Below are 136,452 nucleotides of genomic sequence, written 5' to 3'. Positions count from 1 at the left end.
TGGAGTTGTAGAGTAACTAGTCTCTCTCTCTCTCTGTCTCTTCATCTCTGTCTCCAGCTCTGTCTATGCGCTCTGTCTTTCGTGCTCTCTCGGTCTCTCTTCATCTCTCTCTGTCCAACCATCATCTATCTATCCACCCATCAATCTATCTCTCTTTTTCTGTGTTCTCGGTTGATGATGAACACCACACCGCACCACAACACACTCCAAATAAATCAAGATGTAGATTTTTTTTTTTTCCGGTTGAAATTTGTTTAATTACAAACCTCCTCCTCCCACCCAAACAGACATATAGAAACAGAGACACGCACACGTGTCACTCCCAAGCTGTCCTGTAGCCAGATACCACAACTGTGATATTTTAAGTTCCCCCGGCCACACACACACACACACACACATATATACACACATTTACACAAACTCCTCTCTCCTGCCTCAATACAGTATTCTACTTATTCTGTAACATATTCCACTGTCACTAGTGCTGCCCCTGTCACTACTAGTCCTATACTTTGCTACCGCTAGTGCTGCTACTGTTGCTGCTACTGCTGTTGTTACATCTACCACAGTCTCTGCTACTGTTGTGAAGGCTACTTATTGCTCCTATTACTGCTGCATATTACTACTAGTACAACAGCCCAGACTAGTGTTGTTAACGCTTTTGCTGTCAGTACCACCATAAATGACATGGGAGACTTACCCTGTGACTTATTGGTTGTTGTTTTAACCAGCTGCTGACTTAATGGGCAAAAACACATAGTTACATCTAATCAACTGACCGGGGGGCGGTGTGCATCTCAGAAATACACAGAAATAGATTCTTCTTCCTCTGGCAGAAAACAGAGAGAAAATGAGAGAGGGAGAGAGAGAAAGACAGAAAAAATAAGAAGAAATAAAAAAGAAGCCTTCAGCACATCTGGGTTGCAGGCCGCTCCCCGCCACATCTGGCCAGCGGTGCGGCAGCAGAAGCCAGAGACCGCCGCGCTCTCTCTCCCCCTCCCTTTCTCTCGCCCACTAACGCCCCCTCCCCCTCACTCTCTTTCTCTGTCTCCCCCTCTCTCCCCCTATCTCACTAACTACCCCTCTCCCTCCCTCTCTCTCTCCGTTGATTGAAACACTTTGGCGGGTTTTATAATTAATAATATGAATCACTAATTTGTTTTCAGAATGTGTTTAATATAATTATATCCAGACGTAGACGTGGGTTGGTACCTGCATACACTTTAGGGGTGGGGTTACGTGAAGTGTCAAAACTGTCCTCTAGGTGGAGCTAGATTTCTTACCAGCCCAGCGCAGGTGTTTCCAAACTTCAATCCCACTGGAAATCCAGAGCGAGTCGAGTAATAATATCTATTGAAAGTATCTGAAGGTAGTTTTTTCACTACACTACTTTTCGCACTATGTATTATTGAACATGTCATATTTCTATGGTGTGCAAGTAGGTTAGGGGTACTATGCATCAGTGGTAGTATCGGGGTAGTATACTAGCAGGTATTAGCATTGTGTGTCTCTGTGGTGTGTGAGGATGGGCGAGCTCTGTGCAGCGTGATGGGGAAGATTGGAGCGGGTCTTAGTGGCCACTGGTACTTGGTGTGAGAGTCTTCTACAAAAGTTGAAAACCTACGTATTTTCACTTTAATCATGGAACTGGCCCAGGGATGAACATCTGGCTACGATTCAGCCATGTGGTCAACAAGAACAGAAGTTCAACGTGTGCTTAATATGCGCTACAATGTTTGCAAGAAATGTATTGAAGATGGAAGTTTTCAGAATTGGTTTGCGCAGTGCATTGCGCTGTTGTGCAGAGTGCGTGAGTGCTCGGTGTCCCTTCATCTGTATCACACTGACTCTGTAATAAGCAACGCCATCATCATAACAACGGCAAACTAACACAAACAACAAGTGTAGCTATATAATGACGACAGCCAAAGGGAATGATACGTGTGACGAATTGTCTGAAATCCGAACTAATGATGCGCTTACTCTTTATTAAAAACGACTTTCTCGGCCTCTCTCTGTTTCTCTCTCACACACCAAACACAATATTCTCAAGAAGATTATCGGGCGCAGACCCACGGAGTTTAGGAAGTCTGGCTATTGTCTTGGCGTTAAACGGCCCGGCCCAGCTCCTCTCTGGACCCAGAGTGTAATAGTGGCTAAACGGTATTGCAGGCGCATTCATGCAGCAATGAGAAGATTAGCGGCCAATCCTGTTAAGATCGCCTTTTATATACAAATCAACTCCAAATCACTTTTTAAGCCACTTAGTTTTACACGCCTCGGCAGAATGCTAATGCACTTTTTCGTGGAGCTGCGGTGAATGAGACGGGGGATTAGAGGCAGGGAATGGTCGGCAGTGATTGTGAAAGAATCTGGGGGCATCAGTGTGTTTCAACTTAATTTCACCGCTTGCAACAAAACAGAACAGATCAGAGCATTTTTCAATATCCTCGCCTGTCTGTCTGTATCTATTTACTTATGCTATTATAATTATGGTTATTATTAGTGTATTTATGTTGTTTGTGTTTCTTTGTCTATTGCATTTCGCATAATAATAATAATAATAATAATAATAATAATAATAATAATAATAATAATAATAATAATAATAATACAAATCTGTCTTTATGACCTGACATGAAATTGTGTTCATGGATTCTGTCAAACAATTTGAATCTGACAGACAGCAATAAGTAACAGGTCTGCAGCAAAGAAACTTCTCCCTTCTTCCTGAGCATCTGTGTCAGGCTCCGCACAGTGGGATAAGCTTTTCCCAGAAGTGGGTGTGTTTGTGAGGGCTCCTGTTGGTGCTTGGTCTTGTGTCAGATGTGGTCGTCAGTTTCTCTGGGCTGTGCAGCTCTGTGTGTGAGTGTATGAGTGTGTGAGAGTGTGTACATGTGAGTGTATATGAATGTGTGTGAGTATGTGTGAGTGTGAGTGCCATGTGTCTTTGTGCATGTGTGCATGTATGTGTGCGTGTATGTGTGCGTGTGTGTGTGTGTGTGTGTGTGCACTTGCAGGAGCCGCAGGGGGAGAGGGTGACAGCCCAACCAGCATGTCCCAACACAGCAAGAATCCAACCAGCCTAGGGGGGAACACAGCAGGGAGGGTCAGTGAGAGGGAGAGGGAGAGTGGGAGGGGGAGAGACAGAATGAGACAGAAGTAGTTAATACGTTAAACAGAAACATCTACGTGATTCAGAGGGAGAGATAAAAGGGAGCTGAGGGAGAGCCAGGGTGAAAAAGCCTGAGACAGAGAATGGGAAAAGGCAGAGTGCAGGCGAGAGGGACAGAAAGAGACATTCAGGGACTTTCTAACCCACTGCACAGAGAGGTATGCACTGATGTCTCTATCAATGTCATGAAAACACACTAAACATCATGTCATATTTATGCACAATTCACGCTCGAGAAGACATCAAAGAATAGGACTTCAATAGCGCACGACTTCAGGCGAAAATGTTCATTCAGCTCCCTCTAGTGGCACAACATTGAAATTACAGCCTGTATCATGTTACAGTACCATGTGTGAAAACCATGGTCTGGCGTGTCAATCTGCCCATCAGGCAGTCAGTCAATGTGTCTATGTCTCCTTCAGTCAGTTGACCACACAGTTACAAGAGGGTTTTTTTTTTTTTTCCAACCTTTCTTAAACTTTGCTTGCTTGTGTCTCCCATAAGGACTGGTGCAGTAATTCCATGAGAGGGAAAACGTTTGTCTGTGACACAAGAGTCATTCAGCACAGAGCACATATGCCACACACAGCACCAAGCACATACAGCACAGAGCTCATACACAGCACTTCTCTCTCTTCCCTTCCTGTGATCTGACAGACACTACAAAAAATAAAACTACACTGACTGCAGGCAAGAATCGTCTGAAGTCTAGACCTGAAAGAAAGAGAGAAAATGTAACTGCATTTGACAGAAGGAGAATTTTCATAATTCAAAAACGTGTCAGGTTGTAAAGTTAAGAAAGAAAAAAATGAAAAGAAAAAAATCGGGTCCCGAGGGCTCGAGCCTAAATCTGGGTCGCAGCGAAGTGTGGAATGTTTATGGAAAGCCCGGACACGTGACCACGCCCCGGTGACGTCACAGATGCCTCCGCTCCATCTCGCGCGTCTTCTGCACCCAGCTCGCGCAGGTGTGGACAGATCGCACGCGCCTATCCTATAAGTTAAAAGGACGTGTGAAGGGGGGGGTCTCTTATATTATGAAAGATGCCGTCTCCTGCAAGAGAGAGAACTCTTCACATGACCTATTCGTTTATTATAAGGATTAGAAATGGACACACAACTATCTTTACAGTGCGAAATAAACAAACGAAAAAAAGAACCCCCTTTTTCTCCGTGTGATTTTGTTTCATCCACGATCCGCTGTAACTGGCCTACAGTGGCCTATCTGTGTTATGCGTTTAAATGATGGTTAAACGTAATGAAACTATTAAAATAATAATAAAAAAAAAACATTAAAAAACACTGGCCCCACTGACATTGAGTGTCTTGAACCGTCGCTGCCGGTACCTACATAATTAAATCCTGCCAATGATATGAACGGGATGACATTTATAGACAAAACAAGAGGTGTAGGAATGTTTGGGAATACTGCTCTGTGATTGGCTGGTTTCTCATACGTGTTAAGGTTGTTCTCTTACATATTTCCATAAGACCTGCAGACTGCCTATACTCTTTCATAGCAAGATACCTATGTGATACACGCTATTCTGGCACCTTATTAACCACAACTCCAGTGCTATGCATTTTCACCAATGTGTGCCTTCTTTCGTTAGACATTGTTGTGTTATGCATTATTGTTATGTATTGACTTTCTCTAGAAAACGTACATTGAAAAGGTAAATTGATAAAGAATGAACGTCGAGAGATTACTGTTAGTTAGGATCTAAATTGGAAATACATAATAATGAGAACAACAACAGCCATAATAATAATAATAATAATAATAATAATAATAATAATAATAATAATAATAATAACAACTGATCGAAATATATAAATGTGATTACAACCTACAGGAATTCTACATGAAACATTAGTGTTTACTTTCACTAGTGGGGAGTAGATATTGTTCAAGTGTTTGGGAGACATCAACCATTAAATCGAAGGGGTGACAAAAGTTCATAAAGAGGGAAAAGAAAGAAAGAAAGAAAGAAACAAATGCGCGTGGGATGGGGGGAACAGATGACCACGCGCCCAGGCTGCGTTATTGTTCCAGCGCCGCGAGGACCGCCGCGCGCCTGCCTGCTGCCGCCCCTGCCGTCAACAGGAGCTCATTCCAACTTTTTCATAATTATTTAATTCTTTTCCTTTCGTATTGCCTTGTTATTTCTCGCTGTTTTCCTTTATTCGCCAAATATATCTCTTTATGCATGGTATGTATGTATGTATGTATGTATGTATGTATTACCTCAGAAACCACAAGCAGAGAACGACAATCATTTCGAAATACAACCACATTCTCTTCTCTCTGACACGGAGAGACAGACACGTCCTACACTTGGTCTGTTAGAATTAAAACCTGCAGCATATTACACACCAAAATAAACGTGTGATGTTTGTTCATGCTGGGTGGTATCTATTGATTTATTTTTAAAAGGCAAATATATATTCGTCTATGAAAGCAATCAATTAATTGGCAAGTCGTTTCGTGACATCTCTCTTTTTCAACAAACAACCGCCCGTGGAGCCGGTGTCTCTCCTCCCTTGTTCTTTCCCTCCCTCCTTTTCTCCCTCCCTCCGTCTTGCTCGCTCTCTCTCTCTCTCTCTCTCTCTCTCTCTATCTGTGTGGAAGATTCTTCCCATCCTACGCAGTTTCTTTTTTGTTGTCGGCTTCTTCCCTGAGTCCCCGATTACCACAACTATTATATCAAGACTGGCTGCTCTACGTTACTGCTCCGTTACGAGACCCAAACCAACCGTCTTTGATGTCACGGCGGGTCTCACGCTTACAAGAATGGAAATACCCCACGGGCGCTACTGGGAACGTGCCCTCATCCTAGCCACTGCCCTGCTGTCACCTATATACACGTAAGTTTGTCACATAAGGCAACAGTGAGGGGGAGGGGTGCATATTCACATGCACACAGAAGTTGAGAGAGAGGGTAGTGCACAGTACATGTCCCTCTCTGTGGGGTTTTGTGTCTGTACTGGAGGTGTTGTCGCAAAGTGCTGGAGGTCGATTTCGGTATGACTGTTAGAGAAGCGTACATACACATATATGGATGGACACGCGTGTTTAACTTTGAAACACTGTTAACAATGAAAACAAATATCGTATTGAAAGCTACACGAATAACTAGTCTATAAATGAAATTATGACAACACAGTAACTGTGTTACAACGAATAACCCAACATGATTTGTTCTCATCAGGTCGTGTTTTCCGTACAGACTCCAAATACAAAACATGTGTTGTCCGCGATAGAACACACATGGCGATGTTTACAACATGTAAACACTTGTGATTGTTTTAAAAAGCAGAAAAGAAGAGAAGAAAGGCGATTAAAACTTAAAGAAATACTTAACCGCGTTTGAAGAGCCACATATATTGGCTAAGTAATAGTGGGCACGGGCACGAAATAGAAAGGTTCGGCAGCCACTCATTCTGTTCAAAAAGGAGCAACACAGTACAGATAATAGTGCTCGTTCTTGTATTTTTAAACGTCCCATTTCAGTTTTTTTTTCGTTGATTAAAATACAAATGTTGCACCTGGTGTACCTGAAAATCCACTAAATCACGTTGTGTGTGTGAGTGTCTTTATATTGCAATAACGTGTTTAAATATATTAATTATAATAATACAGCAATAATAATAATCATTTATAGATTTAAATCTGGCGATTATTATTATTATTATTATTATTATTATTATTATTATTATTATTATTATTATTATATTAATCGCCAGATTTCACTATATATTATTATTATTATTATTATAGGAAAATAGCAAAATCAGACTACATAAATTCAAACAATAATATTACGTTTATCGATAACCAATACGAAAAATCTATTCCTTAATATATATATATATATATATATATATATATATATATATATATATATCAGTTAATATGTCATAGTTTCAGTGGCAGCCCGTCACCCCGTCTCCCTGCGGCTCCGGCGCGTGCGGACTGCTGGAGTTCCTGCACGAGACGTGTGTGCACGCATTCCTCCCGGACTGTGCGCGCGGTTTGCGGGTTGCCATTCCAGGATGATATAACGCAGACTGTGTGTGTGTTTGTCTATGTATTGATGTATCCACCTACCCAATGCATATATTCTATTAGACTATTAATATGACTGTATTAATAAAACTCACATAAAGAGAAATACAGTAATGAATTTGCATTGTAATGCACTCAGAGCAAGTACTGCACTGCACTACTAAAATGTAGAGATTTCAGTTTGTAATGCAAAGTGTAATGTTGTAATGTACAAGTGTAATGCACTTGTTTTGCAGTGTTCAGTGTTGTGGGTGTTTAGTGTTTGCAGTGTGCAGTGTGTACAGAGTGCAGTGTGTACCAGTGTGCAGTGTTTGCAGTATTGGAGCTACAGTTGCTATTGGAAGTAGGAAGGGTATGCTGGCCTGGAGCCAGGGTGCAGGGTGGTGCGGGGACCTGCCTGAGCACAGACCTGTCCCACACTGCGTGGCTAGGACACCATAAATCACAGCACAGTCACATGCAACTCAAGCGAAACCCACGATTATCAAAGCATCTCCAATCGCACATCACTGCATTACCTCACACTGACTGTGCATTAGAGTAGCTCGAACCAGCCACCTCCCCGCTAGAGAGTCTTCCCCTTGAGCCCTGACTGAATAACAGTGCACCCCTGCAACAGATGAGAGCACTGCACCACACCACAAACACTGACCTGCTGCACTGCTCATCCTAATCAATTGAATCATTGTTTGATATACAGAGTGACTGATTGACACAATGACTGTTTGACTGACTGACTGATTGACTGGCTGCATGTTCCTGCCTCTCCACAGGGGGGTGCTGTGCAATGACATCCTGGGTCTGAAGCTGCCGGGGGAACCTGTGCTGACAGCCAGCACTGTGTGCCTGAGGCTGGCAGGGCTGAGCAGGCGGCAGATGCGCCTGTGTATGCGCAGCCCTGACGTCACTGCCTCTGCGCTGCAGGGCCTGCAGGTGGCGCTGCATGAGTGTCGGCACCAGCTGAGAGACCAGCGCTGGAACTGCTCCTCACTGGAGGGGCATGGCCGGCTGCCCCAGCACAGTCCCATCCTGCACCGCGGTGAGTGTACTCTGTGTGTGTCTGTTCAACTCTGTGTGTGTGTCTGTGTGTCTATTCAGCTCTGTGTGTGTGTGTGTGTGTGTTTTCACCACTTTCACGCTTTCTTTCTCTGTGATGATTCATCTCTATCTCTTTGTCTGTGATTATTCAATTATTCACTTCTCTCTCTCTGTCTCTCTCTATCTTTCTGGTGTGTCGTGTGGCAGGGTTCCGGGAAAGCGCATTCTCCACATCGCTGCTAGCGGCGGGCGTGGCCCACTCGGTGGCAGCAGCTTGCAGCCTGGGGAAGCTGCGTGGCTGTGGGTGTGAGGCTAAGCGCCGGCTGGACGAGGAAAAGCTCCGCCTCAAACTCAACCAGCTGCAGCAGAGACACGCCCACCCTGCCGGGCTCGCCCCCCTCCACGAGGAGCCCCCCTCCCTACAGGACACCTGGGAGTGGGGGGGCTGCAGCCATGATGTGCGCTTCGGGGAGCGCTTCTCTCGCGACTGGCTGGACGATACCCGCCAGGCACACCGCGATATTCACGCCCGCATGCGGAACCACAACAGCAGGGTGGGCCGACAGGTGGGGCAGGCAACAACCAGCCATCTCTCACTGTGTATGTTTGTTTCTCTGTCTGTCTGTCTTCTGTCATTCTCTGTCTGTGTGTCTGTGAACTGGGTTGTGAATGTGTTTGTTGATAGTAATACTATTATGTTTATTGTAACGATTATCGTTGTTGTTTTCCTTGTTTTGTCGCCATCGTTATGACTGCGGTACCCGGGCAGGTGGTAACGGACAACATGAAGAGGAAGTGCAAGTGCCACGGGGCGTCGGGCAGCTGCCAGTTCAAGACCTGCTGGCATGTGACACCCGAGTTCCGCCAGGTGGGGGCGCTGCTGCGTGAGAAGTTCCAGTCAGCCGTGTTCATCAACTCGCAGAACAAGAACTCTGGCGCCTTCAACCCCCGGGGGTCACAGTCTGGGCAGGGGGGCGGAGCAGCAGGAGGAGAAGGAGCTGGGGGTGTGGCCCGGGGGCGGCTGCGGTTGCGTCTGTCCCAGGAGCTGGTGTACTTCGAGAAGTCTCCGGATTTCTGCGAGCGGGAGCCTGCGCTGGACTCCCCAGGCACCAGGGGGCGTGTGTGCAACAAGAGCAGCCAGAGCACAGATGGCTGCGGCTCGTTGTGCTGCGGCCGTGGCCACAATGTCCTGATGCAGACGCGGCGCGAGCACTGCCATTGCCGCTTCCACTGGTGCTGCTACGTGCTCTGTGAGGAGTGCCGGGTCACCGACTGGGTCAATGTCTGCAAGTGACCTTTTGACCCTCAACTGACCCAAAAAGACCCGACCTGACTAGGCCCACCCTCCTTCTCGCCTGTCCTGCTCCCAAAGCCATCCTAATAAGCAAGCTTCTCTAAATCCAGACCCCCCCCTTTTCTCCAGCCTCATCATGCCATTTGCCCAACTTCTGCACTGCCCCCCCACTTCCTTCTCCTCCTCCATTCCTAGTCCTAACCTGAGCAATGCCCTCTCACCATTATAACCCTGATATGCTCTGACGCTGTTTTTTAATGTTTTTAAATTCCTGGTGTCATTTTTGTTTTAGTGAAAAATACCTTTTTACAAGATAACAACAACAAGAAAACAGGAGCCCCCGACCCAACAACTCAACAACAAATGCCTCTCCCCCTTTGGAGAAGAATATATATATCTGCCACAGCACTTTTCTTCTTCTTCCTCAATGTGTGGTTGCTCCTCCCTTCTCGTTTTGCGGACTCGTTATGGGTAGACAGCATGCAGGGACTGAGTGAAGAGGAGAGGACAGTCTGACACGCAGGCAAACTCGTCTTCTCTTTCGACATGGAATCTGGGCCTAGAGCCTGTGACACAGAAAATGCAATCCAAGCACCACTCTGTTCCACTGCACTGCCTACTATGGCACTGCCTGACTGGAAAGGTGAGCCGCATTCTGTCAGAGGATCAGGACAGCTAAACTTGGCTTGGAGTAAAACCTGTTTCTTTTCCATTTCAAAGACCTCCAGGAACCACCAATGACAGAAAACAGAGGGGACTAGGGGCTCCAGTGTCTCAGGAGAAGGGTCTGTTACAGTCAGTGACTCTGTAGCACAGCAGTGCAGTTCAGTTCATTATTGTACAGTCAGTGAATTCAGCAACAGTACAGTTGTTGATGCCATAGCAAACCTGTAATATAACTCTGACAATAGTATGCAGGATTAGGGAGCTTTAACTGGGAATAAAGGAAATGCTTTGCAGACACACAGAGAAAGAGAGAGAGAGACAGAGACAGATTATGGGACGTATGGAACAAATTGTCTTGCCTTGTCGTAGATGCTGATTGTGTTGGGATGGGGCCAAGGTCTTCCGTGAAGAGGGCCGGGGAGCAAGGATGATACGAGCAGCTGCAGGAGCGAGCCGGGCTGAATCAGCCTCCACTCTAACTGGCTGCAGGCCCAGCATTGTGTGTGAGCCAGGAGGGTGGAAAGGGAGCGGACAGGGCAGTGTTTCGTCACAGTGTTGCGGCCCGGAAGATCGAACTGCCATTGTGTGTTGTCTGTGTGGTTTGTTTTGTATACAAAAGTATGAATGTCTTTTTTTTATTACGTTTTTGTGAATGAAGGCAGAGCTAACATGACCAGGATATATATTCGTCCATCTTTGTTTGAGCCTTGTAAGACTCTTTGAGATGTATCCCACCGCTGACACCAGTAGCTAGCTCGGCCAGATGGCTGGTCAATTGGCCTGCGTTCCTTCTGTGTTCAGAGTGGTCTTGTACATTCCGAAAAAACAACAGGGCACAATAAAAGTACGCCCACTAGTTTGTTTCCCTGTGTAGGTTTACTGAACGAGGAAATTGGCCTGTATGAGGACTAGGGGCATTTTGCATGACTGGAATACAGGTTTAAAAAACCAAATACAACACATTTGTCTCAAGGTGTCTTTCTTTTCTCTCAAATTATTGCAATAGCACACTAACTGACTGACAGACAGACAAGTTAAAGGCTGTCACAAGGGGTCTTGCTCTGTATCTGCTGATTGGAGTTTGAAAAGCGCTTGCTTAAAAGGGAAAGTAATTATTAATACATTGTCATCCGATCTCCTTGACTTAATCAAGAAACCGACAACAATAGGGTTAGTTCTAAAACTCCCAAGTCTGAGTATAAGCCTGAACCAGGGGCTGGTTACTGCAAGCACATTAGCTACCTTATTTGGAAGTTCCAACTTTAGGAAACAGATTCGCTCTGTTGCTCGCCCCGTGTGCCAGAACGCCGATGACAGCGGCGCATCCCTCTGTTCATGGAATCCTGTTTTGTTTTCCCTGAATTGAGGGGATGTGATTTTAATCAAGTGCAGCCGCCCCTGTACGGAGCAGGGGGATGCGTTTTGTCGTAGCGTTCATGTGTTTCCTATTAATTCATGATGTGATGAATGCACAGGGGGAGACGACTGGGAGTGAATGCACTGGACTGATAGCCCAGACTTGTGTTCAGACTGTTCTTGTCCGGTCTGTAGGTCTGTTATAAACAGGCGACGGGACCGTTACAGCCCAGCCCAGGTTGTTTGGAAACCACTGATCCAGCTCCTTAAGCTCTATTATTATTTTTACAATGTCATTAATCAAGCTGATTGTTGCACAGAAACCAGGCCATGTTGTGGATTGGAAAGAGTCGCCAGATCTGTGGCAGCTGGATTCAATTTGTGTGTCAACATAAAATAATTTTTAAAACAACAATCGGCTTCACAGTGTGGGGCTGTGGGGTGAGCCAGATGGGGGGGCAGCGGCTGGGACAGTCACACCGAGCAGAGGGTTGGAGAGAGCCCTGGGGAGATATGTAGGAAGAAAAAAGCTTCCTAAATTATTGAATCCACTAACTGACCCACTCGGGAGTCCTAATCGTCTGTCGGTAAGCCAGTGTCATTGCTTCCCAAACCTTTTCACACTGACGGCCCGTCAATATTTGAGATATTTAAGTATTGTGGACCAGCAAAATGTGAAGTGTATAGCCAACATACATTTTATAGCTTATAAAACACACAAACACACACACACACACACACACATATGCACTTGTACAAAAGAAATATTGAATATCAATACAGAACTCTTAAAGCATAAATTATTTTTTCTTATAATTTACTTAATATTTTTCTTATAATTTACTTAATTTTCTTAATATTTTGATGGGTTTTTTGCATGTTGATTTTAGACCAGTGTGACCACATGTGCAGGACACGCTGCAGACCGCTGTTTGGGAGCCACTGAGTCAGGCGATTGGAGTGGGATGGGGGCGATGAAGACACACTGTAGAGCTGAGTGGGTTGAGGCGCTGCAGGCCCAGGTCTAGACTGAACACGTCTACAGGGTCCACTCCACCTCTGACAATGGTGGGTTGATTCATCATTGAAATCCAAACCCCACCCCTTCCTGTCCCGACACACACAAAATGCCCACCCCCTCAGCTGTTTTCCAGGTTCTGTAAGGGACAGGGGGCAGGAGCGCATCCTCTGGTTTGCAATTTTGTCTTCATTCCTGTCTTTTCTTTTTTTTCTTTTCTTTTTCTGTTGTTCTGTTCTTCCCCCGGAGCTGCATTTCCTGCGCTGTGACACAATGAGTGTGTGATGCCCCGCCCCCCAATCTCTCATACACTCTTTCTGTTTCCTTGTCTCTCTCCCTCTCTCTCTCCCTCTCTCCCTGACTGCCTGTCTCACTGGGTCACACAACCACACACACATGAGCACACACACTTACACACACACACAAATGCAAACTTAAACGCAAACACACACACACACTGCCACACTGCCACACTGCTACACGGCCACTGCTCATCAATGTGTAATGAGAAACAGACACTGCACTGAGTGAGGGAAGAGGGAGACAGAGAAAGGGAGGGGGTGAGAGAGATAGAGAGAAGTGAAGAGAGAGAGGGAGAATGCAGAATGTCTCTGTTTGTGTAGCCGCCTCTGTAGAGACAGACAAATAGACAGACAGACAGACTGACAGACATATAGATAGACAGACAGATAGACAGACAGGTAGATAGATGGACAGACAGACAGACAGACATAGATAGATAGATAGATAGATAGATAGATAGATAGATAGATAGATAGATAGATAGAGAAACAGATAGACACACGGAGAGACAGACAGACAGACAGACAGACACTTGCTCCTATACTCCGTAACACACACACCTCCTAATTTTTAATGTTATTTCTCCCTTTCTCCCTGTCTGTCTCTCTCCCACTCTCCCTTTGCCTCTTCATCCCATCACACCCCTGCTACGACCAGTGTCTGAGAAATCAACAACAAAACACAATATGCACACAATTGCACAAGCCCTGCCTTGAGTGCACAATAGCAAAAGAAGAAGAAGAAGGAGGACAAACCAGCATAAACAACCATATACAAACAAAAAATAAATAAACAGTTTATGCAGCAACATCTGTATAAATAAAACAGCTGGTAACATCTGCTCATAGCCGCCTCTGTCCCCACTCTCCACGCCTGCCCCCCTCTCTTCTCCATGTCCCTTTCTCCGAGTGGTGTGGGAGAGAGACAAAAGGGAGAGAGAGGGGTTGAGAGAGAGAGGGAGAGAGACAGGCAGAGAGAGAGGGAGAGAGAGAGAGGGAGAGGTTACAGGCAGCTATAAGCAGAACATCAAAGCTGTGTTCCCACTCTGCAGGTTGTGATTAGCTCCACAGCCCTTGGCCGAGAAGCAGCTGTATCGGCAACTCTGGGGTTGAGCTTGGCAGTCACTTCAGAGGAGACCTTCTTTCAATTATACCAACCCCTCCACCGCCTCCACCCCCTCCCTCCCCCTCTAGAGCCACCAAACCAGGCCTGCAACACCAACTCCCCCCCACCCCCACATACACAAACACAGGGGTCTCCCACTCACGCTCCACACCCCTCTTCTGCATCACCCATTCCAGAGGCCAACATCTGTTCTGCACTCCCCCCTCCATCTCCCAAACCTCTGGATTGAGATGCAGTTGAGATGCACACACACATAGACACACACACACTTTAATGAAAGTATGTATATATGCAGACACACATACTTCTGTATACATGCACAGATACACAGGTCCACATACATACCTAGAGAGGGGAATGGAGGCAGTGAGACAGAAAAAATGATAGAGAAAGAGAGAGACTGAGTGAGAGAGGAAGGGGGACATAGAGAGAGAGGGAGAGAAGGAGAGAGGGGAGGGAAGACAGAAAGAGAGAGCCAGAGGAAGATGGGGATAGAAAGACAGTGATAGGAAGAAGGAAGGAGATAGGCAGAGACAGATGCAGGGAGGCACAGGGGGACTGGTGCAGTGGCTGGTGGGTCAGTAAGCACTTCCAGACGTGTCTTAGTGGCTTTTCCGCAGGAAGACGGCAGTTTGAGACCTGTCACTGAGCAGCGTACTGCGGTGAGGGGAGTGGGGGAGAAAGGGAGAGATGTGGGGTGGGGGAGTGGACTTGCACATGGGTAATCATATGCAGTCTTATATACAAGGGAGGGAAAATGGGACGGTGGGGCAATGTTGGGCCTATCTTGGTTCCTCCTGCCCCTGCAGTTTAATTAATACCAGCAATAAGGGCCCACTGTTACACAGCCCCCCATTCTTCTTTATCTTTCTATCCTTCTTTCTTACCCTACTTTGTCCCTCTCCCATCCCTCACATTTACCTGCCTGCCCTCCTGCTCCATTCGGGTGGGGGTTACTATGAGGATATGGGGTATGGTTAGGGTTAGGGTCAGTATTAGTGGATATGATGAGGTTTAAGGTTGCAGCTGGCTAAAGTGATATGATTATGGTTACAGTGAGGGTTAGTAGAACAAGCTGAGAGCGATATTGAGTGACTCGCACTGGCATGCTAGGGGTTAATGGCGACTCTCTCTCCCATTAATTAGCGCAGAGGTACCGAAGGCCGTTAGAGGGGGTGAAGTGATTCCGCTTGCGGTCATCACGTGACAACAGGACCGCTGCATGCCAATCCCGCTACAGGGAGATATCACCGTTATTTATTAATTTCCTGATTTATTAATTGAATAATTCATGCCCGTTTCGCCGGCAGTCAATTTTTCATGCGTCCTGTTGTGCCAATTCTGAAAATACGCCTGTCCTTTTGTTTTATTATTATTTCTAGGTCAAACACAAAACATATATAAATAAAAATAAATAATCAAAAAGTGTTTAAACAGAACAAGAAAAATAGTAGCCTACAGTACACACACAGTACAGTACAGTGCACACACACAGTACAGTAATAATAATTCATTTTATTTATGAGCCTTTCAAGATACCCAAGTACACTGAAAAACATTTCAGAACAATAGACTACATCATGAGCAAACAAACAACATCAAAAATAGGTAGGAGGCGCAGAAGAGGTGTGAGTCTGAGTCTGTTTAGTGAGTGGGAATGTGTGTCAGTGTATGAGTGTGTACATATTAAGTGAGACAAAATTATAGTGATTTCATGTGTGATTGAAAAATGTGTGTCTCCTAGAGACACAGTAAGAGATAGAGTAGCAGGTGACTAGAGGAAGGAAGAGTAAGTGTCAGGAGAAGGCAATCGAAAAAATATATGTTTTAAGTTTAGTTTTGAAAGTGGTGAGCGAGTGTCAGACACATAGGTCAGAGGGAAGAGAATTCCAGAGCATAGGGCCAGCAATACTGAATGACAGTGAGTGAGTTACATCCAGAAGAGCATAAAGAATGGGACAGAGTGTCACCCAAGTCATCTGCTGGTGAAGTCAACACTGACCGGAGCAAACAGATGAAAAGATGGGTCGAGCACTACCAGGAGTTGTACTCACGGGAGAACGTCATTACTGATGCTGCGATACAGAACATTGAGGGCCTGCCTGTCATGGAGGAGCTTGACGACTTACCTACCACAGAGGAACTCCATTGCCATCGACTCCCTGGGCCCCGGCTGGCAAGTGAACCGCCCTCCTCCACCACCTCCATGACCTACTCTGCCAGTGCTGGTTAGAAGGGACAGTACCCCAGGACATGCATGATGCCAACATCATCACCCTTTACAAAAAGAAGGGCGACTGTAGTGACTGCAACAACTACCAAGATATTTCCCTCCTCAGCATTGTTTGGAAGTCTTTAGCTTGTGTTTTTCTCAACAGGCTGCAGCTGCTTCACACTGATTCAGAAGATTAGATGTCTGCCCAGGATCCTCAGTATAACTGAGTCCTTCCACAAGGAAATGCAAAGGCACTGTCCAATATGATGGCTCATCATCAGACACCTTCCCTTCTCAATCAACTGCTGTATGAAGCAGGGCTGTATACTCGCTACCACACTTATCAGCATCTTCTTTTCCTTGCTGCTATTGCATGCCTTCCACAGTACTCCATTGCCTCCCAAGACAGCACTGTTCAACATTGCAGACCTGCGAGCGATGACCAAAGTGCGTAAAGTCCTGCTAAGAGAGTTGCTGTTCGCCGATGGTGCTGCCCTCACATCCCACTCCGAGGAAGGTCTCCAAAGGTTCATTAACTGCTTCGCACTTGCATGTAGAGACTTCGGCCTGACTATGAGTCTCAATAAAGACAATATCATGGGTCAGGATGTCAGCAACCCCCCCAACATCTGCATCAGTGATTACATTCTCAAAGTGGTGGAGAAGTTCACCTACCCCGGTGCCATGATCTCCAGCAGCCTTTCCCTTGACGCTGAACTCAACAAACGAATCGGCAAGGCAGCAACGGGGAAGCCCTTTGCTTCAAGGATGTCTGCAAGCGCGATATTATCTCATGAGACATCAACCCAACAACATGGGAAGCCGTGGCTGAAGAACCAGAGCGACCAGAGGAGGACCGAGCAGTGGGGGGAGAGAAAAAAGCGCAGACAACTGAGGACTGAGGCGGTGATGCCACAGCCAGACCCAGCTTTCACTTGCAGCAACTGCAATAAGGCCTGCCGCTCCAGGATCGGACAGCACAGCCACAGCAGAGGCTGCAGCTCTAATACAAACTGACTCATGGCACAGCACTCCATTGTCTCCCGAGACAAACGGATGCCAACAACAAGTTAGAGCCAGAAGAGCGTAAAGAATGGTATGGACTGTAGGAGATGATGAGATTATCAAGGTATAAGGGGGCCAGGCCATGGAGAGCTTTAAAGAGCCAGTGATGCTGTTTCAAGGTGGGGATAATGTGTTCCCAGGGTCTGGACCGGGTGAGGATAAGAGCTGCAGAGTTCTTGACATACTGAAGTCTGTTGAGTATTTGAGCAGAGATACCAAGAGGAAGAGCATTTCAGTAATCCAACAACAAATGCGTGGATGAGAGTTTCAGCAGCAGAATTTGTTAGCGAAGCGTGGGTGGAACATAAGAACATAAGAAAGTTTATAAATGAGAGGAGGCCATTTGACTGATCATGCTCATTTGGAAGAAAGCAGCTTTGGCAGTATGGCGGACACGAGAATCAAATGAGAGTGTGGAGTCGAATATAACACCAAGGTTCCTGACTTCAGTTGACAGTGACTCAATGAACCTGGGGATAAGCAGAGATTGGTTATGATCTTTCTTCAACTAGTTACTGTATTTAGTTTTATTGGCTACATTTAGTGTAGTTTAATGTTTTATTTCGTATCTTTAATTAACAGATCAACGGTGCTCTTATTATCACTCAAGATGGCCGGCCACGCGATTGCTCAGTTGCCTCTCCGCTCTGCCTCTTCCTTGACTGCGCCGCAGCCAGCCCCCCCGAGATCTCGCGAGATCTCCCTCTCCTCCGCCTCCTCTCACTCCCATCTCCCGTGCCTGAATTCGGCTGGTGTCACCGTCGGAGGTAAGTGGAGCTCGGCGAGGGGGGGAATCAAATAAATGCATTTTGTAAATATAATTACCACAAAAAAAAAAAACAACAAGATCAACGCATAATGCACAAGATAAGACACGCATGCAGAGCGAGACAGGCGGCTGAAATATCATCTTCAACCGGCGCCGAAACCCGAGGTAGTGCCTTTCGATGCTACATTATTACAAAGCGGCGAGTAACGAGTCTTTAATGACTGTGTATGTCGTGACAGCAGAGGAGAGAGGGAGATGATAGTGGGGGGGGGGCAGCAGAGGAATAACAGCAGGAAGAAAAAGCTGGTGGTGAAGGATCTTCATCTGAACGGGTACCTGCCATTGCACGATTCTGTATGCTGGACAACATTGATGGGAAAGGGCCAGGGTTTGTGTGTTAGAAAAACAAGCGTTTGAAAAGAGTCTCCATTTTCGCCGTCTGAACCAGCACACACACACACACACACTAGCTGTCACAGATCCATTGATTCTGCTTAGCTAAACCGCTTTGTAAAGACAGCTTGAACGCACAGCCGCACAGAGACACACGGACAGCTACACAGAGGGACAACCGACCAGCAGCGCACATACATGCATAGCTGCAGACATACGAACACACACACACACACACACACAGCTCGCCTAGCTACATGACAAAGACAGGTACCCACAGACACTGCTGAGTATAGCCTACTGTAGCTAGACAGAGCGTTACATACAGACACACACGCAGATCAAAAACGCTTAGTCCAAAAATTCGTCTTTAGCTACTGCTATGGCTGCTTGTTTACCGAAAACACCGTGTTATAATGTCAGCCGGGACGAATTAGCGTCACATGATGCGAAAATGCAATCCTTGTAAAATATTTTCATATTGAAACGAATGATTTTGAATGTAGTTCATTTTCTATACATATGTGTGTGTTTGTATATGTGTATGTATGCTTCTCTGGTCAGCTGGTGATGATTAAATATACACAGTAGCTCATTTCAGATATTCATGGTTGTCCTCCATTGACATGCAGAACAGCCAGATTCTCAAGCAGATTAAACTGTATTCCTCACTTCTTCACACGCCTGCCTGCTCCTCTGTCTGTGTTGGTACCATGCAGTACATGCCAGGTTGCCAGCAGAGAGAGGTGTGAAAATATGGTAATGAGCCCTTCTCCACAAGCTCTCACGGCTGTTGTAGTAACGTGTTAGCAGAATGAATGCCTCCAGTTTCACACTAACACACCGGAGCCCTCCCCGCAAATTAGCATCCTCGGACATGTCTAATAGCCAGACACAAAAAGCCAGGCACAGGACAGAGCAGGCACTAACACTGAGTGGAGCCATAACTCTATAGCTGGTGGCTGGTGTATCCAGCTGTGCCCTATTTAAGAGGAACATGCAGATAAAGGAAAAACAATGTGTATTGCAAAGAAATGGTGATCATTTTACAGTTTTTCCTGTTTTGCACATTTCAGGATTCTGTGTACTTCTGTTGGTTGCACACCTGATAGTTCAAGACTGTGTTTTGACACTCGAGAGAGACGGAGACTTTGTGTGTCTGTAGAACAAGCAGCTCTCACAGCCCACTCCAGGGGGCGTTCTTTAATTTCAAAGGGTTTGCATTTTTTTGTTGTTCGTGATTGTCGTTGTTGTTCTTTGCTTCTGGCGTGCACTGTAATGACATTACAGACAGAGGACTGGCTTCACGGTCTAGCTGGGCAGGGTACGTGCAGAGACGGGCACACAACCAGATGTGACTCGGGGAAGGAGAGAAGAGGGAGGGTGTCTCGGTGCTTGATCTTTTGTCGTTTTACCTTGATGAGTTATAGATTTCGCTTCAGTCTGATTTTGCAAGCTGCCACACAAAACAAAGTGGGCTTAGTGTGTTTTCAGCAGTGCCACTCTGTGGACGGTCTGCCAGGCTCTGCAGCCTGAGAGACCTGCTGGGGTTGGCAGGCAGGGGGAGTCCTGCTCACACATGTGAAAGAGATCAGCTTTGTGGGGGCGTGTTCATGTTGCACAGAGATTGTGCTCACAGACGTGTGGGTGTGTTTGATGGTGTCACTGCTTTAGAGTGTGTGTGTGTGTGTGTAATATAATTGTATGGGAGTGTGTGTATGTGTGCAATGGGCTCTTGGGGGCTGAGTGGGGAAATTTGCAGAACCCAACAGATTGTGATTCGCCCAGAAGCTCTGGCAGCATCACAGCTCTGAGTGAGTGTGTGTGTGTGTGTGTGCGCCTGTGTTTGTTTCAAAGCACTTCATGTGACCGTTTTCAGTGCGTTACAGTTCAAAGGAAATTTGCACTGATTAATGTCAGCAGTTCTGTAATTGTAGTTATTAAAGCACTATATAATGTCAGCCGATTTTTTGTTTATTTTTTAACAAGGAAATCCCACCTATGTAGGTACAGTGGGGAATTGGGGGCATTTATTCTCAAGAGCTCTTCCTGATCAGCTGATTTGATGTCTTTATGTATTATGCACAACAATAACACTCAGTCTGTCTGTCCATCTGTCTGTGTTCCCTCCTCCATCGGAAGACCACAAGCTGATTGGACGAGCCAGGCCTTGCTGACAGCCAATCGCATTGTCAGGAGCTGCTGCAGTCACTGCCCCACACCCGCAACACCAGAGCGTTCCAGAGCCCCTGTAGGATCCGCACGGGAAGGGGACACGAGCTGCCATGGGGAACATTTTTGGGAACCTGCTGAAGAGCCTGATTGGGAAGAAGGAGATGCGCATCCTGATGGTGGGGCTGGATGCCGCCGGGAAAACAACCATCCTGTACAAACTGAAGCTGGGGGAGATCGTCACCACCATCCCCACGATTGGTGCGGCAGGGCAGGGGCATGGGCTGGGCAGGGGGAGGTCAAGGGAAGGGGTAGGGCAGGGTGAGGGCAGGGCTGCAGGAGGGGTGAAGGGAGGGGTGAAGGGATGATGGGGAGGGCAAGGGCAGAAGGTGATGAAGGAGAGGCTTGTGGTGAGTGTGCAGTACAGAGACGCTGTAATATCTCTCTCTGTCTCTCACCCCCTGCTGTCTCTCTCTTTCTCTCTCACACTTACAATCTCTATCCATCTCTGTCTGCAGGGTTCAATGTGGAGACCGTGGAGTACAAGAACATCAGCTTCACTGTGTGGGATGTGGGCGGCCAGGACAAGATCAGGCCTCTGTGGAGACACTACTTCCAGAACACACAGGGTGAGTGTGTCACAGCCTGGGCATCACACACATATATACACATACATACACACCTTTTCAGTCATTCACACTCTTTCTGTTGTGCGTGCTCTCTCTCTCTCTCACACTTACACACACATACACATACACAAAGAGATCCCGGTTCAGTCAGGGTAGTGTACTGAAGGGAAGGGTTCTGTACTGGAGCTCTGAGGGGACACACACTCACACACACAGCAGCCCCACAAACAGTTATTGCGGTGCCGTGTAAACTACAGGGGTTCAAGGGGCCCCCTGACCCTGAGGAATGATCAGCTGACTGTCCCCCCTCCTCCTCTCCCTGCTTCACAGGCCTGATCTTCGTGGTGGACAGTAACGACCGCGAACGCGTGAATGAGGCAAGGGAGGAGCTGATGCGCATGCTGGCAGAGGACGAGCTGCGAGACGCCGTGCTGCTCGTCTTCGCAAACAAGCAGGTAACCCCCCCCCCCCACCGACACACACACACACACACACACACACACACACACACACACACACACACCACCCCTCAACTGCCCCCCTCCCCGCAAAACCTCTCCACATGCCCCAGTTGCACACATACCTTTCCACTCCCACATTGCACTCCCTCACTCCACTCTCTCACTGCGGACTGCAGACTTGGGCATCTTCCTTAAAATGGAAAGTGGGCTTTTTGAGATGTTGACCTCTCTGTCTCTCCGTCTCTCTCTCCCTCTCCAGGACCTGCCGAATGCGATGAACGCAGCTGAGATCACAGACAAGCTGGGGCTGCACTCCCTGCGCCACCGGAACTGGTACATCCAGGCCACCTGCGCCACCAGTGGGGACGGGCTGTACGAGGGGCTGGACTGGCTGGCCAATCAGCTCAAGAACAAGAAATGAAGCAGCAGGGGGGTGGGGCTGGGCAAGGGGCGGTGTTGGGATGGGAGGGGTTTGGGGTGGGTTCTTCAGGGAACTGTGTTTTTTCGGGAAGAGGGGCGTCGGGTTGTTGCAGCAAACCCCTCGCCTCTTGCACCCTCTTTCTTAAACCTCTTTTTTAGTTTTTGGTTAGTTTGTTTTGGTTTGCTTTGTTTCTCCTCCTCCTTCTCCATCTCCTCCTCGTCCTCCTCTGTAACTGGCTGGACTTGTACCCTCCCCCCCCAGGTCCCCAGCATAAGGATAGTCAGCTAGGCTCCTCCTGCACTTTCACCTGAAGTTCACAGAAAAACTTGAAAAATCTCCAGTTGGGGTTGCGATTAGAAAAGGATTTTTAAAAATACAGATCATCAAAAAGAAAAATCACAGATGCATTTAATTTTACTGGTTAGAAATTGGAAGTTCAGGGTTGATCAGAGGTCTGCATGTGTCGCTCGGCTTTGTAACTCGCGTTTTAAAGACCCGCAACGTTTGAGGCCAACCGACATCAGGTGTGATTCTGGCACTGCAGAGAAATCCTTGTCACGCCCAAACCTCTGTGAACTCGAGGTGAAGTATGAGAAACGTAGGGGAGGTGGATTCATGTCCATTCATCAAACAAGTGTTCCCCAAACATCTTTAAAGGCTAGTCCCTAAATAATTAATCAAACCAACAAACACACAAACCATAAAAACTAAATTCAATGGGTATCTTTACTTGAGTCGCAGTTTCCTTGTTTATTATCATGAGACCCATCATATCCAGTCTCAAGTCCTGAACTGACCGAAAAATCGTGCGTTTTTAAGTATTTTCTCCCTCTGCACTGAAATCCCTGTGAGCTCCAGAACTTCTCTCTTGTGATGGAATATACAAGGACACGTTTAGTTAGTTTTTTTACTATCGAATATCACAGTCCGAGCGAACCAATAATAAAGCTATACCTAGACCTGTGGAGTTATCACACATGCAGGTTTGCTGTGCTCATATCACTGGTTCCCACGTGGTGAAATCTTTTCAGTTCTTGTGTCTGATTGGCTCCTTGCAGTTTTCAGATTTCTACCTTTTGTACTGGTGGCGGAGGGGTGGGTGGGTGTGAGGGTCTCGCAACGTTCATTTCGTAGCCATTCCTGTCTTGGCCTGACTGTGGGCGTCTCCGCACTGTTGCCTGATGGGGAGACTCTGCAGCGCTGGGTTAGCACCGCTGGGCTGTGCAGCTGGGTTACAGATGCTCTCATGTTTTCTTCAGCAATGTAATTGATCATTATCAGATTTTGTTTGTTTTATTTATTTTGTGTGTGTGTGAGTGCTTGGTACTGTGTGAGAACAGTAGGTGCTTTGTGCATGTCAGTAGATGGACAGTTGTGAGAAACCTCTGAGCAGGAGACCCTCTGAATCTCACTAGATAAGGTATTAACAGATAATAGTCCGGCCTCTTCTGTCTGTCTGTCTGTCTTTTTAGAGACAAGAGGCCCTCTCACCCCCTGTCAATGTAGGGCATACATTCAGGGCAGTAATCAAGGAGGGGGTTGTATGAGGTTTGTATGCAAGAGCAACAGTGAGTGTGCAGACAGGCAGAGCTGTCCCCTGCACTGTACTGTGCTATATGTGTATGTCCTTTGGATAGGTGGAGCTTACACTGTTTGTGTGTGTGTGTGTGTGTGTGTCTGATCTGTGCACAGATCTTCTCAGCGCATGAAAAGGCTGTCTGTATTAAGTGTAGCTGCCATTGCAAACTGTAAACCGACTCTGTGTTGTCTTGAGCTTTGCATGAGCTGCACCTGCAGATAGGTGGGTGAGTAGGTAGGTAGGTTGGTAGTTCAGTAGGTAGGTAGGATGGTAGATGGTAGCTTTTGCTATGTCGATTGTAGCTGTGCTGTAAACCGAGTTCCCATTGCATGCTCTGCACCTGCTGTGTGGACGGTTAGGTAGACGACATTGCCTGTGCTGTAGTGCTAGAATTCTTCTCTGGGTAGATAGATAGGCCGGGAGCTAGGTTAGGTAGGTAGGTAGGTAGGTAGCTAGCTAGATGACGTAGGTAGATGAGCTGTTATGTCTGCTCTGTGCTGCTGGCTCTGCAGTGCCGCCTTGCTGTACCTGCATGGGAGTGCAGGTCAGGGGTGACCGCTGTGATGGCATGAGCCATGTCTGCACTATGGGTAAAGGCAGGGGTGGACCGGCTGTAGCTGCCATGTGAATAGACTGATAGATAGGTAGGTAAGTACATATATAGATAGATAGATAGATAGATAGATGGAGCATCCATTGCCTGCTGTACTTGCTCTCTGAAAAAATTGATTGAGCGATAGATAGACAGATAGATAGTTTTGCCTGTATTGCCTATAGTGCTGTACTGTGTCTAGATAGATGGACAGGTAGAGAGAGCTCTGGATATTATCTGCATTGTACTTGTTCTTGCCTTGTAGGCCAACTGATTGAAAGCCAGCCAGCCAGAGACAGAGTTCCCATGGGCTGTGCTGTACCTGCTCTGTGACTGGATAGAAGTGCCACTGAGGGCAGTCCAGTGCCTCACAGCCACTGCAGAAACGCACCTTGTGACAGTGCTGGACAGTGCTGGACCTGCCTGCTCAGAGATGGACACATTAACCCACTGAGCTGCACACTGACACACTGCACTGCCTTTCATTATTGTTTTTTATCTATTTTATTTATTTATTTTGTTTTTGGACAGGCAATGGGCAGGATTTGGTAGTGTATGTATGCTTTTAATTATTTATTAATTTGTTTGTTCCTTCATGCATTCCCTGAAGCTGCATATGAGAGGTAGCTAACGAGAGGGATGGGATCAGTCATGTGTTTGAGTCTTTCTGCCGTCCCCTCTGCTCTGACTGGGCCACAGCTGTCAGTGTAGGGGCCCACAAAAGCACACGTGCCCACGCTGCAGGGAGCCAATCGGATTGTAGGAGGAGGAAGGGAGGGAGGAGTGGGTGTAAAAGGTTGTGGGTCTTAGGCTACATGATAAAAACTGATCAAAGTCCCTTGTTTTGGATTATCTACATATTGATTATATGGGTTCTAATGCCCTGGTATTTGATTCCTTTTCAAGACCAAATTGGAGAAAGATGAGACGTCCTTCACCCCAGTGGTGAGCGTTGAAGTGTTATTTCTTTCTTTAGTTGGTCAGTTTGGTTTTAAAATTGAAAACTAAGACCAGAATGCGTCTCGGCCCAGTTTGTGTCTCTCGATCCTGAGTGGCACAACCAGAAGCCACACCCTGCTTCATGTTACTAGGGAATCACCTCGGTAACCACCACTCGGGGGGTGGGGGGGGGTTCCAAATTACTTGTAAATACAAAATCGTCAGCTAAAAGAAAACACGGTCTTTCCGCCTGGACTCGCGTGAGTAAAATCCCGCACACAACTTTTACAGTAAAACTAGTATGTGGAAGCGATGTTTATTTTGTGTGGCCTTATAGCAGTTCTGTTGATTTAGCGTTACTGTATTCATCAATTCAGCTTCTTTCTCTTTTCAAGATGGTTTGCAGGTGGAAGCGATCAGGGTGGGGGGGGAGGGATTGGTTTCTTCATTCCTTGGCTCGTTGTGGACAACTGTACTGTATCATGGTTTATGATTTTGTTTACATTTGTTTGTCTTTGTCTGATTTCAATCCATGGCGTTTTATTTATTTATTTATTTATTTATTTATTTATTTATTGGCTCTTGTGTTCCCAAAGCTGTGCTTGATTATTTAGTAGTAGGTTTAGTGTTTCAGGTCAATTTTTGATGGCTAGACAGTGTCTGTTAAAAAATGATGATACAATAAAGAATATATATAAAAACTGGAGTCGCAGTTTCTGCTGTGACTGTAAAACCCGGCTTGTTCAAAATAAACTTGTTTTACGTATGAACTGTCCTGCTGGCTCCAGCTGACCTTGTCTTCATTTATGTCGGTTTCTTCCCAGCCCTGTGCAGGTCGGGTTCCTCGGCCCCGGCTCCCTGTAGCTCAGGTGTGTGGAAACCTCTGCTGCTTTTAAAGAGTTTCCTCACAGCTGAGCCCTGAAATGCAGCGAAAGAGAGGGAGGTGGGGAGGGAATCGAGAGCCTGTCTGCCCCCCACACACGTGGCTCCCAGGCCGCTGGGGCAGTGACAGGGGTATGCGGGTGGCGGCGGCAGGGCGGAGGGGACAGGGTGCCGGACAATAGGCCAGGTCTTCACGGGGGGAATAGCTGGAATTCTTGCCGTATCTCAGGAATTTCCCCCTAACCCCACAGACTCACTACACTATATATACAAATACTTTTTTCCCCCCACTGTGTGTGTGTGTGTGTGTGTGTGTATATATATATATATACACTCACCTAAAGGATTATTAGGAACACCTGTTCAATTTCTCATTAATGCAATTATCTAACCAACCAATCACATGGCAGTTGCTTCAATGCATTTAGGGGTGTGGTCCTGGTCAAGACAATCTCCTGAACTCCAAACTGAATGTCTGAATGGGAAAGAAAGGTGATTTAAGCAATTTTGAGCGTGGCATGGTTGTTGGTGCCAGACGGGCCGGTCTGAGTATTTCACAATCTGCTCAGTTACTGGGATTTTCACGCACAACCATTTCTAGGGTTTACAAAGAATGGTGTGAAAAGGGAAAAACATCCAGTATGCGGCAGTCCTGTGGGCGAAAATGCCTTGTTGATGCTAGAGGTCAGAGGAGAATGGGCCGACTGATTCAAGCTGATAGAAGAGCAACTTTGACTGAAATAACCACTCGTTACAACCCAGGTATGCAGCAAAGCATCTGTGAAGCCACAACACGTACAACCTTGAGGCGGATGGGCTACAACAGCAGAAGACCCCACCGGGTACCACTCATCTCCACTACACATAGGAAAAAGAGGCTACAATTTGCACAAGCTCACCAAAATTGGACAGTTGAAGACTGGAAAAATGTTGCCTGGTCTGATGAGTCTCGATTTCTGTTGAGACATTCAGATGGTAGAGTCAGAATTTGGCGTAAACAGAATAAGAACATGGATCCATCATGGCTTGTTACCACTGTGCAGGCTGGTGGTGGTGGTGTAATGGTGTGTGGGATGTTTTCTTGGCACACTTTAGGCCCCTTAGTGCCAATTGGGCATCGTTTAAATGCCACGGCCTACCTGAGCATTGTTTCTGACCATGTCCATCCCTTTATGACCACCATGTACCCATCCTCTGATGGCTACTTCCAGCAGGATAATGCACCATGTCACAAAGGTCAAATCATTTCAAATTGGTTTCTTGAACATGACAATGATTTCACTGTACTAAACTGGCCCCCACAGTCACCAGATCTCAACCCAATAGAGCATCTTTGGGATGTGGTGGAACGGGAGCTTCGTGCCCTGGATGTGCATCCCACAAATCTCCATCAACTGCAAGATGCTATCCTATCAATATGGACCAACATTTCTAAAGAATGCTTTCAGCACCTTGTTGAATCAATGCCACGTAGAATTAAGGCAGTTCTGAAGGCGAAAGGGGGTCAAACACAGTATTAGTATGGTGTTCCTAATAATCCTTTAGGTGAGTGTATATATATATATATATACACATATATACATACACACACACACACACACACACACAGTGGGGGGAAAAAAAGTATTTGATCCCCTGCTGATTTTGTATGTTTGCCCACTGACAAAGAAATGATCAGTCTATAATTTTAATGGTAGGTGTATTTTAACAGTGAGAGACAGAATAACAACAAAAAAATCCAGAAAAAGCATTTCAAAAAAGTTATAAATTGATTTGCATGTTAATGAGGGAAATAAGTATTTGACCCCTTCGACTTAGTACTTGGTGGCAAAACCCTTGTTGGCAATCACAGAGGTCAGACGTTTCTTGTAGTTGGCCACCAGGTTTGCACACATCTCAGGAGGGATTTTGTCCCACTCCTCTTTGCAGATCCTCTCCAAGTCATTAAGGTTTCGAGGCTGACGTTTGGCAACTCGAACCTTCAGCTCCCTCCACAGATTTTCTATGGGATTAAGGTCTGGAGACTGGCTAGGCCACTCCAGGACCTTAATGTGCTTCTTCTTGAGCCACTCCTTTGTTGCCTTGGCTGTGTGTTTTGGGTCATTGTCATGCTGGAATACCCATCCACGACCCATTTTCAATGCCCTGGCTGAGGGAAGGAGGTTCTCACCCAAGATTTGACGGTACATGGCCCCGTCCATCCTCCCTTTGATGCGGTGCAGTTGTCCTGTCCCCTAAGCAGAAAAAGAACTGCAAAGCATAATGTTTCCACCTCCATGTTTGACGGTGGGGATGGTGTTCTTGGGGTCATTCCTCCTCCTCCAAACACGGCGAGTTGAGTTGATGCCAAAGAGCTTGATTTTGGTCTCATCTGACCACAACACTTTCACCCAGTTCTCCTCTGAATCATTCAGATGTTCATTGGCAAACTTCAGACGGGCCTGTACATGTGCTTTCTTGAGCAGGGGGACCTTGCGGGTGCTGCAGGATTTCAGTCCTTCACGGCGTAGTGTGTTACCAATTGTTTTCTTGATGACTATGGTCCCAGCTGCCTTGAGATCATTAACAAGATCCTCCCGTGTAGTTCTGGGCTGATTCCTCACCGTTCTCCTGATCATTGAAACTCCACGAGGTGAGATCTTGCATGGAGCCCCAGACCGAGGGAGACTGACAGTTATTTTGTGTTTCTTCCATTTGCGAATAATCGCACCAGCTGTTGTCACCTTCTCACCAAGCTGCTTGGCGATGGTCTTGTAGCCCATTCCAGCCTTGTGTAGATCTACAATCTTGTCCCTGACATCCTTGGACAGCTCTTTGTTCTTGGCAATGGTGGAGAGTGTGGAATCTGCTTGATTGATTGCTTCTGTGGACAGGTGTCTTTTATACAGGTAACGATCTGAGATTAGGATCACTCCCTTTAAGAGAGTGCTCCTAATCTCAGCTCGTTACCTGTATAAAAGACACCTGGGAGCCAGAAATCTTGCTGATTGATAGGGGATCAAATACTTTTTTCCCTCACTGTACATATATATATATATATATATATATATATATATATATATATATATATACACACAAACACACACACACACACACACACACACACACACCGGCACACTCGAAGAAGGTAATTGAATAGCTCAGAACTCAGAATGAAAATAAAATGAGTTCTGCTGGCTTCTGCCTCCCCCTGCTGGGCAGATCCCTTATAGCGGGGATGTTATAGTCTTACACTTGTGGTTGATGTTTGTTTGTCTTATCTGTCTGATAAATCAAGGTATCTGTCCGTCTGTCCTTTCTTTCCATCTGGCTGTCCATCGGTCAATAGTCCAATGGTCCATCTATCAGTACATCTGTGTCTGTCTTATCTGTCTTGTCTGCCCATCTGTCGATCACAGTCTGCCTATGCGTGGCTGTGGTGTTGGGGGAATGTAGAATTCAGTGACCCCTCTGTTGACGTCGAGTGTATAATAATGAGCTCTTTGTGCGCAGCGTGTCAGTGACCTCTGTCCTGTGTCTGTGGTGTTGTCAGGCTGCAGCCTTCCATGTGAGCCACCAGGGGGCACCCCTTGCCAGCACACCTGCCATCTGCAGCTTTGAAGGATTGTTCAGCAGGTGCGGGTGCTGCCTGTCAATCATTTCCTTTCTTCACAACAGGTGAGGTCACTGACAGCACACTCTCCCTTACAATGGAGCCAATAGTGGCTGCCACATACCCAGACGCACGCATACTTAGACACGTATACACACACACACTCGTACACATACAGACAACACCTACACCCCAACACACACACACACACACACACACACACACGTGCAAAGACACTTACACTCACTGACACAGTTACACACCGCCTGTCACAGTCAAGTGGGGTTCATAATATGTCTCTTAAAATCACCTTCAGTGCTGGGGAACACAGCAGTGCTGCACTGGGAAATGGGGCTGAGAAAACCTCAGAGCTCAGGGACAGAAGTAGAAAACCTGCAGACCCTGTCCCCTCCAAGACCTGTTGTTGTTGTTGTATTGTGCTGTGTTGTGCAGCCCTGTCATGGCTGTGTCTGTGCTCTCTGTGCCTGCCACCTTCTGAAAACTCCAGGTGTTAGGATCAGCTGCTACAAATACCCACCGTGGGTAAGTAGACGCGTGTGCGCCCAGGCCTCGGCCCCAGCGCCAGCCAGAGCAAGCCAGTGACGCTCCAATCACAGCGTGTGAGTGTGAATCACTGCACAACCAGTTCTCCAACTTTAACAAAAACAAAACATTCCCAGCAATAACAACTGAAACTAAAAAAAACAAGAAAACAATTGAGAGAAACACACTGGGTTATTTGTACACTGCCTGAACCCTGAGTCAACTGACTGGCTCTTTCGGTTCTTTGTTTCCTGGAAACCCCCCCCCAGGTAGGTTTGTGTGTGTGTCTCTGTGTGTGAGTGCCTGCCTGCATGAGCACATGGGCATGTTAGTGTCTGTATGTATTAATGTGTGTCTGTATATGCATCTGTATGCATTTATATGTTTCTGAGTGCAATTGTGTGTGCGTGTGTGTGCTTGCGTGCACCTTTGTGTACATGTTTGTGTGTGTGAATTTCTGTGTATTTGGGTGGGTGTGTTTGTGCCTCCCTGCTCGACCTTAGTGACTGAAATGTGAGTTTGTTTACAGGGTGCGTCTCTCTGGTTGAGGCACACAAAGTCTTATAACCCCCCTTAAGAACTCTGTGCTTTTTCTGTGTCTGTGAACGTGGTCACTGCATTACTGTGCTACTGCAGTGACATAACTCAGAGAAACAGGGTCTGCTAAGAACAAGTTTTTACCAGCAGTTCTGGGTTGATACATCACACAAGCCCCCCTAATACAAAACATTAAACATACCACTGGTTTGCTCATGCTTGAGCATATATGTTTTTTCCTCAGGACCCGTCAGGCAGAAAAGCAAACATTTCCTCATCACGGGGCAGACATGTGAGTCCCGTTTTCTCTCTCTCCTGTACAGGCTGCATCAAATTGCCTGGACTTCAACTTTTCTAAGCATGAATTGTGGGATTGCACCATGAACCTCTTCTGTTCAGCTGCTCGTAACAAAATATTTTTTAATGGACCCAATGTCTCTTTCTCTGGATTATTTTGGACTCTTCCTTAGACACTAGCGATTATGCCCCTGTGATTGGCTGATTACCTGAAGACTGGCAGTCACTGGTGTCTTTTCCTCTCTCAATTGCTTCTAATGGTCCCTGCATTCACAGGAGCCCCCCCCCGCCCTGCGGTGAACACACAGGCATGAAAACAGGCATGCAGGCGCCATTCTCACAGAATAAGGCTTGGTGTCTTGTGCAACATTTTGGAGGAAGAGGTTTGGCCTTGTGCTAAACGTAAATAAACAAATGTTTCTTTAATATTGTGTATATTTGACAAGATCATCAAAGTTGATTTTTCCTTCTTGGTGTCACTGAAAGGATAACAAACTGCGTGGCTCAGTGCTTTACAGTCATACCGAGGATACTGCTATAAATGAGGATATATTTTGTCACACGTCCAAGTTCTCAAAACCCAATGGTGAGAATAGGCACACGCACTGACAAAAGTACAGCCTCATCCTTAGCAGTAGTATACCCAAGACTTATTTTACCACTAGACCGTGCGGTTGCATTTGCGTTAAGGTCACCAAAGAGCAACACAAACATGTTGACTGCCTAGTTCACTGCACAGGCCTGGGACACTGAGCTTGTAACTCTCTGATTCCAACTCTAACACTTGCACCCCAGAGACAGAACACGCAACAGAAGTCTGAATCCCCTCTTTATGTCCTGTCTCCCCCTCTGGTCACTGTAGCGGCTCTGTTTGAAAGTCCTGCTCTGTGCGACATCAGGAGTCAGGGTCCCGGGTTAACAATGTGGCTGTTGTTGCCAGACAAGTGTTCCGCCATCAAAGACTCAATGATTAACCAGCGGACTCGGACGCGTACACAAAGCCCCTCTCAAAGGAACACCCGCCCCCCCGCCCATTAGCACAGATAAAAATATCTCTGCAGATAACTCAGAGCAAGAGGGAGCGACATTATACCTCTTTTGTCTCCAGTTTGTCGTTTGAATTCTGTGTTAGTCGCAGCCCAGTTTGGTTCTGTTGTTCTGTTGCACTGATATTTTTTCAATATCAATGAAACAGCCATGCATTGCAGCTAATTAATTCAATAAAACTGAGGGTGGGGGGGTGGGGTTATGTCATGTGTAGAAATTCAGCAAAGAACCACCAAGGCCAGGGGACTTCAGCTGCTTTATTCCATACAGAGCGCTGTGGAGCCACAGCAAAATCAGACTCCAGAGGGGAAAGCTTAATCTTATTTACTTTACAGGCTGTATGTAACATATCGTATGTTCATGGTCTTTCCCATTGCCATTTTGATGAACCCAGAAGTATATGTGTTTATACAGTGAGGGAAAAAAGTATTTGATCCCCTCCTGATTTTGTACGTTTGCCCACTGACAAAGAAATGATCCGTCTATAATTTTAATGGTAGGTGTAGTTTAACAGTGAGAGACAGAATAACAACAAAAAAATCCAGAAAAACGCATTTCAAAAAAGTTATACATTGATTTGCATGTTAATGAGGGAAATAAGTATTTGATCCCCTATCAATCAGCAAGATTTCTGGCTCCCAGGTGTCTTTTATACAGGTAACGAGCTGAGAATAGGAGCACTCTCTTAAAGGGAGTGCTCCTAATCTCAGTTCATTACCTGTATAAAAGACACCTGTCCACAGAAGCAATCAATCAATCGGATTCCAAACTCTCCACCATGGCCAAGACCAAAGAGCTGTCCAAGGATGTCAGGGACAAGATTGTAGACCTACACAAGGCTGGAATGGGTTACAAGACCATCGCCAAGCAGCTTGGTGAGAAGGTGACAACAGTTGGTGCGATTATTCGCAAATGGAAGAAACACAAAATAACTGTCAGTCTCCTTCGGTCTGGGGCTCCATGCAAGATCTCACCTCGTGGAGTTTCAAAGATCATGAGAACGGTGAGGAATCAGCCCAGAACTACACGGGAGGATCTTGTTAATGATCTCAAGGCAGCTGGGACCATAGTCACCAAGAAAACAATTGGTAACACACTACGCCGTGAAGGACTGAAATCCTGCAGCGCCCGCAAGGTCCCCCTGCTCAAGAAAGCACATGTACAGGCCCGTCTGAAGTTTGCCAATGAACATCTGAATGATTCAGAGGAGAACTGGGTGAAAGTGTTGTGGTCAGATGAGACCAAAATCAAGCTCTTTGGCATCAACTCAACTTGCCGTGTTTGGAGGAGGAGGAATGACCCCAAGAACACCATCCCCACCGTCAAACATGGAGGTGGAAACATTATGCTTTGGGGGTGTTTTTCTGCTAAGGGGACAGGACAACTGCACCGCATCAAAGAGACGATGGATGGGGCCATGTACCGTCAAATCTTGGGTGAGAACCTCCTTCCCTCAGCCAGGGCATTGAAAATGGGTCGTGGATGGGTATTCCAGCATGACAATGACCCAAAACACACAGCCAAGGCAACAAAGGAGTGGCTCAAGAAGAAGCACATTAAGGTCCTGGGGTGGCCTAGCCAGTCTCCAGACCTTAATCCCATAGAAAATCTGTGGAGGGAGCTGAAGGTTCGAGTTGCCAAACGTCAGCCTCGAAACCTTAATGACTTGGAGAGGATCTGCAAAGAGGAGTGGGACAGAATCCCTCCTGAGATGTGTGCAAACCTGGTGGCCAACTACAAGAAACGTCTGACCTCTGTGATTGCCAACAAGGGTTTTGCCACCAAGTACTAAGTCGAAGGGGTCAAATACTTATTTCCCTCATTAACATGCAAATCAATGTATAACTTTTTTGAAATGCGTTTTTCTGGATTTTGTTGTTGTTATTCTGTCTCTCACTGTTAAAATACACCTACCATTAAAATTATAGACTGATCATTTCTTTGTCAGTGGGCAAACGTACAAAATCAGCAGGGGATCAAATACTTTTTTCCCTCACTGTATGTGTATAATTTAGTTAAACTTGCTTTTATAAGACTGAAGTTATTGTATATTTCTACCTGCTCTGTATGTAAGGATGTCAGCACATAGTTTTTTTGTGTAGTCATACTTCCTGTTCTTGTATCTCAAGGAACAGATGCATGCCATGGAATCATGGTTATAGTTAACCTCTCACATCTCCACCCTTACCACACTTAACATTCCATCATGTTTTTGTGTAACACTAGAACCCTTCAAAACATGATCGCAGAACTTACACGTTACAGATATCTAATACATTTACTTTTTTATTTTTTACAATTGTAAAATGAACTCAAATAGAACACAAACTAAAGATTATAACGTTACCCACCTCTTCTAATTTTGACAGAACAAGTTATGTAGAAAGTTCAAACACTGAGCGCTGTCCTCAAACGAAGGGTGTCTTCTGGAAGGCGATTGGTTTTCCAGTCATTAAAATGACCCTGTGCACACTTTTTGCACTATATCTGAAAATGGTTACTATTACCTTGGGTATCCATATTCTTTTGGGGACCCCAATGACTGCAAAACTTTGAACAGCATATAGTAACTACTGATAGGGTGCTGTCAGCACCATAGTTACAATTGAACACTAATAAGAAATCAGGGTTAATCTTTCAGAATATGTCATTACGTCTGATCTTGGACTTTCTCAGACCCAGATCCTGCATGTTGGTTACGTTGCAAAGTACCCTCAGATCTCATTACTCCTTCCAGGATGCTGTTACAAGTAATATTGCTATGGAACAGAGAGGAAACTGTGTATGACATTTCCAGGAATGCTATCCATTTTCCACTCAGAGCTATGGATCATGAGATATTGACAAAACAAATCACATCCCCCCGCTCAACAGCCCCCACAACTGGAAGCACCACTCCCCCCCCCCACCCTAACCCTAACCCCCCCAACACACACACACACACACACACACTTGAAATGCATGACCCCCCGTTTCTGAAACCGCACCCACGCACCTGCAACTGGCTCATAACTCCTAACAGAGGAAAGCTACCAAGACTACAGTCCTTTCAAAGGTGTTCATATACTGATGCATTTAATTACTTGTATTCATCAGATGCGCTTTTAAAACAATGTTACAAGGCAGATGATGTTTCTAGAAACTTCTAAATCTATTGTTAGTTGTAGTTACAGCGTGACTGGCTTGTGGTGGTGGCGTTGTTGTTGTAATACACTGACGCCAGTGCTTCCAGTCCGCCAACAGACAGACCTGCCCCTGTCTGAACTGTGAAGTGTACCTGTCCTGGGACAGAGATGGAGAGAGGCGCTCAGAAGTGCGAAGGTAACCCGCTTCGGTGCTGTCTGGAGAAGCTCTGTGATTGGATGGCGCAGAGGCCAGCGGGGCCAATCAGAGCCGCGCTATGTTTTTTATACCCAGTTAGTGCGAAAGAGGCGTAGCGAGAACTTCACAACTTTCACAACTGCAGATTTACACGAAAACAGCCACAGTATGCGTTTGATTTATCTATTGATTCATTGATTCTTTTTTCTTGGCCTGTGGATTTTTATTTATTTGTATTCGTTTGGGATTTTCTCTTCCTCTCTCCGCCCCCCTTCTCTCCCTCTCTCTCTCCCTTTCAATCGGTCGCTCCCTTTTCCGCAGGATTAAAGTTGAGTCTTCCTTGTGCTCTCGCTTCTCTGACGGACCCGCAGGTTCATTTCGGGAACCGACTTGTGGGAAATTACAGCCAGGCGACGGAGGGAAAGAAAGAAAGAAAGAAAGAAAGAAAAAGAAAAAGAAAAGAAAACACTGAATGGTTGGGAATGTATTAATCGAAATCTAGTAAGAGGAAGGAAAAAGTGAAATTACAACTAACAAGCATATAAACTGGAATAACTGGGATTTAAAAAAAAAGAAGAAAACAAGTCAGACGCACACGGAGACAGTCTGTCCTGGCCCGTCATGATCCCCTGACGCGGCTCGGCTCGGCAACGTTCGGCTTGCTTCGGCTCTGTTCGCTGCGGTCCGGTCCGGCCCGGTCCAGCGCTGTGCAGACGGATGGCTCTCGGTCGGCAGGTGCTCGTCCTGTGCCTGGCGCTGCTGTGGGGCGGGCAGCAGGCGGTCGCTCAGTCTCAGGAAGGTAAGAGTGGAGGAGAGAGAGGGTGCTGTGATTTGCGCTGTTTAATGTGTTGTGTGCGGTACTGTAGTCTAGTTTATGGACCATATTGTGTTGTTGTGTGCTGTACTGTAGTCTAGTTTATGGACCATATTGTGTTGTTGTGTGCTGTACTGTAGTCTAGTTTATGGACCATATTGTGTTGTTGTGTGCTGTACTGTAGTCTAGTTTATGGACCATATTGTGTTGTTGTGTGCTGTACTGTAGTCTAGTTTGTGGACCATATTGTGTTGTGTGCTGTACTGTAGTCTAGTTTATGGACCATATTGTGTTGTGTTGTAGTGTACTGTAGTCTAGTTTATGGACCATATTGTGTTGTTGTGTGCTGTACTGTAGTCTAGTTTATGGACCATATTGTGTTGTTGTGTGCTGTACTGTAGTCTAGTTTATGGACCATATTGTGTTGTTGTGTGCTGTACTGTAGTCTAGTTTATGGACCATATTGTGTTGTGTTGTAGTGTACTGTAGTCTAGTTTATGGACCATATTGTGTTGTTGTGTGCTGTACTGTAGTCTAGTTTATGGACCATATTGTGTTGTTGTGTGCTGTACTGTAGTCTAGTTTATGGACCATATTGTGTTGTTGTGTGCTGTACTGTAGTCTAGTTTATGGACCATATTGTGTTGTTGTGTGCTGTACTGTAGTCTAGTTTATGGACCATATTGTGTTGTTGTGTGCTGTACTGTAGTCTAGTTTATGGACCATATTGTGTTGTTGTGTGCTGTACTGTAGTCTAGTTTATGGACCATATTGTGTTGTTGTGTGCTGTACTGTAGTCTAGTTTATGGACCATATTGTGTTGTTGTGTGCTGTACTGTAGTCTAGTTTATGGACCATATTGTGTTGTTGTGTGCTGTACTGTAGTCTAGTTTATGGACCATATTGTGTTGTTGTGTGCTGTACTGTAGTCTAGTTTATGGACCATATTGTGTTGTTGTGTGCTGTACTGTAGTCTAGTTTATGGACCATATTGTGTTGTTGTGTGCTGTACTGTAGTCTAGTTTATGGACCATATTGTGTTGTTGTGTGCTGTACTGTAGTCTAGTTTATGGACCATATTGTGTTGTTGTGTGCTGTACTGTAGTCTAGTTTATGGACCATATTGTGTTGTTGTGTGCTGTACTGTAGTCTAGTTTATGGACCATATTGTGTTGTTGTGTGCTGTACTGTAGTCTAGTTTATGGACCATATTGTGTTGTTGTGTGCTGTACTGTAGTCTAGTTTATGGACCATATTGTGTTGTTGTGTGCTGTACTGTAGTCTAGTTTATGGACCATATTGTGTTGTTGTGTGCTGTACTGTAGTCTAGTTTATGGACCATATTGTGTTGTTGTGTGCTGTACTGTAGTCTAGTTTATGGACCATATTGTGTTGTTGTGTGCTGTACTGTAGTCTAGTTTATGGACCATATTGTGTTGTTGTGTGCTGTACTGTAGTCTAGTTTATGGACCATATTGTGTTGTTGTGTGCTGTACTGTAGTCTAGTTTGTGGACCATATTGTGTTGTGTGCTGTACTGTAGTCTAGTTTATGGACCATATTGTGTTGTGTTGTAGTGTACTGTAGTCTAGTTTATGGACCATATTGTGTTGTTGTGTGCTGTACTGTAGTCTAGTTTATGGACCATATTGTGTTGTTGTGTGCTGTACTGTAGTCTAGTTTATGGACCATATTGTGTTGTTGTGTGCTGTACTGTAGTCTAGTTTATGGACCATATTGTGTTGTGTTGTAGTGTACTGTAGTCTAGTTTATGGACCATATTGTGTTGTTGTGTGCTGTACTGTAGTCTAGTTTATGGACCATATTGTGTTGTTGTGTGCTGTACTGTAGTCTAGTTTATGGACCATATTGTGTTGTTGTGTGCTGTACTGTAGTCTAGTTTATGGACCATATTGTGTTGTTGTGTGCTGTACTGTAGTCTAGTTTATGGACCATATTGTGTTGTTGTGTGCTGTACTGTAGTCTAGTTTATGGACCATATTGTGTTGTTGTGTGCTGTACTGTAGTCTAGTTTATGGACCATATTGTGTTGTTGTGTGCTGTACTGTAGTCTAGTTTATGGACCATATTGTGTTGTTGTGTGCTGTACTGTAGTCTAGTTTATGGACCATATTGTGTTGTTGTGTGCTGTACTGTAGTCTAGTTTATGGACCATATTGTGTTGTTGTGTGCTGTACTGTAGTCTAGTTTATGGACCATATTGTGTTGTTGTGTGCTGTACTGTAGTCTAGTTTATGGACCATATTGTGTTGTTGTGTGCTGTACTGTAGTCTAGTTTATGGACCATATTGTGTTGTTGTGTGCTGTACTGTAGTCTAGTTTATGGACCATATTGTGTTGTTGTGTGCTGTACTGTAGTCTAGTTTATGGACCATTTTGTGTTGTTGTGTGCTGTACTGTAGTCTAGTTTGTGGACCATATTGTGTTGTGTGCTGTACTGTAGTCTAGTTTATGGACCATATTGTGTTGTGTTGTAGTGTACTGTAGTCTAGTTTATGGACCATATTGTGTTGTTGTGTGCTGTACTGTAGTCTAGTTTATGGACCATATTGTGTTGTTGTGTGCTGTACTGTAGTCTAGTTTATGGACCATATTGTGTTGTTGTGTGCTGTACTGTAGTCTAGTTTATGGACCATATTGTGTTGTTGTGTGCTGTACTGTAGTCTAGTTTATGGACCATATTGTGTTGTTGTGTGCTGTACTGTAGTCTAGTTTATGGACCATATTGTGTTGTTGTGTGCTGTACTGTAGTCTAGTTTGTGGACCATATTGTGTTGTTGTGTGCTGTACTGTAGTCTAGTTTATGGACCATATTGTGTTGTGTTGTATTGTACTGTAGTCTAGTTTATGGACCATATTGTGTTGTTGTGTGCTGTACTGTAGTCTAGTTTATGGACCATATTGTGTTGTGTTGTAGTGTACTGTAGTCTAGTTTATGGACCATATTGTGTTGTTGTGTGCTGTACTGTAGTCTAGTTTATGGACCATATTGTGTTGTTGTGTGCTGTACTGTAGTCTAGTTTGTGGACCATATTGTGTTGTGTTGTAGTGTACTGTAGTCTAGTTTATGGACCATATTGTGTTGTTGTGTGCTGTACTGTAGTCTAGTTTATGGACCATATTGTGTTGTTGTGTGCTGTACTGTAGTCTAGTTTGTGGACCATATTGTGTTGTTGTGCTGCAGGGTAGTGAACCATATCGTGTTGTGCTGTACAGTAGTGTGTATTGCTGCAGTGTAGTGTGTCATATTGTGTTGTACTGTGTTGGGCTGTGCTGTATCTTTACCCCCATTACACTGGATCCATTTTAATGCATGCTTCCACCTTCCATCAATACAAATACAAAAAGAGCCCAAACAGCCTGATTTGACCACAGCCAGGGCCAGCCACACAGGAGCAGTGCTGAGCACAGGGGCCCCATCTCTGGGACTAACAGCAGGAGAAACAGTGTGTGTGGGGTGGGGGGGTGTGGGGATGCACCTGTGTGTGTTTGTGTCTCTGTTTGAGTGTGTGTGTCTCTTTTAAGTGTGTGTGTGTGTGTGTGTGTGTGTGTAGTATAGGGGCCCAGACTTTTGCCAGTGCCGAGTGGATGTGGGTTGGTGTGAGTGTCTTGTCTGTTTGTGTGTCTGTGAGTGTGAGAGTGAGTGAGTTTGTCACACAGTCAAACCTGTTCAATGGGTCAGACCTGTTTTCTGTCGGTCCAATTAGCTCAGGAATGTTTTTTTCCTCTCGCCCCTCTCTCTCTCTCTCTCTCTCTCTCTCTCTGTCTCTCTCCCTGCCTGCCTGATTTTTTTGCATGCAGTTCTTTCATGTTTTCATTCATCTGTATACATGTCTATATTCCTATTCAATTTTATCAGAGGGAGCGAGCGAGGGCGGGAAGCATGTCAGGCAGGTAGAGCCCACAGTGACTGATGCTGTAGCCGTGGGAGGCTGTGAGTCAGAGGGTGGGGGTGACTGCAGCAGAGCCTGAACTCACAGCAGCTTACCTGCCCCCCCCTCCCATTCACTTCCATTTATACCCCATTCACCAGCCTATAACATGTATCTATGTGTGTGTGTCTGTGTGTGAATGGTTGTGTGTGTGTGAGTGTAAGAGTGATTGTGTAAGTGTGTGTCTGTGTGTGTATGAGTGATTGTGAGTGTGTCAGTGTGTGTGAGAGAGTGATTGTGTAAGTGTGTGTCTGTATGTGTGTGTTTGAGTGATTGTGAGTGTGTCAGTATGTGTGTGAGAGAGTGATTGTGTAAGAGTGTGAGTGTTTGCGTCTGTGTGTGAATGATTGTGTGTCTGTGTGTGAATATAAGAGTGAGTGTATCTGTTTGTGAGTGTATGAGTGATTGTGAGGGTGCAAATGTGTGTGTGTGTGTGAGAGTGTGAGTTTGAGTATATAGTTTGATATTGCTTCAGTGTTCCCTGACAAAGAGGAAATCTTGGCCAACAGCAAAAGAGTCCAGCTAATTAAGTAATTGAATGCATGACTGGCCCCACCGGCCCCAGGAGGTCAAGGCCCAGGAGTCTGTGCTCCCTGTGTGCCGGGCAGCTCTCTGTGTGGGACACTGAGGGACAGGGAGGGTGGGTTTGGCGCTGGCTGCCCAGGCCTGTGCTGCAGGATGGGAATGTATTAATAGGTTACTCATTGGCCTCTGCTGCTCATAAACCAACGACTTTACAGGAATAATAAATGGCTTAATAGCCCCAATCCTGTCAAACTTTGTACCCTGGACTGGGTTCTCGCCCTTGGAACTTTGTTCATCACAACAACCATAATTCCCCCACCCTTCCTTTTTACCCTCCCTGTAAAAACAAGGAAATTAGACGGGGCAAATATAGGCCACACAGTGCTGGCTCCAGTCTGGGCTCTATACTACACTATACTACAGTATACTATACTATAGGCCACACAGTGCTGGCTCTAGTCTGGGCCACTATACTGCACTATTGTCTTCACAGCACTTGCTGGTGTCTTTGTGTCTATGTGTGTCTGTGCGTGTATATGTGTGTGTGTGTGTTTGTCAGGGCATGTAAGTGTGTGTGTGTGTGTGTGTCAGTGTATGTAAGTGTGTGTGTGTGTGTGTCAGTGTGGTATGCAGTGCAGTAATCTCCTGGCGTGGCTGCCAGGTTTCTGTTTACTCTCCAGGCTGTTTCGATTGCTCCGCGCACTTTTTTTTTTTTTCTTTTTTTTTTTTCTTCAGTTAGGAAACCGTGGAAACGGATGAATGAATACTACAACTGCTTTGCCACTCATGCATACACACACACTCACACACACACTGACACACACACACACATACACATACTGGCATGCACACACACACACACACACAAACACACACACACCAATTTGTGTGTGTGTTATTGACACAGCAGGGCAGGGCTGTGCTGTGTGACTTCAGACTGTCACCTGTTTAATCAGTGTTGAGAAATCAGGTTCCCAGACACACTCACACTGTGTGTGTATGTGTGTGTGTGTGTGTGTGTGTGTGATTATGTGCGTTAGTAAGAGTGTGAGAGTGTGGCAGAATGTGAATGTTTCTGTGTGCCTCTGTGTCTCAGTGTGTGTGTGTCTCCTTGCCTCAGTGTGTGTGTGTTTCTCTGTGTCTCAATGTGTCTGTCTCTGTGTCTCAGTCTTTGGGGGGGGGGGTGCAGTTCCCAAGTTTGACACTCTGTCCATTGTTCACTGTGTGTGAGAGAGGCAGGCGGGGGCCCTGGGGTGGTGGGCAGCCCGAGATTACAGCCCTGAAACACTGTGCCTTTCACAGGCCACTCGCCCCCATGAACTCCCTGCCTGCCCGGCAGCACAAAGCCCAGCTCTATTCCCATCCAGATATCGCCCCCTACTGCTCCTGCTTTCATAATGAGTCTGTTGGCTCAGCGTTGGTTCAGCGGCAGGAGCTTGGTGCCGACAGCTGGGGTCACATTGGCCCACTGACCTTGGCCTTTTAGTGTCAGAACTCTTGTCTTGGTGGTGTCCAGTACAGCCTAATCCTGTTAGTCTCACATCACACTAACCTGCCCAGTGGCTGGAATTGGCACATAGAGACACACACACACACACACACACACACACACACACACACACATATATGACACACAAATGACACACAATTATTAGTTTTCCTGGGTTTGTATTTTCTCAGTACTTGCTGGTTCAGATACTCAATACTGGTCAAAACAGTGTGCATGTTGGGATATTTACTATAGTTTGACTCTACAGTACCCAACAATTTGATCGACAAAATACTTTGATTAATTTTTTTTTTTCTCACTCCTCCTCTCCCTCTATCCCCCTCCTTTTTCTCTCTCCCCTCTCTCTCCCTCACCACTCATTCACTCTCCCTGCACTCTGTCCAACTCCCTCCCCTTCTGTCCCTCTCTCACTCCCTCCTTGCTCTCCCTCCACCCTCCTCTTCTATCCTCCTCATCCTCCCTCTGTCCCATCCTTGCTTTCTCTTACCCCCATTCTTGTCTTCCCTACCCCTTCCCCAGTATCGGTGTGCTCCGGTACCCAGAATTCCCTGAGTACATCTGGGGGCCCTGAGCGTCACTATGACACCATGAGGGCCCTGTACACAGGCTGTGAGATCGTCATGGGCAACCTGGAGATCACCAGCATGGACCACAACCGCAATTTCAGCTTTCTCCGGGTAGGGGGCACCAGCGAGCCGAAGCACGTCACAATCACAGCACAATCTAGCCACAGCGCAGTCTAATCACAGTGCAGTATAAAAATACAGCTGGAGTACTGTCCAATCACATCGTAGTGCAGTGCAGTCCAAACACAGTCCAATCACTGTGCGGTATAATACTGAAACCGCATTAACAGTGCAGTAAGACTGGAAAAAACACACTGGAACGTCTAATACTGTTTCAGATCTTCCTTAACACACTCACTCTCCCTTCCACCTCTTCCTTCATCCCTCCCTTGTTTCCCTCTCACCACCCCTTCTCCCTTATCTCTATTTCCCATCCCTCTCTTCTCTCCCCCATCCCTCTCAATCCCATCCCACGCCCGCTCTCAGTCCATCCGGGAGGTGACTGGATACATCCTGATTGCTGTCAACGAGTTCACGTCTCTGCCACTGGACCGCCTTCGAGTGATCCGGGGCAACGTCCTGTACGATGACGAGTTCGCCCTCACCATCTTCTTCAACTACCAGAAGGATGGGCAGCACGGGCTGAGGGACCTGGGGCTCACACACCTGACAGGTGAGATGGGGGAGGCGAGGTGGTTTTATGCAAAACACAGACAACAACAAGGAAATGCATTCAGACATTAATATGTGTAATAATTAAATTAAATATTACACACACACACACACTACCAGTCAAAAGTTTTAGAACACCCCCATTTTTCCAGTTTTTATTGAAATTTAAGCAGTTCAAGTACAGTGAATAACCTGAAATGGAACAAAAAATACTGTTTTATTGGTATGAGTATTTTACATTACAATAATAAAAACAATCAAAACATTTTAATACTTATGATTAAAAAAAATTTAAATCAATTCTTAAAATCACTTAAAAAATTTAAAATCTTAGTGATTAACAAAACATATGAACTCAAATAAACAAGTGCATAAAACAATAAAGCAAACTTGTGATAAAGCAAAACTGCAAACCAACAAAAGAGTCAAATACACTGAAAATAACTGAAAATGGTACAAAGGTAAGTGTTTCATTCTCAAACACATCTGATTTATTCTGTGTCACCCGCAATCATTCAGAGCCCAGGGGGTAAATGCGCAGTCTGCTCCGGGGGGGGGGGTCTCATTCAGATGGTCACAGATCACTCAGTTTCGATCGGATTTCTTTGCAAATATGCTTGTTTTGTTCAGAACAACCTAACGATTAATCCAGCATATATTATATGATGTACTGTCAAACACAGAGAAGCTCAGATCCAATTATGTAAAATCGTTGTGTATTAGTACACTGAGTTTTCCATCTTGACATTTTGAGCTCTCTACAGGTGTGTGTTGCTTCTACCAAATGGATGGTCTTGTTTTGATCAGGAGACTGTCTGGTTCCAGAATATGTCATAATTGTCAATATTTTCTGAGATTTTGTATTCCTTCTCAGATCAAGTATCCCCCACCCCCCCATTTCAAAATGCAGAGAGGGGGAGCTAAATGCAGGGGGGGGGGTATAAAAACCAATTTTTTCACATCAGGGAATGCTTCACATGAGATATCAAACACTTGGCAAACAGCACAACAGTGAAGAGTACACATGGGATTAAAGAGAAACACATGGATTTGGTGCTCTTTTAAGGGTACCAGAGGGGTTGGTCAGCTTAAGGGGTTACATTTTGCTTAACAAAACAATTCCATGATTTCCTTTGTATCTCCAATTGTTTATTTGTTCTATGCTTTAGCAAAAATGGAGGTGTTCTAAAACTTTTCACCGGTACTGTAGTTGTAATTGCAAGTCGTTTTTCAATTGCAGTGAAGTGTGTCTGTGTGTGTGTGCAGCAGTGCAGTTTTGTGTGTGTGTACAGCAGTGCAGAGCAGTTCAGTGACTCAGTTGTTATCGAACAAAATTCCAGCTTCCATTCCCACGCCCACACCTGGCCACACCCCTTACCTGCAGACAGGTGTGTGTGTAGTGGGGAGGAGGGGTGCAGTGTGTGGGAATCTCCAGGAACTGATGCTGCAGGAAAGGCATGAAAACAATTCCCAACATTCAGGACAGAGAAGGAAAGATCAGGAACAGACAGTGTGACTGTGCAGTCTGAGTGTAATGGCCCTGGCTGTCTGTCTGAGTATCTGTCTGTATTTGTGTCTGTCTGTTTGTCCATCTATTGCTGTCTGTCTATATATGTGTATTTATGTGTAGCTCTCTCTTATGCCTGTCAGTCTGTCTGTCTTTCACTACATTTGTCTGGCAGTCAGTTGTCTGTGTGTCTGACTGCCTGTGTGTCTATCTGGACATGTATCTTATCTGTCGGAGAGAGTCTGAATGAATTTCGGAGTGTCTGCGTGTCTGATTTGTACGTTTGTCTGTCTGTCCAACAGAGATCATGAAGGGAGGGATCTTGATCATGAATAACACATTCCTGAGTTACCCCCAGAAGGTGAACTGGCTGGACATAGTCAGAAACTCCAGCGCTAACATCACCATAAAGAACAACGGACCAATCTGTGAGTGTGTGTGTGTTTGTTGTCCCTGTTATTAATAATATTGCAGAAATTCAGTGTGCTGCCTACCTACAAGCATATATAAGTGTAGAATGCCATTAGATTTTTTTTACGGATTTACACTTACTGATCATTGCGAAACATACTTGAACACCAACAAAACAGAATAAAATATTTTGTCTTTATTGATCACTGTAAACAACAGACAGACAAATTAAACATGTATTGATTACAATTACAGTACTATAAAAATAGATGGATAGAACAAGCTTTTTTCCTCAAAAAATCACACAGAGATTAACACATTAGAAGAACAAACTGCAAGAGATATCCCTTCGTAGTGTAATTTAGCACTATACACACAGCGAGACAAAATAAAAATGAAATAAAACGGAGATCCCCTTAATAAGATTCTCCTTGAACACAAATTAGACAAAAGCAAAATAAAATCCAGGACATACTGGTATGGTGGAACTCATTTGAGCCCAGACAGCAGCCGCTGTTGGTGGGAGGGGCCAGACTTGTGCTTACCTATGATGATATGCTTCTTCCTGTTTGGTGATGATGCATTTCCTGTCTGTCAGTGTCCTGTGATAAGGCATGTGGGGAGCACTGCTGGGGCCCTACTGAGATGGACTGTCAGATCTGTGAGTAAATTTTAAATTTAAGGCATGAGAAACAAATTAGTGTTGCCAAAGTAATTGAACATTACATACATGTATGGAAAATAAATAAATGAAATAAATAAATAAAAAATTCAATACTTTAAAAAATGTATTAAAATACAGAAAATGGAAAAGGATTATATAAATTATATTTTAAAGATAGAAAGAAAAAAAGAGTCTCTATCTCCCTGTCTCTTTCACTGTCTCTCTCTCTCTGCTCCCCTGTTTTCCCTTTAAGTGATTAAAACAATGTATTCTTACCTAATGCCCCTGCTTTTTCCCCCACTTTTTGTCCCTCTCCACAGTGACGAAGACGGTGTGTGCCCCTCAGTGCAATGGCCGCTGTTTTGGCACAGACCCCAGTGAGTGCTGCCACATCGAATGTGCAGGGGGCTGCACGGGCTCCCAGGACACAGACTGCTTTGTGAGTCTCCTACTGATCTACTGTACTGTAGTACTGCACTATAACTATACTGCACTGTGTGTGATGGTATTGTGCTGTGTGCAGTGTGTTGAACAGTGTGCAATGGTGTTGAGCAGTGTGGAGTGTGAAGTGGTGTTGAGCAGTATGCAGTGTTGTTGTGCCATGTGCAGTGCACCGTGTGCAGTGTTGTTGTGCCATTTGCAGTGGTGTTGTGTAGTGTGTTGTGTGCAGTGGTGTTGTGCAGTGTGTTGTGTGCAGTGTGCAGTGTACTGATCTTGTGTGTGCCTGCAGGCCTGCAGCCACTTCAATGACTCGGGGGCCTGTGTGCCACAGTGCCCCCAGACCCTCATCTACAACAAGCAGACTTTTCAGCTGGAGCCCAACCCCAGCGCCAAGTACCAGTACGGATCCATCTGTGTCTCCCAGTGCCCCCGTGAGTACCACACACCCTACCCCCACTATCTCTCTCACTCTGTCTGACTCTCTTCTACTGTCTCTCAGTGGATGACTATCCCCCTGCCTCTGTCTTGCTTGTCATTTCCCTTCCTCTCCTTATTTACTGTAGCCCCAGTGTACCTATGTGCAGAGTCCTCTGTGCCTGTCCCTCAGGCTGAGACACAGCGCCACACACTGAGATGCCAACTGGATTCATATTGTTTGTTTTGAGTTTGTTCTTTCATTATTATATGTATTACAGTTAAGTGCATCTCTTTTGCTCTCTTCTCTCTCAGTGAACTATGTTGTGGATGGGAGTTCCTGTGTGCGCGGCTGCCCCTCTGACAAGACCGAGGTGACCAAGAATGGGGTCAAGCAGTGTGAGCCCTGCAAGGGACTGTGCCCCAAAGGTACTACCCAATAGCCCTCCTCCTAAATCCTAAAACCCTGCCCAGATCCTAACAATCTCCCCCAGATTGTTGAATACTTTCATACTGTCACATCCCCAAAATACCCATCCTGAAGTAACTTTGTCTCTCCCCTTTCTCTCTCTCCTTCCCTCCTTTTCACTCTCCCTCTCTTCTTCCCCCTCTCCCTCCATCTCTCCATCCCTCCCCCTCTCTCTCCAGCCTGTCAGGGCACTGGGTCTCCAAGCAGACAAACAGTGGACTCCACCAACATTGACAGCTTCATCAACTGCACCAAGATCCAGGGCAGTCTCCACTTCCTCACCACAGGCATCAACGGGTGAGAGGTCATGGGGTCAGAGGTCATGGGGGGAGGGGCAGAGGTAAAGAATCAAAGATCATCCTCCTGAACCCCTTCTTCTCCTCCTTCAGGAATAGACGATGTTTTTGAACCATTTAAATGGGTCAACCTAAATAAATAAATAAAATAAAAAACAAAAAAACATGTATTTATATAAGTAATAGATTTCCAGTCAGTTTTCATAAGGATGGCTATTTTAATTTAGCTTCTTCTCCTTTCCGCTTTCTGTACTTCACTCAGAGGTCATGTGCAGGTCACCGGGTGAAAGGTCATGTCTCAGTTAGGTCCCTGTGCAGGAAAGCCGGTTCTCCCTGTGCAGTATAAATAAATAACTCTGTCCTTTCTCCCACATCTATCTCTCCCCTCTGTCTCTCTGTCCCTCTCTTTCTCATCTGTCTATTCCTCTCTCTCTCACCACAGTGACCCCTTTCACAACATCTCCGCTCTGGATCCAGAGAAACTGAAAGTCTTCCAGACTGTGCGTGAGATTACAGGTGCGTCTGTCGGTCTTTGCAAAGTGTATGTCTTTCCCTCCCTTTCCCTCTGTCCCTCTCTCTGTCACTCTGTCTGTCTGACTGTCTTGTGTTTCCGTCTGTCAGATTACCTCAGTATCCAGTCGTGGCCGGCGGGGCTGTCTGACCTTAGCGTGTTCTCCAACCTCACCACCATCCAGGGCCGCTCCCTGTACAAGTAAGACACTGTCCGTCCATGCGTCCCTCCATCTGTCCACCTGTGTGTCTGATTGAGTGTCTAACCGCCACTCTGACAGACTGTCTCTCCTTGTTTCTCTCTGCCTCCCTGTCTCTGCAAATTAAATTAAATTCAATTAAAAAAAGGTTTACTTGACATGCCTAAGTTACCTTAGTGTTACCAAAGCATTGTCACCTGGGTCCAGTGCTCAGGAACAGGGCCAATGGGGAACAATAAATACATTAATTATACTGTAAAGAAATGAACAGATAATGATTTAAATAAAATTGATATGAATTGTTGTATACACAGTAGTGTCATATCTCTGGCTTTCTCTCATTCTCCACTGTACATCTACATTCTTTCATACGTCTAAACACCTCTCCTTTTCAATCACTCAGTTTCTGTATCCCTCTCTCTCACTATTATACATTGTAAAATGAACCTCTAATGCATGTGACTAATGCATGTTTTAATCTCCCTCCCCCCATTTTACCCCCCACTCACCCCACCTCCTCTCATCCTCCTCCCCTTCATCACTCTCCCTCTTCTATACATCTCATACTCACCCCATCATCCCCCCCCACCTCGCTCCTCCCCCCTTTCCCCTCTCCCCCCCTCCCGCTCTCTTTCCCCTACCTGTCTTCATTCTCCTCCGTCCCATTCTCCAGAGGAATCAGTTCAAGGAGGTAAGTTGGATTTCAGTGGCTAATGACCCTGGAGATTTATGGGAGTGTGTGAGTGTGTGAGAGAGTGTGCATGTGGGCGTGTATGCTGTCTTCCTCTCTACCGCTGCGTTGGTGTGTGCGTGGTAGCAGCAGGCCTGGCGCCACAAGGAGGCAAAAGCCTAATTTGTTGCATTGATTATGCGGGATAGCGGCATAGAATAACATCGAACAGTATGTTTTTAGGGGAACACAGCTCACTTCCAGTAGCTCATTAATATTAAACCATCTATAAGTTTCATTCATGCAACTCCCTAGCACCATTCATACGTCAGTCACACACACTTTACCAGTTGGAAAAAAATCGAATTTTGATTGGCCTTCACACAGTAGAAAGGCAGGGTCAATTTGACAATTTAGGTTTACTTTCAAAGTTACAACTGAAAACGATCTCCCCCTCCTAGTGGTGACAGGTGGCACTGCAGGCTGTGGGGGTGCAGGGTCTCAGCACTGTTTGCCTGTTAGCATTTGTTGTTGCTTCTTTTCTTTGAGCTAAGATTGATTCTCCCTCTCCCTCCCTCTCTCTCTCTCCCAGGGGTTTCTCTCTGCTGGTGATGAAGCAGCCATCCCTGACGTCTCTGGGGCTGCGCTCTCTGCGCCAGATCAGCGATGGCAGCTTGTATATCAGTGACAACCCCCTCCTGTGCTACTACAACACGGTGGACTGGGCCCGCCTGCTGCCCCACCCCCAGGGCACGCGTCGCCAGGACATCAAGGACATCAAGAATAACTGCCCCCCTAAGAAGTGTAGTGAGTGTCTTGGAGGGGGCGAGGGGCGGAGCTACACTGATACACTGAACAGATATAGACTGACTGACATATTGATACACTGACTGTACCACAGTGCACTAAAGACTCTCTCTCTCTCTCTCTCTCCCCCTCTCCCCGTGCCTCAGAGAGGGAGGGGCGGCTGTGTGATGCTCTGTGCTCGGACGCTGGCTGCTGGGGGCCCGGGCCCAGTCAGTGTCTGTCCTGCCGTAACTACAGCCGAGACGGAACCTGCTTCGCTCACTGCAACTTCATCACTGGGTACAGCTGACATGCAGTGACTGTGTGACTGAGTCTGTCTGTCTGTCTGTCTGTCTGAGTATTTGACAGCGCATGTATGTCTGAGTGTCTGTCTGAGAATGTGTCTCTCTCCCTCTCTCCCCAGCTCTCCGCGGGAATTTGCCTCTCAGTCGGGGGAGTGTACCCCTTGCCACCCGGAGTGCCGGATCCTGGAGGGCCAGCCCAGCTGCCATGGCCCGGTAAATCCTCCCCACGCCGCCCCTCGCTCTGTCCCCCTTTACCTCTGTACCTCAGCATCGCTCCCTCCATCCCTCCACCCCGTCTGTCAGTTCCTTGCACTCAGTATTGCTGCCTCTCACTGTGATTCCAACCCGAACATTAGATTTTGTGACTGACTGCCCACTTCCTCTCACTCTCTCCTCCTCCCTCCACCTCCCCCCCCCTCTCTCTCTCAGGGAGCAGACGAATGTGAAGTGTGTGCACAGAAGAAGGACGGTCCCCACTGTGTGCCCTCCTGCCCCAAAGGGGTGATGGGTGCCAAGGGCCTGATCTATAAATACTCAGACTCGAATGAGCGCTGTGAGCCCTGCCACACCAACTGCACCCAGGGGTGAGGGGGGGGTCAGGGTCAGCGTGTTATAGTGTGTTTTCAAATGTTGTGTGTTACGGTGTGTTTAGTTACAGTGTGTGTGGTATTGCAGTGTTTGTTGTTATTACTGTGTGTTGTTGTTACAGTAGCGTGTTGGTGTGTTACTACAGTGTGTGTTATTGCATTGTTGGCTTTTGTGTTACAGTGTATGTTGTGTTACTGTGTGTGTTATTGGAGTGTTGTGTTGTATTACAGTTTGTTGTTACAGTGTGTGTTATTGCAGTGTTGGTTGTGTTATAGTGTGTGTTGTTGTGTTGCAGGTGTACTGGCCCTGAGCTCAGTGACTGTCTGGGGATGGACCGTTCTGTATCCAGGTGAGTTGCTGGCCACTGGTGTCCACTGCCTGTCACCACTTCCACCACAGTACTGCCAGCCCAGGCCTCACTGCTCCCATTGCCATTCCTCTGCCTTCTCACCATCACCCTCTAGCATTCCAGGGTTATAGCACTCCTTATACCTGCCCAGAGCCATTCCTCCGCATTCCCAAACAACAATGTTCCTCTAATTTCTTCACAGAGCCTTTCCTCTATATTCCCAGTTCTGTTGTGTAGGTTGTTCAGTGTCCCTCTCTCCCCCTCCATCTCTCAATCTCCCTGCAGTCTCCTGACCACAGGCCTGGTGCTGGGGGTGCTGGTGGGCTTGCTGCTGCTGTGCGGCTGCTTCGCTGTGGCACTGCTGTACCGCAGGGGCCGGGCCATCCGTCAGAAGAGAGCCATGAGGAGATACCTGCAGAGCGGAGAGGTGAGACAGAGAGACAGAGACAGGGAGACAGGCATTTAATCATGCTTTATTAAATCAATCCCTCCCTCTCTCAGAGTTTTGACCCTCTGGATGTGGGTGAGAAGGGGCTGAAGGCACGGATCCTGTCAGCTCCAGAGTTGCGCAAGATCAAGCTGCTGGGGTCCGGAATCTTCGGCACCGTGCATAAGGTACCCCCTCATCTCTCAGTTTGCTTCTTACACGCCTGCCTGTGTCTCTGAGAGTTTTTCAGTATGTATAACCTGCACCACTCTCTCAGGGGGTGTGGATGCCACAGGGAGACTCAGTAAAGATCCCAGTGGCCATAAAGACCATCCAGGACCGCACCGGCCGACAGTCCTTCACTGAAATCACAGATGTGAGTCTCTGCACCTGCTCACTGACACACTTGCTCACTGACACACTGGCTCACCAACACACACTGATACACAAACCCTCTGGTATACAGACACACACACTGATGCACTGAGACACGAACACAGTGCTATAAACATGGCTGCACTGCCACACTGATACTCACTGCTTTGTTTGGTACAACACAACTCCCTAGCACTGTTTCACACACAGTATTGCCTCCACAGTACAAGGCAAAAGGCCATACTTCATCAAATTCAACTTAATTCCCTTTCTCTCCCTCTCTCCTCTGTGTGCAGCACATGCTGGCAATAGGCAGTCTGGACCACCCTTACATTGTGCGGCTCTTAGGTATCTGCCCGGGTGCCAGTCTGCAATTAGTGTCCCAGCTTAACCTGCAGGGGTCCTTGCTGGAGCACATCAGGCGGCGCAGGGACACCCTGGACCCCCAGAGGCTGCTCAACTGGTGTGTGCAGATTGCCAAGGTGAGAAACAGGACCCAGCCCAGCCCAGCTCAGCTCAGAGAACCAGAACAAGGCCTCAACAGCAGTCCAGTCAGGTCCAGTCAATGTCTCCGCAGCAGTCCAGTCCAGTCCAGTCCAGTCCAGTCAGTGACTCCCCCTCTTTCTGTTTAAGGGGATGTACTACCTGGAGGAGCACCGAATGGTCCACAGGAACCTCGCTGCACGCAATGTGTTACTGAAGACAGATTACATTGTGCAGATCGCCGACTATGGCATCGCAGACCTGCTCTACCCCGACGACAAGAAATACTGCTATAATGAGGTCAAGGTACGCACTGCACACACTGATCCACACTGAACACACTGATCCACACAACACTGCACACACTGCACTGCACACACTTCCCCACTGTGAACCTTTTCCCTGTCCCTCTCTCTCAGACGCCCATTAAGTGGATGGCGCTGGAGAGCATCCTATTCCGCAGATATACCCACCAGAGCGACGTCTGGAGCTATGGTGAGATAGCGGAGTGTGAGAGAGTATATAGTAATGAGTGTGTATTAAACAACTGTAGTTCACCCTGTCTGATTAAAGTGTGTGTGTTAATGTGTGGGGGTGTATGTGTGTGTGTCGTTCTGTAGGTGTCACGGTGTGGGAGATGATGTCATTTGGGGCGGAGCCCTACACTGCCATGCGACCACAGGAAGTGCCAGACCTGCTGGAGAAGGGCGAGCGGCTTGCACAGCCACACATCTGCACCATCGATGTGTACATGGTCATGGTCAAATGTGAGTCTCGCATACACACCGAGATATACACACACGGTATACACACACTGAGTATACACACATATTCATATGGACACTGAGATGCACACATAGAGTATAAACAATTAACGCTCCTCCCATTGGCAGGCTGGATGATTGATGAGAATGTCCGGCCCACGTTCAAAGAGCTGGCCAATGAATTCACACGGATGGCCAGGGACCCGCCCCGCTACCTCGTCATCAAGGTGAGAGAGAGAAATAAAGCGAGAGAAAGGGAAAAATCTTTGAATGAATACAGCAGAACTTACTGACACCCCCCCCCCCCCCATATGCCCATCAGGCAGATAGCAGCCTCGAGGCCCCCCCCCCAGATGAGCCACTGCAGAAGGGGGTGGAGTTGGAAGACATGGGGGCAGAGATAGAGGACCCAGCAGATGAGGGTCTGGAGGACGACCTGGGCGCAGGCAGTATGTACCTGTCACCGCCCCGCTCCCACAGCCGCATCAGGACAGACTCCCACCGGGTAAGCATTGTCACACTGACACACCGTCTCACGGACACACTGAAACACTAACTCCCCACTAATGAATCCCCCCCCCCCCCCCCTCTCTCTCTCTCTCAGAGTGGAATGGTACAGTCCGGAACAGCTGGGTACCTGCCCATGACCCCTGGCCTGGGAGACCCCCCTCGGCAGGTTAGGCCCCCCTACACTGTATACAATGAAATATTACTGCACTTACTTGTGAAAGAGTGTCTCCTTCTCCTCCTCCTCCTCCTTCTCCCCTCTCCAGAACAGTATGATAGTTATTCTTACAGGGCAGCACTGATTGAATCAACTCTTCAATCAAAGCTGTGGAGATCCTGATAGATACTAAAGATCTTTATCCCCCCAGCAGCTGTGGCCCTCCCGCTCCCGGCTGAACTCGGCGCGGACGGTGTCAGAGTGCTCGGAGGGGCGGGGTACCGGGCTGGACCTGGAACTGGGAGAAGGCCTGTCGTTGACTGGCAGCCTGCGCAGGGGGCGGCGCCGGGACGACAGCGCCTACCACTCCCAGCGCCTCAGCCTGACCACACCCGCTGAGCCCCTCGGTGGAGTAGGGGCAGGCAGCGAGGACGATGACCCCGACGATGGATATGTCCTTCCTGGGGCTGCTGACCCCCTCGAGAAAGGTGACCTGGTAGTGTGTGAGAGAGTGTGTGTCTGCTTTTGTGTCTGACTGTGTGATGACACCACAAACTAAACTCACTACCCCCCTGCCTCTTTTTTCTGTCCTCTCATCTGTAGGCTGCCAGCTCTCATTCTCTCTATCCCATAATGGCCCCCTCTCCCGAGGCTGGGGTTCCCGCGGCCCCCTGTCGAGTGGGGACCCCGACAGTGAGGAGTATGAGTACATGAACAAACAGACCCGCCTGCTGCCCTTGTCTATCAGGCGCAGTACCTCCGAGCCATCACAGGAGTGTTTAGAATTGAGGACGACCAGAAAGCAGCTGCACCCTGCCTCACCCATGTGCCCGTCCCCAGTAGGCTGTAATTCCACTTTGCCACCAGCAGAGGACGCCAGGGAGACACCGAAACCCCCACACTCCCCAGACTACAGTGTCATGGAGAGGGCAGTAGGGGCTGACAGCGAGTCCACGGAGCAGATGGTCTCCTCTGGCCCTAGCTGCAGTGATGCACAGCTGCCAGTACAGGACGAAGGAGTCTGGAAAAGGAGGCGCTCTCTGGGACGCACTGGCGACAACGTGCCACATGAGGGCGACAGAGAGGAACAGCAGCAGCAAGAGGAGGTGGAGTACGAATACATGGACATCCGCAGTGCGAGTCTGCGCCACAGCAATCCTGTCAGCGCCACTAGGAGGAGGGAGGAGAAAACTGCAGTGACTGGGACTGGGGAGGAGGAGGGAAAGAAGGAGAAGGACCAAGCAGGAGAGGAAGAAGGAAAGGGAGAGGAGGGGGAGGAGGAGGTGGGGGAAGGGAATGGGGATGGGGGTAGGGAGGATGATTACCAGTACATGAACAAGCAGCCCAAGCTGAGAAAGTCTCTGCAGGGAGTGAGAGGGCAGGGGGGCAGGTCCCCGGGTTCGAGTGGCGGGAAGCAGGTTGGCGATCTGTATGAGTATGAAGAGATGGACGCTTTGGTCGTTGCGCCTGGGGGCGGGGGGCCTGTAGAGTACCAGAATCTCCTGGAGGAGGAAGAGGAGGAGGAGGAGGAGGAGGAGGGATGGAGGGGTGGCAGGGGGGGCATAGGGGGTGGGTTTGTGAAGGTACGGGCTGGTGGGGGGGTCGAACGTGGGGGCGACTGCTCCTTCGACAACCCGGACTACTGGCACAGCCGTCTCTTCTTAAAACCCGATGCAGTACGCACCTGAGCAGGGACACACAGGCAACACAGTACAACATATGAACAACACGCAGTTCCACAGACAGACAACGCGCAGAAGAAAATACAAACCACGTGAAGTATAACACACAACATACACAAATAACGTACAGTACAACATACATCCAAAGAACATGCCATGAAACACACAGACATCAAATAGAGAACACATTATAGAACATATGAAGAACACTGAGCAACAAGCAGCAGCAGCAGAAGGAGAAGAAATGTGATGAAGATGATGATGATGATATGATTGGCAAACATCCCAGGTCAGTTTGCTTCGCTGTGTGATTGTGCATGTCTGCTGGCCAGCCCAGAGTTTACACAGCTCTGTCCTTGCAGCGGCCACATACAACCTGTGACCAGTCAGATGTTTGCATGTGCGGAATAATGAAGTGTTTTCCAAAGAAGGCAGCGTGGGTGGGAGGGAGGGAAGGTGGGTGGGCAGGTGGGGGTCTTGGGGCAGTGGGGGGATTTTTAATAAATTGGCCAGTCTATGAGGTCTGTAGAGTGGTGGACTCTCACCAGAACAAATCAATTTTGTTTATTTGTTGGGTCTTGTCTTTTTGTCTTGTGATTTTTTTTTTTATAATATATTTTTCAAGCAAAATGATTTTTGTATGGAGTAATAAAAAAACGTTAAAAAAAATGACTCGATAGTTATCATATTTGTAATGTATATATTATTTGTAGCTATACATAACAGATGGATGAATGACAATTCCTGGGTGTGGTAGTGGACACTCATGCAGCTCTATGTGCAACACACCACCTCAGCCCCTGTCACTGTCAATACTACATCACCATCTTGTTCATTAATTCTTTTTTTTAAAGGGGGGGGTCGTACAAGCCGGTCCAAGGCCACAACTTTGACATAATTGTTTTCTGTATTGTGATTGTCATGCAGAAACTGACACCAAGAAAATCATAACTCCTTTAATATGTAAATATCAGCCAATTGAGGCAATGACTGCCAAATTGTTACATATCTGAATATCTGTTTCATTTGGCTTCTAACACATTAGAAACTGGGCATGAATTAATCAAATATTTAAAAGGAAACAAGAACAAAAGGAATACTTTATATTATATATTATTGTATTGTTGGTAATTATTAAATACTTGTTTACATACAGTACTGTGCAAAAGTTTTAGGCAGGTGTGAAAAAATGCTGTAAAGTAAGTGCTTTCAAAAATAGACCTGTTAATAGATTATATTTATCAATTAACTAACTGCAAAGTGAGATAACAGAAGAAAAATCTACATCAAATCAATATTTGGTGTGACCACCCTTTGCCTTCAAAACAGCATAAATTCTTCTAGGTACACTTGCACACAGTTTTTGAAGGAACTCGGCAGGTAGGTTGGCCCAAACATCTTGGAGAACTAACCACAGTTCTTCTGTGGATTTAGGCAGCCCCAGTTGCTTCTCTCTCTTCATGTAATCCCAGACAGACTCGATGATGTTGAGATCAGGGCTCTGTGGGGGCCATACCATCACTTCCAGCACTGCTTGTTCTTCTTTACACTGAAGATAGTTCTTAATGACTTTAGCTATATGTTTGGGGTTGTTGTCATGCTGCAGAATAAATTTGGGGCCAATCAGTTGCCTCCCTAATAGTATTGCATGATGGATAAGTATCTACCTGTACTTCTTAGTATTGAGGAGACCATTCATTCTGACCAAATCTCCATTTGCAGAAATGCAGCCCCAAACCTGCAGACACTAATTCAGGTACCGCTCTCCAGCCCTTCAATTAACAAACTGCCTTCTGCTACAGCCAAATATTTCACATTCACATTCATGCATAGTTGAGTCTCTTGGCATTGTTGCCACGTTGGAGGTATGGCTTTTTGGACGCAAGTCTTCCATGAAGGCCACTTCTGACCAGATTTCTCCAGACAGTAGATGGGTGTACCAGGGTCCCACTGTTTTCTGCCAATCCTGAGTGGATGGCACTGCTGAACATATTCCGATTGGGAAGGGAAGTAAGCATGATGTGTCTTTCATCTGCTGCAGTAAGTTTCCTTGGCCGACCACTGCGTACGGTCCTCAACGTTGCCCGTTTCTTTGTGCTTCTTCAAGAGCTTGGACAGCACATCTGGAAACCCCTGTCTGCCTTGAAATTTCTGCCTGGGAGAGACCTTGCTGATGCGGTGTAACTACCTTGTTGCTGTGCTCAGTCTTGCCATGGTGTATGACTTTTGACAGTAAACTTCAGCAACCTCAAGCATTCTTACTTTACAGGATTTTTTTCACACCTGCCTAAAACATTTGCACAGTAGTGTAGGTTTGACGTTAAAAAATAACAATGGAAATGAATCGAATCGACAAAACCATGAGGTTCTAATATGGACTCTGTACTGTCCTCCCGGCGCCAATCTTGTAGAAATACACATCCCAGACTCCCACACGGCAAGGGCGCCATGGAGATGACGCAGCTCGTTTTCCAACCGACATGCACGCAACACGAGGCTACTCCAAAAGGTTCTTCCGTGTGCGGACGCCACGCTTGGGGAGAGGCGGATGTTGTATGTGAATACTTTGGGAAGTGTAGTTTTACGACGAGGCTGATTCCTATAGAAACCAACTGCAGGGCGTTGAGCAGAAAGACTACAAACGCGAATCGTCACGCCCCGCCCCGTTTGGTTTTGGCGGCCGGGGCCCTGGCCTGTGACGTGCGGCGCGTATGTGCGCGGGGGGCGGGTCGTGGAGGCCGGGCCGGAGCCACGGGATCGAGCCTGACTGACTGACTGAGCTCGCCGCCGACACCCTGGGGACAGAAGTGCCAGAGAGCCGCCGAGATAAAGATGTCGGGAGACGACGAGCAGCAAGAGCAGACCATCGCCGAGGACCTGGTGGTCACCAAGTACAAAATGGGGGGCGACATCGCCAACCGTGAGTGCACGGATATTTTAATTGTGGAAGGGGGAAGCGGAAAAAAGCGGGGTTTGGTGTGTTGTGTCGTGCGGTGACACGGTCGTGTAGCCGGCCTCTCTGAGCCACCGCCAGACAAGCGGCCATGTGCAGCGAGAGCAGCGTGGGGAGAGAGAGAGAGAGTGTGAGAGAAAGAGAGAGGATGTAATGTAGGGCCTAAGCGCCTAGTAACTCTATATAAGACTATTTGTGTATCTTTAAGGCCTTTGTTTTCAAGATATCGCATCTAGAGGCTCGGTTCTACCTGCAACCCCTTCTAATCGCATTAGTCCTAATTGCGCCGCTGTAGTGATCCGGTTTTCATGGCTGAGTTGCGGGTAGTGAGCTCACAGCACCAGGTCATCCCGTCCCCATTACACCCGCATTGCTGCCAAGTTTCCTCTCCCGTCCGTGTATGTGTGTATACATGCACATATAAAGAACCCCCCCCCTGTAACCTGTGCGTGTGTATAAATCGACATATAAATAATATAACGCACATCTGTAGAGCTGGGCACGGGTGCATAGGGAGATATCAGTAATGTACCTGTTCTCGTTGTCTTAAGTTCAGTCTTCAAACACGTGGGGTTGTCACGGATGGGAGCACAGTTATGATCTGAAGTAAAATACACGTCCAGACGTGTCACTGAAATGTTGTTAATAGCCGTAAGGATTATACTTGGACTCCGTGTCGCAGTGCACGGTGCACCGCCACGTTTGTCTCTCCCGCACGTTTAAAACCACAGTGCTGTAGCTAGCTAACCCACATAGGTGGCCGAATAAATACCTTAAATACACACAAGGCCGCTGCTCCCAGCCGGAGTTTCACTTGTTGAGCAGTTGGTTGGCTCTTGTGCGGGTCGCCCTGTGGCTCGTCTGGGTGCCGTTTGCTCTGCAGGGTCGACAGCCATCTCGCTATGGGATATTAATAGAAAAGAGTCACGACTCTCCCCTCTTCGCAATTTAGTACATTGTAGCTACAGTTGTTAGGTTGTTTTGCGTTGGTACGGTATCAATTGTGGCTCTCCAATCCGCACATGGCGTTGTGCTGTAACGTGTGTAATTAGGATCACTGCACCAGCTGCCCCTGCCATATCTCCTATTACTGTTCGTGCTTGTGCCTCTGTCTGTTCTGAAGCGGAGAAATGGGACCCAAAGCGTCTGCAACGACACAATACCAAGTGATTTTAACTTGCAAACTTGTTTCTGCGCAAACATACGGCAAGCCAGTACCTCTGAGACCCTGTGCTTTCACCTCTATCAAAAACGTATTGATAACGTACATTCAGATATAACTGATACTATATGATGTGGGCTATCATATAACCCCTGTATATTGAAGTATTACGAGTATTTAAATACGCTAGGTCTGTATATCAGGGCACCCCCTGTTGCTGCTACTATATCTTTCTCTAATTAGAATTGTATTGGTTGATAAATGGATTTAATTTGCCTACTTGTAATCTGTAATTGCATATTGTTCTGAACAAAAACTGTTTGCATCCCATTACTGTGCCAGGTCTGTGTAGATCATACATTAGCTGACAGTGTTACATAGTGTACATGTAATACCTGCAGGGGGATCATATAGTATACTATATCTTTAAATGATGAAATTCAGATTATTTCTATAGTAAGGTTTTACTGCATAGTCATATTCACAGAAGTACACAATCAAGGGGTGCCATCTTTATGAAGCCATAACTACCAATCAACAGAAAAAACTGGAACAAATAATTGCTGTTCAGGATGTACCACTTCCACACTGTAACACCTCTCCTCCCGTCTCTCAGAGGCTGTGCGCAAGGTGGTGGAGGCGGCCCAGCCCGGCGTGTCAGTGCTGGCTCTGTGTGAAAAGGGGGACTCCCTCATCATGCAGGAAACTGGCAAGATCTTCAAGAAGGAGAAGGAGATGAAGAAAGGTGAGGGGGGGGGCAGACATGGAATGAGGGAGGGAGAATTGTAATAGGAGAGAGGGAGGACGGTGAGAACAGAATGGATAGATTGGGAGAGAGTGGGGGGGTGTCTCTCTGCTTCAGCTGTGTGAATCTCTCGATTCCTCAGTGTGAATTGTCTTTAATTTAACCTTGACGTGTTTGTCTCCCTCTACTTCTCTCTCTCAATTCAAATTCAAATGAGCTTTATGGCATGACTGGAGTGCTCAGGTGTTGCCAAAGCTTTAAAAATGTATTACATTACATGGACAATACAATATAGTAATACAATACAATCATAATAATCTCTCTCTGTCTACGCCTGTGCAGGGATCGCCTTCCCCACCAGCGTCTCGGTCAATAACTGCGTGTGCCACTTCTCCCCCCTGAAGAGCGACCCAGACTACACCCTGAAGGAGGGCGACCTGATCAAAATGTAGGTGCCCCTTTCCTCGCTGAGTCTGTGTGGCGCGTGGGCCGTGGATCTGCCTGAGGGTGCATGTAGTATGTCTGTCTCTGCATCGTGTGTGGGGGTGCGTGTGGGCATTGTGTGTCTGGGATTCACCTCTACTATACATATTAAAATATTGAGATCCTACCGCTATAGTTCATATCTAAATTGTAACAAGCTGGTCCCTTCCTGACTTCTCCCTCTCTCCCTCAGTGACCTGGGAGTGCACGTGGATGGCTTCATCTCCAATGTGGCTCACAGCTTTGTTGTTGGAGCGACCAAGGTGAGAGAGGCTGAGCTGGTCTGGGTCCCATCTGTGTTGCTTGTCCTCAGTGCTTTATGAACCCTGGACTGAGACGGTCTTCTTTCTTTGTCCCCCTCTCATTCTCTCTCCCTGCAGGAGGCCCCTGTGACAGGGAGGAAGGCCGATGTCATCAAGGCCGCCCACCTGTGCGCGGAGGCTGCTCTGCGTCTCGTCAAGCCCGGCAACCAGGTAACCATGGCAACTAGTACCTGGGAGGAGAAGGGGGGTGGCCCTTAGGGGGAGGAGGGGGTGTAGGGATTTCAGAGAAGAAAAAACTAATTAAAAGTGCTTTGTCAGTACAGTTGTTTCATACCCTAGTTCTGATCTCTCTCTCTCTCTCTCTCTCTCTCTCTCAGAACACCCAGGTGACAGAAGCCTGGAATAAGGTTGCCCAGTCCTTCAAATGCACAGCCATTGAGGGTGAGTGTGCGCATTGGGAAGTGATTTGAATGGACAGTGCAGGGAGAGGGTTTTCAGTGACAGGCAGGTGTGTAAAAGTCCTTTTCAGAAGCTTTACTGCATCCAAAGCTTCATCCCCACACCTCCCTCTCTCCCAGGTATGCTGTCTCACCAGTTGAAGCAGCATATTATTGATGGGGAGAAGACCATCATCCAGAATCCCACAGACCAGCAGAGGTCAGTGTCCCGTGTGTGTGTGTGTGTGGCGGGGGGTTATGAGGTGCAGTGTGATGAGCTCGGCAAGCAAATGTGACCATGGACACTGAACACTGCTGCCTGTGTGTGGGCCTGTGTGTATTTATGAGATGTGATTGGCTGCTGCTTGTGCCCACCCACAAGTGTTCATTAATGAGTTGTGATTGGCTGTTGCCTCTGTCTACCTGCAGGAAGGACCATGAGAAGGCGGAGTTTGAGGTGCATGAGGTTTACGCTGTGGACGTCTTGGTCAGCACTGGGGAGGGCAAGGTCAGCTATTTGTCTCTCTTTCTCATGCCATATACAATGTTTTGCCAAAGCATTGCCAATGGGGTTATAAATAATACAAACATGAACAATAATAACACGGATGAATGGCGTTTAAAAAAAAAAGGAAAAAAAACTCTCCCTCCTCCAGGCGAGAGACGCAGGTCAGAGGACCACCATTTACAAGCGAGACCCCACCAAGCAGTACGGGCTGAAGATGAAGACTTCGCGGGTTTTCTTCAGCGAGGTGGAGAGACGCTTTGACGCCATGCCCTTCACCCTCAGGTACCCCCAATTCCCCCCTCACTCCCTGTTGTGAAATCTCCTTCTCTTTCTCTGATTTGTTTCCCTCTGCCCTGGTTAAGGTTACTTTTCTCTCAATTTAAGATGCTTCATTGGCTTGACTTGGCAGTGTTGCCAAAGCAAATTACACACTACATGTGCAATTCCCTGTTTATCTGTCTCTGTCCTGATCCCTCTGTTCTGATCACTCTCTCCCTCCCTCCCTCCTGGTGTGCAGAGCGTTTGAAGACGAGGGGAAGGCGCGACTGGGTGTGGTGGAGTGTGCCAAACACGAACTGTTGCAGCCTTTCAACGTGCTCTACGAGAAGGAAGGTGTGTCCTTCTGTGTCCTTGTCTGTCCATCTCAACACTGTCTCTCTCGGTGGCCTAGACCGTATAGTGCACCTCTGTCTCTGGGATGTTGGGCACTTCTGACACTTTCTGTCTATCTCTGAGTGCTGTGGAGCAGTGTCTTTATCTGTGCTAAATATGTCCCTCTGTCTGTGTCCAGGTGAGTATGTGGCCCAGTTCAAGTTCACAGTGCTGCTGATGCCCAACGGACCCATGCGGATCACCAGCGGCCCGTTCGAACCAGAGCAGTACAAGTCTGAGCACGAAGTACAGGACCCCGAGCTCAAGGTGAGAAGGTGGGGGGTTGTGGGTTTGCATGGGACCTTTGCAGAGACTGCCTGGGTCTGTATATCGGGGGTTGTAGAGGGAGGGGATGGTTATGTTCAGGCCACGCCCTCTTGGCTAAAGGGTGGGGCTCTTGATTTGGGACACTGGCTGTATACTTAATAGTGATTGTGATAATTGTTCCCCCCAGGCCCTGTTACAGAGCTCAGCCAGCAGGAAGACACAGAAGAAGAAGAAAAAGAAGGTAGTTTGACTCTCATTGTCGTTCATACTCGCTCTGGCAAGGACGTTTTGCTTTGTACTGAATTCCTGTGTTAAAATGCTGTTCTCTTTTCTCTCTCAATTTCAAAATCAAAGCGCTTTATTAGCATGACTAGTGAAAGTGTTGCCAAAGCAATAAAGATAATTGTCAAAACGGTACACATGAATAGTAACAATTACAATAGTCATGTCAATAGTGATTTTAACTGTAGCTACATTCTCTCTATGTTCGCTCTCAGGCTTCCAAGAACGCAGAGAATGCCACGACAGGCCAGCCAGCGGAGGAGACGGAGGCTGCAGAGTAACATGCCCCCTATTACAAACACAGACAACACACACACACACACTCACACATGCCCCCAAAGAAAACCGAGAGCAAAGCATACAACAAATGGCAACATTTGCCCCCCCCCCCCAGCCTCTCACATAGCACCTACAGAGAGGGAAGAACAAGAGAAGAGTGTAGTAGTTCCCATCCTTTATCTCCACCCCCCAGGAGGTGTTGGCAGAATGTGTGATAACTCTTTACCCCTTGATCTCTCTGTACTGGAAACTTAAGTGTAAACCGTAAAACTGAAGTAAAACGTTTCCCATTGACTGCTTCTCTCTATATCTCCCCCCGATTCGGTCAGGACCTTGCCTCCACCCTGCTGACCCAGTACAGTTCGGAACCCAGTCCAGTTCTAACTGGGTTACAGAGGGTGGGCCAAGACATACTGGGGAAGCTGCAGCTGGGGGCAGGGAGGTTGCAAAGGCCAGACTGGGGACTCAAACTGACTTGGGACAGTGTGTCCAGGCCCCCACACAGGACAAAGGCAGGCCCAGAAGCAAAGATGATGAGAGTGCACAATTAATCAGAGATTCGTTATGTATGAGATGAGTTTTTATTTTTTACAATTAAACTCATTTCAAATGTTAGTCCGCTTTGCTCTGTAGGTACCTTCAATAGGCAAATATACATATGTGTTTTTATACCTATGCATGTACACCTGTATATGTATGTATGTACATTTGCTTATGCAGTTTGATTTCTGCCTGTGAAAGATAGATGGAGTTAATACAGGATAATCCAATTAATCAAACCCTTCCAAAGGCCCCTGCCCCAGTTGATAAGTCCTGTCTCTGTAGAGGAGGAAATATTGATTACCTCCGCACACTGGGGTGGCTTCAAGAGAGTGAGACAAATCAGTCAGTTGAACTCCAGCAGGAACCCAAGGCTTTTAAATCTTACACACACACACACACACACACACACACACACACAGGCAAGGGAGGGGTGTGGTCTTCAACTCACTGTCAGATCTAGGACCGGGGCAGAGGGTTGTGGAAAATTCCACAGCACCCTGCCTGCTGAAGACCCACTTTTGAATCCAGAGATGAGAGAATAATGGAATTTGAAAAAAAAAAAAAAAAAAAAAAATTGGGCTGTTGTGGTTGTCGAAGGGAGGTGCCTGCTGTAGTGCATCTCCTGACCCTGCCCTCCCATTAAGCCCCTCCCCCAGCGTGAGTGAGTGGAGCGGCGGGTTCTTGACGGGTTCCAATTCGCTAACCTGATCTCCTGTTCTTTACATTAATTATGTAAGTCTTAATTTATGCTCATGCTCTCTAGTGCATCTCCTCTCACTCACCATTTTCTCCCACTTCTGTTTTTTCTGCTACCAATTCATCCGACAGCACTAGGCCATTTGTTGTGCGCCTGGGACCACACCAAAGGTTTAAAACCTGCTGCTGGTGCAGCAGCCTAAACTGCATCTCAACAGCTTTATGTGTGCCTGTGCGCACAAGCATGCGTACACACACCCTGGAACACCATTTAATCTGTCTTGGCAAGCACATGAGTGGATGGGGTTGAGTGTGGGAACACCAGCAACTGAGACCATTGGAGAAACAACAAAAAAAATCTATACATATTTAGACAATTGATTGGTTTAGTTTTGATTTTTATTTTAGTTAAAATTAGTCAGGCCTCCAGGTTGCAGTCTGGGAATCCAACTGCGTTCTTGAATCCTTGCCATATGGATCATGTTCAGAGTAGCTGGTGAAAACTGGGTTGAGTTCGTCCTGTGGCGTCCAGTATACCATGGCCCTCTCACACAAGTTGTCTATCAACGGGGGATGGTGGTTGCAGCAGCTGACTGGTATGTTACTAGAGGTGGGGTTGGCGGATGTGTGGTTTGACTTCGGTTTGGTGTGATTGATAATATCCTCTCCAGTGCTTATCTAATTCCTGTCTTGAGGAGGAGCGGAGTGGTTCTTGGTGTTGCTGGAGGAGGTAATACTGGCTGTTGAAGCAGAGTGAGCAATGATGTCATCAGTGTTCACAGCACAGAAGAGCTGCAGGAGAGCTCTGAGTGACGTGCATGGGTCTCATCACTGGGTTTGCTCTTCGTTCTCCCTCTCTATTGGGATGAATTCCCTAGTGCCCCCTGTCTGTGTCTCTGGGTTTTTCTCTCTCCCCACCCCCCCACCCCCCACCCTCCTGCTCCAACCACACACACACACACACACACACACACACACACATAGCCCCCCCGCCACTGCAGGGCAGGAACACAAGGTCATCAAGTCTCCCTGTCTGGAAGAAAAAGAAAAAATAATTTCCTTTTTGTTCTATTTTGGGCTTTTTTTTTTTTGTTTGGTTTTTGTTCTTTGCAAAAAACTGAAAAAATAAAATAAAACTTTATAAGAATACCAACCTACTTTGTGTCTGTGTCTCTGTGTATGAATGAGTATTTGTGAATGTGTTTATTGAAAGGATTTACCTCTGAGGAGTAGCAGTGAGCTGCTGGAGACATGGCCCCAGGAATGCATCTATTTCTCATACCTTTTAAGTTGTGTGTGTGTGTGTATATATATCTATACAAAATAAAGTGGCTATTTTGTCACTGGTAAACATGGCTCCCCGCAGTCGCTCTTGCTGACCAGGGTAGCAGGTGGAAGGTGCTGGACACAGGAGTCCCTGTGGGGACTCTCCTGATCACTGGAAATCTTGCCCCAGCCAGGCACATAAGAATGCACACACAAAGAAGGGGTGAGGGGTTAACGACATGCGTTTATTGTAAATTTACACCAGGGTGGTTCTGTGCTGCTTGTGCCCATGTGTGTTAGTCTGCTGCTTCTCTGAAACTGCACTGACTTCATAACTGCTGCTTCCTGCTGTAAGCTGTAGCCCTATTGCTTTACAAAAAGAAATTCCCTACCTTCTTGCATCACAATTGCCCCTTAACGGCACCCAGATCCCAACCTCAGCTGTGCATTTTGAGGCTGAGTTCCTGTGTATGTTTATGCAGTAACAATGTGACTTACTGAACAAGATAACCCTAATCTGGCCCCCTATGTTTAATGAATTGTAAAATGTGTCTTGATTCGAATTATGCTCAGACAACACATAATTTGTATGATTGTATTCTATATTAACTGTATATTTTACCTTTTCACTTCTAAAATATTGACACTGTAATTTGTATTATGCCTGCTTTGTATTCTTGCACTTTTGTTTTAATCTTATGGATAAGGATAAGGGCGTCTATCCATTAAACTATTCCTACATTTTCCGGTATCTAATTAAACCTTAAAAATAAACCTACAGCAGGCCTTCAACCCAAATCGTTTTATTTTTTGAATTAATCCTAAAAAAAGACAATAATTCCGTGATCAATATATTTATTTAAATATATTTTCTTATCTTTGTATAGCTTCATGATATACACTGTTCGTGTGAAATGTAATATACGTGTAATTGCATTTCTGTACTTCATAGCTACACATAAAATCTGAAATGTACTTTTAGGGGCAAATCTAGACACGGTTTGTATAGTTTTCACTATATTTAACATGCGTTGCAAGACTACACCATGCGGGCGACCAACTGTGTGCCAGAGAAAAACTCCATCCCCCATAGTGCTCGGCGAAGATTTTCCGCATTGCCGCGTCACAGCTCAGCGCTATAAATACCCGCCCCGACCTTCGTCACGTCCTCTTGGAGTTGTTGCCGTCTTCGGAAGGTACGCATCGGCTGTCTTCAGCGCAGTGGCTTGGCTTGAAATTTGATCGAAGTAATCCAACTCAATCCATCGCCATCCGTGGGTTTTACTAATTGTTTTATTTCTCTCTCTCGTTCACAGACACATCTCCACAAGATGAGAGCAAAGGTAAGATACTTTTTTAATTTTATTTTGGGGGGGGGGGGGTGGGGAGATTGACACTCGGAAAGCTGCGCTGTGTAATCGTGTTTTTCAGACCTTCAGCAAATAACTGTTAAACCGTAAATTTAGTGACGGGTATAACGTGTAATATTTTAATCGCAAGAAATTCGCAGCAAACCCAAATTTACGAATCCAGAACAAACGGCGTAATCGCGGCCTAACACCCCCTGCAGCCCCGGTTTGGATTTTGTACGCCAATTCGGAGTGCGACCGTTCGGCACCCGCAAGGTTCTGAGTAGCCGCGCTGTATTCTGTTTAAATTAACCTGTATGGTTGGGTCTGTCGACTTCCCGAAGCTGGTAGAGATGTATTTAAATGTACCAGTGATCAGTGTTGATCCCATTAAGGCCTAACAAAACGCGTTGTCTTTGTAGCAGTATTTGCAGTGTTTCGCGGCAGGTCTGTTGCTGCGCCAGTATAAATCCCAGCAGCACGCTGGTGTTTTGAGGCCTAGCTCGTGTTGAACCACGCTGTCTGTAGCAATGGTGTCCGGCCACTGCGAGTAGAGCTGTGCGCCGCAGTTAACTAACCCGTGCTGCTTTATCTCCACCCTGTCTATTTTGTGCAAATTGTCGTTATTTGGTGTTTAATTTGTGCTGGTATTCCCCTTACTCAAAGTGCGACACGATTTAAAATTACCTCTTTCAGGCTTGCATTGCCTTGAGCTGCAGTTCTCACACTGGCGTACTAGTTATTGCACTTAAATTGTATACCACTATTTGCGATTGATCATTCCTCCCCTGTTACTTTGTCTCCGATGCAGTGCTGTATTGAACAATCGTATGCTTAGTGTTGAGTTCTGGTACTGTTAAATTTTAAATGCGGATATTTTCTGCTCGTATCCCACTCTCGATGTGGAGCTGGTTAATGTATGACCAGAATTGGACCATGCATTCATAAAAGGGTTTCATTGACTCCTCAGTCTGCAGAGGAACTAGGACACATTGACCCCTGATTCGCAGCTCAATTTCCTTTGGTAGTTCTGGGTCCGTAGTGTCCAGCCCTGTGGAGCCACACTCCTGCAGGCTTTATAGATTGGTTTATCTTAATTTTGACCACCTGAATTCTGGTCTGACCCAGCACTGTCCAGCCTGGAAAGAGATCTGCCAGGTTGTGTAGTGCAGCAGGTCTGTTCTCTTCTCACTGTTTTTCTTCTCTTGCAGTGGAGAAAGAAGCGAATGCGCAGGTAAGCACTTTCCACCAGGGGTTTAACTGGGGGGGGGGGGGGGGGATGTGTGAATCTTGTATCCAGAATTTTGTTAGTGTAAGTTTTGATTAATTTCTTGGCAGATGCCCTTATCCAGGGTGATTTAGTGCATATTCTGCAGTCCTGTCGCAGGATTTCTGCCTGAGCTATTTTCCTAGTAAATTTAAATGCTCCTTATTCATACTCTCATGTACTTCTATTTCACCATGTAATCTACCTATGCCTTGGTTTAACACTCCTAGAGCAATGCCTTGATTGTCTACCCCTTTTGGGGCAGTGTTGTGATTAATTTACCTGTTGTGGTTGCAGGCTGAAGCGCAAGAGGCGAAAGATGAGGCAGAGGTCCAAGTAAAGGCCAGCTCCTCTACTGCAGCCGTGATGACCCCTCCCCTTCACCGCCACCCTGCAGAGCCAGAGGGCGGTGCCATCGGACGATCTCCAACACCATTTTCATTTGTGCCTGGTAAGGCCATGGGAGGAAGAGACTTCCCAAGATGCCAGCAACAGACTCCTGACTCGGGCCCGAGGGATTCTGTGGCAGGTCTTGGGAAAGCCTGTTCTTTGTGGGGATACTCTGGACTCTTGATCCCAGCCCTGTGTATGGCCACTTCTCACAAATAAAATGTTGTCTTTCGGTGTTAAAACAACTTTGCCTTGCCTTTTTCTTTCCCCTTCTAATGGTGCCACAGCCCTGTCCCATTTTCATCCCTGCTACTGTTCACAAGCAGTCAAGCACAAGCTAGTAGAGAACCACTTTTACAGCAACCTGTCTAATGAAATGTAAATACAATCTGAGTTTGCAGATGGGCCTATTTGGAATAATAGTTTTGGGATTGTAAATTGTACTGATCCCTCTAATCTCGCTGCAGGCAGTTGTCCTAAATCTTCCCAGGTAGGAACTTAACTGCCCAACAGTGTATTGGACTCTTGGCCAATTAAATGCTTCAACGTTTTATAGGATGTTGACTTAGTCCTTTACCACCCCTTGCCATTGCCAGAGAACTGAATGTTAATGTATCTACCATAGGCCACCAACATGGTTTTAGAGAATTTGACTGTCCATCTGGCCTCACAACTGTAGACCATGTCTAACCATGCTAGCCCAGCACCTCTACATCCAGCTTTTTCACCTGCAGGATCCTCTGAGACCAGCCATCTGGACAGCTGATAAAACTGGGTCTGCACAATCTCTTGGAAAGCATTTCAGGGAAGCTTATCAGTTAGTCCTCATCAGGGTCTTGATCGGACTGCAGCTCTCATGGACCGTCCTGCAGTCCGCATGCCATCTTGCTCATTTAACTTACCCAAACAATATAAAGCTCTCACTAGGCCGCAGTTCCCTATGTACATAAAAATCTGATGCGTGCTGTCTATTCACTGAAACCGACCAATAAACACAGACCGGATTAACATGTACAGTATTTCACAGTAGATTTAGATTGCACAACAACAAAAGAAACAGTTGAGATTGGTCAAAGTTCCCTCGCAGCGTTAACATTGGCTGCTGAACCATTGATACGATCAGGTTGTACATGTATACGCACACAGTTCTCCGCCATCTCCAGTCAGCTGGCATAGCACGGCCCAGCAGGCTCTGCTCCGGTGTGTCCTCTCTCTCGCCTGGCTGCTCCCCCTTGTCATGCCCTCTCCCTGCTTCTATGCAGAGTCGTCATTGGTGGCTAACAACATTAATGACCTCCACTGCACCCAATCCCTGATCCTAAACACAATTCAAGTGTTTAGTTGGTCAGTCAGTCATCGTGGTGTGTTGTAAGGCACAGGAAGTGTGTGCGCAGACTTAAGTGTTGCAGCCTTGTCTTTGGGTCGTGTATACCCGTTTATTATTGTGTCGCTCCCACGCTGGTCTATGTGACTTTACCCTTATAAACCACACTACACTTCACTGTTTTTACAGTACACCATAGTACACTAGCATTATAATCCACTTTGCAATACTGCACTTTTCTATGTTTCATCATATTGGTTTGTGTTTTTGCTACATCTGAAGATATTTGATCTGCACGCAACAGTGCTTTTTGTGCATTATATTTTATTGGATATTTATGTTTTATGGTAGTAATGCAGGGTAATAATATTAGTGATATAGTTTGGAATCGAAGTAGTAGTATAATTTAGGTTAGGATACAATTTTTTTTTTTTTAAATTCTTGTTCAACAATTTAATTTAAATAATTTGGGAGAATGCAAAAAAGAACAAGCAACTATTGTTTAGGCAAAAGCACAGACCAGCACTGTCCTCAAAAACAGATTGACCAAGAGTGAGAGAGGGCAGATAACGAGTAAGCGGCAGGGGGCGCTCTACCGATCCTGCGCAACCTCGCTGTTCTAGTTCAAGCTTTTGTTGATTTCTATGCTACTCTGAGTGGGACCTTCTTGCTTGGGAGGAATGGTGGTGGCGGAGTCGTCGGGCTTGGAGGACCAATGAGAGCGGGCCCCGCAACGCGTTGTTTAGGTTTTTGTTTTTGAGAAGCGGAAAGAAAATACAGTAAAATAACCAGGAAATCCAAAATTGAGCGTTCAATAATACAGGAAATGCGCACCTGGTCGCACAGGGTGAACGGCGATCAGGAGATGAGACGATTGTAATGGGTGAGTCAGAACGTGTTACCGGACACAGGCCCGTGACATATACTGACTGTATCGTTCATTTTTGGTGCCCTGGTATTTAATATTATAACAATATATTATTATTATTATTATTACTATTAGTAGTAGTAGTAGTAGTAGTAGTACTAGTAGTAACTACAATATAGTCGTTCGCTATGAGAAGAAGTAGCTGTTTGGGGCTTAACTAGAATATTGCGCAGTACACAACATTAAAACGTTAGTCCGGTGTCTGAGTGAGAGTCTATAAGTCTTGAGACGTGTGCATGTCTGAGAGAGAGTGTAAGTGTGTGTTAATCACACACACACACACACAGAGTGAGTGTATTAAAGTAAAAGAGAGAGAGTGAGTGAGTGAGAGGGAGTGTGTGTAAGTCACAGACAGAGAGTGAGAGTGTGTGTGTGTGTTAAAGTCAGAGTGAGTGAAGTACTCCCCCCTGAACCACACAACCCCCCCCCCCCCCCCCCGGGCTGCACTTTATTGGGACCCAGACTTCTCCAGTCTGCATGTCCCGTCCCTGCATGTGTGTGTGTTAATTACAGAGAGAGAGTGTGTGGTGTTGGGCAGGGCTGGCCCCTCTGAAGAGACTGGAGGTGTCAGTGGGAGTGATGGGGTAGCCAAGCTGAGATGTAGTGCTGCTTTAACATCACATGCAGATAGCATGTGGAGGGAGTCCACAGTCAGACAGGCGAAACATGAAATCAATATTGGCCGCTGATAAGGGAGTGTGGAAAGAGTCCCGAATCTGACCCGCACATCAAATCACCACTGAAGTGTATGTGCAACTGGAGCATCTGCTACAGGGGTAGATCCAACCTGCTCATTGACGCTGGAGTGTGTCAACAGTAATCCATCGCTATTTTCCTTTTTTTTTTTTTTTTCTCCCAATAATATTTTTTCTTCATCTCCCCCAGGAGCAAGCGGGGAACTCTGGGAGGCGGGGTTGGCTTGAGTTCGTCGCCATGACTACCACTGCCAATCCCAGTTGGTGAGTGGATGAAGGAACATGACTCAGGTGAACGTGTGATTGGCTAACTTGGCTATCCAGGACCTGTACTATGAGTGGCTATAATTCTTGGCTTTGATTCCATTCTTTTTCTTAACGTATTTATTTTTTCTAATTGTATTGCAGACATTCACACTGAGCTGAGAAGACCAAGAAAAGTCTCACACAAACATACACACACACACACACAGGAGTAGAAGAGTGCATATGTCAGTCCTGGACAGCCACACACAGGGGTAAACATACATAAAACACGCGTACGCACCCGCCCACACTCCCACATGTGTGGAGCGTGTCCCCGGCCCTGGGCTGAGCGCCATGCCTGACCGGGACAGCGCCTATCTGTCAGGAGGCGGCGGGGGGGGTGGCAGCGGCGGTGGTGGTGGCAGTGTTGGGGGGGGTAGCGACGAGGCAGGGGGCAGCGGAGGAGGAGGAGGGGGAGGGACAGTAGTTGGAGGGGTAGGAGGTGGGACAGTTGGAGGAGTTGGAGGAAGTGTTGGAGGAGGGGGAGGGGGGTCAGGAGCAGGAGGGTGTCTGAGCGGAGTGGGGTTAGGGGGGGGCACCGGGATGGGTGGCGGTGGGGCACTGGGCAATGGTGGCTGTAGCCAGGGGGGTGGGGGAGGTGGTGGAGCAGGAGGAGGTGGAGGAGGAGGTGGTGGCAGTGGGGGGGGACTAGGTGGAGGGGTTTGTGGGGGAATCGGGGCTGGAGGTGGAGGAGGAGGAGGGGGGGGGTTGAACGGAGTAATCGGAGGAGGTGGGGTGGGCCTGGGCGTGGGCGCGGGCGGAGCAGGAGGGGTGCTGGGCGTAGACGATGTGTGCCGGGACTTCCTGCGCAACGTGTGCAAGCGGGGCAAGCGCTGCCGCTTCCGCCACCCCGACTTCAGCGAGGTGCCCGACCTGGGGGTGCAGAAGAACGAATTCATCTTCTGCCACGACCACCAGAACAAGGAGTGCTCCCGACCCAGCTGCCGTTTCGTGCACGGCTCCAAGGAGGACGAGGACTACTACAAGAAGACGGGGGAGCTGCCGCTGCGGCTCCGGGGCAAGGTGGCGGCCGGCTTGGGCCTCTCACCCACTGACCTGCCCCTCAGCCGGGGGGAGGTGCCCATCTGCCGGGACTTCTTAAAAGGCGAGTGTCAGCGGGGAAGCAAGTGCAAGTTCCGGCATGTCAAGAAGGACTACGAGTACGAGCCAGCCAGAGGGGTCGGGGTGGTGGGTGGGGTTGTGGGAGGAGTGGGGGGCGGTGGAATGAGTGCTGGTGGTGCCGGGAGCATGAGCGGGTGTGGTGGTGGTGGTGGTGGTGGTGGTGTTGGTGGCAGTGTTGGCAGCGGGGGTGGTGTTGGTGGCTGTGGTGTGGGGGGTGGGGGCATGGGCATGGGCATGGGGATGGGGGGTGGGGTAGGGGTGGGGATGAGTGGCTTGGTGGGAGGCGCCGGGGGAATTATGGGGGCTGGGGGGTGTGGGGGAGCTGGGGTTTCTGGACTGGTGGGCGGGGCTGGGGGTGGGGTTTTGGGGCTGGGTTTAAGCATGGGCAGCTGTCGGGATCAGGGTATGCTTGGAGGAGGGGGTGTGGGAGGTGGGGGTCTATCGCTGGGCCCCCCTGGCCCCCGCAGATTTGAGCGTGGCCCTTGCTCCTTATACGAGCCGCTGTTCGAGGGGGCGCTCTTCGAACCTGGCGTTCTGGAGGACCCCCCCGACACCGCCATGCAGCTCAAGAGGCGCAGGCTAGAGGGGTTGCGCCTGGCTGAGGGGGGTGGCCACGGAGGCGGTGGAGGCCATTACGAGCTAGGGCTGCAGGCCATGCCCCCCCCGCACCGCCCACTGGAGTACCGGCTGCTGGAGGAGGAGAACGCCCTGCTGAGGAAGAGAGTGGAGGAGCTGAAGAAACAGGTGAGATAGAGCAGGAAGGAGGGCAGCTGGGTGGTGGGGGAAGGGTGGACATATAAAGGTGATGCATAAGATGATTATTAAAACCTTGTCCTCACTCTCCTCTCCTCACCCATCTCCCTCTTCTCCTCCTTCTCCTCTCTCTCTTCTCGCCCCCTCCAAGGTGTCAAACCTGATCGCCACTAATGAGGTGTTGTTGGAGCAGAATGCCCAGTTCCGCAGCCAGCCCAAGGTCATGACCCTGTCCTCCACACCGGCGCCCTCCGAGCAGAGCCTGGCGCCCCCTGTGGGCTCTGTGAGCTCCTACAACCACGGCATTGCACAGACACACACCACGCTGAGCAGCGCCGCCATGCAGCCCCGCCCTGTCAGCCAGCAGGACCTGGTTGCCTCCTCCAATGCTCCCCCCTCGGCACCCCCGCCCAATGCTGCCCCCCCCTCGGCGCCCCCGCCCCACCTGAACCCCGAGATCACGCCGCTTTCGGCAGCGCTGGCCCAGACCATCGCCCAGGGTATGGCACCACCTGTGTCCATGGCGCCTGTGGCCGTCTCTGTGGCGCCCGTTGCTGTATCCATGGCGCAGCCGATGCCTGGCATCACCATGAGCCATGCCACCACACCCATGGTGTCCTACCCCATCGCCTCGCAGAGCATGCGCATCACCACCCTCCCGCACTGACTCTTTGACACACTGAGCCTGTGACACACTGATCCTCTGATACTCTGAGATTGTGACACGTCACCTGGACACAAGCCAGTGTGTGAGCTCAGTAACTGACCGTGTGTGACTGACTGTGACATACCATGTGAATGTAAGAATGACACACTGACTGTGTTACTGGACTGAATGAGCGAGCGAGGCAGGGAGAGGGCAATCTCGTCAACTGTGTCAGAATCTCCAATACCAGCAGGGCGGGCACCACAGAACCCTCTACTTCCTGCCCTGCAGCTGCTGTTGACTCCGGGGTGGGTGGTGGGCTGTGGCAGCAGTCAGTTCTGCAGAAGCTAGCCAAAAATCACAACAGCCAAAAATGTTGGAAGGGATAGCAGAGACACTTCATGGATTCTCAAAAAAACGAAAGGACAAAACATCATAAATAACAATTTCTATTTCCATTGTTTTAACTCAGAATGTTTGTTTATTGGTGTTTTGAGGAGGCTGTAAACAGACATTAAAAACTAAACTAAAAAATATGCTAATCTAGGATTTTGTAATGAAAAAAATGCAACAGACAGAGATGATGTGTAGTGTTCCCACAGGCCAGAGTGTGTCTGGTTTGTGTTGGAGGCAGGGGGAGTGGGGGGCAGGTTGTATAAAGTATGTAAATGTAATTTCTGTAGATAATGCTTTGAGAGTGTGAGTGTAATGACACTGTGCATGTGAGTCCCAGTGTAATGCACTTGTGTTGTATTGGGACCAGTTACAATGTTAAAAGTATTTTATTTTGACCATGGTCAGTGTACAGAGGAACGGCCCTGTTACAATGGGGTGAAATGCACGGCTGAAATGGGCCGGTCACAATAAGGGTCTGAGGGAGTAAGTACTGAGTAGAGCAGAGCAGTCCTGTTACAGCTGTCATGGCACCATGTGACCAGAAGGGGGCACTGATCTGTGAATATTTCCAAGCAGCCAAATTGTGCAAGCACTAATGATGAGTCATCCCCACTGGACCATCCTGTGAATCAGCACTGGCTGCAGGACATGCAGTGCGATGCCATGGACCAGTCTGGTGGCCCTGGAATGACTCGGCGCGTCAGGTGACCCAAAACCCCCCTAGAGTGCTGGCATGTGACTGGTCGCTGTAGTTGGTGGAGAAACGGGGGGAGGCGGTGAGTGGGCACGGGACACGCCCCCTCAGGAGCTGCTCACAAGAACTGGTTGTCAGGAAATGGGGAAGACTAGCAGGGTAGTGGAAGCTCCAGCTGAGGGAAGGGCTGTGGTGGTGGTGGTGGTGGGTGAGGTGAAACTGCAATTAATTGCTTGATTGGTTAATTAGCCCCAGCCTTGGAGGACTCACTACATCTTCCAGTTCTTATCTCGGCTCTGGTACCGGCACGGAGAGAAGTGTGGGCAGTTCATGCTCAACTGAGCATGCACTGCCTGCTCTTCTCTCCCCATGCTGGTGTTGGTACTAGAGCAGTGCATGAGCGGCTCTGTTCCTGGAGAGAAACGGTGCTGCAACTGTCACAGGCCTTTCTCTCAGAAACAGCACAGTTGTGTGTACACCCCCCCCCCACCATCTCGGGCCCAGCTGCTGCTGCTCCCTGGTCTGCTCATGCGCTGTGAGTGGTGGTGGGGGGAGGAGTGCAGCTGTTGGAAGAGCCAGCTGCCCCTGTGTGTAACCCCCTGCCTTCAGCACAGGGCAGCCACTCCCCTGTACTGCATTACAGTCGTTCCTTTTAATTTGTCTTTACATTTTTCTCTCGGCCTCTCCACTTTTTGTTTTTTTCAGCTTTTGGCTCCAGGCTGCTATTTCTCTCTCTCTCTCTCTCTCACACACACACACACATTTCTCTGTCTCCTGCCTAGACATCTGTTGTTCTTATCATTCACCTTCTGTCTCGCTCTACTTTGTTTAGTTCCAGAGAACAAGAATTCAAGCGAGAGGAACAAATAGTTTTCCTCCATACATCTCTCATCCCCCACCTCTTTCAAGCTGTTTTCTCCCAGCGATAATGGCTGGTTATTGAAGTTAAATCACACACAAGCACCCTGTTGTACATTAACCTCAGGAGAGTGATATGTCAGGAGCCTAGAGTGGAGGAGAGACAGGGCTGAGTACAGAGAGGGGAGGGGGAGGGAGAGTAAGGACACAAGGAGCTTGTTGATAAGAATATAAATACATTCTTGAAATTCTTTAATTTGTTGCCCCAATCCAGATAACAGGAAAAGCAACAGAGTGTGTGAGAGAGAGAGGGCCAATAAAAACACAAATGAAGGAGTTCTCTCTCTGTCTTGCTCCCTTTCTCCTCTTTTCCCTCTCTCTCTCTCTCTCTGTCCCAGACTCATGAAACCAATCTCCCGTGCAGCCAGCCAGCTGCCTGTATCCCGGCAGCGACGCGACCTTGGCACTATCATTAGAAGAGTGTCCGGGTAAAAAATCTGTTACCATGGAAACCCCCTAGAAGGGAGGGTAGAGTGGGGTGAGCATGGGGAGGGATTGTTTTGAACGCCAGCTTTGTCCCTGTGTATTAGTGTACCATGTGTCTATGTATTTTTTTTTGTGCATTATTGCACTGTGTCCCTGTGTGTAACTGCTGTGTGTTACTGCACTCTCTGTATTTTACTGCTGTGTGTTACTGCTTTATTACTGCACTGTCTCTGTGTCACTGCACTGTGTCTCTGTGTGTTACTACTGTGTGTTATGACACTGGGTCTCTGTATGTTTTTGCTGTGTACTCCTGTGTATAAAGTATCTGTCCTGTTGCAGATGCAGCTCCTGGTCTGTGAGCAGCTCCTCCTTCAGTCAATAATGCAGCTGCTCTCAGCCCTGTAGCCAGGGTGGGTATCTTTCTCTCTCTCTCTCCTCGTAATTTTTTTACTCTTTCCCTTCACCCTCCCTCTCTCTCTCTCTGTTTGTCGATCTCTATATTTGGTTAAACTGCTAAAGGTTGTATTACAAGTCATCTGTTTGCTTGTGCTTTCTTGCTTGCCCCCATCTCTCTGCTCTATGTGTCTTGTGATTTGTTGTTGTGCAGATTATTTAATTTTGTTCTCTTCTCACTCCCCCCCCACACACGCTTGCTGACCACAACATCATGTTAGCTCCTGAAATTGACCTCCCGGAACTGAATGACAGGAAGCAATGCGGGGAGTTGTGTGTTACCCAACAGTGGTTTGAAAGGGGGAAGAAAATAATCATTGCACAACACCAGCCACCTTGTAGCTTGTCTGGGCCAGGTCTCTGTCTCTCAGCTGGACTGCTGCTGGTACAGTATAGCATAGTCTAGATTAATAGAGTATAGCACAATATTCAGTTAAGTATGGTATATGTCAGTACAGCACAGTATAGTTTAGTACAGTACAGCACAGCACACTACACAAAATCATGAGTTGCATCAACAATAACAAACCCAAAGCTCAAAGGCTCCCTAGTAAGCAGAAGAGAAAACGCTTACACACACTTGCACAAATACAACACGTACCACAGTACACACTTATACACAAATACAGCACACACATTTATACAAACATTTAGCACACACAATTACACACTATACACACATACAGTACACACTATTCACATACAGCACTCACAATTACACACTATACTCAAATACAGCGCACACTTAATTTCACTTATATACACCTACAGCACACACACACACACACACTTATACAAATACAACACACGCAATTACACTCATATACACAGATACAGCCACCTGTCTGCAGTCTGGAGAGCGGGCCTGATTTCTACAGGTCACCTGTTCCTACTGTGAACAGGGCCCTCAGTGACGCCACACACAAACTAACAAACACACTGATACTGTCAGACACTGGAGACCCGGTTATACTGGTCTGAGAAGAACAGATCAACACAGAGGGTCTCCAGCTCTGTCCATGACCGAACTGGCCACAGTACAATACAATTAACTATAATACAGAACTAAGAAATAAATACGTATTCCCCACCACACACGTCAAATAAAGAAATAAAAGGCCCTGTGGCACGTCTGCCTCAGAACAGACAGAAGTCAAACGCTTCAGTTACAGCACGAATCGGTCAGACCCAAGTTGTTACCACCATCTCTCCTCCCATCTCATTCATTCCTCCCTCCCTCTCTCTCTCTCTTTCTCCCTCCCAGTCTCACTGTCTCTGCCTCCTTCCCTCCTTCCTTCCTTCCTTCAGAGTAACGGGACTGTTGTCGGCAGCGGGGCGGGCGGTGCAGTCGGGGGCCACGTTGTCGTAAACCTGGTGTGTTTTTATTTTGGTCGCGATGATCTCTCTCTCTCTCTCTCTCTCTCTCTCTCTCTCTCTCTCTCTCTCTCTGATGCACTGCAGTGCTGAAGGGTGTGTTCAGACGAGCTAGCACAAGTACAGTCACTGCGCTGCTTTACAACTTGCAGCTCCGTTTTCCTGCGTTTTTTCTTTTTTCTGTAAGGACCCAAACAGAGAGGCAGCACAACACATGTCAGAGGAACAGGAATATAAATAGTTCTTATTGTTTAACTGTAATTCTTGTTTTTTGTTGGGTGCAGAAACGGTGCAAGTCGGTTGATTTTATTTTGGACGTGACAGTCTGCTTTGACCGTGTATTGGAGCTACACCCCAGTCAACGTTTGGCTGATCATTTAATTTAATGTAATGTACATATTATATATGTATTAATCACTTAACAGCGACTTATTATTTTTAGCACGCATTTTGAGCTGCCACAAGTTGATTTTCTTTTTAATGTTATTATTTTCACCAACCTCCATGTGATTCTCCACTTACTGGACCGCAGCGTTAAAAGTACATCCAAGTCCAGTCGGTATCGGTAGCGATGCGGAACGCCGAGGGAGCGCCGGGGCCGACCGGGGGGGAAGCACCGAACCCGGAGGAGACCTACGGTGCCGACCCGGCTCTGGACCAGCCCCCGGGAGTCAATGCCGTCTCAGTGCTGTTGTCCTTCGGGAAGTGCCTGGGCGCCCTATTGCCAGTGTACTTGGCCGGGTACTTTGGGTTCAGCATCAGCCTGGTGGTGTTCGGGCTGATGGTGTACATGGGCTGGAAGTGCACCCGGGAGGGCAAGGAGACGCGCCTCAGGGCCGCCCTACACCAACTGGAGCAGGAGCAGGACCTCACCGGCACCCGCATCTTCCGGAGCAAGAGAGACCTCCCGACTTGGGTGAGTGACGAGAGAGGACAGGATGTCCGTGTCCACTAATTCATTAACTAACTCATTAAGTCATTAACTTGCTGGCCATTGTCATAACCCCCCACCCGTGCATCACTCACTGTCCTGAGAGTTTGTGTATTTGCCCTCATTTTTTGTTTAGTTTTATTTGTTTAGCTAGCTACCTTCCCTTGTCCGTTATGTTTTCTCTCTCTATGCACTGCGTGCGTTGCTCAAGCTGGGGGATTGTGATACCTCTGACTGCGCCCCTCCTAACCCCTGTCAGTGGCCTATGCACACACAGTCTCCCTGCGCCGATACCAGTACCGAGCCTGGGTTCGACTGCGGGTCTGTGTCTGTGTAAACATGCTTGTGTTGCGGGAGACACCGATCGTGTCAAATTGCAGCTGCGATTCCTTCATGAACATCCTAACACCGTGAGGCGTGTTGGCCAGCGATGAAGTGTTAACCGCCCTGCTTTCAAAACAGACATGCTTACTGCTCGGCCACCCTTTTTTTTTCCCTTTTTTAATTTCAGTCCAACCTCTTGACACACACGCTCTCTCCCCGCCTCAAAGCACACCCTCCCTTCCTCTCCTTTTCATTATTTTAATTTCTTTATATTTTGTTTCCATTTGCAACGTCTCTCCGCCCACGTCGGCCGGAAAGAGCGCTGTGACAGAGTTGGCACCTCTCTTAGTTAGATTTGGTCAAAAGAGAAATATAAACGCATCAACCGAGAAACTGGCATCTCGGGTGCAACCAGAAAAAAAAAAACAACTTGGAGTGGAGTGGAGTGTAATTGTAAATACTGTTTATTTGGTTAAAGTATTTTACATTTCTTAAAATAAAACAATTCCAATTTTAATACTTATGATTAAAATCATTTAAAATATCAGTTCTTAAAATCACTTAAAAATTTTTAAAATCTTGTGATTTTTAACAAAACTAAAACAATTAACTTTAAAATAAACGTGCTCAAATCAAATAAACAAAACGTGATAAAAGCAAAAACTGCACACCAACAAAAAAGTCAAATACATTGAAAATAACTGAAAATGCATTAGACAAAATAAAGAAACAATTAAAAAGGAAAAATAAAAAACAAACAAAAAAAGTCTAATGCATTTTAAATTAAACCCAAAACGGTCAATGTATTTGACAACAAAATACAACAAAACTATACCTAAAAAGCCCTAAACAATGTGATTTAAAAACAACTAAATCTTTAAAAACAATTAAGATTCGTTATTTAAAATCTTCTTTTAAAAACAATCATTCATAAAATCTTTAAAAGATCTTTAAAAGATCTTGGACTCGCGCTCCAGCAGGGGGAACTAACCGTCCCCGGAGGTGGGTCCCATCATGGGATCCTAAGCTCCCCCAGATCTTGTATGCGCCAGTTCTTAAAGGCTTCCTCCTTGCCCCTCTGATGGACCTCCAGATTGACGTAGTCTTTTACAAACACCATGCCCCTCCGCGCGATGACGATCGGGTCCAGCTCCTGCTTATTGAACAAACAGATGTTCCGTCCCTCCCACAGTGCCTGCTTCACTGCGCAGACGACACGCCACCAGCACCTCAAGGTAGATGTAGAGATTCCCTTGGCTGGACCGTATAGGATCTGCTGGGCGGTCGCCCGCGCAGGAACGGCAAACCTGTGGAGGAACGGAGAAAAGAGGAGCCAGACCCTGTGGGCGGAGGGGCACTCACTAAAGATGTGAGCCTCCGTCTCCTTCCCCAGGCAACCCTTATAGGGGCAGGTGTCATAAGGAGCTATGCCCCTTCTGTGCATGAACACTCGGGTGGGGAGACACCGACTCACAGCCATCCAGGAGACATCTTTCTGCGTGTTCGTGAGGCAAACGTGCGTAGCGTTAGCCCAGATAAACCGGCAGGTTTCGGGAGGGAAATCTTCTATCCGGCTGGTCTCCTGGGCAGATCTCATCTGACTACAGATGGTCTTATAATCCCAGGAGGCCAGCACGACTTTATGGAGGCCTACTTCGAGCGCAAAGGCTCGGAGCGCCCTGTAGAACGGCGGGGGATCCCACGAGTGCGGCCTGGTGTTATCCATGGCGCAGAGGCCGAATGGTCTCAGGCTGCTGGCAAAATAAAAGCGGTTCATAAAACTCACTTTCTTGCCAGCAGCCTGGATGTTCTTGACCACATAGGCCAGCCCCTGCGCCTTTATCAGCCGCACAACGTCCGGGACCCCCCTGCCTCCATCCAGGGTACCCTTCACCATCTGCACTCTTTTCAGCCTCTCCATTTTGCTCCCCCAGACAAACCGAAATATAATTCGGGTCACTAGTTTTGCGATAACCTTGTCTGGGGGGAAGATCATTCCTACGTAGAGGAGTATCGGGAAGAGGATGGCCTTTACGACCAGCACCTTACCAGCCATCGTCAAGGTCCTTGTGCTCCAGCCGTGGATCTTCCTTTGGACCTTTGCTATGGCCTCCTCCCAGCTCCGGGTGCCCGTGTTGCTCCCGTCGATCGTGATCCCCAGAACCTTGATAAACGGCTTCACAGGGAACACGGTCGGCGGGCCCCGGCCGACAGGCCATGCCCTGGAGAGGTAGACCTCGCTCTTGGCCTTATTCACAGCGGCCCCCGTCGCCCTGCAGAAGCCGTCCAGCAGTTCCTCGACCCTGGCCACGGACGGAGCGTCCGTGCAGACCACGGCCACGTCGTCCATATAGGCCAGGGCCTTCAGTTGCTCTCCGCCGGAACCCGGGAGATGGAAACCTGTCACCCGGACGTCCCGGCGGATCGCCTGCATGAACGGCTCCAAGCAGAGGACGTACAGCAGGGCCGACAGGGGACAACCCTGCCGGACCCCCGACCTGACCGGAAATGGTTCGGTCAGGTGGCGGTTCACAAGGACCCTGCTGCTTAGGCCGCTGTAGATGATCTTGACCCACTTCCTCAGGCCAAGAGCGAGACCCATCCTCTCCATAACAAGCTGCAGGTATTCGTGGCCCACTCTGTCGAAGGCTTTCTCCTGGTCCAAGCTGATTAGGACCAGGGGAAGCCCTCTCTCGTTCGAGTAGGCCACGACATCCCTGAGCAGCATGGCGTTGTCGGCCACCGATCTCCCCCGGGCACCACAGACCTGGTCGGGACCCACGACTTGAGGGAGTGGCCGCTGCAGCCGGAGCGTCAGTGCTTTGGCCAGTATCTTGTAGTCGGTGCACAGGAGGCTGACTGGCCGCCAGTTCCTCAGATCTTTCGGGTCTCCCTTCTTGTGAAGAAGGGAGAGGATACTTTTCTTCATCGAAGGGGCCAATCTGCCCTCTCTGTACATCGACCCCAGGACCTGGCCCAGATCTTCCTTAAGCACCTCCCAAAAGATCTTATAGAACTCAGCAGGGATCCCGTCGGGACCCGGTGTCCTTCCAGAGTTAAGACTCTTTATCACCTGGGAGAGTTCAGTGGTGGTGATCTCTGGATCCTCCTCCTCCTCCTCGTCCCCCTCATTGCGGGACTCCAACAGGGACAGAAAGTGATGGATCAGATTTTGATCCACCACCTTCTGGTCGTACAATTCCCTGTAGAAATCCCGCACCACTGTCTCAACAGCCTCTCTGCCCTCCACCTCTTGCCCCGAGGAGTCGATCATGGAGGACATTGCAGGCCGCCTCTCCTTCGTTTTCTTGAAGAAGAAGCGGCTGCATTTCTCATCGTCCTCCATGATGCGGACCCTGGAAAGGACCTTGATCTTCTCTTGCTCCTCCCGATAGAGGGCGGAGAGACTCAGTTTGACCCGAGCCACCTCCTCAGCTAGGTCGAAGCCTCTGAGCTGTAAAAGACTCAGGCGCTGGAGGCGGGCGTTTAGATGGGAATATCTCGCCCGCCTCTCGCGAGCTTTCCGTTTCCCCAGCTGAATGAAGTAGCCCTTGGTTCTTTTCTTCATCATCTCCCACCACTCTATGGGAGAATCAAAAAGGTCCTTCAGGGTCCTCCACTCCTCGAGGCGTCTGCTAAAGGTCTTAATCACACGAGGGTCATCGAGCAGAGAGGTGTTGAGCTTCCAGACCCCAGGCCCCGACTCCCGTGTGCTTGGAGTGTAATTGTACTTGACTGGAGAGGGTAGTATAATCTAATGTGCTGAACTGGATTGGGAGAAGTGGAGTGGACTAAGTGGAGTGCACTCGACTGGGCCGAACTGGACTGTGGCCCAGGGTGTGCTTGCTATGGCTCCTCTGAACGGCCTGGGCAGTAGCAGCCCGGGCTGCCCTCAGTACCGGCCTGAGGATCACAGTCCGTCTGCAGTGTGACCCCTGTGTTGACCAGGGTGCCTGAGTAATGGGGCAGCGTCGGTTTTGCGGTTTCTCTTCACTGCTGTGGTCTCATCCTCATGCTGCTCATTCAGTGTCAGTACCTCTGACACTGCAGACCAGTATTGATCTGCCCACTGAATCACATCTCTCTCTCTCACACACACACACACTCCCCCTGCATCTATCTCCCCCTGTCTCTTTTACACCCCCACCCTGTCTCTCTCTCTCTCTATTTAACTTCCTCTCTCATGGCCCTGCCTGGCTCCCTGTCACTCACTTCTTCACAGAGTCATAAATAATTAACAAAGCAATCTAGCACACTGTATTGCACTGTGTAACACTGCATTATACTGCACTGCACTATACTCTACTGTAGGATTGTACTGCACTGCAATCTACATGCACTGTAAGAATCGCACACACACATGCGCTCTCTGTCTCTCACACTCACACACTCTCTCACTCACGCACTGTCTCTCACACACACTCTCACACACTCTCTCTCTCACACACACGCACTCTGACACACACGCAGTCTCTCACAAGCACTCTCACACACTTACACACACACACACACACACACATACATAGATATCTGCATACAAGCTAACAGTGTTTCCTCCATAGTAGCCCCCTCTACACAGTGTGTGGGTGCAGTGTGTGTGATTGTGAGTGTGCAACAGTGTGTGTATGTAGTGTGGGCTGTGGGTGTAGGGGGTGTGGTGGGGGGGGCAGGAAATGTCTAGCGGCTGCATTGCCATCTACTTCCTTTTTTGTCAGTTTTAACTTGCTTTTGTGCGTGTCTCTAAATCTGTTTTCACTCTACATCATCTAATCCCGAGTTGAGTGGACCTGGGCGACCTTGAGTTCAGCCCTGCTTCCGTTCACATTGGCCCTGTGCTTCAGTGCACGGGATACGGTTCACATGAACATTTTGTGGTTGAATACGACCAATGTCTGTCTGTCAGTTTACTTCAAGCAGTGTCTGTCAAATTCAAATTCAAGTTCAAAATAAGCTTTATTGGCATGATGAGTTCACTCAGGTGATGCCAAATCATTTAGGACCGTAAAATAAATAAATATGTTAATGAAAAGAAAAGGTCACTGTTTCTTGGGGTGTCTACACCAGTTCATCCTAGTTTGTGTGTGTCTGTCTGTCTGTGTCTTGGGCTTCTCTAGGGTGAGGGAGCGGTTATCTTTCCAGGGTTCAGGGGTGAGAGGTCATTGTTGCATTCTGACTTTTCAGTGAGTCAGGGCTGTGTCACTGCAGCAGCTGTGAGACTTATGCTGGCCAGAGTTATTTTCTCACTCCCTCCTTCTTGTCTCTTTCCCTCCCTGCTTTTTACTCTCAGTTCTTCCCTCACCCCTTCCTTGTTTCCCCATCTGAAATCTCTCCCCTCTTTCTTTTTCTCACTTCCTTCTGTACTCCTTTCCCCTTGATTAGTCCTCCCTCACACTTTCTCTCACTTTCTCTTTCAATTTGTTCCCCCCTTTTTTCTCCTGCAGTCATTGTTTTCTTCCCTCCCTCACTCCCTCCCTTCCTCCCTCTCTCTCTCTCTGCCACATTCTTCAGTCTGTCCAGTTCTGGCTATATTAGGCAATTCTTCAACTCTGGGTCTCTGAGGAGAGAGAGAGAGGGCAATAGAACAGGAGTGCAGAGAGGAGGGTGAGTCATCAGAGAGAGAGAGGAGAGGAAGTGGGGGAAGTGTAAGAGAGGAGGAGAGAGAGGTACAGGGTACATACTGGTGTGCCAGGTGGTTCGATCGTTCAGTGTATCTTTTCCTGTGGCCGGATACTGAGAGCTCCAGATACAGGCTGTGCTGACAACCAGTCTCACTCACACATGCTCAGACACACACACACGCACTCACACGTGGACAGATGCACACAGGATAGAATGCCAAATATACTGCGTTTCCACCAATTTCATTTCCATACTGTGTCAGCACATTACGCCAATGTAGAGTAATGAAAGCATGCCAGGCCGATCCCATGAAAAGTGTAATTTTGTGTAATGATGCAAATGGTAGACATGGAAATAACTGTAAAAGCAGATGTTGTTTATTTTAACAAATAAAAAAACAAAAACTATCCTTTCAACATACATATCTGGTACTGGAGTAGAATTGATTACCCCAGCTCCGGTAAGTATAGGATGATGTCCTAAAATATCAGCAATAAGGTCATAGTATCTGCATACCTTACGCCCCTGTCCACTCAATTTTTGTATTTTGTCACAACACTGCACTCTGTTTCTTTCAATTCCTGCACTTCTAAATTATTGAGATATTTGGTTTTATACCTGCATGTTCCTGACTGCAGTGTTGAGCTGTTTTGGGATGTTATATTCACCCCATGTTTTTACCAGCATTTTAATTTCATAACCCCCCATGGAGCTTGTTTAACTGTCATTCTTGTGCCGTTGCATAGACTCTCTCACAACAGTCAGCGCCGTGTCGTGCCAGTGTCAGACATGAAAGGATGCGCTGGCACGGCATGATGCTGACACGGCAGGGCACGGTATGCATTTGTACAAATATCGTGGAAACAACTCGAAATGCTTTCACAACAGTGACAGCGATGGCTCTGGCAATTTGCTATGGCACCTCACACCTCAACTAGCTTTTGTTTGTCATTTGCAAACTTCTCTCTTGTCTCACTCTTTCTCACACTGACACACACAATACTGCCTATCTGCTCACACAATCTCTGCTCTCTGCTTCTCTACTTCCCTGCACATCTTTCTATCTCTGTCTCTCTGTTGGGTTCGGTCTGTCTTTCAGTTTCTCTCCCTCTCTGGCAGCGTGTATATTTTATAAACAAGAATGGGCCCAAGGTTCAGTTTTTCTTTCTTTCTCTCTTCAAATGAAAAAACAAATCTTTACAGTGCATGAAACAGGACACAGTAGAAACCACACCCTACAGCACTGCCCTGCGGTGTGAATGCAATAGAAACCTTTGACAGTTCAGTACGTTTCCATGCAGAGATACATGCAGGACAGCGGCTGCAGCAGCTCGGCCTCAGTGCAGATTACGTACATGCAGTTTACAGCTTTTTCTTTATCTCTCGGTCTGTCTCTCTCTCTCTCTCTATCGCTCCATCTGTATCTCTCTCTAGTGATTGGCTGTGGTATTTCTGAAGAAGTCTGTGGCTTGTTTAGGGAGGGGCTGTAGGTTTCGAGTTTCTGATCCTTACCAAGGAACAGCGCGGTGAGGGCAAGGAAGGGGGGGTTGTGGGTGGGGGGGGGACAGAATAATTATAGGGGAAGAAAGACATTGGCTACATGACTGTCTGTGTGTCTGTCTGCAGGTGAATTTCCCTGACGTTGAGAAAGTGGAATGGCTGAACAAGGTAAGTCTGCAGAACATACCTCTCACTCTCTCCCTCCCTTCTCCAATCACCTCTCCCCTCTCTCCCACCGCCTTCTTCTCTCCCGCCCCCTCACTTCCCCTTCCTCACTTTCTCCTTCCTTCTCCCCTCTCCTCTGTCCTTGCTCCCTCCCCTCTCCTCCTCCACTCTCCCCCAGTTGCATTATGATGCTGATAATGATGATCATGCTGGTGACGATGAAGGTGATTAGTGGCAATGACTGTGAAGGTGATGGTGCGGTGACGGCGACAGTGATTAGTGGCGGTGACGGCGACAGTGATTAGTGGCGATGACGGTGCATTGATGGTGATTAGTGGCGGTGACAGTGAAGAAGATGACTGTGAAGGTGACGTTGACCATGACGTTGACTGAGAAGGTGTCCGTGAAGGTGACGTTCACCGTGGAGGTGACAGTGTTTTTTGATGACAGTGAAGGTTACAGTGATTTGTGATGATGACAGTGAAGGTGACTGTGATTGGTGGCAAGTCACGGTGTGGTGTGGTGACGTAGCCTTGTTGCTGTGTCAGGTGCTGCAGCAGGCCTGGCCCTTCCTGGGGCAGTACACGGAGAAGCTGCTGCTGGAAACTGTGGCCCCCTCCCTGCGCGCATCCAGCCCCCACCTGCAGACTCTGAGCTTCACTCGCATCAGCCTGGGGGACAAGGTAACAACCACACAAATGCATTACACAACGCCCCCACACACACATACACACATGATACACAACTACAGACAAATGACACACAACCACAAGCACACACGATACACTGACACACAAGGCCCCAAATCTGTGCAAATCGGCAGGTGTGGTTGTATAGTCTTGTATTTCTGTAGTTAGAGTTCCAGCTGTATTGTGGATACAGGGACTGGTAGATGCTGATGTGGGCTGTGTTGTGCTCTCCAGGCTCTGAAGGTGGTAGGAGTGAAGGCCCACACTGAGATGGACAGAAGACAGGTGATGCTCGACCTGTACCTCAGGTAAACCTCTTCACTCTCTCCCTTCACACACACTCTCTCGCTCCCCAGCCCAGTCTTTTAATTGCTCCATCCCTCTCTCCCTGCAGCTACGTGGGCGACGTGGAGATCAATGTGGAGATTAAGAAGTATTTCTGTAAGGCAGGAGTGAAGGGAATACAGGTGAGATCAATGGGAGGGATAGGGGGAGATCAGGGGACTCGTGTGTTTTCACCTCATTTCTCTAAATGGTGGGAACTTGGGGATTCTGTGTCCTTGTGTCTGGCTCTGACTCCTCTCTCTCTCCAGTTACATGGCATGCTGCGAGTGATCCTGGAGCCTCTGATTGGGGACGTGCCACTGGTGGGGGCTGTCACCATGTTCTTCATCCGCCGCCCTGTAAGTCCCTGTCTGTCTGTGCATCCGTCAGTGTGTCTGTCTGTCTTATCTGTCTCTCTCTCTCTCTGTCTCTCTGTATGTGTGTCTGTCTCTGTCTCTTTCTCAGTCTGTGTGGTCTTGGTCTGTCTTTCTCTCTGTTTGTGTGCCTGTTTGTCTTTTTTCTCTGACTTTCTCCCTCTCTCTCTCTTTGTGTATAAAATCTGTTCCCCATCTGTTAGTAACATCTGTGTCTGTCTACCTGCTTGCCTACCTGTTTGTCTGTCTGTCTGTCTGTCCATCTTCCCCTGTCCTGCAGAGACTGGACATCAACTGGACCGGACTAACCAACCTGCTGGACATTCCTGGGCTAAAGTGAGTGATCCCAACCAATGAATCAGTTAATTAATGAATCAGTTAGTACAGGTGTGTAATTAGTTCAGGTGTGCATGCATTCAAAGCCATTTACACTGAGTCAGTAATGGGGGGCTGTAGTAACAGTGCAGGGGTTTTAAGAAGTCATACATAACAGCCTGATACCAAACCAGCTTTCACTGACCTAGTTATTGACTTAATTAGTCCAGATGAACGTGATGTTAGCCACTGAAACCATTGGACCAGGCCAGTAAACAGGAAACAGGAAACATCTAATGTGGGTCCTGTGTATGTGTGTGTGTGTGTGTGTGTGTGTGTGTGTGTAAACAGTGCCCTCTGTTGTCTTTATAGTGTCATGTCGGACACCATGATCATGGACGCAATCTCCTCTTTCCTGGTTCTGCCCAACCGGCTCACAGTGCCCCTAATGGCTGACATGCACGTTGCACAGCTGCGCTCCCCACTGCCCAGGGTAGGAAAGACACTGACAGATTGACACACTGACACTGACAGACTTATCTATATATGCATTCATTACCTTGCCATATTATTGCTTTATTACATGCAAACACACACACACACACACACACACACACAACTGATGCACAGAGCGAAATGTGCCAGCACTTTTCCCTTTCCCTTTCTCCCCTCCTCCCTCCTCTTCCCATTCCTCCTCCTCTCTCTCACTCCCTCTCTCTCCTCGCCCTCTCAGGGTATCGTGCGTATCCACCTGATTGAGGCCGATGCCCTGGCCCCCAAGGACACCTACATCAAAGGGGTGATGAAGGGGAAGTCTGACCCGTACGCCGTCCTGCGTGTCGGCACCCAGACGCACACCTCGCGCACCATCGACAACAACCTGAGCCCCCACTGGGGCGAGATGTACGAGGTGAGTGGGAGGGGACAGTGGAGGAGTGAGTTAGTAAAGAGGACAGGAGGGAGAGGACGTGAGGGAAGCACGGAGGAAGATAAGTAGAGTGGTGGAGAGGGAGACATTTGAGTTTGTGCGTCCCATTGTGTACATCAGTATTAATGGGTTGTCTGGTTTTCTGTGTGTCAGGTGATTGTGCACGAGGTCCCAGGGCAGGAGCTGGAGCTTGAGGTGTTCGACAAAGACCCCGACCAGGACGACTTCATTGGCAGGTACAGGCCTGTCTCCCCCGTCTCTCACCCTCTTGTTCTGAATCTTACTGCACCACCATACCTTGTTATTAGAAGTTTCATTCTCTCTCTCTCTCTCTCTCTCTCTCTCAATCTCTCTCTCTCTCTCTCTCTCTCCCTCTGTCAGGATGAAGATGGACCTTGGGGCAGTGAAGAAGGCAGGAGTGCTGGATGAGGTGAGTCTGCAGCACCCCTAGCCTCATGGGAAGAGAATGTGGAGGAAAATACTTACAGTGCACTAACCTCCCTCTGCCTGTCTCTCTGTTCCTGCCTTCTCTCTCTCTCTCTCAGTGGTTTACTCTGAAGGATGTCCAGTCTGGCCGTGTGCACCTGCGTCTGGAGTGGCTCTCCCTGCTGCCCAGTGCTGACCGTCTGGAGGAGGTGAGCGATCTCCAGTAACCCCTATTAATGGAGTGACGCAGGACAGTGACCCCTAATGACCCCCATCTCTCTCTCTTTATGTGTCTCAGGTGCTTCAGAAAAATCTCACAGTCTCCAGTAAGACCGCTGACCCCCCCTCGGCGGCCATCTTGGTGGTGTATCTGGACCGTGCGCAGGAGCTTCCTGTGAGTCACGGCCCTCCACCCATGTACACTTCTTGTCTCCACCCACCTGCTTCCTGTCTGACTGACTATCATCAGCTCATATTGCACACACATGTACTGTACATGCACAAACACTGCACACACGCACAATCACTGTACACACTGAAGTTCAGTGCTGTGCTGTATAGTGTGTGTGTAGTGCTGTGTGTGTAGATATGCATTGTTGAGTAGTTGTGTAATGCTGTTTTTGTAGCCGTGTTGTTACTGTGTACATGTATGGTTGTGTATCTGTGTAGTTATATATTTGTTGTGTGTGTAGCTGAGTGTTATTGTGTAGCTGTGCTGTGTGTATTATTGTGGGGTGTGTAGTGTTGTGTTGGTGTGTGTGTAGCTGTGCTGATGGTGCTCCTGTTCCTGTTGCAGCTGAAGAAGGGAAATAAGGAGCCCAGCCCCATGGTGCAGCTGTCCGTGCAGGACACCACGCGGGAGAGCAAGGTGGGCCGACACCTCCACGCCCACAAACCTGTGCCCCTGTGCCCCAGTACCCTCCTGTACCCCTGTACCTCTATATGCCCCTGTAACCCCCACACTTATGTCCCCAAATACTGTTATGCACCCCTATACCACAGCCTTGCGTCTCTCACTCCCTCTCTCTCTCTCAGACGTGTTACAGCTCCAGCAGCCCAGTGTGGGAGGAGGCTTTCAGCTTCTTCATCCAGGACCCCCGGAAACAGGACATCGACATCCAGGTCAGCCACAATCAATAATCAATATTCAGTAATTCCTAATCAATATGCATATTAGTAACAATCACTATCTCTCACATTATTGTCATCATCTTGATATTTAACAGGAGTGAGGATAGATCTGCGTTGAAAGCCTCTATCTTTGATCAAATATATATCCGCTCTCTGTTCCTCTCTCTCTCTCTCTCTCTCTTTCTCTCTCTCTCTTTCTCAGGTTAAGGATGATGACCGTGCGCTGACCCTGGGCAGCCTGTGTATCCCTCTGTCCCGCCTACTGATGGTCTCTGACCTCACCATGGACCAGTGGTTTCAGCTGGACAGCTCAGGGCCAGCCAGCCGCATCTACATCAAAGCCATACTGAGGGTGAGAACCAGGGACACTGCCCCCTGCTGCCGGGATTCTGACACTGCACACTGGCACACTGACTGTTGTTCTGGCTCTCTCCCCACCATTCCTCCCTCCCTTTCTGTTATTTTTATTTTATCCATTCCTCCATATCTCTCCCTCCATCTCGCCCTCTCTCTGTCATTCGCAGCTTATGTCCATTGTGTTCAGTACAATTCAGATGAATTCAGCCCAGTTCAATAAAAAAAAAGCTTTATTGACATGACTAAGTTACCTCAGTGTGGCCAAAGCAGTGACAGACAGGCCCGATGCTCAGGTACAGGGTGAAGGAAAACAAAAGATAGAGTATCATACATGTCATTCTCACTCGATCTCTTCCAATGATCCAATCTCTGCTCTGTCTCTATCTCTTTTTTTCAGATTTTGTGGCTGAATGATGCTGCCCCCCCCACCACTCCCGTCTCGCCCTCCCCCTCTGTGCTGGTGCCTGGGGAGGCTGGGGGCGATGAGGAGGAGGGTGTGAAGCCAGGGGTGTCCCCCGGGGGGGTCAGCGTGACCCCTACTCCACCCATCACTCGGCCTCAACACACCAACCCTGAGCAAAGCTTTGCATCAGAGGTGAGTGGGATGGTGTCTGTATGCATGTCTGTTTACACATGTCCATTTGTGGGGATGGTTGTGAGTGTTTGTGTCAGTGCTCACAGTACCAGAATGTAGTGAGTGTTTGTGTGTGTGTATTTGTGTTACTGTATGAGAGAGAGTGTGAGTGTGTGTCCATGTGTGTATCAGAGAGAGCATGTGTGTGTATTTTTATGTGTACACAATGCTCAGTTTTTCCAAGCTGGACTGCAGTTGCGCTCTCTCTCCTACAGGGGGTGCTGCGTATACAGCTGCTGCAGGCTCAGAACCTGGTGGCCATGGACAACTTCATGATGGTCAAGGGCAAGAGTGACCCCTACGCCGTGATACGCACAGGGGGCGTGGCCTTCCGCAGCCGGGTCATCAAAGAGAACCTCAATCCAACCTGGAATGAGATGTTTGAGGTAATTGATAACAATGATCAGAATTTAATACGCCCTGTTGTTGTGTCAGGGAGCTTTATTTTGGCAATGCTGATGTCAGTGCTAATAAAGCTTTTTTGAATTTGAATGTGAGTTGGAATTGAGAGCTGCCCGCATTCCCGCTCCCTGCAGGTGATCCTGACCGAGCTGCCCGGACAGGAGGTGCAGTGCGAACTGTTCGACAAGGACCTGGACAAGGATGACTTCCTTGGCAGGTGAGGGGGGGGGGTGCAGGTGGACAGGTGAGGGGTGGCATGTGTGAGGGGGTGAGGTGGACTGTGCGGATGGAAAGGGGGTTGTACATAGACAGGGTGGGGGCGTGCTCATTGCAGTTATGTCTCAGTCTGACAGTGTCTCTGTCCCTGCAGGTTTAAAGTGAGCCTGAAGGACATCATCACCTCCCAGTACATCAACCAGGTGAGGACTGCCTGTCTGTGAGTCCTGACTACAGTGTGTATGTGTGTTTGCGCTATTAACCCTGTGTGTGCTGTTGCAGTGGTACAGTCTAGCTGATGTGAAGTCCGGCCGTGTCCACCTTATCCTGGAGTGGCTGCCCAGAATGACCGAAACCGCCCGCCTGGACCAGGTCAGCCCCGCCCACTCTCTCATCCTCACTGTGCTCTCCTTTCTCTGTGTGATCTGTGTAATAACCCCTCTCTCTCTTTCTCTTCCCCCCACCCCACCCACCCAGGTGCTGCAGTACCAGTCCCAGGTGTCCTATGTGAACCAGGCAGTGCTGTCGTCCGCACTGCTGTTTGTGTGGGTGGAGCGCGCCCACAGCCTGCCGGTGAGTTGGTGCATCAGTGTGTTGCTGGGTACGGTTTTGTGATGATGTGTGTGCCGTGTGTATGATCTCCGGTGATTTTTCGGTTGCGGTCATCTCTGTGTTTATCTGTTTGCGTGTGACCATGCGGCTGTGGTGTGTAATTGTGCCGTTGTGTTGTTGTTCAGATGAAGAAGAGTGGGAAGGAGCCTAAGGCAGGGGTGGAGCTAACGCTGAAAAACACTTCCCACAGGACCAAGGTCAGCAATTAACTTCAATTAGCACCACTTAACCCCAGTTAAACCTTTTTACCACACTCATTAAAACAATTTCACACTAATAAATGTAATAAATGACATGATTGAAAAATGGCTATTCTCCCTCTCTCTCGTTCTCTCTCTCTCAGGTGTGTGATCGGTCCAATGCCCCAGAGTGGGAGGAGGGTTTTTCCTTCCTGGTTCATGACCCCAGAGAGGAAATTCTGTTCGTGAAGGTGAGGAGGCAGGCCCAGACCGGCGTGGGGCAAAGTGGGGGTTCACCATGCCATTGGGTGTGTCTGTTTACTGACCTCTCTCTCTTCACTCTTCTCTCTTCCTTTCTCCCATTCTCCTGCTCTATCTCTCCCCCTCCCTCTCTCTGCAGATCTCCCACAGCTGGGGAATGCCACTGGGCTCGCTGGTTCTGCCCCTGCGGGAGGTGCTGACTGGGCCGGACCTGGTCCTGGACCGCTGGTTCAATCTGGATGGAGCCCAGTCTGACAGCCAGATACTGCTGAGAGTGGCGCTGAAGGTCAGACACAAAAACAGAGACTGAAACACAGACAGGCTCAGACAGAGAGACTAACTGAAGCTCAGACGGACAGTGTCTGCTGATGTTTCTAACCTGTAGCAGTACAATATTACACACCCCTCACAGGCCGTTCAGTGTCACAGTGTGTGCTCTGTCTCTGACCAGATCCTGGTTTCCCGGGAGACGGAGTGCGGCAGGGGGGAGGTCAGTGCCACCCCCCTCGGAGAGGAGGGGGAGATGCAAGATCAGCCTGTCCCCACCCCGGAGCTCTCTGCAGCCAATCAGGATCTCCGACACAGAGGGGTGCCTGTGCAGGGGTGAGGATCCCATGGCTTCACTGGGCTCCATTCCCAGTGGAATTTGGAACTGTTTTCTCACCATTCTGTTGCTAAGGAGGGAATTCACATTGTCAGAGCTCTAAAACAGATTTTCAAACCCTTTCTGACTTTTTCAAAGCTTTTAATATAAATATCTATGTGTCTCTTTGTGTGTGTGTGTGTGTGTGTGTGTGTGTGTGTGTGTGTAGGGCTGTTGACCATGACAACAGCTTAGTGGGGCAGGTGAAGCTGTCCCTGTCCTACTCCAGCGATGAGAACAGACTGGTCATTATCGTCTATGCCTGCAGGTACGCCTCTCTGTCCACACCCATCCGTCTATCTGTCCATCCATCCATCCCGCCATCAAGTGTCAACAGTCTCTCTTGCACCAGTCTGTGTGTTTCAGCACTGCTCCAACACAGTCTGCATTAACTGTGTGTGTGTGTGTGTCTACATGTGTGTCTGTGCAGGCGGCTGCCGTCCTGTGCGAAGGACGGCTCAGACCCGTACGTCTCCCTCATCCTGCAACCGGACAAGAGCAGAGCCACCAAGAGGAAGACCAACGTAAAGAAGAAGGACCTGAACCCAGAGTTCAACGAGAGGTCAGAGAGAGAGAGAGGGAGAGAATGACAGGCAAAGGGGAGAGAGAGGGAGCATTGGGAGGGGAGAGGTGTGTGCTTGGTATTGACTTTTTTGACAATGTCTGATAAGGCTCTCTCTCTCCCCCCCCTTCCTCAGATTTGATTTTGAGCTGTCTCTGGAGGAGTCTCGGAGGCGGAAGCTGGAGCTGGCCGTCAAAAACAGTGTCTCCTTCATGAGCCGAGAGCGGGAACTCATCGGCAAGGTCTGTCTGTCCCTCCGTACGATTGTCCGTTTGTCCGATTGTCTGTCTGTCCCTCTGTCCGATTGTCCATCTGTCTGAGACCCCATCTATTTTATTCTTTCAGATCCACATTGACCTGGCACAGTTGGATCTGACTTCAGGGGTTACACAGTGGTAAGTTGGGGGTCAGGGGTCACGGGTGGAATATAGAATACGATACCTTACAATATACACTCACCTAAAGGATTATTAGGAACACCTGTTCAATTTCTCATTAATGCAATTATCTAACCAACCAATCACATTGCTGTTGCTTCAATGCATTTAGGGGTGTGGTCCTGGTCAAGACAATCTCCTGAACTCCAAACTGAATGTCTGAATGGGAAAGAAAGGTGATTTAAGCAATTTTGAGCGTGGCATGGTTGTTGGTGCCAGACGGGCCGGTCTGAGTATTTCACAATCTGCTCAGTTACTGGGATTTTCACGCACAACCATTTCTAGGGTTTACAAAGAATGGTGTGAAAAGAGAAAAACATCCAGTATGCGGCGGTCCTGTGGGCGAAAATGCCTTGTTGATGCTAGAGGTCAGAGGAGAATGGGCCGACTGATTCAAGCTGATAGAAGAGCAACTTTGACTGAAATAACCACTCGTTACAACCGAGGTATGCAGCAAAGCATTTGTGAAGCCACAACACGTACAACCTTGAGGCGGATGGGCTACAACAGCAGAAGACCCCACCGGGTACCACTCATCTCCACTACAAATAGGAAAAAGAGGCTACAATTTGCACAAGCTCACCAAAATTGGACAGTTGAAGACTGGAAAAATGTTGCCTGGTCTGATGAGTCTCGATTTCTGTTGAGACATTCAGATGGTAGAGTCCGAATTTGGCGTAAACAGAATGAGAACATGGATCCATCATGCCTTGTTACCACTGTGCAGGCTGGTGGTGGTGGTGTAATGGTGTGGGGGATGTTTTCTTGGCACACTTTAGGCCCCTTAGTGCCAATTGGGCATCGTTTAAATGCCACAGCCTACCTGAGCATTGTTTCTGACCATGTCCATCCCTTTATGACCACCATGTACCCATCCTCTGATGGCTACTTCCAGCAGGATAATGCACCATGTCACAAAGTTCGAATCATTTCAAATTGGTTTCTTGAACATGACAATGAGTTCACTGTACTAAACTGGCCCCCACAGTCACCAGATCTCAACCCAATAGAGCATCTTTGGGATGTGGTGGAACGGGAGCTTCGTGCCCTGGATGTGCATCCCACAAATGTCCATCAACTGCAAGATGCTATCCTATCAATATGGGCCAACATTTCTAAAGAATGCTTTCAGCACCTTGTTGAATCAATGCCACGTAGAATTAAGGCAGTTCTGAAGGCGAAAGGGGGTCAAACACAGTATTAGTATGGTGTTCCTAATAATCCTTTAGGTGAGTGTAAGTTAATATAGAGACTAAAATATAGGTTAACTATCCACTCATTGAATCCTTCTAACTACCCAACCGTAACTCTGCAGGTTCGATCTGTCTCTCCCCTCTCACTCTCTCTTTTCCTATTCTTTCTCTGCTTCATTCTCACAATTCTCTCTCTCTGTCACAGGTACGATCTGAAAGAGGAGACGACCTAAATGACTGATAGTCACTATGACCCAGGCTCAGCCAGCGATGCCTTCAACCCTCCCCTCCACGCTCCCTCACTCCCACTCTGTGACACCAAGTGTTTTTACAATTTAAACAATTAATCTTTTAATTTATCTGCTGTACTGTGAGATTTTGAGGGGGAAAAGAGGGGGGAGAGATATTTTTTATTTGATCACCAGCCAGGTAGATGCAGGGCAGATCCTTCCCTTGTAAACCCATCCTTGACTATGGCTGCAGAAAAGTCAAAATCCAATGAAATCAGTCTCTCAGAGACGCACACATACATACATACAAACATACAAACAGACACACACACACACACACATACACAGATAGACAGACAGACACAGATATGGATGGAGAGGGATAGGAAAGGAGAGAGGTAGAGGGGAAGAGAGAGAAAGAGAGGGAGGTATGTAGGGAGCTGGGAATATAACAATCCCAGAGCTGGTATGGAGAATGGGTCCCCATCGCCGCCTTAAAGACACCACCCAGAGTGCTGTACACCGAAAACCAAAGTTATTTGAACTATTACATTGTTGCTGGTCTATCATTGTTTTTTTAATATGTATTTTATGATTCCTATTGTTATTGTCAGTATTTTTCTGTTCTTTTCAGCGGAGGTAAACAGGAGAGTGTTTGTGTGTTTGTGTGCATGTCTGTATATGCAGACGTGTCACGTGTGGCCTGATCAAAGCTGGAGTTCAGGAGTACAGGAGAGAAAGGGATGCTGGGAATATAGGAATGTGGGAATGAAGAAGGGGAATCCTGAATCTCGGTCTAATTTTTGTCACTCCTAAAAACACGCACACACATAACTATTAGTACGTATACATGTATGTGTAGATATGGCTTCTGCCCAAACTAATTACTTTTGCATTGTGATCACGTCAGTTCAGGGCCAGAATTCAATACCTGTCCACAACAACACGGCGGCGACACAACTGTATACTGTAGCTCCAAAAGTGCCTCGCTGTCACGATGTACACACACACACACATGCAGTCTGTATGTGCCCGTAAAGGGCTGGGGCAAAGGGCATCAGGGGCTCCAGCTGTGCAGAAAACATTATCAACTATCTCTGTTAAGAAATGCAACACAAAACGCGATGGCCACAGTGCCCGGTCTGTGTGGCATGGCCTCACAGCAGGATAAAACACACTTAGCTTCTTAATCAGTGGGAAGGAATATATTTTATTTGGAAAGATTGAAGGATTTTTTAAATATGCATTTCATTTACTTCCATTATAATTCCTATTATTATTGTTATTCTGTGTTCTTGCTTGATGCTTTGTAATGTGCTTTCTCACCATAAAAAGGCACTCTCTACAATGTTTAAAAACATTGAACCCAGTATTAATGGGGAAGGCCACTACAGCCACACTGACAGTGGAGTCGGTTGTGCTCTGTAGCAGCAGGGAAGACAGCGTCTCAGTGTGTTAATGTCATGGTGTTCGAGTCCAGTAGGATTTTGTGCAATAGCTGGACAGAGTGGACAGAGCGGTGCTGACCGTGCCCAGTTTGTGTTTCCTGAAGTCAGGTTTAAGGGTCTGCAAGCAATGTTGATATTTTATTTTGTAATTTTTCCTGATAAATGTGTACAATCGCTCTGTATTCTGAACTCCCCACCTGTACTGCAGCTGCCAATAAACACTGTCTCTCTGCAACGCACTGCCCTGTCACTGTCGTCGCTCATTTCTTGTCTGTGGGTCTGAGCACAACCACAGCCCCTACTGACACAGGGAGAGGCGAGACGCACTGTCCTCCCACTGCCTGGACTGCAACCACACTGCACATGAACACAGGGGAGGGAGGTGATGACAGAATAGTGTGAACTCTGCATGGCTTGGCTGAATCTGTGATGTACAGGTAGACAGCTGGGTAGCTAGAGAGAGAGAGAGATGTGCAGAAAGCAAGATGGAGAGAGTGACAGATTGACCATGGGAAAAATCGATATGAACTGATGGAGAGATTAGAGACAGATAAGAGAGAAAGAAGTAGGTGTGAGAGATAGAGGGAGAGGGGTAGATGGATAGAGGCTGGAGAGGTAGAGAGTGAGAGCCCCCACCTGTCAGTGCACACAGGGGTGTTGATCCCTTTGACTGTTGGGGTCCTGGTTCACCGTTTCGCTTTCATTTCTGACGCCGAAAGCGAAGTGACGCGCCGTGTGAACAGAGCTGCGACTGCGGGGCTGCGAGGTAAGAGGGGCTGCCACTCGCACCTTCCCGTAAATAAACTCCACAAACCGGCTGCGGCTCTCACGCTGCGGCCGCTGACAGGTCTCGGGGTTGACATTAGAGGAGACCCAGGCGCCCGTGTTTTTAAAGGTCCGACTGAAAGACAGTTGGGCGCATCGCAATGTCACGTTAACGGCTTAATGCGAGTGAGTTTGGTGTTTTAATTCGGAGCCGAGGGTTTTGTAAGAACGAGTTTCCATCAAAGTCAGATCTGATGCGACTTTCCGTGCTGTTTTGACCGTAAAGCGAAGGCGGAAAAGGCGAAGTTAAATACAGCCCTGAAGCGAAAGTAATCGGTGCCTGTCCAACTTTCGGAAGTTAAATGTGTAAAGCTTACAGGTTTGTTATTGTTACACGTCCGTTTATTCCTTTGACTTGTTTACGGTGGTTAATTTCTGTGGGTGTACCAGTGGTGCAGATCATCCACGTCAGAATAGCTTATAGCGAATCAATCATCTTCATTATGGTAATTGCTGTTGATTGAGCAGACATCAGAAGAGGAGTTTGATACTGCGGTGTTGTGCTGGAGAGGCAGAGGGTGAGAAAGAGCAGGGTCCCTTCCTCGAAACCGGCTATCTGAGTTAGTCAGATAACTTTCAGGATAACTTGACAGAAGTCTGGCTTTTTCCATCCCTCAAAGGAGGAGATAGCCTGATGTATGTTATCGGATTAAATGAATCCGGCTGATATCCGGAATGAGCTAAACCAGGTAAGAGGAGCGGGCCCCAGGGCAGAGAGCAGAAGCAGGGAGAGGGAGGAGAACAGTATACTGCAGTAGTAGTGACAGGCAAGGCTGAGACTGCCAGAACTGAGCCCCAATAATAATAATAAGGAGAGTAAATCCTCAAAACAGGTCATCCAGACAGAACTGCCAGAGCGACCTGTGAGAGTGAGTGTGTGCGCACACATGTCGATGTAACAGCTGTACAGAGAGCAACTGAGAGGCAGAGGAGACACCATGGCGAACTACAATGGAGCTGTGCCTGAAGAAACCATGGAAACAGTGAGAGCAAACACACACTGTCCTTTACTATGCACAGACTAAAGACACGCACTGTCCTTTACTATGCACAGACTAAAGACACGCACTGTCCTTTACTATGCACAGACTAAAGACACACACTGTCCTTTATTATACACAGACTAAAGACACACACTGTCCTTTACTATACACAGACTAAAGACACACACTGTCCTTTACTATACACAGACTAAAGACACACACTGTCCTTTACTATGCACAGACTAAAGACACGCACTGTCCTTTACTATACACAGACTAAAGACACGCACTGTCCCTTACTATGCACAGACTAAAGACACAAACTCTGTACAGTATAGTACAGTCAGTACTGGGTAGTTTGGTGCAGGTTTCACTGTGGGACGGGCTTCTCTTTCAGGATGTGAGTCCATTGGAGAATAGGAACCAGGATCAGGACCAGGTCCAGGATGACCCAATGGGCTCACAGCTGGATCTGCAGCCCAAAGCGATAGAGACGGCGCAGCTCTATCTCACTGTGGATCTTCCCCCTGAGCAGAAAGTGCCCACAAGGTGGCCTAAACTGTTAGAGAAATCACTGCAGACATTCTGTGCCAAGGCCATAGCAGGCTGCGACGTCATGGCCATGAAGTTGGTGCAGGACAACCCACAGTGTGCTTATGTGGAGGTAGCGCCCCCTTCAGGTGAGAGGACTGCAATTCAAATTGAATCAAATATCCAATAAGTATGGACACAGGCAGCACTGTACTCCTCTTCACTGAGGAGGGGGGTTAATAGATAGTAGATTAATACGGGTGTGTCATATGATTTTGCATCCTTGCAAATGTAAAAAATAATAATAATGGACACAATACCTGACGATACAGTTGTGTTCCTGGTCAAGTTTCCTGTTAAAGGGATTTTTTAAGTAATAATGTTTTAATTATTGTATTGTCCTTCTGAGTAAGTACATGTTTATTTACCCCAAGGCAATTCAATGTAAGTAGAAGGTAACTAAGAGACCCCGAATTCAAAGTGTTGCCCTCACTGGGGGGATGGTGCCTCAAAGCTGGGGCCCCATTCCACGTCTGTATTTGAACCAGAGCTGTTCACTCTATGAGGAACCTAACCAAATTATTAAGTTCGTCCAGCGGATGAATCCATTGGGGGGGGCAGTTCATTATTGATTCGGTCTTTCATTTAAAAGGTATTCACACCGTGAGCGCTCGGGTTGGAATGGAACGGCCCGTTTCCTCCTGTAGTTCAGTACAGGGTGTGGTTTCACAAGATTGCCCCACCTTCACTTTGGCATTTAGTATAATGAACTGTATTGCTCTTCCAGCTGTGGCCGAGCTGCTGGAGATGAAAACCATCGAGCTGCAGTTCACCAAGGATTTCAGAGGCCAGTTCAAGGCACACTTCTCCCAGCAGATGCCTGACGCCATGCTACTGCCACTGAGCACGGCCCTGAGCGCACCACAGGTGAGTATCACAGTGTTCCAGATGGGCACTGTCCCTTACTATAGACACACTAAAGACACACAGTGTCCCTTACTATAGACCTGCTAAAGACATGCACACTGTCCTTTACTTTAGACACACTAAAGACACACGCACTGTATAGTATAGTCAGTACTGTGCAGCTGGGCGTGGGTCTCACTGTGGAACGGGCTTGTCTTTCAGGATGTGAGGAACCAGGATCAAGACCAGGTCCAGGATGACCCAATGGCCTCACAGCCAGATCTGCAGCCCAAAGTGATAGAGACGGCGCAGCTCTATCTCACTGTGGATTTTCCCCCTGAGCAGAAAGTGCCCATAAGGTGGCCTAAACTGTTAGAGAAATCACTGCAGACATTCTGTGCCAAGGCCATCGCAGGCTGCGACATCATGGCCGTAAAGCTGGTGCAGGACAACCCACGTTATGCTACTGTGGAGATAGCGCCCCCTTCAGGTGAGAGGACTGCAATTAAATTGAAACAAATATCCAATAAGTATGGACACAGGCAGCACTGTACTCCTCTTCACTGAGGAGGGGGGTTAATAGATAGATTGTAGATTCATACGGGTGTGTCATATGATTATGCATCCTTACAAATGTAAAAAAAAATTGTAATCATGGACAAAAAATATCTGACAATACAGTTGTGTTTCTGGTCAAGTTTCCTGTTAAAGGGATTTTTATAAGTAATAATGTTTTAATTATTGTATTGTCCTTCAGATTCAGTACATGTTTATTATTGATTCGGTCTTTCATTTAAAAGGTATTCACACCGTGAGCGCTCGGGTTGGAATGGAACGGCCCGTTTCCTCCTGTAGTTCAGTACAGGGTTTGGTTTCACAAGATTGCCCCACCTTCACTTTGGCATTTAGTATAATGAACTGTATTGCTCTTCCAGCTGTGGCCGAGCTGCTGGAGATGAAAACCATCGAGCTGCTGTTCACCAAGGATTTCAGAGGCCAGTTCAAGGCACACTTCTCCCAGCAGATGCCTGACGCCATGCCCCTGCCACTGAGGACGGCCCTCAGTGGTCCCTAGTGCCCTGGGCTGGCATTCAAAAGAGGGGAGGGACTGTGGAGAGTTGGGGGTGGTGCTGGTTTTAGCTGTCAGCCCAGGAGCAGGAGCAGGACTGGGAGGTGAGCAGGGCACGGAGGGGGAGAGTTCTGTGATGAGTGCCTGGAGTCGGCGGTGCACATCATTAGCGCAGTGTGCCATGTCTGCCAGGACGTGTTTGGGAAGGTGTAACCAGCCCCCTAGAAGGATGAGGTATATCAGATCACCTACCAGCCTCCCCAGATTCCCCCACTGTGGCTTGATCCTTCAGGATCGACTACGAGATTCCCAGTGGGATACAGGCAGTGAGAGTGTGTGTCAGTGTTTCTTGAAGCAGTGTGTTTGCTGACATGCATTTTGTGTGTGTGTGTGTGACCATGTTTTTGTTGCACTGTATAAGACACACTTATATTCCCGCTGATTAAGAATGAATCACTGTCAATTACAACCCCAGTGTGAGTGAGTGTGAGTGTTGGTGGTGGGGGTATATTACATTTTAAGGATTCTTTTAAATGTATAATTAGCTACAACTATTATTATTATTATTATTATTATTATTATTATTATTATTATTATTATTATTATTATTATTATTATTAATACTAATATTAATCTGTTGTCGTCTGACATTTTGTAATGTGCTAACTTACCAGAAAAGGGCACTCTGCCATTATATATATATATTTACATGTATGTGTCTCTCTTATACTGAATTGTATTTTCCCATTACCCTGCTCCTCTGCCCCACCCTGCTGACCAGTGTATTAATGGGGAAGGCCACTACAGCCGCACTGACAGTAGAGTCGGTTATGCTCTGTAGCAGCAGGGAAGACAGTGTTAATGTCACGGTGTTCGAGTCCAGTAGGATTCCAGTTTGTGTTTCCTGAAGTTGGGTTTAAGGGTTAGCGGGCGATGTTGATATTTTATGTTGTATGTTTTCCTGATTGTAGTAATACTATATCCGGGTGACAGGGTGTCTTTAAGAGAAGAATTACTGGAAGCATTAAGGAGTTTACTACTGTGAGACTGAGAGCTAAAGCTGTAATTTTGTATTGAATAGAAGTAACTAAAAAGAAGTATATCTCTGGTTCATAATTCATGACACTAATGAATGTAGGCATGTACAATCACTCTGTATCGAACCCCCCACCTGTACTGCAGCTGCCAATAAACACTGTCTCTCTGCACCGCACTGCCCTGTCTCTGTGGTCGCTCATTTCTTGTCTGTGGGTCTGAGCACAACCACAGCCCCTACTGACACAGGGAGAGGCGAGATGCACTGTCCTCCCACTGCCTGGACTGCATGCTGAATAGAGAGATGTGAACTCTGCATGGCGCCGAACCTGTGATGTACATGAAGACAGCTGAGTAACCAGAGAGTGCTAAATGGAGAGTGACAGATTGACTGATGGAGAGAGAGAGACAGATAAGACAGAAAGGAGTAGGTGGGAGAGAGAGAGAGGGAGTGGTAGATAGCCACAGTCCCCTCCTGTCAGCGCAGACAGGGGCGGGCCAGGTTTTATCAGGTGGGGGTAGGCAGGCAGGGAAATAAGATTATATCTGTGGTATCTGTGATGTGAGTGTGTGACCCTGTCCTCTCTCCTCCACTCATATCTGCTCTCCTGCACTCTGCACTCTGAAATGCAGACTCAATCAGTGCTGCAGAAGTTACTAAACACACACAGTCACTGTGTTTCCCAGCCCCCTAACACGCACACTGTTGTTTTTATTAATATTATAGTATTAATATCGTTGTATTATTATTATTATTATTATTATTATTATTGCTATTATAAGGTTGATTATAATGAAGAGAAAGATCTTGCTATGATTTCAATCCGTATGCTAACCGGACCACAGACAGCTGACTAGCGCTCTAGTCTGATGCACTCAGGCAGTAGTAATCAAACAAGCACAACCGTGCAAACACACCTATGTTCATATTGTATTATAATGCTCTACTATAATTAATCTACACGACTAATTTATTTTACTCCTTGCACTACTAATACACACACATAAACTGCGCAGCCCTAGGTTGTGTGCGTGTCCCCGTAGCAACAGAAACAATATTCAGGTCCACAGGTTGGACAACATTGTAGCTTTATTCATAAGAACTACAGCATCTGTGGAGCTGTCAAGACGTTAATAAAAGTTATGTTCATCATCCATGCTTTAATGTTGCGTGTATGGGGGTCAAATCTCAAATTCCGACTGGTCTTGTTTAATCTCTACACCAATCCCGAGACGAGACGGACGCGTTGGGTCCGTTATTTCGCTCTGCCATCCAGACAGGGTTGATATTATCAGAGCGACGTCCGCACTGCTGCTTCAGTTTCGCTTTCATTTCTGCCGCCGAAAGCGAAGTGACGCGCCGTGTGAACAGAGCTGCGACTGCGGGGCTGCGAGGTAAGAGGGGCTGCCACTCGCACCTTCCCGTAAATAAACTCCACAAACCGGCTGCGGCTCTCACGCTGCGGCCGCTGACAGGTCTCGGGGTTGACATTAGAGGAGACCCAGGCGCCCGTGTTTTTAAAGGTCCGACTGAAAGACAGTTGGGCGCATCGCAATGTCACGTTAACGGCTTAATGCGAGTGAGTTTGGTGTTTTAATTCGGAGCCGAGGGTTTTGTAAGAACGAGTTTCCATCAAAGTCAGATCTGATGCGACTTTCCGTGCTGTTTTGACCGTAAAGCGAAGGCGGAAAAGGCGAAGTTAAATACAGCCCTGAAGCGAAAGTAATCGGTGCCTGTCCAACTTTCGATTTTGAAAATCGCATGGAAATTAATGGTATAACAGGTTTGTTGTTGTCGTTGTTGTTCTTCCGTTTATTCCTTTGACTTGTTTACAGTTGCGGGCAGTTTAATTTCTGTGGGGGTTCAGGTCTCTCTAGACAATCAGTCATCCTGCGATTCTGTCTTGTGATTTGCTTCTGAAACAGGTCATCGAGACAGAGCTACCAGAGCGACCCGTGAGAGTGAGTGTGCTCACCTGCCAGCTGTAGAGAGGAGGATCAGAAAGCAGAGGAAGACATGGCAAACTACAATGTAAATGAAGAGGCCATGGACATGGTGAGAGCGCACTTTCCCTTGTTGTGTTTGATGTGTTGATTGGTGCTGGTCAGCATTCTTCAGGCAGCAGATGTAATCAAAGACATTGATAAGTCCTCAACCACATGCACTGTCCCTTCCAATACACACATTAAGACACACACCCTGTCCCTTACTATAGACACACTAAAGACAAACACATACACACAGTTCCTTACTATAGACATACACCCTGTCCTTTACTATAGACACGATAAAGACACACACACACTGTCCCTTACTATAGACATACGCTCAGTCCCTTACTATAGACACACTAAAGACACACACACTGTCCCTTCCAATAGACACACTAAAGACATACACACTGTCCCTTACTATAGACACACACACTGTTACTTACTATAGACATACGCTCAGTCCCTTACTATAGACACACACACTGTTACTTACTATAGACACACTGTTCCTTACTATAGACACACACACTGTTACTTACTATAGACACACTGTTCCTTACTATAGACACACTGTTCCTTACTATAGACATAAGCTCAGTCCCTTACTATAGACACACTAAAGACACACACACTGTCCCTTCCAATAGACACACTAAAGACATACACACTGTCCCTTACTATAGACACACACACTGTTACTTACTATAGACACACTGTTCCTTACTATAGACATATGCTCAGTCCCTTACTATAGACACACTAAAGACACACACACTGTCCCTTCCAATAGACACACTAAAGACATACACACTGTCCCTTACTATAGACACACACACTGTTACTTACTATAGACACACTGTTCCTTACTATAGACATACGCTCAGTCCCTTACTATAGACACACTAAAGACACACACACTGTCCCTTCCAATAGACACACTAAAGACATACACACTGTCCCTTACTATAGACACACACACTGTTACTTACTATAGACACACTGTTCCTTACTATAGACATATGCTCAGTCCCTTACTATAGACACACTAAAGACACACACACTGTCCCTTCCAATAGACACACTAAAGACATACACACTGTCCCTTACTATAGACACACACACTGTTACTTACTATAGACACACTGTTCCTTACTATAGACATACGCTCAGTCCCTTACTATAGACACACTAAAGACACACACACTGTCCCTTCCAATAGACACACTAAAGACATACACACTGTCCCTTACTATAGACACACACACTGTTACTTACTATAGACACACTGTTCCTTACTATAGACATACGCTCAGTCCCTTACTATAGACACACTAAAGACACACACACTGTCCCTTCCAATAGACACACTAAAGACATACACACTGTCCCTTACTATACACAGACTAAAGACACAAACTCTGTACAGTATAGTACAGTCAGTACTGGGTAGTTTGGTGCAGGTTTCACTGTGGGACGGGCTTCTCTTTCAGGATGTGAGTCCATTGGAGAATGGGAACCAGGATCAGGACCAGGTCCAGGATGACCCAATGGGCTCACAGCTGGATCTGCAGCCCAAAGTGATAGAGACGGCGCAGCTCTATCTCACTGTGGAATTTCCCCTTGAGCAGGAAGTGCCCACAAGGTGGTCTAAAATGTTAGAGAAATCACTGCAGACATTCTGTGCCAAGGCAATAACTGACTGTGAAGTCATGGCCCTGACGCTGGTGCAGGGCAACCCACAGTGTGCTACTGTGGAGATAGCACCCCCTTCAGGTGAGAGGACTGCATTGTAAATTGAACCAAATAACCAAGAAGTATTGACACTGTACTCAAAGATCTTCTATTTAAACAAGATAGTCATCTCCGCATTATGGGAGTAACAAAGAGTTCCAGTGGCGGTTTTCTCCCTATCAATATAATGGAAAAACTGCCTCATTTCATATTCAAAGCTTTCTTTAAAAAAAAGCATGATGCACTTGCATGATTGTATTAGAGATGCTCCTCCTTAACATATATGGGTTTTTATTTAAACCTTCACTGCTTTCACCTGGCCTGACAAGAGCGCTTTATCAGTGCTGTTTCTAGTAGCCAGATCATGAATATTCATGAGCACACAAGAGTGCTGAGGCAGAGAACCTTCATCTAGGAAGTTTGGTTTGTTATCGAAGTGACAGAGAGATTGGCTGTGATTTAAAAAATAATAGATAGCGTGTGAATTTTTACAATAATAATTATTATCATTTTAAGTAGAAGTAGATGTTGAAATGTGAATGTCATGAAGGTGTGGCAACACAACCAATAAAAATAAGAATCTCTTTTCTGTTTTCCACTGGATGATATCCTGTACATGTTACTTCATATATAATACAATAAATACTGAACACTTCCAAGATATTAGTATTACTGATTATATCAATTTGTTATAAATTACAACAATATTATTATTAATAATAATAATAATCATAATAATAATAACCCACACGCTCTCTCTTATGTTTTGAGTTGCCACCAATCTGTCACCTGTCTATAGCAACCAAACCAGGCCTCAGGCTTGATGCATGCTCATAAATATTCATGAAGCCGTCTACTAGAGATAACACTCAATAAAGCCCCCTTGCCAGGCCAGATGAAAACAGTGCTGGTTGAAATAAAAACCCATATATGTTAAGGAGGAGCATCTCTAATACAATCCAAGTGCATCATGCTTTTTTTTAAAGAAAGCTTTGAAACAGCACTGATAAAGCGCTCTTGTCAGGCCAGGTGAAAGCAGTGCTGATTGAAATAATAACATGTATATGTCTCTAATACAATCCAGGTGCATCATGTTGAAAAATGCAATAGTCATTTTTAAAGAATGTTTTGAATATGAAATGAGGCAGGTTTTCCATTATATAGACAAGGAGAAAAGCACCATTGGAAGTCTTCGTGACTCCCATACTGTATTGCGGCTCAAAGGCATTGAAAATGGGTCGTGGATGGGTATTCCAGCATGACAATGACCCAAAACACACAGCCAAGGCAACAAAGGAGTGGCTCAAGAAGAAGCACATTAAGGTCCTGGAGTGGCCTAGCCAGTCTCCAGACCTTAATCCCATAGAAAATCTGTGGAGGGAGCTGAAGGTTCGAGTTGCCAAACGTCAGCCTCGAAACCTTAATGACTTGGAGAGGATCTGCAAAGAGGAGTGGGACAAAACCCCTCCTGAGATGTGTGCAAACCTGGTGGCCAACTACAAGAAACGTCTGACCTCTGTGATTGCCAACAAGGGTTTTGCCGCCAAGTACTAAGTCGAAGGGGTCAAATACTTATTTCCCTCATTAACATGCAAATCAATTTATAACTTTTTTGAAATGCTTTTTCTGGATTTTTTTGTTGTTATTCTGTCTCTCACTGTTAAAATACACTTACCATTAAAATTATAGACTGATCATTTCTTTGTCAGTGGGCAAACGTACAAAATCAGCAGGGGATGAAATACTTTTTTCCCTCACTGTATATATTGCCTCAAATCTGGGGGCCGATGCCATGGTTGTAATTGAATGGGGGGTTTTCTCCAGGAGTGACACCAACCAAACAGTTCAGGTTGCCCAGTAGATGAGTCCATTTAGGGAAGGAGAAAGGGGGAGTTCATAATTGATTTGTTCTATCATTTAAAAGGTATTCATACAGGGGACGCTCAGGTTGGAATGGAACGGCCCGTTTCCTCCTGTAGTTCAGTGGAAGTTGTGGTTTCACAGGATTCCCCCATCTTCACTTCATTTAGTATAATGAACTGTATTTCTCTTCCAGCTGTGACCGAGCTGCTGGAGATGAAAACCTTCGAGCTGCAGTTCACCAAGGATTTCAGAGGCCAGTTCAAGGCACACTTCTCCCAGCCTGACACCATGTCACTGCTGCTGAGCACGGCCCCCAAAGATCCACCGCTGTTAAGCGTTACCCCCAGCGCTCCACTGCCGCTCATGGCCACAAGCACGCCACTGGTGAGTGTCCCAGTGTTCCAGATGTGCTTGAATGAAAAATAGAAGATCTCTCACATTCACACGCATACACCTACCCACTAACACAGATCCACACACACTTACAGTAGGGCTGATGCTTTCGATTATTATGATTATCGATTATTCTATACATAAAATAATTAATTATTTGAATAATCAAAACACTGGTGCCAACATGGTGTCGTATTCCTGAGTTCACCGAACTCTGTAAATACAGTGCTCTGATTATAGACAAAAAACTCACAGTGGAGGCTTGCCCTGAGACATTTTTCAAGTGTGACGCATACAGGTGGATGACAAAAAGTGATGCATTACTGCCACCTACTGCTGATTTGGAATAAAATTGTTGGTCTCACACAGAGTTAGGAATAGGGACCAAGTATAATATTAGGCTAACGAGTTTAGATCAAGGATATTAATAAGAACAGGTAAGATAGGGTTAACATATGTAGCTAAATTACTATTTGACAGTTGAAAAAAGTCGACTAATTGTTGTATCCCTAACTTACACACACACGCAATCACACTCACAGAAATGCACACACGTACAGTACTGCAAAAGTTTTAGGCAGGTGTGAAAAAATGCTGTAAAGTAAGAATGCTAGTAGTAATAGAGGGCACCCGGTAAGGGGGTTTGCAGGTGATTTGACCTTTGACCTTGAACTTGAGTTGAACTGGAGGGCCCCCTCCTAGGGTGCATGTCCCGCGTCACTGAATATTTAACATATTTGTGGGTGGAGTTGACGGGGCCCTGATGGAATGTACAGGATGGTGGGGGTTCTTCAAATGTTTTTCAACCCCACCCCCCCACCAAAAGAGCCAGACTGATTATTTAAAAAATAGCTATTTTTCTCTGCGAGTGAAGCTCCAAAAGCTCTTTTTCTATATTTGAGTGATGCGAGGCTGTCTCTTCAACAGGTCCAAAGGGTTTACCGCTTTCAAATGGACAAGGGTTATGTCAGTGTGGGGGTTTTGTGGGAGGGGTTTACAGGGCACTGAAGAAATAGAGTACCGAGGGTGGAGTTTCAGGGCATTTGTTGATGTTGAATTTGTCCGGCATCACGGATGGACAGGTTCTGATTACATTTGAGGTGATGTTACAGGGCCCCTTTAGAGCAGAATGTGGTGAGAGATATCGAGCTGTAGAAGTGGTGGTGATGGGGGGGCTGCGGGTAGTTTAAGAGGCACAAGTCTTTTTCACCTTCGTGAAGTTGGCACCCCATATAATTAAATAATCACCAAAACTATTGCATTAATTTGTGCTGTGTTTGTGTTGATTTGTGCCGCAAAAATGAAAATTTGTGCTGGTTTGGTGTTTGAGATATTAAGCATTCTTTTTTGGGCTGTGATGTCACTCTCCACCCCATCTCGCTCAAATCGCTCCAAACCGGTGCCATTCGTTTGTGCTTGATTTGTGCCGGTTTGTGCCGTTAAAACAAACGCTGTAACTATTTCCCTTCCTTAGATATAGCAAGAATGTTTTCGGGAGCGGTGACGCCTCTCTCCACCCCATGTTGTCCAAATTGCTCCAAACCGGTGCCATTCATTTGTGCTCGATTTGTGCCGGTTTGCGCTATTAAAAGAAACAATCTAACTAATTCCCTTACATAGAAATAACAAAATTATATCCCGGATCTGTGACATCAGTCATGCATTTACCCCATCTCGTCCAATGCACTCATTTTCTGACTCGTTCGTTTGTGCTCTCTTGTGTTTCTTTTAATATTGCCAGTTTGATCTTTGGCAGTAATTTCAAGCTTCAAATCCAAGTCACATATGCCCTGTATCTGTGCTCCTGTAGCACTTGTTTGAATTCACCTCGTGTATATTGGTACTTAACATAATGTTGTTTGTGTTCTGGTCCATCGCTGAACCAAGTATTACATCTCGTTTATTACCATTATGTTTTAGGAGTTTATTCAAAGTAAAAAGTAGACTAACTTAACCTCAGTGAGTATATCGTTAAGGCCACTGTGTTATAATAACCGTTGGCTCGATTAGTTAGTGTGTAACTTGATACAAGTGCAGCTTATGTTCGCAATGGTTATTGCATTATGCAACGACCATGATGGAATGATTGGATAGGATAAACAGTTTCATAAGAAATGGAGATAGTTGAAGCGTTTTAATCTTTGCATTTGAAAGTATACACAAGCATTGGGTGTTGTCTGTTCTTTGTTCCATCTTTAAATAGCAATGCTGTAAGCTGCATTCTGCTTGATACCTTAATCTTCAATATTGATTACATGTTGAAATTTAAACGTAACTAATTACCAAGTTATTTGACATTAATGATATTTCATATGATACTGTGATGAAAAAAAGAAAAAGAAACTTACAACAGCATAAGATGTTTTTTTGGTCTTAACTGAATTTCGGCTGTTGAGTATCAAGGAGTCTTAGGGCTACAACACCCCCGAGCAGCCACAACCAACTACAAAAATACCTCTTCCTGAAGATTATTTTATCCAGGGGTCCACACACCAGTTGCAGCAGAACAGTACAAAGGGATGGGTTTCAATCATTTAATACAATTACTTCCTACGTTTCATACAAAGGTTAAAAATAATTAAAACACAACAAATAAAATACTGGACTCGTCCACCAGGGCTCCCGGACCGTCTTCCACTCGAGCGGTAGGCGAGCGTCTTGATAGAAATCCTGCCTTCATCCGCAATACCTCAAGAACAACAGAAGGAGAACAGAGAAAAAAGAAACAGCCAGTCGAGTAAGAGGAGCTCCTAAATAATTGCAACAGCACAGCTGGCGGAGCACCAGCTTCCACTTCCTTGTCTGGGTACTCGGGACAGGGGCCCTGATCTCCAGTGTCCCGCCTCTGCGCCTCCGAGCCCATTGCTGCTCTGCTCCCCTCTGGAAGTTCTGCTGCTCTCGTGTAGAAGATCCAGAGAAACATAAGAAGCACAAAAGGTTTAACAGCTCCCACCGCAAGGAACACAGGGGGCTGCCCAAAATCTCTATTACCGTCCGTCTCACTGGGCCCTTGGCTGAGTTGCAGCGTGAGAAACAAAATAAATTATAAAAGAGCGCTCAAAATAAAAATAGAAAATACAATAAAAGAGCGAGAGCGAGTGGTTTTAAAAACGTGAATACGTGCAATCAAATAAAAAAGAAAATAATAGTGAAGTAAATAAGTAGTCCAAACCAAAATAAAGGTCTCAAAACAAAATAATGAAAAACAATTAATAATAAATAAACAAAACGTGCAAGTCCCAAGGGTGACAGGTTCCCGACCAATTGCTTTACACATCCGTCCGGGTCAAATTGATGACTATAAGCGGATGTTATATCGTTATTTCCGATTTTTTTATGTTTAATTTATTTCTCATGCAGATTACCATTTAATTACCATTTATATATTTATTGCATGAATATAAAGTAATGAAACTGACAGCTTCGGTATTACCTGAATTTGATATACTTTCAAAATACGTCGGTAGTGCAAATAGGCTAGGCTAAGACACAGCTTGCTGGTGGTTTCAGTGCATTTCAAACACAATAAATAAACTGTAGACTATCAATGCCAAATGCCAACTTGCATGAGATTAGTCTAGCTATCAAATTAAGACTAATCTATGTTTAGACTTTTTTAGTACAGTGGAGACCCCTTATAACGATCACGTTCGTCGTTTTATTTATTTTTCTCCATATGTTGAAATGTATGAAAAGACCCAAAATGAACACTATAAGCGGAGTACTTGATCACTATAAGCAAATCATTTAAACAGAATTTGTATAGGAACGATTCCGTCCCAAGCTTTTTGATCCATATAAGCGGTTGATCGTTATAACCGTGATCACTATAAGCGGTCTCCACTGTAAAATATTTGAAACATAATAAAACACACACCTCACCTGTACTTGCTTCACTGTTTATGCACCTTTCTCTGAGAACTGTGAGCCAAATCTGAAGATGAAAAGCTTCAACTATCTCCATTTCTTATGAAACTGTTTATCCTATCCAATCATCATGGTCGTTGCATAATGCAATAACCATTGTGAACATAAGCTGAACTTGTATCAAGTTACACACTAACTAATCGAGCAAACAGTTATTATAACACAGTAGCCTTAACGATATACTCACTGAGGTTAAGTTAGTCTACTTTGTACTTTGAATAAACTCCTAAAACATAATGGTAATAAATGTAATACTTGGTTCAGCAATGGACCAGAACACAAACAACATTATGTTAAGTACCAATATACACGAGGTGAATTCAAACAAGTGCTACACGAGCACAGATACAGGGCATATGTGACTTGGATTTGAAGCTTGAAGTTACTGCCAATGATCAAACTGTCAATATTAAAAGAAAATGACAGCAACGGTAAGAAACCGGCACTGAGAGCACAAACGAACGAGTCAGAAAATGAGTGCACTGGACGAGATGGGGTAAATGCATGACTGATGTCACAGATCCGGGATATAATTTTGTTATTTCTATGTAAGGGAATTAGTTAGATTGTTTCTTTTAATAGCGCAAACCGGCACAAATCGAGCACAAACGAATGACACCGGTTTGGAGCAATTCGGATGACATGGGATGGAGAATGACGTCACAGCCCCAAATCATATTTGTTATTTCTAAGGAAGGGAAATAGTTACAGTGTTTGTTTTAACGGCACAAACCGGCACAAACCGAGCACAAACCGACGTCCAAGTATAAAATGTTAAAATAATAAGAAATAACAAAATATATAAAGAATAAAAAGATACCAGAGTCCTCAGGGAGAGAAAAAATAAAAATAAAAGAAAAAGAAAGAAAGAATGAAAAGAGACCCTCTATTAAATAAGTATTTTCTGCACACAGGTTTACTTGGTAATAATGAGAAGTGTCTAGAGATCTCGACAGTTTTATAATCGGTGTGTCAACATATGTGCCCAGATACCCCGAACACGGATGAAATTAAAAGAAACAGTAAGCCAAATAAACAATATAATCTACTATTGCACAGTAAAATTAATGTCCAGAGTTATAGACAATATCAAATTTCTTATTTAAAGAAAAGGTTAATGTAAAGCTTGATTACATACAATGATCAAATATATATACGTGTGTGTGTGTGTGTGTCTGGGTTCTGGGGTATGTGTTTGGGTGTCTGTGTGTGAGTGTGAGTGTGAGAGAGAGTCTGATTTATGCTTGACTACATGACTGCCGGGGTCCCCACGGTAGACTGGTTTTATGACGTGCAGGCTGGATATCATGGAATACATAACATAGCAACAAGACAAATAACCGATATTATCTCACACAATTATATTGTATATTCACACCTTATATATATATAAGAATCTTGGGGTTGTATGTGGCGGTGTGTGTGTGTGTGTGCGTGTGCCCGTGTATCTGAGTGCAGGATGGAGATCACGGCCCCAGGTTTCTTTTTTTCCTTTTACAGATCCTAGTTTCAGCCCTTCCTCCACTTTGCACAGATTTGTACTAGATTGCAACTTTTACTTACAGAGATAAATAATATTAGTAATAATATTAGTAGCAAAACATCAAATTATTTTAAATAAATATCTAATATAATCCATTCATGCAATAAGATTAAAAACAATAAGTTAATATACTCAATACGATTAAAGCCCAAACCTATGTGTGTATGTATATTTATATAATTTACACATTAGAATAGCTTTGGGGGTGCAGTCTGATGATCTTAATGGTCTTGGTTGTATTGAGAGTAAGAAGTTTGAACAGCCTTCAGTACAACTAACTAGTAACATTCTTACAGACATAAAGAATGTAAACACAATTTTAATCATTTTTCCCTTGACAGTAAGTACATGAAACTAAACCATACTTATTTAACTTAAGAAATACAGTATATAATTGACATTTAAATTAGCACAGCTGTCTTTGTTAGTTCGATAACTCTCCAAGGTCAAACAGAAGCCTTATAGTAATAACTTTCTTACAGAAATAAAGAATGAACCCCATGAGCTAAGAAACAATAATATTACCTTTAGTAACTTTAGACATATTAAATATGTATAAACAATTAAGTATATATGTCTATTAAACCAGTAGATTTACACTTTTTCTAGATAAATAATCTCCAGTCTCGGCATCACAGGGAGTGAGACCTATCTAACAGCACACATAAACAGAATACAGACAAGAAGGAGCAGCAAAAGCGAAAGATCGGAGAGGGAGACACAGTCACACAAGAGTTACACTGGATCATGAGTAAATCAAGCAGGTCTTTAGTGAGATAGGGTTACCCCAAAACAATCAGGCACAGAAAAAGAGAGATGGGGCTAGAAACAGAGAAAACCGATAAATAAATAAATAAATAAATAAATAACATAACCATAATAACAGGGAGAGTTATAAAAAGACCAAACCGACACAGTCAAATATGTGAACGTTGTATTAAGAATTTACTTCACCAAAACAGTTTACAGAGTCATTCCAAAAGACAAGAGTCATGAAGCCCTGACACGATCACACTGCAGTGGAGGGGCTTCAGAAGCAGCACGTCCTGCTCTCAGCACCGCGGTGGGGGTTTGCAGGGAGCTGTACGGTTCTATCAAGCAACACAAAACTAGACCCCCTAATGACTGAAATTTTATCACCAGAAATCCTGTACAAATCCAGCGGTCAGGCACTTCTACCCTGTTTGAGTAATGCAATTCAGTAACATCTCTAAATTATATTCTGTATTAAATCTATGAAGTTCTTATCTAGGTGTCTGACTTTAAGTCTTCCTTTTTACGGCTTTACACAAGTTTTGCATGTAAGTGAGACGTGTAGTAGTTCTGATTTTCCAATTCTTCACAAGACCCTTTACGAACATTCAAATAAAGAGTTAAAAATGTTTTAATTAATCATGCCCAGTAAACAGAAACAGGGGTGATATTGAACAGATATGCGAGAAACCAGCTGTATTTCATTTCAAATGTTTAGTTTTGCAAACTGCTTTATAAGACTCATTGTCTATAAGTAATTTACAATTGTGTTGAAACATGCACAGTGCACTGAAATACATGACATCATATCGATATGATAGATTTGACTATTTCGCTACAAATGTTGAAATTTGGGAAATGCTTTATAAAATGTATTTTCTATATCCAAGTAAATTCCAGTTGTAACAAAACATACACAGCAAACAGAAATTGGGTCTACATTATATTCATATTTCACACTCCTTAATGAATTGTGTAAAATACTTTGTGGGCTTATTGCATATATCAATTTTATTATTTTATTACTCATAGGTCTCCTCAACAGGAGTTTAAGTGTCTCTGTATGGGTTGGGGGTCTGAACTCAGGCATCTCCAGAAGCCTCTTAATGCCCTTCTCTGTTTCAAGAGCCAAGTTTAACTATTTAGCATCCATTTTAACTGTATGTCTGTTGATAGCATAAAGCTGTTTTTTTATTTTTACATATAGTGAAGGTGCTGACAAATCTGTCAAATCAACAGCTAGGACATAACAGCATATTGCAGGTCTTAGTCATCTAGGATTTAAATTGTATTGCAGATTCTCATTCACCCTTTCGATAGTTTTATGATTATCTTTGAAACGTGAGCAGTACAGCCCCAGTGCAGTTCAGATTAATTTTCTATACAGTGGTCTGACATAGCATAATTTCCTTCCTGCCCACCTTGTGTATGTTATTAACAATAAAGAAGTAGTTAATAAAATAGATAAATCTCTGATTCTTATGTAGCGTAAGGTACACTTATACATTTCAGTTAAAGAAGTATCACCTTATCAAGAATCCTAGAATCTTGTAGAACTCAATTTCTGCAATAATTGGACGCAGACACCAATTCCAAAGATATAAATTCTCAAATTTATTAAAAACAAAGATAAAATGTAGCACTACACTAGTTATACAAAAAGGGAAAAACGTATTAAAATTCACTGAAGATCAACAAATCAAATACAAATCACTTCCGTGACCAAATCAAAGACCATGGAATCGCATATGATGACACACAAAACGTTACACAAAATTACAAACACATTGACTACAATACCGGTTAGTAAGACGAAGGTGAGTCCTCTTATTAGTATTGTTAGTCGGAAATCAACTAACTATGCAGGTTAGTATTTATGTCAAATAACTTCTCATTATATATATCAGTCTCATTTACGTTTGGGTGCCGAGAAAGATTCTATAATTTCTTGTAACCACAATTCTCCCTAATTGATTACTGTTCAATGATTAAGGATAGGCTGGGCCCCCTAAAATCTAGTGTCTATTAACATGTGTCAATTTCAGACTAAACAGTTAAACAGGATTGAGAAGATATTTCTCAGCGTTGACAGATTTTATTTCTAAAATTGTCAAAACAGTTTAATCCAGCACTCATTTATATTTAAGAAAATACTAAATGATATTACACATTCTAGAGTTTATGACTCACAGAATAACATTTCTAATTGATTTCTCAAATGTCATGAATAGGGTTTTCCACCGTAGTTACTTGAAGACAAAGTCTTGAGGAAAGCAGTGCCCTGTTAGTTTCCAAGGGTCAAGTTTCTTAAGACTCAATAGCTATTTAAATGACTGAACACTTTCGTATTGCAGTCGACTTAGTCAATTGTCCAGCTGTAAAACTCCACTGATGAGATGGGTACAGGCGAGCACGCGCAGTTTCTAAAGTACTTTACTTAATAAAGTCCTTTAAAAGAATTCTTCTTACGGCTCAATCTCCTTCTCCCAGTTTAACTCTTCTGTTGCCACCAAAGACTAAGTTGGTTTCTGGTTTTGGTTCTGGCAACAGAGCTACAAGTTGAGCTGTGGCAGCGGGTTACTGGTTCAGGTGAGAGAGAGAGAGAGATGCCGTGCGCTACCCTTTATACGCCTGTCAGATCAATAGACTATTGGTTCTTGAGTTTGTGAGATTGGATTTCGGTTTCAGCCCCCAGTGTCCTATTGGAGGAGGCTCGATTTATGACTGATGTCAATCCATGCCATCTTTTGGAAATGCTGGTTGGCCCTGGTTTAGCTTTGTTTCGGGATTTCGGCTCTTGTCCACAAGAATTTTATGACCTCCATGCCATATTCCCCAGACAGTTTCACAGCAGGGATTCCAAGCCATTTGGCCCATTCTCGGTGCCATCCTCCCAAGACTGCCACTTTGATATAGAACAGTTAATGTGCCGATGAGCTCAGGAAGTCTGATAACTTTGGGGGAGAGGTCTTCTTTAGATCAGAGCTTCAGCTAAGGCTCTGAATGCTCTTATCAAAATACACCCCCACTTACGCTACACTTATTTTGTACAAAATATGTTTTTACCGGCTTGTCCCTCTCTGCTAAATCTGACATCACTTTACAGTACAACTCATACCCCAAATAACGTTCAAAATAAGTAAAGTAGTTAAAAAGACAAAAGTTATGGACATCAACCTGTTCTCTGTCTCTGTCTCTGTATACAAATTAAATTAGTATTGTTTTAATTACCTTCCTTCAGAGTAGACCGAAAAGTAAAATGTAACATTTAAAGAGTACAAATGCAGGATGTCTGTCTAGTTAGTTAGACAGTTTATTAGACAGACAGCTACAGTTGTCCTGTAGCCTTTGTTATCTTGGCTGTGTGCTTAGGGTCATTGTCCTGTTGGAAGATGAACCTTCGCCCCAGTCTGAGGTCCAGAGCGCTCTGGAGCAGGTTTTCATCAAGGATGTCTCTGTACATTGCTGCATTCATCTTTCCCTCGATCCTGACTAGTCTTCCAGTTCCTGCCTCTGAAAAACATCCCCACAGCATGATGCTGCCACCACCATGCTTCACTGTAGGGATGGTATTGGCCAGGTGATGAGCGGTGCCTGGTTTCCTCCAGACATGACGCTTGCCATTCAGGCCAAAGAGTTCAATCTTTTTTCTCATGGTCTGAGAGTCCTTCAGGTGCCTTTTGGCAAACTCCAGACGGGCTGTCATGTGCCTTTTACTGAGGAGTGGCTTCCGTCTGATCAGTGGAAACAGGATGCACCTGAGCTCAATTTTGAGTGTCACAGCAAAGGCTGTGAATACTTATGTACATGTGCTTTTTTTGTTTTTTATTTTTAATAAATTTGCAAAGATTTCAAACAAACTTCTTTCACGTTGTCATTATGGGATATTGTTTGTAGAATTTTGAGGAAAATAATGCATTTTATTCCATTTTGGAATAAGGCTGTAACATAACAAAATGTGGAAAAAGTGAAGCGCTGTGAATACTTTCCGGATGCACTGTATTGTATTTAATCTTATTGCATGAATGGATTATATTAGATATTTATACAAAATAATTGGATGTTTTGTTACTAATATTATTACAAATGTTGCTTTCATTGAGTTTTATTGAAATTCATGATTTTCTAAAGTTAAGACCACACCACATTCCGCTATAAAGGGGCCCTGTAACATCAACTCAGATGTAAACAGAACCCACCACCCTGTACATGTCAACTCTGCCCACAAATATGCTAATTATCCAATGACACAGGACACGCCCCCTAGGAAGGGGCCAACTCAAGTTCAAGGTCAAAAGTCAAATTCCCCACAACCCCCCTTACCGAGTGCCTTATTTTACTACTAATGCTTTCAAAAATAGACATGTTAATAGATTATATTTATCAATTAACTAAATGCAAAATGAGTGAACAGAAGAAAAATCTACATCAAATCAATATTTGGTATGACCACCTTTTGCCTTCAAAATAGCATCAATTCTTCTAGGTACACTTGCACAAAGTCAGGGATTTTGTAGGCATATAGTCAGGTGTATGATTAAACAATTATACCAAACAGGTGCTAATGATCATCAATTCAATATGTAGTTTGAAACACAATCATTAACTGAAACAGAAACGGCTGTGAAGGAGGAATAAAACTGGGTGAGGAACAGCCAAAATCTGCTACCAAGGTGAGGTTGCTGAAGACAGTTTAATGTCAAAAGTCATACACCATGGCAAGACTGAGCAAAGCAGCAAGACACAAGGTAGTTCTACTGCATCAGCAAGGTCTCTAACAGGCAGACATTTCAAGGCAGACAGGGGTTTCCAGATGTGCTGTCCAAGCTTTTTTGAAGAAGCACAAAGAAACGGGCAACGTTGAGGAGTGTAGACGCAGTGGTCGGCCAAAGAAACTTACTGCAGCAGATGAAAGACACATCATGCTTACTTCCCTTTGCAATCAGAAGATGTCCAGCTCAGAATTGGCAGAAAACAGTGGGACCCTGGTACACCCATCTACTGTAAATGGAGTTGGGGATTTGGTCAGAATTAATGGTCTCCTCAATGCTGAGAAGCAGATATTTATCCATCATGCAATACCATCAGGGAGGCATCTGATTGGCCCCAAATTTATTCTGCAACATGACAACGACCTCACGCATACAGCGAACGTCATTAAGAACTATCTTCAGCGTGAAAAAGAACAAGGAGTCCTGGAAGTGGTGGTATGGCCCCCACAGAGCCCTGATCTCAACATTGTAACAATCGAATGCTAATTGCTGAATTTGAGTTATAGAAAATAAAGGGATCTTTTACGAGAGTATCTATTAAACTATGCAACAAAAAAAACAATACAACGCATAAAGATGGGGAGTTATATTTCTTTCAATTAACAGATTCTTAAGCTTTGGTTTTAATAGTTTCGTAATCTACATTCATTTGATAATATGTAACAACCCTCCAACATTATACATCAACATACACTCACCTAAAGGATTATTAGGAACACCATACTAATACTGTGTTTGACCCCCTTTCGCCTTCAGAACTGCCTTAATTCTACGTGGCATTGATTCAACAAGGTGCTGAAAGCATTCTTTAGAAATGTTGGCCCATATTGATAGGATAGCATCTTGCAGTTGATGGAGATTTGTGGGATGCACATCCAGGGCACGAAGCTCCCGTTCCACCACATCCCAAAGATGCTCTATTGGGTTGAGATCTGGTGACTGTGGGGGCCAGTTTAGTACAGTGAACTCATTGTCATGTTCAAGAAACCAATTTGAAATGATTCGATCTTTGTGACATGGTGCATTATCCTGCTGGAAGTAGCCATCAGAGGATGGGTACATGGTGGTCATAAAGGGATGGACATGGTCAGAAACAATGCTCAGGTAGGCCGTGGCATTTAAACGATGCCCAATTGGCACTAAGGGGCCTAAAGTGTGCCAAGAAAACATCCCCCACACCATTACACCACCACCACCAGCCTGCACAGTGGTAACAAGGCATGATGGATCCATGTTCTCATTCTGTTTACGCCAAATTCTGACTCTACCATCTGAATGTCTCAACAGAAATCGAGACTCATCAGACCAGGCAACATTTTTCCAGTCTTCAACTGTCCAATTTTGGTGAGCTTGTGCAAATTGTAGCCTCTTTTTCCTATTTGTAGTGGAGATGAGTGGTACCCGGTGGGGTCTTCTGCTGTTGTAGCCCATCCGCCTCAAGGTTGTACGTGTTGTGGCTTCACAAATGCTTTGCTGCATACCTGGGTTGTAACGAGTGGTTATTTCAGTCAAAGTTGCTCTTCTATCAGCTTGAATCAGTCGGCCCATTCTCCTCTGACCTCTAGCATCAACAAGGCATTTTCGCCCACAGGACTGCCGCATACTGGATGTTTTTCCCTTTTCACACCATTCTCTGTAAACCCTAGAAATGGTTGTGCGTGAAAATCCCAGTAACTGAGCAGATTGTGAAATACTCAGACCGGCCCGTCTGGCACCAACACCCATGCCACGCTCAAAATTGCTTAAATCACCTTTCTTTCCCATTCAGACATTCATTTTGAAGTTCAGGAGATTGTCTTGACCAGGACCACACCCCTAAATGCATTGAAGCAACTGCCATGTGATTGGTTGGTTAGATAATTGCATTAATGAGAAATTGAACAGGTGTTCCTAATAATCCTTTAGGTGAGTGTACATCATACATGTGTTTTCATATGACCCGATCATTTTCTGTTCCCGAGTAATTCAGTCCTTTATATCCAAAGCCAATACGTACGGCGCGCTTCCCAAAAACAGTCCAAAGCCACAAAAATAGAAAAGAAGAAAAACTAGAGGATCACTCTCACCAGTTAAAGCACTGGCCCATAGTCCATAGTTTCGATTGTTTTCAACAATCTGATCCAAACTAATAAAACCGGTCTCCTGCGTTGCTGGGATATTCCAAGGGTTTCATTACTTTGCTGGTCACCGATAAAATTCAATGCATATTATTATTATTATTATTATTATTATTATTATTATTATTATTATTATTATTATTATTTATTTATTTATTTTTTTTTTTATTATTATTATTTATTTATTTTTATTATTTTTTTTCTTGGCAGATGCCCTTATCCAGGGCGACTTACAACATAACTGCAAAACAAAGTGCAAAAATACAGTTAAGAAAAGGCATCAAACATTACAAATTAAATTTACATAAAACATAGCAATTCAAAATAATACATTTTACAACTTCCAATTTACACAGGCAAGTACAGTAAGTGAGATCATATATCCAGGACAGTAAAAGCTAAGTGCTGTCAAGATGTAGGGTCACAGTCAAGGGCTACGGGAAAGGGAGCAAGGAGGAAAACAATCAAAAACACAAGAAGCATATTATTTCACACCATAACAGAAAGCTAAACAAAATAAACGGGATATTATCTCTTACAGCTATTCAAAGCTAGCGCCAAACATTTGTATCTTCCTTCTTTCTCCTCCCTCTTTTGTCTTCTTTCACATGGGGAAAAACCTCCTCATTTCCTTGGGAGCCTACGCGATAAAGTGTGCTATGAAACATTGCCTCTATAGGCTACTTAGACCCCCTCCTACCCATGATACAACAGAACCTTCTATACATTTATTTATTTTCTCAGCTTTATCAGCCCACAGTATTTCAATGTGACAATCTCACAACATCATCAAGTGTGTATGTGATTACATGGAGAGAGAGAAGCAACAGAGGCTGCCTAAATCCACGGAAGAACTGTGGTTAGTTCTCCAAGATGTTTGGGCCAACCTACCTGCCGAGTTCCTTCAAAAACTGTGCAAGTGTACCTAGAAGAATTGATGCTGTTTTGAAGGCAAAGGGTGGTCACACCAAATATGGATTTGATTTAGATTTCCTTCTGTTCACTCATTTTGCATTTTGTTAATTGATAAATATAATCTATTAACATGTCTATTTTTGAAAGCATTCTTACTTTACAGCATTTTTTCACACCTGCCTAAAACTTTTGCACAGTACTGTACACACACACAAATGCCCACAAACACAGAGCCTCACAAATGCACACAAACACATGTCGTGGTGATCTACAGGTTAAATAAATATCGAAAGAGCAGAAACAATTTGATTAATACAAAATAAATTGTTTTGGCAACATAAGTGTGACAGCGTATGTGCTGTCTTTGGTTGGCAGTAAACATGTTCCTGCCCTGACCAGCAGTTGTTCACAGTGTATTGATGCCTTTATGTATTGATGTCTATTTGGCTATGTTTTCAGACACCGTTCCCAATGACCGTGAGTTTGGTGGCAGACCTCAGAGCATTCGGCCCTGAAGCTCAGGAGCACCTCAGGAAGCAGTACCATCAGTGGCTTACCTCCCCCGACACCCTCTCTGTCACAGGCACTTTCCAGGACGTGGAGGCCTTCTACCAGGACCTCTGCCGCTTCGATTCCCAGTCCCAGAAGCCGCTGGGCGGGGCGGGTGGGCCTGGTGGTGGGGCCCCAGCCGTGGGTCTGGTAAATGGGAGTCCTGGGACTGGTCTGGAGGGGGGTGCCAGGCAGATGGATAGTGTGACTTTGCCTGCAGTTCAGTACGACTACATCAGCAAGGCCTACTGGAGGGAGCTTGAACAGATCAAGAAGGACAACAGGGTGGAGATGAACGCCATGGTCTCTGTGTCCTTCCAGGCTGGGAAAGAGGGCCAGGCCACGGTGGAGAGAGCCCAGATGGAATTCACCAAGATGGTGCAGGATGCGGCTTTCAACATAGAAGCTGTCCAGATCACAGAGGAGAGTCTGGACCCAGGGCGCTTGGAGCAGCTCCTGGTCGAGACCAGGAGACAGGAGGCCCGACAGGTGCTGACCGCCACTTCCGTGGGCTGCCAGTTGTTCAGACCCAAGGACAGCCTGGCTCAGTCAAGGGAGGGGCTGAGGATCAGGTCTAAACTGGAGATGAGCTGCCAGGACCCTTTGGTAGAGGAGGGGCTGGAGATGGAGGAGACTTACTGGACCTTCCTTGAGCACGTACACAGGAAGCAGCTGGATGCCATGCAGAAGAAATTTGGGGTGGTCCTCAAAGGGGAGAAGACTATGCCCTCTGTGGGGAGGGTGCGGGTGCGGGTGCTGCCTGGCCAGGAAGGGGGCGTGCCTCTGCAGTGCCAGGCTCTCACTGCCCTCCTCCAGCTCTACCAGAAGGCTGCAACTGGGATCCTGTCCTGTGCCCCTATGGACCCCAAACAGACAGAGAGTGTGAAGGAGATGTTCTACCAAATCCACAAGAGACACCCCAACGTGGCAACCGGAGAGAAGTACGGGGGCTGGAAGCTGATTGGGCTGCCAGAGCACCTGGGCCCCGTGGTGTATGAGGTGGAGCAGAAACTGGGCTGGCCGGCCTTCAAGGGTGAGGAGAGACTGAGGAGAAGATGGGGGGGGCCGTCACTGGAGAAGGAGGAGCAGGAGGGGGCCAGGGGGGGGCATGGCGCGGAGGGGGAGACGCACAATCCAGAGGACCGCTGCCCCATCTGCCTGGATGCCTTTCAGAAGAAGATGGCACTGCAGTGCAAACACGAGTTCTGTGAGGGGTGCCTGAAGGAGGCGGTGCGTGTCTCAGGCGCAGTGTGCCCCGTCTGTAAGGATGTGTTCGGGAAGGTGGAGGGGAACCAGCCCCCAGGAAGGATGAGGCATACCAAATCAGCTACCAGCCTTCCAGGATTCCCCCACTGCGGCTCAATCTGCATTGACTACGAGATTCCCAATGGGATACAGACGGTAAGAGCAGGGGGGACTGGGGGCGTCCGTGAGGGCTCCCAGTGTGTGTCTGCTGAGCGTCTGCTGAGCGTCTGCTATGTGTTGTTGCCCTGATGATGGCTGACAGAACAGCAAGTGTTTGGGTGGAATGTAAATGTGTGTTGGTGGCGGTAGCATGGGGGGTGGGGATGTGCACAAATTCCTGTCCTGGGGCGCATGGGTTGCCATTGGTTTAAGAGAATTTTGATATGCTTGGTTTTTCAGTCAATCTAAATAAATAGTTGAACTGAAAACTCATAGGTCAATTGGTTTCTCTTTTAACATTATTTTTAGAGGGAAGATGCAGTCAAGTTACAGGTGTACAATAATCATTTATTTGTGACAAAAATAGCAAACAAATATCATTGAATTATATTACTAATAAATAATATTAAGCTTCTGCTGGATTACAGGAAGAAACAGATAATACCCGGTTTCTCCTCTTCTCACAGGGCAGCTTAGGTCAGTCTGGTCAGGCAGGCAGCGGTGTGTCTCTCTCTCTTCCTCCTGCTCTTCTCTTGTCGTTGTCTTGTCTTTGATCTCCCGAACTCCTGAAAAACTAAACTTCTCTTTTTTTCCTAGTTTATAAGGTTTCCTTTCAACCAATCACATTTTGCCACCACCATGAATTGGGTGCTTGATGCAGATTACATACATAGTGGGGGAAAGAATTCTGTTTCCTCTACTGAACCAGATAGCACAGAATTTAGAATACATTCTAACAAATAATATCTTACATTGGTATGTTCACAGGTGTCCAGGGACAGACAGACAGCTGTGCGATATTGTCACTGTGTTGTCAGTACATTTAACCCGTGGCTCAAAAACACGTGGGCTATAGTGATCTCAGGGCACAGCATCATGAGTTTCCATCAGTGTTTGCCACCCCCGCCCATAATGAACTAAAGCAGTCCCCTTGCTGACGACACCCACTCCCCCCACCCTTCCCCCCGTGCCTTCCCAGCAACACATCTGTCTTGAGCTGGCAGGGGTGCTGTAGCTGATGAGAAGCTACTGGAAGCAGAATGCTCTCCCAGCCTTCCTCTCCCCCCCAGCTCTGGCTGACCCCATGTCCTGTGTGACTCTGATTACAGGACAAGCACCCCAAGCCAGGCAGACGTTTCATTGGAACCTCGAGGACGGCCTACCTGCCTGACAGCCCCGAGGGCAACGAGGTGCTGGGGCTGCTCCAGAAAGCCTTCGACCAGAATCTGATCTTCACTGTGGGCACCTCCAGGACCACCGGGTCCGAGGACACTGTCACCTGGAACGACATCCATCACAAAACTAATATGCACGGTGGACCTCAGAGGTCAGTACTGCCCACTGTGTGTGTGAGGAGGTGGGGGTTGTTTATAAATGTGTCAGTGTTTCTTGAAATAGTGCACTGTGTTTGCTGACTTGTGTCTGTTGTTTATGTGTGTTTGTTGCGTCTGTGTGCGCCCCTTGTGTTTCTGCAGTTTCGGCTATCCTGACCCTGACTACCTGAAGAGGGTGAAGGAGGAGCTGAAAGCCAAAGGGATAAAGTAAAGAAAGAGAGACAGACGGACAGACAAACAGTGGACACATGGACAGGGCGAAATGGACAGACTTGTACATAAAACTGCTATGATAATGTTTCAGCATATTATGGAAGCCAGCTGATAGATTTTGGGGGGAATTAAAAAGAAAAAGACATTAGAGGATAAGATTGTTTGTTGAGAGAGGGAGAGGGAGAGGGAGAGTGGGAGGGATTTGCAAAAGAAACAGTCCTAGATTAAGTGAAACTGTGCCGGAATGCACTGAGCTCATCCTGCCTGGATTGTTTAATGTTAAAAAATATCTGCCGTATATAAAAATAAATAAATGCAATATCTATATATATTTTGGATGGGGTGGGGGTGTTCTGTATGCAAAGACAGAGGGTGATCAGGGCTCTGCTTTTATCACGTGCTCGTTCTGCTGTGCACCCCACAGTCCACCACTCTCTCTCTCTATTGCTGCCTGTGGACTGTCCTGCAGCACGATTCTCTGGACAGGGCCCTGCCTGTTGATCTCCCCTTTATCAGTTTGTGCTGTAGTGACATTCAAATAAGGGGTATTATGGTCTGGAAAATACACAAATAAATAAATACTATTGATATTTGATAGTGTTTCTGTTTTATTGTGTTTTTAAAATCTCCTTGCTGCTCCAGACACCACTTCTGCCCCCCAGTGCCAGTCAGTATAAAGGGTGATTTTTGTAATCTGTATATTTTAAAATCAAACCTTTTCAGGTCATTGATGACAACCAGTCCACATCTCATAGTTTATTGAGCAGAAGTACCAGCACACACAGGACACGCAGTCCACAACGTCCAACACATGCTCCATACATCCTCCTCTTGGCCCCAGTGCAATAATGAAGCTCTGCAGTTAAGTTTGGCAGCATTGCTGTGGGAGGTCAAATCCTCCTCTAACTGAATGTGATAATCTGAAGTTGATGAAAATCTGAAGTCCACTATTAAAAGAGAAAATATCTCAATATTTTGATTTCCTTGAATATTAAGTTGGAAGATGGTCATTGGGGCCTATTTTCTTCCATAGTAATTCTGCATTTTTACCCTGATTTTAATCTGTGTTGACTTTTTTGATGGTGTACTTAAATTTAATAAAACATTGACTGCTATTACAGCATGTAAGGTGTGGTACATGTATCAGTTACATCAAATTATAATATGGCAATAAAATAGACAAACAAGTGTAGCCGATGCGGGTCAGAGCTCCCAGCCCGGGATTCGAGCCGCACACCACCAGCGCCCCGCACCGCAGCGGCTCCAGCGCAGTGCAATGTTAAGCCCTCTACTCTAAAAGGCCAGATCCCCTACCATGGGAGGCTTAACACTGTACTACTTTTTACTGAGGGGTTACGTCACTTTGTAACAGGCTCATTACGGCAAGAATGAGCCCCGTTACACAAGCACATAAATAAATAAATGCTTTTCATCTTTTTCATAGTTGTGCCTGAAACTAATCAAGATATTTTTTACTCTATCTGTGAAAATTAAGCTGGATTCTATTGATATCTGCACAGACAAAATAAAGACATCTTTACTAATTTGCACAGACCAGTCCCCCCAGAACATTCACCAGACAGCAAGATACGCAAAAGTATATTCTTACCACTAATGGAAGTTGACCCACTTGCCTTTTCTCCCTGCAAAGGCACCTACAGTCTCCGTGAAATCCAGCTGTTGAACCAGTTCATGCTCAATATTTTTGGCAGTCCATTCAGTCGTTGCTCAGCCATCATTGAGTGAAGGGAGTTCTTAATCTGCTGTAGTTGTGAAAAGCTGCGCATTACACTTGAAACAGTGCACCCGATCTGTCATCATCAGTGCATTGAATGGGACAAAATAAAGACAGACACCGCTGGAATGGTGCAGTTTGGTCTTCCGTAGCCACATGTGTGGTCCGTTTGGTTATTATGAACACATTGAAGGGTGTTCACGGCATTTGCACTGTACTTGATAGGTTTATATATGTGCAGTTTGTTTTTAAATCCTTTTATTATTGTGCTCTATTTTATTTTCATTTTATTATGACTTTTAACTTTTCAGTGATTTCTTCTGGGACTGTGCACTTTTTAGTTTTACTCTTATAGTCTATACTATTATTATTATTATTATTATTATTATTATTATTATTATTATTATTATTATTATTATTATTAATTATTATTATTATTATTATTAATAATAATAATATTATTATTATGTAATGCATATATTAGCATGTAGTACTGTACATGTTGGTTATCACTGTTCAAAATGAATCCAATGAATTGGACAAATGAAAACACAATGGAAATGCAATGAGTAGGTTGTTAATGCTAGTATTTATTCTATGCAAAATGTAAATATATAAAACGGTATATTTTACTTGTATGTCACGGTTTCACAATGAAGATCTTACAGCCGATCTCCTGCTTCCACAATCTCTAACCAGTTGAAGGTAAGTATATATGGCTGTAGGCCCACAGCAGCAGACTGAAGCCTGATTTATGCTTCTGCGAAGATAAACGTAAACGTCTCTGTGTAGTGACGCAGAGAAGGGTTTTCTGGGTAACCATAGCTCGCAGACACTTGCAGAGGAGTCAACGCGCACACCTCCAAAATCTCAACTATCTCGCGTATCTGTGGCCCTGTGTGTTAAACAAATGCTGATTGGTTGAGCAGGGAAGTATATCGGGTAGTTTATTTGGTATCCGACTGTAGGCACTGCAGCAGGTCAGAAAAACGATGTGGTGACCTATGAAAGTATTTATGCATCTCCTCATCCGTGAAACGCATTTGCCACACTAACAGAGTGTACTCCCCCTTATCTTCTGTGTGTTTCAGCGTGGAATTTCAGGGTAATGTTGCCACAACTACGGTGGCCCTGAAGTGAAAAACAAAAAGTGCAGCACAAACTAACTCATATCCACAACACAAGCAAACAAACTTACCATACTGTAACATACAAAAAAAAGAAACTTCCAGAGTTCTTGTAAGAGCATTTGAGCAAACACTGCAATAAATTAGTGGTCAGAATGTTCTTTGGCTTTGAACCTGTTGTGCACAGTAAGTTGTAACCCAGGTCACTGACTAGGTCACTAGTAATCATGAGTATTTTTTTTAATTAATATCTCTTTAGTATTAATAGCAAAATAATGCAGATTAAAGTTAATTTATACAATATTATACATTTAAATCTAGAAAATAAATTGGCCAAAGTAAGTTTTATTGGGTGAGGTCGGAGGTTAGTCCTGCCTCCAGGAAGAGAGTTAACAAGGAGAGCGTGAAGGAAGAGAGTGAGAGGAGTAGAGAGTGAGAGAAGAGAAAAGATGGAGGGTGAAGCAAGACAGTGTACTCGTGTTTATAGCCTTTAATTAGAGAATTTAAATAATCTAGAAATAGATAATTAAAGTGAAAATATCCTTAGAAGTTCACACTTTAAGGAAATAGATGTTGAAGGAAGTAGACATATAAATGAACTGGGAAAGCTAGAAATGCATGTGAAATACAAAAATTTGCTGGAATAAGGCCAAATCAAAAGAATACTTTATTTTATTTCTTTACCTACCTTTTTTCTTGGCATGTTTTTTTTTTCTTTTCTATCTGTTGTATTTTCTCTGAATCATTGACCTACGGAATCCTGATTTGTCCCTGCCGTGGATGCTTTGTCTGTGGTTTGGACATGGCGCGCGATCCTTCTAACTGACTGTACCTGGAAGTAGACAGAACAATCACCTTAAACTGTGCTATCTTGTTGTTTTTTTTCCTCTGGATTCTCTGTGGATCACTCGTTGAGTCTCTTCTATTGAACTGAAACTAACTCAAATATTGAGTAACATTTGAATATTGAATCTGAAGTCTGAACTTATATATATATATATATATATATATATATATATATATATATATATATATATATATATATATAATTTTCCTCTGGACATTGATTTTTGAACTGTGAAATTTATTTTTGGAATGTGACATACTGATTTTGAAATCTAAATACCTAATTGAACTGAATTATTGTGTTTATTATTGTTGTTTATTTGAGTTTTATTTATATTGTTTTATTTGTCAAATTATTCAAAGGTATTCAATTCATTCAATAATAATACATTTACTTTTTTCTATTAATTAACAGTTACCTATGAGTCTGAGTTGTTTCTTTAATTAGTTCTATCATCATTTCCCTAGGCTCCAGTGAGTCAAACTCATCTTCTGTAAGGAGCTTACGAGGTTAATTGTTAACAGATTTTAACACTCATTATATAGGTAAGCAGCTAAATTAATAGACATGGAAATAGTGAAATGTGAAAATTTAAAAGTTCAGGATTCAGTTATTGTCAGTGGCATAACTCTTTCTCACCTGGACCAAGAGTTAGAATCTTGTCTGAAGAGATATGGGTCGATCAAGTGCAACTTGCTTATTGACAATCCACCGCAGTGCAATTGTGGAGTTTGTCTATGAATCTGCCATGAGTAATCTGGAGCCCTCACTGCCTATGGTTATCCGAAGCACTCAAGATGCCAATTTTGTCTTTCATGTTCGCAGCCTAAGGAGTGTGTATGCATCTGCAGTCAGCAGCAGTGCTACTGAAGGATACTTGGAGAGCCTGAAAGCCATTGCCCAAGTCAGTGGAAAGCCTCTGCAGGATGTTCTTCAAAATGAGTTGCAAAAGAGCTCTGCTTTGAAGTTTTCAGAAAATGAATCCTCTAGACCTTGTACTCCTACTCAAGTGATTCCAGAACCTGAAAACCCTGCCAAGGAAAGCACACCGGTAAAGTCAGCTGAGCAGTTCTGATGCTAGTGTTGTTGAAACTATGTCCCTGAACCTGCCTACAAGTGCTCTGAATCCTCCAGGTATTCAGCGAGTAGTGATGGAGCATGTAGTGAAAACCAGTGATGCTGTGTCCTCTTCCCATGCTGCTTTCCATCTTAAAGCTTTCTCAGGAAGAAGTCCCAGACCGAACACTGATCCTGACTTTGATACATGGCGGGCCAGCATTGATTTTCTACTTGACGATCAGTCTCTCTCTGACATGCATAAAACTCAAAGAATTCTTGACAGTCTGCTGCCCCCAGCCACAGTTGTTGTCAGGCATGTTGGTCCGGACACCTTACCAGCACAATGCCTTGAACTTTTGGAATCTATATGTAAGATATTATTTGTTAGAATGTATTTTTCTATGGGAAATTCTGTCCTATCTGGTTCAGTAGAGGAAACAGATTTCCTTCCTTTTATCTAGTTCCCTGGTAGCCTGGCTGATCTATGTGTCCAGAGACCAAAAGGGTACCTGTCCTCTGATTGACTCCTAGCCAAATTCCAAACGACCCCCACTTCTAAATTTAATTAGCATAAAGTACACAACTTATGGTGGTGGCAAAATGCAATTGGTTGGAAGGAAACCTTATGTAGCATTAAGGGGGGTGTATTTTGATAGAGCATCCTAGCCCTGAGCTGGAGCTCTGATCTAAAGAAGACTTCTCCCCAGAATGTGTTACCAGAATTCCAGAGCTCATCGGCCCATGAACTGTTCTATGTCAAAATGACAGTTTAGGGAGTCGGCTCACCTAGAATGGGCCAAATGGCTTGGAATCCCTGCTGTGAAATGTCTGGGGAATAGGGCCTGGTGGTAATAAAAGCCGAAATCCCAAAACAGAGCTACGAACCCAGGCCAACCGGCATTTCCAAAAGATGGCATGGATTGACATCAGTCATAAATCGAGCCCCCTCCAATAGGACACTGGGGGCTGAAATCTGAAATCCAATCTTGCAAACTCAAGAACCAATCGTCTATAATCTGACAGGCGTATAAAGGGTAGCGCACGGCATCTCTCTCTCTCACCTTAACCGGTAACTCGCTGCCTCAACTCAACTTAGTTCTGTTGCCAGAACCAGAACCGGAAACCAATCAAGTCTTTGCCGGCAACAGAAGAGTTAAACTGGGAGAAGGAGATTGAGCCGTAAGAAGAATTCTTTAAAGAACTTTATTAATTAAAGTACTTTAGAACCTGCACCTGCCTGCCTGTGCCCACCTGATCAGTGGAGTTTTACAGCTGGACAATTGACAAAGTCAACTGCAATACGAAAGTGTTCAGTCATTTAAATAGCTATTGAGTCTTAAGAAACTTGACCCTTGGAAACTAACAGGGCCCTGCTTTCCTCAAGACTTTGTCTTCAAGTAACTATGGTGGAACCCCTGCTTGCAAAGAAGATTTTGTGCACAACCTTGGAGCCTTCAAACCAGTGGAAAATCTGTTTGGAAAAGACTCTACTTTCGCGAAACCCCAACTTCCAGGGGCATCGACTGCGTGGAAGTTATTGGACAAAGCCAAACCGGACTGCCTTTTTTGCAGAAATTGAGTTCTACAAGATTCTAGGATTCTTGATAAGGTGATACTTATTATTATTATTATTATTATTATTTTTTTTATTTTTTTTATTTATTTTTTTTATTTTTTTTATTTTTTTTTTTATTTCTTGGAAGACGCCAGGGCGACTTACAACATAAGTGCAAACAGTGCAAAAATACAGAGAAGTACAAGGCATCAATCATTACAAATTCAATTTAGCTAAAACATAGCAATTCAAAATAATACATTTTACAAATTCCAATTTACAATTTACAATTTACACAAGTACAGTAAGAGACTTCCTACATCCTGGACGGTGAAAGCTAAGTGCTGTCAAGATGTAGGGTTACAGACGAGGGCTACGGGAAAGGGAGCAAGGAGGAAAACAATCAAGAACGCGAGGAGCATAATAAGCTGAAGTGCTATCTAGCAGGGATAGCGGACTAATATTACAAGTGCTGTCGGAAGAGATGCTTCTTGAGTAAGCGCCGGAAGGAAGGAGGAGAAGGTGGAGAAGAGTTTGCAAGAGTTGTTGATAGTGGATTCGAAGAGAGATTGGAAGTAAGACTTCTTGGCTGAGGTGAGAGAGGACCTCTTTATAAGTGTACCTTAAGCTACAGGGCCCAATACACTGTTGTTTCTAGATGTCTCAAATTTTTGAAATGCTTCCACAAAGTGTTTGTTTGCAGCAAATCATGCAAAATAAAAAAAAATAAAAAACTAAGAAAGTGCACAACAGTTTTCATGGCTATGTTGGCACTGTTACTAATTCAACAAGTGTCTTTAATGCAGATGTTCATCACAAGCCGTTTTATGCAGTCATTTGTCAGCTATGCTTTTAAGAATCTGTTGGCCTACTTTCAGACACTGATATTAAAGCAGATGGGGAGAATTAAATTAAAAGGGCCCAGCCCCTAACAGCTGAGGTTTTCACTAGTGTTGATGGGGTTTCCAGTATGGTGGCCAAACCAACATTGAGCCAATACATTTGGACAGTCTGAGAGGGTATTGTTCTACAATGGAGGATTTTGTTCCTACTGTAAATTATTTTACTCTCACAAATGTAAAAGAATTACTACAGCAGACATACTTTGCTGAAACACTAAAAATAATCCACACAGATATTCAACGATTGCCCAGCAATGGCCTGGCATCCTGTCCTGGGTGTATTCCTGCCTTGTGCCCTATGCCTGCAGGGATAGGCTCCGGCTTCCCCATGACCCTCACCAGGATAAGCAGTTTCGATGGATGGATGGATATTCAACGAATGGGAGGGAAGTGTCATCTTCTAGTTCACAATTTCTGTTGTACACCTTCTAAATGTCTTTAATTTTTTTACATTTGTATTATATCACATATTAACTCATCTTATGGTTTATCTGGCCTATCTGCAGAATTTAATCCCAATACAAATTTAAGTTTAAATCCATGTGTGTCTTGTTTGCTTTATGACCAGAGGCATAAACTGTGGCATGCTTTTGCAGATGAAGTAATGTGTAAACCAATGTATTACCCAACCAATCTTCTTAAACAAAATAAACTCATGTACTCATGTAGGTTCAGCTAGCCTGAGAGTACAGAATCTTAAATAATATATATATATTTTTAAATACATTACTATTCAAAAGTTTGGGGTCACTTTGAAATGTCATTGTTTTCGAAAGAAAAGCAATTTTTTTGTCCATTAAAATAACATCAGATTCATCAGAAATACAGTGTAGACATTGTTAATGTTGTAAATGACTATTGTAGCTGGAAATGGCTGATTTGTAATGGAATATCTACATAGGCGTACAGAGGCCCATTATCAGCAACCATCAGCTCCAATGGCACGTTGTGTTTGCTAATCCAAGTTTATAATTTTAAAAGGCCAATTTGATCATTAGAAAACCCTTTTGCAATTATTAAAGAAGCAATAAAACTGGCCTTCTTTAGACTAGTTGAGTATCTGGAGCATCAGCAATTGTGGGTTCGATTACAGGCTCAAAATGGCCAGAAACAAAGAACTTTCTTCTGAAACTCGTCAGTCTATTCTTGTTCTGAGAAATGAAGGCTATTCCATGCGAGAAATTGCCAAGAAACTGAAGATCTTGTACAACGCTGTGTACTACTCCCTTCACAGAACAGTGCAAACTGTCTCTAACCAGAATAGAAAGAGGAGTGGGAGGCCCCGGTGCACAACTGAGCAAGAGGACAAATACATTAGAGTGTCTAGTTTGAGAAACAGACGCCTCACAGGT

The 136,452-nt window shown here is 46.0% G+C and overlaps 8 protein-coding genes across 18 annotated transcripts; all 8 read left to right on the top strand.

Moving 5' to 3' along the window:
• The first annotated feature begins 5,787 nt into the window (after window positions 1-5,787).
• On the top strand, window positions 5,788-11,201 carry wnt10b (wingless-type MMTV integration site family, member 10b). The gene is made up of 4 exons (XM_066708549.1): window positions 5,788-6,042; window positions 8,017-8,282; window positions 8,489-8,847; window positions 9,051-11,201. Exons 1-4 carry the CDS (start codon window positions 5,969-5,971, stop codon window positions 9,573-9,575), a joined length of 1,224 nt encoding a protein of 407 aa, XP_066564646.1. The 5' UTR covers window positions 5,788-5,968; the 3' UTR covers window positions 9,576-11,201.
• A 6,804-nt stretch (window positions 11,202-18,005) lies between these two features.
• LOC136752865 (ADP-ribosylation factor 3) lies at window positions 18,006-22,202 on the top strand. Its single transcript, XM_066708548.1, has 5 exons — window positions 18,006-18,090; window positions 20,628-20,918; window positions 21,176-21,286; window positions 21,617-21,741; window positions 22,007-22,202. Exons 2-5 carry the CDS (start codon window positions 20,771-20,773, stop codon window positions 22,166-22,168), a joined length of 546 nt encoding a protein of 181 aa, XP_066564645.1. The 5' UTR covers window positions 18,006-18,090; window positions 20,628-20,770; the 3' UTR covers window positions 22,169-22,202.
• A 13,403-nt stretch (window positions 22,203-35,605) lies between these two features.
• On the top strand, window positions 35,606-56,210 carry erbb3a (erb-b2 receptor tyrosine kinase 3a). Of its 3 annotated transcripts, none has more exons than XM_066708546.1 (29): window positions 35,606-36,296; window positions 42,818-42,975; window positions 43,351-43,537; window positions 45,346-45,471; window positions 46,053-46,115; window positions 46,439-46,557; window positions 46,849-46,990; window positions 47,289-47,402; window positions 47,622-47,739; window positions 48,181-48,254; window positions 48,360-48,450; window positions 49,122-49,139; window positions 49,711-49,925; window positions 50,072-50,204; window positions 50,329-50,422; window positions 50,639-50,793; window positions 51,093-51,146; window positions 51,432-51,573; window positions 51,648-51,761; window positions 51,851-51,949; window positions 52,245-52,430; window positions 52,582-52,737; window positions 52,851-52,926; window positions 53,052-53,198; window positions 53,325-53,422; window positions 53,518-53,700; window positions 53,800-53,871; window positions 54,074-54,347; window positions 54,463-56,210. In XM_066708546.1, exons 1-29 carry the CDS (start codon window positions 36,215-36,217, stop codon window positions 55,545-55,547), a joined length of 4,575 nt encoding a protein of 1,524 aa, XP_066564643.1. In that variant the 5' UTR covers window positions 35,606-36,214; the 3' UTR covers window positions 55,548-56,210. The 3 variants fall into 3 exon arrangements, with proteins under 3 accessions (XP_066564643.1, XP_066564642.1, XP_066564644.1); XM_066708545.1 differs by having other exon boundaries at window positions 54,071-54,347; XM_066708547.1 differs by lacking the exon at window positions 49,122-49,139 and having other exon boundaries at window positions 54,071-54,347.
• Window positions 56,211-58,277: 2,067 nt separating this feature from the next.
• Window positions 58,278-65,967, top strand: pa2g4a (proliferation-associated 2G4, a). Its single transcript, XM_066708543.1, has 13 exons — window positions 58,278-58,461; window positions 60,273-60,401; window positions 60,744-60,849; window positions 61,078-61,147; window positions 61,265-61,357; window positions 61,525-61,588; window positions 61,726-61,804; window positions 62,014-62,092; window positions 62,241-62,374; window positions 62,610-62,704; window positions 62,883-63,010; window positions 63,198-63,251; window positions 63,508-65,967. Exons 1-13 carry the CDS (start codon window positions 58,374-58,376, stop codon window positions 63,571-63,573), a joined length of 1,185 nt encoding a protein of 394 aa, XP_066564640.1. The 5' UTR covers window positions 58,278-58,373; the 3' UTR covers window positions 63,574-65,967.
• A 1,245-nt stretch (window positions 65,968-67,212) lies between these two features.
• zc3h10 (zinc finger CCCH-type containing 10) lies at window positions 67,213-75,392 on the top strand. 3 transcript variants are annotated; one of them, XM_066708542.1, is made up of 7 exons: window positions 71,054-71,289; window positions 72,220-72,320; window positions 72,438-72,785; window positions 72,921-72,987; window positions 73,120-73,629; window positions 73,780-74,201; window positions 74,362-75,392. In XM_066708542.1, exons 3-7 carry the CDS (start codon window positions 72,630-72,632, stop codon window positions 74,875-74,877), a joined length of 1,671 nt encoding a protein of 556 aa, XP_066564639.1. In that variant the 5' UTR covers window positions 71,054-71,289; window positions 72,220-72,320; window positions 72,438-72,629; the 3' UTR covers window positions 74,878-75,392. The 3 variants fall into 3 exon arrangements, 1 of the variants encoding a protein (XP_066564639.1); XR_010817352.1 differs by lacking the exons at window positions 72,921-72,987; window positions 73,120-73,629; window positions 73,780-74,201; window positions 74,362-75,392 and adding exons at window positions 67,213-67,272; window positions 67,393-67,419; window positions 68,637-68,659 and having other exon boundaries at window positions 68,990-71,289; window positions 72,220-72,293; window positions 72,438-72,452; XR_010817351.1 differs by lacking the exons at window positions 72,921-72,987; window positions 73,120-73,629; window positions 73,780-74,201; window positions 74,362-75,392 and adding exons at window positions 67,213-67,272; window positions 67,393-67,419; window positions 68,637-68,659 and having other exon boundaries at window positions 68,990-71,289; window positions 72,438-72,452.
• Window positions 75,393-79,023: 3,631 nt separating this feature from the next.
• Window positions 79,024-99,256, top strand: esyt1a (extended synaptotagmin-like protein 1a). 3 transcript variants are annotated; one of them, XM_066708540.1, is made up of 32 exons: window positions 79,024-79,504; window positions 79,650-80,033; window positions 87,618-87,659; window positions 88,205-88,339; window positions 88,580-88,653; window positions 88,740-88,812; window positions 88,939-89,028; window positions 89,324-89,379; window positions 89,731-89,851; window positions 90,092-90,268; window positions 90,440-90,522; window positions 90,668-90,716; window positions 90,832-90,921; window positions 91,011-91,106; window positions 91,509-91,580; window positions 91,748-91,834; window positions 92,046-92,195; window positions 92,598-92,795; window positions 93,050-93,220; window positions 93,371-93,453; window positions 93,607-93,655; window positions 93,735-93,824; window positions 93,930-94,025; window positions 94,190-94,261; window positions 94,408-94,494; window positions 94,644-94,790; window positions 94,956-95,107; window positions 95,317-95,415; window positions 95,578-95,709; window positions 95,846-95,951; window positions 96,055-96,104; window positions 97,545-99,256. In XM_066708540.1, exons 2-32 carry the CDS (start codon window positions 79,689-79,691, stop codon window positions 97,570-97,572), a joined length of 3,300 nt encoding a protein of 1,099 aa, XP_066564637.1. In that variant the 5' UTR covers window positions 79,024-79,504; window positions 79,650-79,688; the 3' UTR covers window positions 97,573-99,256. The 3 variants fall into 3 exon arrangements, with proteins under 3 accessions (XP_066564637.1, XP_066564636.1, XP_066564638.1); XM_066708541.1 differs by having other exon boundaries at window positions 79,029-79,117; XM_066708539.1 differs by having other exon boundaries at window positions 79,024-80,033.
• Window positions 99,257-99,567: 311 nt separating this feature from the next.
• LOC136752859 (uncharacterized) lies at window positions 99,568-104,562 on the top strand. Of its 2 annotated transcripts, none has more exons than XM_066708537.1 (6): window positions 99,568-99,783; window positions 100,676-100,825; window positions 101,223-101,505; window positions 102,144-102,283; window positions 102,485-102,752; window positions 103,198-104,562. In XM_066708537.1, the coding sequence occupies exons 2-6, from the start codon at window positions 100,781-100,783 to the stop codon at window positions 103,335-103,337; spliced, it is 876 nt and encodes a 291-aa protein (XP_066564634.1). In that variant the 5' UTR covers window positions 99,568-99,783; window positions 100,676-100,780; the 3' UTR covers window positions 103,338-104,562. The 2 variants fall into 2 exon arrangements, with proteins under 2 accessions (XP_066564634.1, XP_066564635.1); XM_066708538.1 differs by lacking the exon at window positions 99,568-99,783 and adding an exon at window positions 99,791-100,161.
• A 1,107-nt stretch (window positions 104,563-105,669) lies between these two features.
• LOC136752858 (E3 ubiquitin-protein ligase DTX3L) lies at window positions 105,670-128,470 on the top strand. 4 transcript variants are annotated; one of them, XM_066708533.1, is made up of 7 exons: window positions 105,670-105,761; window positions 106,293-106,422; window positions 107,852-108,134; window positions 110,149-110,339; window positions 124,835-126,325; window positions 127,438-127,655; window positions 127,804-128,470. In XM_066708533.1, exons 2-7 carry the CDS (start codon window positions 106,384-106,386, stop codon window positions 127,871-127,873), a joined length of 2,292 nt encoding a protein of 763 aa, XP_066564630.1. In that variant the 5' UTR covers window positions 105,670-105,761; window positions 106,293-106,383; the 3' UTR covers window positions 127,874-128,470. The 4 variants fall into 4 exon arrangements, with proteins under 4 accessions (XP_066564630.1, XP_066564633.1, XP_066564632.1 ...); XM_066708535.1 differs by lacking the exon at window positions 105,670-105,761 and adding an exon at window positions 106,008-106,141; XM_066708534.1 differs by lacking the exon at window positions 105,670-105,761 and adding an exon at window positions 106,009-106,150.
• The last annotated feature ends 7,982 nt before the right edge of the window (window positions 128,471-136,452 follow it).

The sequence above is a fragment of the Amia ocellicauda genome, chromosome 7 (assembly GCF_036373705.1).
Source record: "Amia ocellicauda isolate fAmiCal2 chromosome 7, fAmiCal2.hap1, whole genome shotgun sequence".
Classification (NCBI taxonomy): domain Eukaryota; kingdom Metazoa; phylum Chordata; class Actinopteri; order Amiiformes; family Amiidae; genus Amia; species Amia ocellicauda.
The sequence above is the reverse complement of the archived record's forward strand: the minus strand, read 5'-3'. Positions and strand labels throughout refer to the sequence as shown.

Coding starts and splice junctions, on each gene's coding strand:
- wnt10b (XM_066708549.1), top strand. CDS start 5,969: ATGGAAATACCCCACGGGCGCTACTGGGAACGTGCCCTCATCCTAGCC. Junction 6,043..8,016: donor CTGCTGTCACCTATATACAC/GTAAGTTTGTCA, acceptor GCCTCTCCACAG/GGGGGTGCTGTGCAATGACA. Junction 8,283..8,488: donor CAGTCCCATCCTGCACCGCG/GTGAGTGTACTC, acceptor GTCGTGTGGCAG/GGTTCCGGGAAAGCGCATTC.
- LOC136752865 (XM_066708548.1), top strand. CDS start 20,771: ATGGGGAACATTTTTGGGAACCTGCTGAAGAGCCTGATTGGGAAGAAG. Junction 21,287..21,616: donor CTACTTCCAGAACACACAGG/GTGAGTGTGTCA, acceptor CCTGCTTCACAG/GCCTGATCTTCGTGGTGGAC. Junction 21,742..22,006: donor TCGTCTTCGCAAACAAGCAG/GTAACCCCCCCC, acceptor CTCCCTCTCCAG/GACCTGCCGAATGCGATGAA.
- erbb3a (XM_066708545.1), top strand. CDS start 36,215: ATGGCTCTCGGTCGGCAGGTGCTCGTCCTGTGCCTGGCGCTGCTGTGG. Junction 48,255..48,359: donor GACTGTGCGTGAGATTACAG/GTGCGTCTGTCG, acceptor TCCGTCTGTCAG/ATTACCTCAGTATCCAGTCG. Junction 54,348..54,462: donor TGCTGACCCCCTCGAGAAAG/GTGACCTGGTAG, acceptor TCTCATCTGTAG/GCTGCCAGCTCTCATTCTCT.
- pa2g4a (XM_066708543.1), top strand. CDS start 58,374: ATGTCGGGAGACGACGAGCAGCAAGAGCAGACCATCGCCGAGGACCTG. Junction 63,011..63,197: donor TACAGGACCCCGAGCTCAAG/GTGAGAAGGTGG, acceptor TGTTCCCCCCAG/GCCCTGTTACAGAGCTCAGC. Junction 63,252..63,507: donor AGAAGAAGAAGAAAAAGAAG/GTAGTTTGACTC, acceptor GTTCGCTCTCAG/GCTTCCAAGAACGCAGAGAA.
- zc3h10 (XM_066708542.1), top strand. CDS start 72,630: ATGCCTGACCGGGACAGCGCCTATCTGTCAGGAGGCGGCGGGGGGGGT. Junction 72,988..73,119: donor TGGCAGTGGGGGGGGACTAG/GTGGAGGGGTTT, acceptor TGCTGGGCGTAG/ACGATGTGTGCCGGGACTTC. Junction 74,202..74,361: donor TGGAGGAGCTGAAGAAACAG/GTGAGATAGAGC, acceptor GCCCCCTCCAAG/GTGTCAAACCTGATCGCCAC.
- esyt1a (XM_066708540.1), top strand. CDS start 79,689: ATGCGGAACGCCGAGGGAGCGCCGGGGCCGACCGGGGGGGAAGCACCG. Junction 89,852..90,091: donor TGCGCTCCCCACTGCCCAGG/GTAGGAAAGACA, acceptor TCGCCCTCTCAG/GGTATCGTGCGTATCCACCT. Junction 94,026..94,189: donor AGCGCGCCCACAGCCTGCCG/GTGAGTTGGTGC, acceptor GTTGTTGTTCAG/ATGAAGAAGAGTGGGAAGGA.
- LOC136752859 (XM_066708537.1), top strand. CDS start 100,781: ATGGCGAACTACAATGGAGCTGTGCCTGAAGAAACCATGGAAACA. Junction 101,506..102,143: donor GGAGGTAGCGCCCCCTTCAG/GTGAGAGGACTG, acceptor TTGCTCTTCCAG/CTGTGGCCGAGCTGCTGGAG. Junction 102,753..103,197: donor GGAGATAGCGCCCCCTTCAG/GTGAGAGGACTG, acceptor TTGCTCTTCCAG/CTGTGGCCGAGCTGCTGGAG.
- LOC136752858 (XM_066708533.1), top strand. CDS start 106,384: ATGGCAAACTACAATGTAAATGAAGAGGCCATGGACATG. Junction 106,423..107,851: donor ATGAAGAGGCCATGGACATG/GTGAGAGCGCAC, acceptor CTTCTCTTTCAG/GATGTGAGTCCATTGGAGAA. Junction 127,656..127,803: donor ATGCACGGTGGACCTCAGAG/GTCAGTACTGCC, acceptor GTGTTTCTGCAG/TTTCGGCTATCCTGACCCTG.